The sequence below is a fragment of the Eutrigla gurnardus genome (assembly GCF_963514095.1).
Source record: "Eutrigla gurnardus genome assembly, chromosome: 10".
In the NCBI taxonomy this organism is placed as follows: domain Eukaryota; kingdom Metazoa; phylum Chordata; class Actinopteri; order Perciformes; family Triglidae; genus Eutrigla; species Eutrigla gurnardus.
In genome coordinates, this window is record NC_139924.1 from 27826034 (window position 1) to 27947929 (window position 121896).

The following is a 121896-nucleotide window of genomic DNA, read 5'->3' on the forward strand; positions in this document are numbered from 1 at the left end:
TAGGCTTGGACAGTATTCCAGTATCGCGGTAAACCTATGCGACGTGTTGTCATGACAGGCAGACGCCACCAGAGGGCGTCTCTACAGTGGAACAGGCAGCTGAGCTCAGAAAGATGGAGACTCAGTGTTCTTTTGTTGCCTTAAAAAGCTGATTGTTTATAGTCGGCACATCAGTTTTTTGTAGGTTGTTCCTTCCTTTTAATCCATCCAGTCTTAATGTTATCTGGCGTAAATGTCTTTTAATTTATCCAATCAGCTGATATTCGTCTGAGATAGATTGATCGGTGGCATCTCTGATTAGGATCCTAAGATGACGCATTGATTCTTAATCTTCAATACTCGTTTGCTTCCATGCCTGCTTTTTAATTAGCTCTGAAGGATCATTTGTGTGGGCGTGTCCAGGCGTGTCGCCGGGTGCCGTGGGGCTCGGCCTCAAGGAGATTGCCGTGGCGCATCCTGTAATATCTATATATATAATGTCAGGAAGGTATGTAAACAACCCTGAATTGTACTCACTGTAGATGACGACGTTGACGGGATACTCGGCGATGTCGGAGTCGGCCACCACCATGCAGGTGAAGGTGCGCTGGTCGGCCAGATTGGCCTCGGAGAGCAGCAGGCTGGAGTTTCCTGCCATGTTCACTCGGCCCTTGTACTCGTCGGTGGCGCTGACGGAGACGTTCTGGTGTTTCCGCTTGACCAGCAGGTCTCCGGCAAGTCCCTCGCCTTTGTCCTGGAAGAGCAGAGTGCACTTGTTACATGACCTGTCACGCTGGGGAGGGGGGAGGGGTCTATTGACCTCCTGTGGTGACTTACATATTTCCATTTGGTGATGAGCACGTCCTCTATTTTGCCGTCGTTGCACGGGATCTCCAGCGTCTCCCCATACCGGCCGATAACCGTCTCCAAAGCGCTGACTGCGAAAAAAGAGAAAAAAAAGACACAACTTTTCAATTTCAGAAGGAGCTAATCTGGTCAGTCGCAAAACAGCATGACATCTTTTTCTTTTTACTGCAAATTGAAATCCGTTATAATTGCTCCACTCTCTCTCTGACTGACGTTTATCAATACCACTCAGTGTTCTCCGTACTACATACACTTTCTATAGAGTCCTGCTAACTTTACAACCCCCTTTTGTTAAATAAAAAATCCCCCTTTCCTGCCCTACATTGCCATGGAGACAAAGTGCTTAAAAGGGGAGGGGAGGGGGGGTAGGGATGGGAGAAGAGTCTCAATGGGCTGCGATGAGGGGTTAGAGCCAGAGGGCTCCAGGGAGGAAGAGGCTGCCACGGCTGCCCGACTCAAAATGAGATGCTGCTCCCCTTTCTTTTTTTTGGGTATTCAGATTCAGCATGTCAGACCTCTCTCTCTCTCTCTCTCTCTTCCGAGTTCAAGCTAAGTTAACGCACGAACAAACGCGAGACGAAAGATCTGACAGCTGAAATCCAAAACAGCTCATCAGCTGTTCAGTAAAGTGTGAGAGAACAAAGCCAAACACACCGGCTTCCAATCCAACCGAAATCAGCGACGAGTAATGTTTGTTGATTTTTTTAGGTAAAAAAATAAATAAATTCAAAAACAATGACGACGCTGGACTGTTCTGCGTGCACTTGCCCCTGAAATTGTGCAATTATATTCATGCACAACAACAAAACGGCTGCAAATGGTGTTTTCTGCACAGCGAGTTTTGTGGACTCGCTCTCCCTCTCAACTTCCTTTCGAGTGGTGCAAAGACGGGGGGCCTAATTTTTTTTTTGTGCACGACACTCATTTGAATCCCATTTGATACTTCTTCTATGGTTACCATTGTCTGCAACAACAACTGGGACACTGAAGGCATCATTTGCACAGTCACTTGTGAGGACAAACGCCGGCTTCTTGCTCCGGCTGTTTGTTTGCTTTTCCCGACGTGTTGAAACAAAACACCATCTTGTCAAGTGGCATAGTCACATCGAGAAACTCGTTCCCGAAACACTTACACACTCTTATAGAGAGGAAAAAAATAATACCTGAATTACAAGTACAATGTTTGTCAGTTTAAAAGATAATTCAAGTCAAGAAAGTCGCACTATGTGGTACGAAAGATACTTCGCTAAAGAGCATTGTCTTTATAATCAAGTATTTTCGCAGCCTTTAATACTTTGACTAGTATCAGACTGTGAAAATACGTAAATCGGAAAGATGACGCTGGATAAAACTAAATCAGGTAAGATAACGTTACATTTGTGGATGGAACATAGCTGAGTTAGCTAACTAGCTAGCCAAGCTAATGAGAAAAGAGACGTAGCTCATGCTAAGTGATACTGCAACAAAATGTGACTTTCTTGATGTGTAAAAGAAGCTTTTATAAACTGTCAAACATCGTACAACAGCTTCAGCCTCGGCTGAAACCAGTCCGACGTCTTCCTGACACACACACACACACACACACTCTTTCTCTCAAACACTTTGTCACTCATCTTTACGAGCCGTCACCTCGGCAACCAAACCGAGTCTGACACTGAACCAACCGGAGTCAGTAAAAGCTGTCAGTAAAGTCAATAGAGTGAGCACATGACAAACAACAGACGTTGTAATAAAATTTTTCTACTCTGCTTCTCGTTCATCTCCGCTGAAAGTCATTTCCTGCTGCTGATGTCACTCATGTGACCGTCCGGCCCCCGCGGCCACTTAATATGATATACTCGTTTCTCTAGGATGAGGAGATGGATGTTGATTATGGATCTGTTAGCTTAGCCGGGCTCAATGACTGGAAACAGCTAGCTGGCTCTGTGCAAAGGTGACAAAACTCACAAACTGTACAAGTAGTCTCGTATTTATGCTAAGCTAAGCTAACGATCTCCTAGCAGACCTAGACATCTAAAGCTCACTTCATTTGTACAAGTAGTCTCGTATTTATGCTAAGCTAACGATCTCCTAGCAGACCTTGACATCTAAAGCTCACTTCATTTGTACAAGTAGTCTCGTATTTATGCTAAGCTAACGATCTCCTAGCAGACCTAGACATCCAAAGCTCACTTCATTTGTACAAGTAGTCTCGTATTTATGCTAAGCTAAGTTAACGATCTCCTAGCTGTACCTACACATCTACGGCACAAATCGGTGTGATATCCAACTTCTCAAAAGCGAATTCGTTTCCAAATATGTTGTTTCTTTTAATAAGTTTCAATCTTTTTTTGTGGATATTATCGAAACAAAACCAAGGAGCTAATTAGGGGTTATCACCGGTAACTCGTTTGTTATGACATCAATATAAAATTAGAGACATCGGGCCGTTAACAATACGGAGACGAGGAAAAAACAAAATATAAACAAAATGGAACAAAAGGGCACACCCATATACGATACAATTCCTGCATTAAAGGCTCGTTGACGTCCAACAGCGACACAAGAGAAAATAAATAAGCACATTTCAACCGCTGGCAGTTTTTGTTACCAGGCATTCTTAACCAAACAGCAGCTCTGTTACCCTTCAACCGCACTGTAATTAAAACCATTGATTCCTCTTATTATCCACTGAAAGGATTCATTGTGCATCGATAGATCGGTCGCAATTTATTTTACGTTGCTCAGTCAAATGTCACCTAGCACTTTGAATGCGACAATATCGGATTTTATCGGGTTATATCATGAATATCTTCACAGGAGTGACTTGAAAAAGGCCGTTTAGCTCGCTATCATGGTGGAGAAGTTAAAAATAAGAAAAATATATTGAATATATTTATTTGTCCTTTATGGAGGAGACCTTGTGAATCTATTAGGAGGAGGAGGCAAGTTAATGAGCTCTCTCTGTGTGAAGCATCCATCCACAATCCAATAAAAACCTGCTACGGTTCACATTCAGTCACTTTCTTCGTGGTCGAGGAACCGATCGAATACGTTTCGGGATCCGGCTGCAGTTCTTTTTATTTATTTATTTTTTAGCTTCAAACTTCCTGCACAACCTGCTTGGCCTCAAATCTCCAAAAATGTTAAGTAACAGTTCTACTCGGGAGTCAGAAAAGGTTATCTTCACTTCCTGTATAATAGACTCTTTGCATTTCACATTCAAAATAGGCATCTTTGAATATTCAAATAAGCCTCTCTGAGAACTTTAAAGAGATTCTGCATTGAGAAAAATAAAAGGGTTTTATCGGTGCAGATTAGCGCGTCGCACAATGAGAATGAATCACACGTGTTGAGTTACAGAAGACAAAGCTCCCGCTGCTAGCCACGATAAGGTAATCCTTCGCCACAAAAGTAGTGAGAAAACACACACAACACACACACGATGCATTAAAGAAAATGATCGCCAACAAAGGGTCGAACCCACGTTTTGTTTGCTTTACTTCCTGCCGTCGTGTGTCGTAAACCGTAATAATAGATGCAATAGGCTACATTCGCTTTTTTTTCCTTTTCTTCTGACCGGCAACCCAATCGCTAGAAAAGCGGGAAAAGTGGGAACTACTTTCTTGGCCAACAAACTGGGCTTCAGCATTTTGATGACGCAAGTCGTTGTTGTTCACAATGTGTCGTCATTGCTTGTTGTAACATTACTAATGTTTTGGAGAGAGACGATATAAAAGGATTTTATCGGATCAGGATAAAAAAACAACTCGCAATGAGTTTCATTATAGCTTTCTGTCATTGTAGATACAACGATTCTACAATTGTTTCTTTAATTAATCCTTTATGCAATCTTATTTAAGATGATTTGATTGTTGTTCACCAAAACAAAATATGTGAATTACTTCGGTGAGGATCAAACTATTACAAAACTCCAATAACTAGGTATAAATAGGTTTATTTGGATTAGAGCTGCGTAAAACAACAATAACAGATCCAGATCGGATGAAAACCCGATCTGGATCCACTCCAAACAGAAATGAGCTGACTTCTGATGTTTATGAGCAATTATCATTTTAAAAAAACCTTTAAAAAGTAGAAGAATCAAGATTCAAAAATATGATTTGGCTCTCCAGGCAGCATCTCGGGGTTAAGCATCACTACATTCCTACAGTCTTTACAAATTTATTGGCACTTTAGCGCCTTGAACTCAAAAATAGCTTCGCTCGCTGGGTTTCATGTGAGTTTCTCTATAAACTTATAAATAAAAAAAGCAGAGTTCTCATACTGGACAGAAAAAAAAACATTGGTAAATCAAGTAATAGGCGAGTGACAGCGACGGGAGGCAGCGCCACAGGAGACGCTTTCATGTTGCTGATTAAGGCGCCTCTATCCCCGAGAAGAGACAGGTGACGACAGCTCAGATATAAGCTCGCCAGGGAAATCAGCTACCTCGTCTCCGGATCCACGCTTGCCGGCGTACGCCCGCTTTATGTGTGTGTGTGTGTGTGTGTCACCGACCCTCCCCCCCAAAAAAAGTATTAAGTGCTGAAAATGAGGACGGTTTCGCCGTGAACGGAGCTCCCCCATGGCGAATGTCCACAAAGACTCCATGGCAAATAGCCTCGACTTTCGTGGGCGGCGAGTGGAGCCGACAGAACCGCTTCAACTCAGATCAATAATATTTGAGGGCGAGATTCTTAAAGTGAACGGCGCTGGAGGAACCAGGAATCAAAAAAGAAGCTTCAGTGACATTCTGCCTCTCGTCCTCGTCTCTTCTTTAATAATTCAACGAGCGCTGTAACGAGGAGACATCAGAGATGCGATTCGACGTTCAATCGCCCACGAGTCCCCGTCGAGTGGGAAAGGTGCGACGTGTTTTTAACAGGTCTCACAAAGATTTTGGGAAAAAAAATTATACATGATGTTTGTCAATTTTCATCAAGACGACGCCCCTGAAAGACATAAGTGTTGTCTTCAGTTGCTGGATAAAACCCATCAGGTGATTTAACGTTATATTTGTGATGGAACGTAGCTAAGTTAGCTAGCTAGCCAGCTAGCAAGACAAGCTAACTAAACTAAATGACACTACTGAATTACAAGATACATTTCTTTAGTGTAGTGTGAAACCGCTAAGTAAGCTACGTCTCTTATCGTGCAAATCACGAACACAGCCGTTAGCTTGTCTTGCTAGCTGGCTAGCTAACTTAGCTACGTTCCATCACAAATGTAATGTTTTCTCAGCTGATGTGTTTTTATCCAGCAACTCTTTTTTATCAGTCAGTAAGAGAAAGGAGGAGTGCGAGCTGTTGTTAGCGTTATGTACGTTACATCCTGGTACCGAACACACGGGCATCGCAGAGATATACGCCGATTAATGCGACTTTTGGCGGTGTTTTGTGTAGAATTACGCATTTTCAGTCTAATATTTCAACAGCTAGACCACAAAAATCATCACAGAGCTACACAACTAAAATACATGTTTATTATCTAAAAAAATAAAGTGCCATGGTGGACACAGGAAGGGGCGGGGCTTAGCCTATTTTTCAGCTCCCTCCCTCTCTCCCCCTCTCTCTCTCTCTCCCTCCCTCCCTCCCCCCCCTCTCTATCCCTGTCACTGACAGATACCTGACAGCTCGATGACACGACGTTGCTTTCACACAGCTTCTCATTTTGTCGCCGGCTGAACCCCCGAGCCAACCTCAACACTGTGCTCTATAATTTGGGATTTTTCCCCCCGACTATGATAATTGCCTGTCACTGTTTTTACGGCATACGTCCACCGCTGAGTGACGAGGAAACGGCGTGTTGTGTGAAATAAGGCCGGTCATCATATTTCCCAAACATTACGCCTCTCTCGCGTTTACGATAACCTTTGAGCCACGCTAGCGGCGTCACAACGGCGGTCCAACAGAAACCTCCACTTTGGTGCAACCGGAAACATGCTGGAGGAGTTGTTTGATATTTGATGTAAACATTCATGGTCCCAAGAAGATAACCCCAATGAAATTGTGCCAACCCTTTTCCTCTAGTGCCACCATGAGGTTGTGGATTTAAGTAAATCTCTTTTAAATATGGATTGATTTTCATGGTCCCCAGATGATGAATCCTAATGACGTTGAAAATCTTTTAACTTTAAATCTAGTGATACATCATCAAATTAAAGATTAAATTGGTCCAATACGTTTGTTTATGACCGAATACCTGCAACAAATGATATTCCTATCAGGGATGATATAGGATTGTATTAAAAAATGCTGATTGTGGTGAATTTTCATCGGGAATATCGACACGAGTGATAAAGTCTAAACTGCTGCCCTTCAAGTCACTGCCGGTTAAAGACGCATCAAACATTTAATTTGTAAATCTGAAGATTATTTTGTCGATGAAATTTCAGAATAAAAAAATAAAATAATGGTATTTAATGGATTCACACGACAAAATAAGCAGCAAATCATCATAATTTGAGAAGATGCAACCGCAGGATTATCAAGACAGTTAACAGATAATTGTTGGAATAAACTCAGAAAGCTCAAGTCAGAAGCCGTGAGTTGACAAAAGCCACATTGTGTGAAATGAGTCGGTGAAGCCTCGTTTTTTTTTTCTGCCACGCCATCTGTTTGAGGGGCTCAAGAACGCCATCCAACACCCTAAAGACATCGCCCTGCACCTCCGTGACCTTCAGGAGGGTGTAAAGGTCGTTAAGAGGGGAACCAATCAGAGAAGAAGACCTCCTTTATGGACCGGCAGAGAAACAAAGGTTTCATTTTCTACAGTGTTGCCCACAGGCTCTTTCTCTGCAGGCCAGCTGCTGCAGCTTCTCATATTTAATACGTCATCAACTCTCTGCAGATTATTATTCTCAAGTATCATAAGAAACGTGTCATAAGTCTCACCTATATATTAGTTTTACGAGTGTGTGATATTCTCTGACATTAATATAACGCTGCGTCGATGCACGCGAGGGAAACGAGACTCGGCCGACCACTTTATCTTCACGCTAATGAAATATGTCCCAAGTGTTTCTATCCATAAAGGGGGGGGGGGGGGGTTCTCTTCTCTGATTGACTCTCTCTAAAAACGACCTTTGCACCCTCCTGAAGGTCAAAGAGGTGCAGGGAGACATCTTCAGGGTGTTGGGGAAGCTTTTTGTGCTCTTGGAACAGATGGCGAGGCAGAAAGCGAGGCTTTAAATCTCCACGCGTTGTTTCCTGTTTAAAGCAACAGTTATTACACAAAATATCATCATGAGATCGACTTTAAAGCGTGAATAAATCAATAAAATATAACAATTACAGTCATTTCCATGCACAAATGCCAAACATCTGTCGATTTTAACTTTTTTACTTAACAATACTGCTTTTAATAATAATAATAATACATTAAGATTAGCGCTGACAGTAATTTAAGTTAATTGAAATCATTCTTTCATTTGTTAAATGAATAATCTCTCTGCAAATGACTAAGGCTGCAAAGTAACGATTCCTCTGCTAATGATTTTTTCAAATAAAGTGTTTGGTTTAAGAAATACAGGAACTAACGACCATGAAAGGAGGCGGGATGACGTCTTGTTGTGTCTGTTTCTAATCACACAGAACAGAGAATCAATACGACGATACGATCAGTAAATCAACGTATCGTTTCAGCTCCGGAATCGACTTGTCTGTATTTCTGTGTTGTAAACATGTCGGGGGGGGGGGGGAGCAGGAATCATGTTGCGTTCACACACACGTGTTATTAAGTCCGAGGCCGTTAAGTAATCATGGCTCCTTCAGCTCGGCAGTAACACAGATTCATTCAGACCTGCGACGCAACCGAAACCAACAACACAACCCCCCCCCCCCAAAAAAAATCACACAGAACTCATGTTCATCTTTTGAAAGCTTAATTGCTTTTGGGTTTAAACTCCCAACTCGAATCTTAATGATGAATTAACGAGGAAGCGTTCGGAGACGAACCGGGGACCTCGACGACAAAAACAAGGCAGAACGTTTCCTGTGAATGAGCAACTAAATGAGAATGCAAAGAGCACACAGAGGGGGTAACGCTTGAGGAAATAACCCTCATCACAACTCCCCATGCCTCTGAATACCTCCATATACCTGAGCAATGAACGCCCAACCTGCCAAAATAGAGAGATAGTCTGATAGTAAGCTCTCTCTCTCCCTCAGGCAAAAACCACCATGTTGATTTGCCGCATCATGTGTGGTCAACACCTCCGGGTGGGAGCAGAGCTCATTCATAGCACCTGTTGGCCTCCCTTTGTTGCCTCGTGACTGGAAACGCCCGGCTCTCTCGGGTTTCAGGACTCGAGGAGGTCCTTCAGGTACCTGTGCAGACCTGTTAGGGGCTGAGGGATCAGGTTTCTCTGCCTCCGCCTCCCGTCAGGGATCGAGAGGACAAAGAAAGAGTCTCAAGAACGAAGACGACTTCCTCGGCGGCCGCTTCCCTAAACAAACATCAGATTCGAAGATAAACCTTTCAGGACTTATCGGTTTTAAATCAGCTTACTGTGACTGACGGGGTGAAAACGAGGTTTAATTCACCTTTTCACAAGTATTTTTGCTGTTTTCTCCACTGCTTTAAAGTGGGCGGGGCTTGGGGATTGGAAAATATGATGCACCAATCACAATTCAAAAAGCTGTAAATACGTTTTAAATGTTGCTCATTTAGTTGAGAAATGTTATCAAGAGAAACAAAGTTTACAACAGAGCTTCATTTCACTCAAAGAGTGAGACTTTCCGAGTGCATCACACCTTGTTTGCCTCCACTTCTCCGATTTCCTACAATTCCCAGAATACCTGCTGACAGTCCCCCCTGAGAAAAGGTGCACACCCTCTTCCCTCTCAGCTGCAGGTTAATTTAACACACAACAATAGAACTGGAATAATAAGCCCAAAGGAAGCGGCGAGACCTCAAAAACAACACAGGATGCCTTGTGAACCGCATTGCATTGTGGTCCGTTAGAGGACGTTTTTTCCAATTACCGATTTATTGGTTTTCACTCTGTAACGGGTAGGTCAGTGATTCTGAGGAACAGGCTTAAATTACATGATGTTCTCTCATCCATGTCATTGTGAGGCGTCGGCGTTGGACTCGTTATCCAAGGTTAGAAGAAGAAACAAGAACACACCTCACGCCGACAGGTAGCCTGATAAAACCGCGAGCCCCTCCATTGGAGACGTCCTCTGTGAATCTGAAAAGTTGTTATTGACTGAACATTCAAAGTCTTGTAGCACGATAAGAACACAAAATAAAGATTTACAGAATAGAAACTCATTTAAAAAAAACTTTGATTAGAGTTTAAATGAGATTAAAAAGAACTATTGTGAAGCGTTTTTTCAATAAATGATGTTCAACTTCCTTGAAAATCCCCGTCTCGCTCTAAAGATGCTGACAGCACAATCAAAGCAGACACTTCGGCTTTGATTTGACTTAAACTGTTCTGCAAAGCGCCAGCGAAGCAGCGCGCAGAGCCGATATCTGCAGGGGGAACGTTTTTTCTGTGGGCTGCTGGAATTAATGGGAGCATAAATAAATGTTGCCGCAAGGCTTAAGAACATATGTATATACGATTAGGAAACGGGGAAACACACCTTTTTTTATGGAGAGCAGCGGCGGCTAATGCTTTTGTGTGTGACACGTTATTGGTGGTATCCAGGAGTCGTTTTGTCAGATTTTTCTCTGAGCGAGACAGATGGGGGAAGATAAAAGCACATTACAAGGAGGGTGATTATCGCTCTAAATGACTTGCCATAAGGTTTCCTAGAAATTGATCTTGTGGCACGATCATTAGTCTTTCAAATGTTCTCCTCTATACACTCGACCACACAGGCCTCGGTTAAAAGGAAAAAAAAGTCATAAATTGCGAAAGTGGACGAGGGGACCGCTCTTAAAGACGGCGGCGTGCTGCTGCGGCCATCGGGTGCTAAGTGCACTCAGAAATCACGTCCATTATATCGTGAATTATGTATTTGAAGGGCGCGGGACCCCAAGGGGAGGGGTGGGGGTTTGGAAGATCAGGGGAAGAGCTCGCGGTCCTGACATCAAAAACGTCCACCGACAACTCCCATTAACAACGTGCCATTAAAGGTAACATTAGGCCATTAACAAAGCGCCGGCACGCTGCTTCCTGCTATCCATTAACCCTTTCCTAACACGACTCGCTGCCGAAAACGTTTGGCAATGACTTAATTCTCCTGTTTCTGGACATTAACCCGCCCAAATCTCCGGGTTGTGAATGCAGGAGACTCGGTGTGGGGGGTATCATGGTACACCAGGTATTAAGAAATGTATGATTTTCTCTACAGTCATAAATCCAGACGCTGCTCTTTCTATATGCTGCATTGATGTGATGTGTTGTAGCGACTGTGTCTCTACGGTGTAACTGGAGCTCAGAAATATTGCGACTCAGTGTTTCCATATTTTGTTGCCTTAAAAGTCTGATAGTTTATAGTTGGGGGTGTTGGATTTGGTTAATTTAGAAAAAAAGGCTAATGCTGATCGGAAGAGTCAATTAAAAGGACTTAAAATCCTCCTCCAGCATTCAACACACTTGTCCTGTAATTCATTGAGATTTCCCCCAACCTGGCAACCCCAAAGTTATTCTTATTAAAGATTTCGGAGCATTAGACCATTAGCTCATCGTTAACACTGCTAACAGCGCTAACAGTACAAACTATGGCAAACGTGCCGACAGAGCTAATGCCGTTTATCTGAGGGGAACCTGGGAAGGGGCACTACGTTTCCACGCTAACGCCATTTATGACGGTATTGACATATTGATCGATCATACGGTTGGTACCCGCTGTGTGTTTGGTCAAGAGAGAGAGTAAGATGTTCAGTGACGTTAAAGCTGTGAGTGTTTATATAACGTATAATGTCAGGAAGGTATTAAAACGCTGACGCTGCCCGGCCTCGCTGAGACTAGCGGAAGCGAACGGATTTCCACATTCAAAAAACACTCCACCACCTCTGCAAAGACAAAGCAGAATCAAGCATCCACCTCGCGTCTCTCATTACAAAACAAACAGCAGGAACTGAACCTCCATTCAATACTCAATCTTTTTCACTTCAACACCTTAAAAAGCAGCCAAAAAGAAAAGGAACCGGCTCACACGTATATTCTGCTTTTGTGTTGGAGGAGCGAAAGCTGAAGCCGAGGCCCATTAAACCTCGATTCAGATGTGCGATTAGAAGCTCATTCTCTCTTAGTTACTACCAAGTAATTTAAATGTGATAACTTTTTTTAAAAGAGCCTTCAAACTTTATTACGCCAGAGGAGCGTTTATTATCCTGCATCCGCACGCCAACCGGACCGCCTGTAATCACGGCGGATCAGCGTTCACCTCGCAGCTTCCAAAACACCTCCGAGAGACTCTTTAGGAGCGGAAGTCGTGTCTAAAGATTATCTGTCTTTTATCACAACAATATAACACATATGCCATCACAATAATGCTGATTTTAATGCATCCGACACAACTCACAATGCTTCCGTTTAGCCTCCATTGATGGTATCTGATCACACCTTTAACCTGTTACGCCCTCGCCATATTTTCAGAACAAAATGCCTAAAAAGAAGTGACGTTCCTGGTGTCTAAGGAGGGTTGGGCCCTCAGAGAATGTATTCCCAGTGTCAAACATATTGTGTCTGTTACTATACCTGAGTAAATTGGAATAAATCAAAGGAGAAATCTGAAATTTCTATCTTCGCCTACAGTTTTCCCATATTTGACAGAGGATAACACCATGCTAACAAGGATTCCAGGCCTAAAGATGCCACTGATCACTTTCAGCGACTCCTTGACTACAAATGTACCAAATTTGATAGAGTTTGAGCAAAGGGCAAAGCCTCCACAAAGGTTTTAGTGAGGCGGTTGTCCCGTTTTGTTTTTTTTAGTGGACTAACATGGCTGTAGTTTGTTCGGCCCTTCGATGGGCCGATCGGACTTAACAGGTTAATGTTTTCTTTTCTTTCCTGGCATGTTGAGGCAAAGATACGGCCGGATACAGATTCTCCTCCAGCGAAATCACCGGGAACTATAATCAACCCCTGATTAACATAATTGAATGAAAGTTTACAGCCTAATCAAATGAACGTAAAGGGTTAAAGAGGTGCAAGTAAGCAGATGGTCGACGCGTCCAGATGGAGCCTCCGACGGTGAGTCATGCTCCCCGCCTGATGAACGGTGCCCTTTGAATTACTGAGGTTTTGAACTGATCCCCATAAATCTGATTTCAAGAAGTGAATCCTCCAAGTTGTTATAAACCTTTTGGGGTTTTTTCTCTCCTCCTCCCTCCATGTGCAGATAGATGCGTTAATAGGCAGCTTTGAAATATTCCTGGCACATTCAAAACAACCTTCTTGACATCAAAGTGCTCGTCGTTTCACCCGAGTCTCAGAGAGAGAGAGAGAGAGAGAGAGAGAGAGAGAGAGTATCACATCGGGCCGGAGGCATCGGTTTTATGCAAATAGGCCGTGAACCTGAAGGAGCAGGTCTGACTTCCAACGTGTCTGATTAGAGATTGAACGTCGTTTGTAATCGATTTTATCTGCAGAACCAACGTCAGCAAAAAATAAAAGAGACGGATTAATCCATCGGCAGGAAACACAAATCGACAAATAAACGTTATCTTTTCTCCCTAAGTTAATTGATTTAATCAGTGAAGTGGAGGGAAATGAGCAACAGCTTGTTTTTTGTTTTTTTATGAAGTCAATAACTTCCCATTACAAACCCTCATAACGATGTTAAAACATTAGCTGATGTCTTCAAATGTCTTACTTCGTCTGACCGACTGAAAATATTAATTTCACTGAGATACAAAAGAGAGAAAAGCAGCGAATCCTCATCTGGGTTGAACTCAAAGCTGGTTGACATTTTAATTAAAAAAAAGAAGTATCACTAACTGTTTTGGCTCTTAATCGATTAATGAGCGTTTTTTTTAATAAAGTAGAAATGTCAAAACACTTTTCTCTGTTTTATAACTTTGTTGGCGTGAACATGTGACGGGCATTTCCTCTTCGTGTTCTGACAGACATGACGGCTGAACCAGTAATGAAGATAATTGTTAGCTGCAGCTCGAGCCAAGGCATGCTGCCAAACCCTCATGCTCAACATATATATATATATATATATATATATATATATATATATATATATATATATATATATAAACGAGCAGACAGACAGCAGGTAAAGCTCCACTGCACCATCAGACTAAAAGCATCCTCAATTTGATTATTGAAGCTAGCAGCTACATGTCTCAGTATTTCCCCCAGTTAGTGCCTGCATGTCTGTGCTCGTCTTCCTGTAAAAAAAAGAGGCCACACCCCCTCACCCCCCCCCCCCCCCCCCCCCCGGCCCTCGCTAGGAAACCCTTTGAACATCTGCAGCACATCAGGCCTGAGGGAGCCCTTGTGTTTACTATTATACTATCTGTATGAGTGTATCACTGGTGCAGGAGCCCTCGGCCAATCACGTCTCCACGCAGGTAAACACGGTCCAAGTATCGATCTCAAAGTGCTTCATTAGACGCCACATCAGCCGTGCATTAATATCTCCAAAAACAAAACGTGTGATCAACGGACGTTTGCACAACAGTCGTACTATTGTCTGAACGCCGCCAACGCCGCCTCTGCAGCATCAATAACACGCCTTGTTACGCCGTAAACAGCCCAAAGTATTAACAGGTGGATGTTTTCATTTGTTTCTGGCAGATGGCTCGTTCGTAGCTCTCATCGCCGTGGCGATACTCTCACATTAAGTCCTCGTACGCTGTAGTGAACTCGTTATGACGGGCCTGACCTTCCAACCCGCCGCTGTGAAGCGGAGCGGGCGGCGCTCCCCATTCCAACAAGCTCCCAACAGCCAGTTGATATTAAGAAGGCATGACGGTTTCAAATTGTGTCCCGGCTCTAGTTTCTGGCTCGGAGGATGGGGGGGTCCTAAAGCCTCGGCGGGCCTGGGAGGAATACGTGGAATGCAGATAATACATACAAAGGATTATGTACCTGCTTGCACATCAAATCTGTGTGGGTTCATGTTTAATACCCGCTTTGATGGAGCGCTGTGGAAAAGGTCGGAGATTAACACGAGTCCGAGTCCAGCGACGAGCCGGGTCTCTCACCGCTGAGGCTGAAAGGGTTTTTACGAGCGTTGGTTTTGTGTGACGTGTGATGAATTTGTTTTGTTGTTTGTTGACGTGAAATAAAATCACTTACGGTCTATTTATCTTTCACAGCGAGGTCAGTAAAAGTAGAATAAAGTAGAAACAAAAGCCGGTCGTGCTCTTTTTTTTTTTTTCTTAGTTCCTTCTCTTTTGTTTCCATAAAATGAGATAATGGCTTTTATGTAATTCAGCATATGTCACCGTCGTCTCGGGCCACGCGGGTCCTTTAAAGGCATAATAATTTAATTAGCGGTGGTCATTGAATTTTCTTCTTCCATTATGACATTAGGAGAAAGCCATACATCAAGGGGAGTGCTTTTAACCATCCAACCCCCTCTCCTCGTCGTCTCGTCTGCTACGTCCGGAACAAGAGAAGAAGAAGCCCTGCAGATCTAACCGACACACAAACAACACACTTCACATGAAAACCTGCAGCTCAGAGCGTTATCTGCAAAATATCTGCACCCAGTGAGCTCCTGGGGGGGTTGAGAGTCTCCGTGGGACCGCTTTGCACAGACGAACCCCCCTTTAAGCAAACTGAGTCAACATGCGGATCAGGAAGTCCTGCGGAGCGCTGGGCTGCTTTGACTGCAGGGTCAGACATGAATGTGGCAGCCCGGGGCTACGAGTCCAGCAGCAGCAGGAGGAAGAAGAAGAAGAAGAAGAGCTATAAGTTGTAACAGAAACAAAAAAACTAAAATAAAGCCGAGCTGGTGGAAAACACAAAGTCCACCACTTTGTTCCAGACTGAAATATCTCAGCAGATGTTGTTGTGTGGCCACAAAATTGTTGTAGCGATCTTGAAAAACAAAATAATAACATTGTCAGGATAATATCGTGAATATCATCAAGAGCCGAAGCTGTAGATTGATGGAGGGACGCCCCGATATTATTCGGTATGAACTGTTATGATTATGCATCATATATTTTTTCTTTTAATGTGAAAATACAAAACATTATTCCTGCATAAATCGTTAAAATACTAAAACAATACTGACACCGACTATAAACTATCAGCTTTTTAAGGCAACGAAAGCTGATGTGAGCATGCGTCTTATTTTTTGATATTTTTTGGTATTTTAATATAAAAATACATAATATAATATCTGTATATATCTTTAAAATGGTACAACTATATGACGTTAATTTCAGATGGACTTTTGCGTGGACATTTGTGGTAACCATGCCGACCTTCAACCGTCTTTGTGTTCAGAAAAGGCTATACAAATACAATTTATGATTATGATTCTCTCGAGGGAAATGCAGAAGAGTGACAACGACTAGCTGTGAAGTTGTATCTGTTTTCTGTTTTTGCTTGTTTGTACATGAGCTCTCTGCTGTGGTCCCTAAGACGGTAATCCGGAGATCCCCCCCCCCCCCCCCCCAAGTCAACATCAGAGGAAACGAAACTGCTTTCCCCGAAAACGTCTTAGTCACTCAACAGAAAGAAAAAAAATTACAAAAAGGTTAATTTTTCATCGTCAGTGACCAGACGCTGCCCTGCTGAAATGAAATCACCATCATTACATGAGGAAATGATGTGTCATCTCTTCCTGTATCTACTATTTGTATGGGGGGGGGGGGGGATGAATGGCAACATAATGGGTTGTGGCATCTTCATTACTCAAGATTAAACCATGCAGCGATCATTAAACAACGTCCGCCCTTCTGGACACAACGGGTAATAAAGCAACTTTCACACGACGACAAGCTCATTCTCCTTTTTCTCCACCTTTCAGTCGAGTTATGCTGAAACAAAAGTGTTGATTTTAATTCATTTTTTTGTGCCAAGGGAGATCAGAGTCAGTAGAAAGAAGAAGTCGGATCTGAAATAACACTTTGAGGCCACTCGACCTCCCAAGACGTCCCATTAGAGGAATTAATTATTGCGTCTAATTTAGCGGACGAGCGTGATGGTCTGGCAGCAGGAACAGCTGATTATCGTAGTATCATAAAACATCGTCGTGGCAACGCTGGTGGGGTTAACCCCCCCCCTCCAAAAAAACCCCAAGAGGACATTCTTCTGCTTGTTGAATCCGAGGGAAACTATTGCCGCTTACAACAAGGTCGTTTTGATTCAAGACATTTCTTCTCACTTAGTCATGTATTTTTTTCCCAAAGTTTCACTTCCTTCGAGACGTTCATGCCCTCGGGGGGGGGGGGGAGTCAAAGTTTTCAAGGACTGGAATGTGAAAATGTCTTCTTGAAAACGGGGTTAAGGATTCATGTACAGTCAGTGAAGCAACCTAAACTATCATTAAATTAGTAAACATGTCCTCTGGTAGAAGTATTATATATATTACTCTTCATACCATTCTTAATGCTGCGTTCACTGACTGGCTGGGACTTCTCTCAAACTAAAGTATTAAGACACACATTTTTTTTTTTTTTTTTACAAAAGCTCCATGTTATTTTAGATTTAAATGCAGCCCTCATTCTACTTGAAATGTGAAAAGAACATTTGTTTATTATTTATTCATTTGGACGACTTATTATTTATAAATCCTACAGTTCAATGTGAAATCTGACAATAAATATTGTAGAAATATTATTCTATTGTACTTTTTTTTTATGTTTATTTGATTTGACAGGCATTGACTCCGTACAGACTTCAACATATATATATTTATATATATGGCACTGAATTATAACACAGTTGTTACTTGTTCTATTTCAACACTTGCTGTTAAGATGCTACCATTAACTCCGGTTGGAGGGAGGTCTGGATCATTTGGACTCTGTTGGGAGGTGGACTCTGGTGGGAGGTGGACTCTGGTGGTTACTTGCTTGTTATTGTGAAGAGAGACTGACAAAGGAATCTGAAAAACAGATATTCAAGGTTTATAAAAGAGAAAATAACCGCCATTGGAAGCAGATGGTTTGAATTTGAAGTGGACCATCCAGCATGTGAGGAGGTCTGGGCTGCCCCCCCCTCCCCTCCCAGGAGCACGTTTTAGACCTCCATAAAGGTTCAAGGAGAGTCCCAAGTGTATTGAGACTCGGGTGACCCGGAGAAGACGGGCCAACCATTTAATCTTCTATCTTGTCTCGCACTTAGGCGCCGACAGAAAGGCCAGGCTTTTAATTCCAGAGATACGTTCCACCCTCCCCGAACGCGAACTCCCCGTCTCCCCCGCGAGTTCAAGCGAAGCGGGCGTGAAATCAAAGATGGCTTCGGGGGGGGGGGGGGCTGCCAGCGATGGGGAAGTAACGGCGGACGACAAAGACGCGGCTTTTAAAAATGGCAAGAATGCGAACGCTGAGGTCAAACGCAGACACAAGACCGGTTCTGTTGAGTCCCAAAAGGCCGTTAACGGACGGGAGCGCCGCCATGTTTCAGGAATGAGGAAAAAATACCCGCCAAACAGCATCGGGATGAATAGAGCGACCTCTCTGCACTGACAAACGAGCGTTTGAAACCAACAGAGGATGATTCAGAAACATATAGATGACTTTTTATAAGTTGGCCTCCGGCTCTAAGTGGATGTTTCAGCTCTTTCTCCACAAAAAGCTTCCCCCGAAGCCTCAGACAAAGAAAAAGTCAAAGTAAAGGTCTGACACGATGGCAACATCCTTTGTTGCCAATTGACTTTCACAAACAGGCAGAGATAATGATTATATGGGAATGCAGGCATAAATGTCATCAATCAGTGACATTCACCACTAACCCTTCATGGGTCAGCAGCAGCTGTTGACTCAACGTGGGACAACATAAACATTCCTGACTTTTCCCCGATGTTATCCCAAAAATCATCAAAATATGCGTAAAACACACTGGAATCCCTTTTCCATTTTGTTAAGTAAATTAAATTTGCGTATTGTGAACATCCCAAAAACAATCAAATAATCTTAAATAGGATGATCACAAATCATAAGGTCACCAAAACTGACAACCCGACTATAAACCATCAGCTTTTTAAGGCAAAGAAGAAGGAAAAACACTGAGTCTCCACACAAATATTTGTATTGTGTCACAGATAAAACAGACACATGGAAAAACAATTAAATAATCTTAAATAAGATGATCAGAAACCATAAGGTCTCCCTGCAATTAATAATAAAAATGTATTTTTTGCATCTTTAAATGTCAGCAAAGCCAACAGGAAATCAAATAAAAGACATTTCCTACAAAACACCTGGATGGATGTAACCTGGACAAAGCAGAAAGTGACCAAAACTGCCAACCCAACTATAAACTATCAGCTTTTTAAGGCAACAAAAGATAGAAAAAAGAGTCTCGGCTTCCTGTTACACTGTAGAGACGACCTTGAATGGCGTCTGCAAAACATCACCTCAATTACAGCATCATAGAAACGGGAGCGTCTGGATTTCTGTTTTCTAAAACACTCTGTATTGTGATGCCGTGAAACCACCCAAGCCTCGACGGGAACCGTCCTCGTCTTTGCCGAATGTATAAGACACATTTCAATGAGAAAAAGAAGTCCATTAAATGTAATGTATAAAAACAATAGCCAGGCTCTCCACACACACACAGACACACACACACACACACATGCCCCTTTTATTCCTTAAATATCCTCTGAGGTCAAACGATTACCATCACAGTTAATGGAGGCCTCTCAAAGAATTCATTAAGGCAGAGTAAAGGCTCTAATGGAGAATTTGAACAAAGATCCAGGCCCCTGTTAAAGATGGGTGTGGCCACAGGCTTTTCATATGGGAGACCCCCCCCCCTCCGACTCCCCCCAGTCAGGTTGCACATGTGAAGTGCAGCGACAGGCAGCAGCGACTCTCCGAGGGGTGTGTGCTGCTCCATATTAATGACAAAGAGAGGAGCCGGAGCAAGAAGTCGCTATCATACACTCATTTGTTTAAAAAGACCCCGGCCTCACAATACAGTCGGCGGGAGTCCAGTGAAAGCTCTGGGTGTGTGTGTGTGTGGGGGGGGGATGCGTCAATGACAAAAGACGGAAACAACCACACTTTTTTTTGTCCCCGAAGACAAGAGCTGCCCAATTTCAGAATGCTGCTGTTGGTTCTTTCACCAAAAAAACCCGAGGATACCTTCATGCATTTCAATGGGGGTATTCCTGCATAAAGAGCGGTGCGCCACTGCATAGCAGCCGTCCCCTCTCCTGTTGTTAAAGCCTTTTTCTTTTTACAGGCTGAAACAATAGGCCTCCGGTCCCGCCCCCCTACCTCGGATAACAAATAAACCATTATTTTGCACAGCAGAGCAAGGAAACTGTAACGCACAATGAGAGAAAGTGAGAAAATTGAGATGTTAAAATGCTCTCATGTCGTCAAAAAAGTGTTGTTTCTTAACCTGGACGAGCAAATTACACCCCAGAAAGAAAAAAGAAATCGACAGCTGAAGAGGCAATTTCAGAGTTTATAAAAATTGAGCACATCTCACACTCCCACTAAAAATGGAGCAAACCAATCATCACAGTGTAATTAAGATTCACTTGCTGCTGTTTTACTGATAATCTGTGTGTAAAACTGTCACCGGCGGACAAAAGAGCCCCTTTTCCTCATTGATTGGCCGCCTCAGAGTGATTGCTTTTCACCACACAAGTCCTTTGATTTTAAGGAAGACGAAGACATTCGTGAATCACTCTCCGACATGTCGGAAACTCAGCGTTTTCACGTTGTGGTGGCCGTCTAACTGCATTTCAACTACTGTATTCTTTAAAAAGTAAAACAGTGTGAGAGCTTTCGCCATTAAACAATTACCTCCAAAAATAAGTTATAATCGAATGAATAACAAGCGAAAAAAGCTGTATTCCAGCTCGACTGATCGATGGAAACAAAGTGCTTGCAAAACAACTGAGACCGCAAACAGGGATCGTAAAGGGACTGCCGGTCTCTCCGCGGACCCTAAAACCCAACAGTCCTCCACCTGTTGGGGGTGGAGACCTGAATGGTGTCATCCATCCTGATGTCAAAAGGATCCACGATAGTATCCTCGATAATTATCAAAATGTGCTTAAAAATCCTTGAAATGGCACTAAATGTACCGGAATCGCTTTGTGGTTGTATTAGAGAAACAAATATTTATTATTGTGTCACAGATAAGAAAAACATATTTAAAAAAACAATCAAATAATCAGAAAAAAAGATGATCATGAACGGCATCTATAAAGGATAAATGGTTAACAGATGTGTTTCTTAACAGACGATGTGACGATATTCACGATAATGAAAATTCACCAAGATCGACTTATTGTGAGTGTTTTTTACATCACTAGCACATAACTTAGAAAAACGTCATTGTATATTACTTTTAGCTAATTATGTTAACTGTTTGTTTGGCTAAACAGTTTAAATAATTGCCTAAAAGTTGAATCAACAGTGCAAAAAAACAGGTGATTTATTATTAAAAATAAATAACTGAAGTGGTTAGATAGGGTCACTCATGACAATATTCACGATTATCCCGATAATGAAAATTCACCACGCTCAACTTATTGATTGCGCGTTCATCCACGATTAAAAATCTTATGTCGTCCCATTGAGATGTCCAAACTACTACTTTACATCTACATCACAATTAGTTTTTTTGTCCAACTGTACTCTGATTTGCTGAATCCCGAGGGCCACCTATCTGTCTGTTTTATTCAAATTGGGCTACTACACCATATGGTCCAGATGCATATATTATAATCATAATATCTCTGGGGGGGGGGGGGGGGGGGGGGCGTCCTAATTTCTGGTTAATTGTGGAAAATCCAAAGATGCTTCTTCCTCTCACAGAAACGCAGCAGGTTAACAACAATATCTGATATATGTTTTTCTCTGAGCTTGCAAAGGTTATGTAACGGCCACGTTTTAAACTTCATATCACAACTTTTTTCTTTTTTAGTTGCACATCACCCGGAGCTTCCTCTTTATTTTTAGTGATTTATAATTCAAAGTTAGTTAATTAGGGCTATAAGGCGCTGCTGCTGCCAGGGGCGCTAGCAGGAATCCTGCACCCCCTGATGGGAAGTGACAAGGGGCCTCCTCCTCCTCCCCCCCCCCCCCCCCCCACCCCTAACACTGCTTTAATTTACAGTACGACCTCGCCTGTCTGAACGGGGCCCATAAAAAGCCCCCCAAACCCCCCAACAACAGCAGTTATTCCTCCTCTGATCAAGGCCACAGGACATAATGCTCACAGAGAATCCCATTCAACGTGTGGGTGAGTAATAAATAATAATAAAGCATACGTCTCACTTCCTACTCAACACTCTTCTTTCCCATCAAAAACATGAGAAAATGAAAAAAAATCCAATTCACACTTTTCCTGCTGCACACAGAAGAGGGACGTTATGAGCTGGATGTGGATTAATGGGAGGTTTGTTGGAGGGATGATGAATAAAAAGGTTAATTGTGGTGAATTTCCATCATCGTGAATAATCGTTTAATTATGCAGGGAGACCTTATGATGTTTTAAATCATGCATCCAGTACTTTTCTGCCAACTCTTTGACTTTTACATTATTGGGATAATCGTAAATATCGTAAATATCGTGATCATCGTGGTAGAGAAGTTAAAAATAGGGTCGGATTTAAACAATTCAGGGTACAAAACACATCATGATCATCTTGTTTAAGATTATTTGATCATTTTTCACGAATACTAGTTTCTTTACTGAATGTGAAGTGATTCCAGTGTGTTTGAGTCCCATTTTCAGAGTTTTAAGCGTATCTTTAATGAGTATCGGGATTAAATCGTGATTCACGATAACCGTGACATATCGTATGTCCAGTTTTATTACTTTGTTAGTTTAACATCCTTTATCAAATCTTAAAATAATTCATTTTCTCATATTTTTCATGTTTATCCTCTCATCTGAATAATCTTGATTTCACAATCCGATCACGCTCCGCAGCTAGCCGGCGAGCCATTCGCACAATTCAAGACAGAAAAAAAACATAACTATTTTAGGAGTAAAGTGATGACACAAAAGCCCAGATGCAGCGTTTTCTATTCAAAGCCACGATTCCAGTTGAGTTGCAAAAAAAAGAAACTTCTCATGAATGCATCTGAATTTTGCATGAAGGGATACAACAACTTTGCCAGTCACAAAGGAGAGAGGAAAAAAAGAAAATCTTCTCTTTTCAAAAAGAAGAGACAACAACCGCATGCGGTCTTCGGGAAAAAAAACATGAAGAGGGATAAGAAAGTGGCTGTAAACAAGCCGAGACGTGCACAAGCACACGGACGCATCGCTGTGCAACAATCCACAATTAAAGACGCCGTTTCCTGTCGCCGTGCGCCGACATCACAGCGATTTGACGGAGCAGGTCTGAACATAACCTAGTTAGAGATGAAAGAAGGGGGACTGGATCCACCTGAGATGGATCCAGTCCCCCCTACCCCCCACACACCCCCCTACTAGAGATTAGTCCATTAGCAAAAGGGAGAGCCCCACTCGCTTGACAAGTAATACCAGCTGTGACACCGAGTGCTGCCCGTCTGTGTGGGAGGGTGAGGGTGGGGGGTGAGGGTGGGGGAAGGGTGGAGACAAGGGAGTGAACAAAAAAAAACACATGCATCTGTCTGACTTTGTGTTCCAGCAGTAATCCAGAGCTCGCCGTCTCCCTCCGAACACCTTAAACGCTCCATCAGCTCCAATATAATAATTATTATTATTATTACAAAAACATCAACGTATGTTTTTTTTTATTTTATTTTTTTATTGCAAATCCTCAAACTCAATAAAAGCCATTCGGTCGAAATGAAGCTTCACAAAAAATATGCTCATAACTCAAAAAAAAACCTTCACTTTTTTTCCTTGAGAAGAAGAACATGGAGAAGACCTCGACCATCTGTTGTGTGAGCAAACACACACACACACACACGTTTTGGCCATCCCTTCAAGCAGCAGAGTGGACGGCCATTAAAGTCAAACAGCAGCACTGCTGCAGCGCTTAACTAAAAAAACACCTTTAAAAAGGCTGATTTGTTCCCGTCTCATATAAAAGCACCTGAGCCCGGCTGCACGGTGTTCCTTTACAACAACAGGCGCCACCTTAGTGTGACGGGGTGGAAGAAGGACCCCCCTTCTTCTTCTTTCCAGGGGGGGGGGGGGGGGGGGGGGGGTTACTTCTGAAAGCTCCTGTGCAGCTTTGCATTAATGGCCCCGAGAGTGATGTGAGCACATGGTGTTGCTACCTGTTGGCCCCGACAGAGCAGACAACAAGGAAACCCGGAGGACATGAAACACCACACACACCCACACACACCCACACACACACACACCCACACACCCACACGCACACACCCACACGCACACAAACATATTTGTCCTTGATTCATCACCAGCAGGTAAAAATCATCCTCTCAATGCCAAGTCGCTGCGTTCACACCACACCCAAAAAATACACAAAAACACATTTTCTCCTGCCCAAACTTGGGCCCAATCTTGTACGAAACCATCCCATCCTACATGTAATTACTAGTGAGAGACCCCCCCCCCCCCCCCCACACCCACACACACACAATTAGACGGCATGTGAACGCAGCATCATTCCACTCAGAGGAAACGCATTAGAAAGAGGCATCATGGTGACATCATGGCACGAGCACATGATGATGACTTCTTCACTGCCTCTCCCATCATTGGGGGGGGGGGGGGGTGTAACAAAAAAACAGGGTGGCACAATGGATTTCACACACACACACACACACACACACACACACACACACACACACACACACACACACAACAAAAAGTCACTTTTACAGATATAATGAGGAATCTACAATAATAAACCTTTTACTAAGTGACAAGAAACTGCTTGTTCTGCACTTTTTCATGATTTATAACATATTTAGATTTTTGTTTCATAATGACCACATAATAGATACACATATAACATACTTATTTAAAATGAACTAATAGAATCCACAGAGAAATGACGGCTTATGCCCGAACACACAACTAAACACACAGTAGCGTCGCTGCTGAGCTTTCCCCCGGAAATGTGATCCATAACCCGGGCTGAAGTTTTGCCGGCACCTGCGTGTGACTGCCGGGACTTCCAGCCCCCCCACCCATCAACACCTCCACCACCACCACCCTTCCTCATACCTGCGCACGAGCGGAGCCCGCGTGAGCACCACCGGGACACAAAGCTTACCTCGGCTGAGGGCGGCGAGCAGGACGCAGCAGGCGGACAACAAGTGCATCCTTGCGGGGTTTTTTTCTCGGATCCTCGGACTTGTTTTCTTTTAAAAACCCACTTGGTCGAGTTTTGTGTCTCTGAAGGCGGGTTCGACTTAAAAACCTGGTCCTCGAGCCCCCCTGGTTGCTGCTGCTGCACTGGTTCAGGTCGGACTGGTCTTCTCTCAGAGACGCACGTGCTCGCCAACTCGCGCTCACATCAGCACTGTAAGGAAAGGAACAGGTAACCGCGAGGGGCGCTCAGACGAGCACGAGGGCGGGGAGGGGAGATGGGGGGTATGTCTGCAGCTCCGCCCCCCCATCCCTCACCCTCCCTCCAGTAGCAGCAGCCTCCTCCTCCCACACACAAGTGCACCCCCAACCCTTGTTCTGAAAAACCCTCCTCCTCCCCTCTCACCCACTTTACTCTCATCTTCACCCCCCCCCCTCCCCCCCCATCACTCAACATCAGACTTGCTTCATGCAGAATAGAGATAACATATAACATAAATGACCTCATCCTCATAAAAATACATTTAAGTGGCGCCTTGTTGCTGAAGGTCCAAGGACTTAATATATAAGGAGTGTACATTGTCATGGACTTCTCGTCATCCTTCCAACCGGTGAAGGAAGTGACCATATTTGGATGACGAAGCGGCGGAGCGGCAACTTTACTGGATCTGGATCCATCTGGATTCTGGTGTTGAACCTTCTATAATTCAAGGTCAATTTAACAGCTAAAGTGTGAGCCATGGTAGCGACCTGTCAATCAGCAGGTAAGCCCCGCCCCCTAAAGCATCCCCTGCTTTCTGGTCTGGTGGACTCTAAATGGACCATAATGTACTAAATGAACGTCATGCTGGATTGAAGAAGACTTGAAACTAGAGATTGAGACCATAAACTCATGTTTACAATGTTTACTGAGATAATACATCAAGAGAGAAGGACCATTTTCTCATAGACTTCTATACAACCAGAGAGGAGTCGCCCCCTGGTGGCCAGCAGAGAGAAGTAGGACCATTTTCTCATAGACTTCTATACAACCAGAGAGGAGTCGCCCCCTGGTGGCCAGCAGAGAGAAGTAGGACCATTTTCTAATAGACTTCTATACAACCAGAGAGGATTCGCCCCCTGGTGGCCAGCAGAGAGAATGCAGCTTTAAGGCACTTTAGATTTGGCTTCACTTCTCCGAAGGTTTGCTGACTGTTTTTTTTACACATCTTATCCACACCCCACCGCTTGTGTTCATCAGATCCACCCGTCGCTCCTCCACAGTCCAAATATGGTCATTTCCTTTTACTGGTTGCAAATTCCAAGATGACGATGACCAACTCAAGGCTTCAAAACTGTAGTCCAATGGGTGACTACGTCCACTTCATTTATACAGTCCAGGGTAAAAACTGATCAAATAAGTGCACAGTAAAAAGGTAAAGACGTACACAGTGGTAGTACTAGTAGTAGTATAAGTAGTAGTAGTGGTAGTATCTAGCAATAACCTGACAATTATCTTCTCAATGAATCTCTCTATGAATTAAATTTCTCATATTTAAGAGGCTGAATCCACAGGATTGATCTTGTCTGCTTTTATATATATCCATCCATCCATTTTCTACCGCTTATCCTGTATTCAGGGTCGCGGGGGGGCTGGAGCCGATCCCAGCTGTCATTGGGCGAAGGCTTTTATATATATATATATATATATATATATATATATATATATATATATATATATATATATATATATATATATATATATATATATATATTAATTGTATGTCTCTTAGCAAATTGATAGATCAGGTATAATGTGTTTAATAATCTAAATGCAAAACTAAACCGTCTTTTTCCAGATGGGCCGTACGATTCTGCTCCTCCTCCATTCAATGTCACTTCAATGTCAAAAAAAAGAAAAAGTCAAAGACAGACAAGTCTATTTTCAGGAGGAGTTCCTGAAAAGTTGACATTTAGATATTTTTTGTGTGTGTTATATTTTTAAAACGGTGATGTGTGATGAGCTTATCACACCCGACAAAACCTGCATCTGGCGAAGTAACTCAGCCGTCGCCGAAAACGTCTGCTGATGACAGACGAAGCTCCAAACCATCGTTGTACTTCAGTAAACATACGTGTTACTTTCCACCGCTGTCTCCGACACACACACACACACACACACACACACACACACACACACACACACACACCTAAGTGTACTTTCAATCAGCCGCCAGCTCGGCAGGAAATGACACAAAGCTTTGTGCCTGGCGGGCAGAAGGACAGATGGTTGATGGTAAAGCTGCCTATAGGATGTGGGTGCAAGGTTAATTATAATGATGAAATTTCCACATTAATAATTGAGCTGCAATTAATTATTTAAATCCTCGCTCATATCTGCCTTCTTTTTCAATTAGTTCACAGAGCACATTCAAGAGCAACTCCACAATAATTAATATCCACACAATAACCGTGTCGATAATTAGAATTAATTCTCTGCTCTTCATTGCGATGTCGTCGTATGCATGCTTTTTTCCCGCGTCATGACAAACTCCTGACAAACTGATGAGTCATGGCGGGGCGACGGCCTCACCGAGTCCATTTCTAGAAGTTGTTAAAAATAACATCAGAGCATGTAGGATGTCATTAAAACCACGGGCCGCTGCAAATAAAAATGATTTTACTGCATGATCACGCTTGTCTGATCGCAAAAAAAAAAAAAAAAAGTGTGCTGGTGTTCGGAGCCAGCAGAGAAAAAACCCATTGGGGTGAAGAAGTAAGTTTCCGCCGCCCCTCACCCTCGGGTGTGAAATTCATGTCGGTCTGTGATGGTTTGTGTAAAAAACTGGAGCGAGGGCACCGGCTGTGAAGAAGAAGAAAAAAAATGTAATGCAATTTGATTAGAAGTTAACCGCGAAGCAATATTTTTCCAGCCTCGATGCAAAAAGGGAACTACTTTCATGTGTGAGCGAGAGCGAGTGATGGAGCAGCGTCGGAGTTCATTGGTCATGATTGGGACAACAACAAAAAACATGAACTCCAAAATCCTCAACCAACGACGACGTATCAGGAAAAAAAACGCGGAGCCGAGAGAGGGGGGCAATATTCAGAAAAAAAGTCACAATATAAATATATATAACCGATTTATAAACAATTTGCTTGGTTCTGCTAACATCGGATGTTACGTTATGACGACAAGTGAAAGCTACCGCTAGCATCTTAGCCCAACCGCCCGATCAATAAACACCCATAAGATGACAGTTTGTCCAACAATAAGCATCAACATCATCACCCTAAGGACCTTAACGAGGTGTTGTCACACGTTGGGATGATTCATTAGAAACATATATGTACATTAATGGGAAGTTAGCTAGCATAAATGCCGGTTGTTAGCATCGTAATAAACTCGCAAATTTGCCACTTTTTTCTCGGAATTTTGCCGCCCTCTCTCGGCTCCGTGTTTTTTTTTTCCTACAGTGTCGTTGTTTAAAACATCTCCACCACATGAGCAGGCTGTACTTTAAAACTTATTTTCCAGTGGAATAAACGCAGCCGAAAGCTCAAAGTACTTCCTGTCAGCGCCGGAGACACTACTCGCAGACTAATGAATCTAATATGTCGAGTCACTCTGGAGGAAAGCGTTCCCACATCAGCTTTATTTATTTGATGAAGGAATGGGGGATCTTATTTTGACATCTCCTGAGACGTCTTGTGACACAACTCCCGGGAAACGAACAACGCCGCGTTGCCGAGGGTTGCCGCGTTGCCGAGGGTTGCCGCGTTGCCGAGCGTTGCCATGGACTCGGGCGACGAAAGTACACATCTCATTTGGGGGAGGGAGATGCTGCAGAGAGGAAATCTTTTTCTTCTTCCCCTCCTTCACCCCAGATGCCTCACATTGCAGGTCTACTCTAATGACCATAGGTGTGATTCAAGTACGTGGTCACCAAATCCCCATTTTCCTTCTCGCTCGGTCGAAGCAGCAAAACATGTGGCGAGCAAGTTAATTTGGCTCGCCTCTAGATTTATTTTTTTGGGGTGAAAACCAAATTCCTCTCCCCGTCGTCCCCCTTGGAGTTTTTTTTTCCCCAGCCCACTTCAAATCAGGTCCTGAGGGCCGGCGAGTGATTAAGTCTGCTACAGTAAACCGTGTCCAGCAGCAAAAAACACGACGACTCTGACATTTGCAAGAAGAAGATCCACTTTAATGGCCGCGGTCTTGAGCCGCCCCAGCAGCCCCCCCTCCCCACCCCGGCGGATCAATAATTGCTTCATTAGTTAATCTGATCGAGTGTGTTTGTGTGTGAGCGGCACAGTCGATGCAGTTACCTCTCTTTCTGTGAGGAGTCTGCGTTTTATCGATTTCGTTGTTCTCCGTAGAGACAAACTTTTTTCCTCACGACCCCAAAAAATCCTCACATTTACACCGAGAACAGAAGAATGGCTCTCGTTTGTTTGTGCCGTTATTAAAGCCGATCGATAGAAAAGCCCGCTTCTCGATAGCGACATTAAAACAAACGAGGAGACCGTCTAGTGTTGCCAGGTTGTTATGTTGCCGGTTGGGGTTTCTAAAAGGGCAACCTGTGTCAGTATTCAGCCGGCACATGCTTTTTTGTTTTTGCATATTTTCGAAGCCTCATACTGATTTAATTTAGTGTTGTAGTTCATCATGAACTTTTAAATCGAGAGCAACGTATCTACAAGTGAAACAGGGTAATCGGGAGGGACGAAGCAACGGGAGGAATTTGATTTGATGGTTGAAAAGATGAACTCACAACCTTCTCTGGCTCCGATAGGCTGATGGATGTCACGATGCGATTGGTTGAAACTGCTCGGTAATAGCTGACATAAGCAAACGATATTGGATCTTGAAATGACATTTATTTTTTGCGGCGTATATTGTTAAATAGACACACAACACGACCGGAGATATGATCAAACGGGGTAAAAGCCAAACAGTGAGGGTTTTCATTTCAGTACCACTAATTTGAAGTTGATCTTTTGGTTAATGTAAAGTCCTGAATACAACTTCAATTTTAGCTCTGTTTTGGTCTCCACCATCAGCCAATCCGATTTATTGGCTAATGGATGTCACAATTAGAGATGCACCGATACAGTTTTCTTCCGATCCAATCCAATCCCGATACCTGGGCTGAGCATATCGGCCGATACCCAATACCGATCCGATACTACTGTTGAATGAATGAACCGTATACCTTGCCATGTGACATTGCCACAGATATAAATGTACTTAATATTATTTATTAACAAATAACAAAGTGTACATTAGCAGCAAAAAGAAATAAATAACACTTGTAACCATGTAAAGTGCACTGCAAACAGATATTTCAAAATGTAATATAAAATATAGCAGCTGCCTGAAACCCAACAAACAATGGCTTAATTAACCAGCGCTTGCTCATCACTAGCTGCTCTGCGTGATGACGTAACCAGTGTTGCAAACACAGAATTGAAGTGACTAGATCGCTGTAACTGTATTGCTGTGTATGATATTAATAAAAATGAAATTACTGGATCGGAATGCTGGATCGGCCTCATTCATCCGATATCCGATCCACCTAAAAGCTCGAGCTCTGCTTTGGTCTCCACCACATCAGGCTTTTTAGCTACTCGCTAAGGAAAGTCAGTAAAAATATGCGCACAAAATTTGCATCTCAGGTGTTTTACCCAATTTCTTTAGTTGGGAGCAAGAACCTCCGCTAGCTTGAAAGTTCACCCACGTAACTTTCATTGGATTTTTTCGTATATGGAGAAACCATATTCACCACCATTTCAGTGCTCAAAAAGATAATGCTTAAGAATGATTTATGTTAAGAAAAGGAAGGACAAGGTTAAGGAGTTAGCTAAGTTTTAGTTGGGAAGAGTTGCGTTAGCTTTTGTTCACACGTGAATATTTTGCCGACTCATTGTTGGATTCTAAAGATTTCTAAAAAAAATATATTTTTTTTGTGTAATTTTTTTGTCTGATGCAAGTGCATAGTTTTGCATTTCAGGGTTGAAGTATAATTATTCTGGTTATTTTCTGCCAGGACATTTTCAAGTTTTGAGTTTTTTTCAGATAGTGGTTTTTGTTCCGGCGATTGACTGGCATCAGCGTTTATATAATCTATTCTCTCTGTGTCTTTTTGTGTTCTTTAGCGTTTTATTAAAAATGAATTAATAGTCGAGCAGCGGCGGTTTGAATGGAGAGCGGAGGCGATGGCAGCAGCAGAGTGCTTTTCCATGAAAATACAATCATTATAAATGATCAGCAGATGTTGAAAATGAAAATCACTTTTCTAGGCGGCTGTGGCTCAGAGGTAGAGCGGGTCGTCCTCCAATCGGTGGTTCGAATCCCGGCTCCTTGGGCAAAACACGGAACCCCAAATTACCTCCGAAGGTGTATGAATGTGTGTATAAATGCAGGTATATTTACTTCATTAGCACCTTAACGTGTTGTCGCTACGTATTTAGCCTCTAACATGATGTTTCCAACATTTCATTGTGCTTCTGAAAAAAACTCTCTTTTTCTCCACGTGTGACTTTATTTTTTCCCTGTTTCGTCCCGCGTGTCGACGGCTAATCCTGTATTGTGGAACCGTGTTGCAGCAAATTTACCGAGACAAATTCCCCGTGACGCCATTGTGCTCGGTGAAAGGACGCCGCGGCGCCTCCCGACCCGAAGGAAGGAAGAGACGATTCTGCCGTCGTACATTAATGCGTTTAGAACGATCGTGTGATTAATGTCTTCTGAAGAGGAAACGATGGAAGACACTCGTATGAAGAGACGTTAATAGACATTCTATACTCTAGTACAGATACCTGTGTTAAAGTAGAAGTACATATACTTGTGTTAAAGTAGAAGTACAGATACTTGTGTTAAAGTAGAAGTACAGATACTTGTGTTAAAGTAGAAGTACAGATACTTATGTTAAAGTAGAAGTACAGATACTTGTGTTAAAGTAGAAGTACAGATGCTTCTGTTAAAGTAGAAGTACAGATACTTGTGTTAAAGTAGAAGTACAGATGCTTCTGTTAAAGTAGAAGTATAGATACTTGTGTTAAAGTAGAAGTACAGATACTTGTGTTAAAGTAGAAGTACAGATACTTGTGTTAAAGTAGAAGTACAGATGCTTCTGTTAAAGTAGAAGTATAGATACTTGTGTTAAAGTAGAAGAAAATTCGAACTGCGATGAAGTACTTTTACTTTGTTACTTCCTACCTCTGCCTTTAGGTTTATTTTTAAAAATAACGATAATTGTTATATAATGATGAGAACTTTGGTGACCGGGTTTATGATGCTATAACACAGATATTAGTTTTAGAGTGTAGGGAGTAAAAGTAAAAAAGTTGTCAGAAAAACAAGTAATTCTACGTAAGTGCGATAACGAGGTATTTGTACTTTGATGCTTCCCGCCTCCCGTGACGTCTAAAGGCGAGTTCACACCGGACCGAAAATCGGCGTCTTTGAGAGAGTCGGCGTCCGTGACATGAGTCTACTTGGTGTGGTCGCTCGAATCGGCCCACGTCGGCGTTCATTTCAGCCGATTCAAATGTGTAATCCGCCATTCGAGACGGTCATTCTGATTGGTGGAGGCTAGCAGCTTGACTAGCGAATCAGTGAAGCCCGGAAGTGACGATGGTAAACATACCAGATAACCAGTGGAATCGGGTTACATTTTACATTTTAGATTTTTCCGTTCAGGGAGTAATCACAACTACAGTCTACAACCTCACTCTGCTGACAACAGTGACTGGTGAGGACAGCGTGCTCTGTGTTATGGTCTAGAGAGGACCGGCTACTTCCGGTTTTCGTGTTTTTTGGCCCACAATACAGATTAGCGCCGCCTGTTTGGAGACATTACATCTCGCGCAAGCGCGGAACGTATGGCGTCGGCTGTAATTCCGTAGGTGTGAACCGCCCATGTCGTTGTTCGAGTCGGCCATATTAAGTAGCCCGACTTCATTTACCAACGCGAGTCGGGCAGTTCTTCCAGTGTGGACTCGCCTTAAATCAAAGCTCAGGACAGAGGAAGAGGAAGACCGCCTATTAAACCGGAGGACGGCATATCAAGTAACATGGATTATTGGAGGATTACTATAAAGCTGAAGGAAACCAACTCTATATATAGTATATAGTTGTATAGTTCAGGTGTATTACAGGTGAAGTCTGCCTGCCGCTCGGATGCAGCTGTTGCCGTGTGATATATCCACAAAGTCTGGCAGCCTCGGCTGCTGCTCCTGTCTTTCTTCTTTTTTTTTTTGGTGCCAAATTACCTGGTTCTGAATGCAGAAATGTAATTTATTGGCAACATGAAAGGCAGAGAAATTATTCATGAAGATGTCGACCAGCCCGCTACAACTCAGGCATCTGTCAGCTGTCAGTATTGTTTATTTCTCACCTGTAAGCCTGAAACTATTTGTTGCTTTGTCAGTTAATGGCAGCTCGTTGCCGTTGGAATCGGTGGTGCTTGAAAAGACACGCCGCCTGCTGCAGGCTGACGCTCCGAGCTTCAAAAAAACCCCCCAAAAAACAACAACAACAACAACAAAAAAACTGAATAAACACGAACGGGAAGATTTCTTGTTATCCCTCTTTAATACGGCAGCAAAAATGTGTTCGGGAAGGAGACGCCGCTTCCCCCCGTCGTGACGACGCCGCGGCACCCAAATGTTCCATGAAATGAACTCTTAAACAAAAAAAGATAAGTCACGTTACGGCAATTCTGTTATTAGAATTGGAAAGAAGTTGCGGAGGAATTTCAAAGGCAAAGTTGTGGGATTCATTTGTCATTTAGTCGTGATTTTTCTCTTTTTTTAACAGTAAAGTGAAAGCAGGTTGACATTCTGTTGGTTAATCTTGAAAGCAGAAGGGGGGAAGATACCAGCCAACGTGAGATACCATCTCCAGATATATCGCAGTGAAAAGGGCATGTCAAGAATATCAAACAGACGACGACGTAATCAAACATAAACGATGGGAGGTCGGATTCTTCTGCAACAACCGAATCAGTCGCTGCCATTTGTGATCCGGGAGGGAAGACTGCTGACATTTTTATCGACAGGTAGTTTGCAGAATAGAAGAAGAAGAAGAAGAAAAGGAAGAAGAAGAAGAAGAAGAAGAAGAAGAAGAAGAAGAAGAAGAAGAGGAACTCCTGTTCTGTTGTGAGCTTTGCATACATTAGAGTAATCCTGCTTTCATTCAGCCGTCACCACGACGACGTTCTGAAGGTTGTTTGTTGTGAAGTAGCTGCATTGATTGATTGTTGTCGGCGTTGGAAACGTGTTTATTAAACTTTCACAAATTCCACACAGCACAGTGTTCACTTCCAAAAACAATGTTTTCCAAAAATGGCACCGCGGTTCCTCTCCGACGCCCCTGAGGGACGCGGCGGGAAACCCCGAGAGGCTTCCCCGCATCGCAGAGCGCCCGAGGAGCCTGGTTACGTGACATTTTAATAGTTTAATATTAGCACATTTCAAACGGTGACGGAAGATCCCCTCGGCAACCCATGCAAAGGTTTTTTAAATACATCATAGTGTTTTATTTTAAGAAGCGTAATTATAATAACTTCCAGCTGGATTCTGGGACTTTTACATAAAAATAAACGTCCGATACGTTGAATTGTTGTGTTTTCTGTCTGTGGCGGCTTTCCCACGCTAGCCCACCGAAATGTTTATATCAATTTATAATTGATTCAAACACACATTCAAATCTTGTATTTTCTTTTCCGTAAAGTGATGTCACCAAGTAACTAATTTGCATAATATCGTAAATGTCCTTCGTTTGAACTTCTAGAGGAACTATCACAATTCCTCAGCAGAACAACTCCTGTTATCGGGGTTACAGTGAGGACACGCTAAGAGGTCGACCAATCAGAGCAGAGTGGGCTTTTTGGGAGGGAGGGGCAGGAGGTCAAACAGAGTGTTTCAGGGAGAGGAGAGCTGCTGCAGCATTAAAGCATTAAAGTGTTGAAGAACCAGAAATACCAGTGTGAAGCAGAAAAGGAAGGATAATGGGTTAAATCCCAACCTGAAGAGCTCCTCTTTAATATATTCAGTTTGCTTTTAAATAAATACGAGGTCGAGTGAAGCCGGTTTGTGAAGGAGGAAATAAACATGTGCAGGTTCCCGACCTGAGTCGAGGAGGACTTGACTTTTTGAGCTGGACTCGGGTTTCTGAATGCACTTCAGCTCACGTTTTTTGTGTCACTGTTTCTGTCTTTATCTTGAGGTTATCTTTGTGATTCTCAAAAAATGTTTCTGCTGTCAGATGCTGTTTGACTGACTTTTTTTCTGATTGCTCAATGTTTGCTCGATGTCTTAAGTGAATCCTTTGCAAAAAAAAAACAAAAAAAACAAAAAAAAACAACAACTTACAGATAAAGCCTCTCCCACATCCTGCAGTTATTAAAACAGTTTGAAATGCCAGACACAGACGCTCATCCTACAGGCGGAGCTGAATTACAGAGTTTTTATATCACCTGAGGATTCCAAACTGTATGAATGTTAACAAATGAAACTTAATGGGGGGATTATGTTGAGCTTCTAATTAAAAAACGCCGTCTCTCACTGCAGCGTTTTGTGCTGAGATGATATCTTTTTTAATATGTTCTGTTTTCTGAATCGTCTCTCCTGACGTCCTTTCTTTGGCCTTTTAGCAAACCGCCACATCCACACCGTTTGCTTACTGGCTGGCTTCCTAATACCTTGTTTGCAGGGTGTGAAGGAAGCACCTTACAGGTGTCGCCTCGCGCCGCCGCCACAAAGCCGAGTCATTGTCTACGGCAACAATGCGGATCCAACCCTGCCCTCAACAGTCCAGCATAGATCTGATTAAGGCTGTTTAAACACGGGCGGTTGGACTACATGGGGGGGGGGGGTATGACTCAGGAATGTGGAGGGACGGGAGCCTCTTTGCCCCGGAGGTCCAACGTCAGCAGCAGTGCTGGTCTGTTTGTTTGGCATTATCACTCCGACGCCCTCGGGGCCCCCCACCCAGGATAACGGAGCCACGTTTGGGGTTTACGCTTCCCCCAGCGGTGACCTACGAGAACACCGAGAACACGCCCACATTTACAGCACACCTCCAAACAAACGGCTGTTACCATAACAATCCACTCAGTTTCAAACCACTTTTCCCCTTCGCACCATGCCGTGTCCATGACAATGCAACTTCAGCTGCAGAGAGAGGGACAGGGAGGGAGACAGGGAGACAGGGAGAGGGACAGGGAGGGAGACAGGGAGAGGGAGAGAGACAGGGAGGGAGACAGGGAGGGAGACAGGAAGAGAGACAGCTGGGTGGTGCAGAGCTGCAGAGGAGAGAGCGACGGTGTTTTCTGGCTTTGTTTCATTCTGGGGCTGTTTCAAAGAATGCAAATGACCCTGAAGTGCCCAAAGCCAAAAGAAACAACAACAAAAAACACACATATCTTAAAAATCTGTCCTTGCATACATTCCCTCCGTCTCTGTTTACCTGTCCACCTGTTTCCACCCTGCTGTCCATGTTTACATTGAATACCTACGACGTGCCTCAGGTGACGCCGACTCGTCGGGTTTGGTGAGGCTATCAGGTAATGAGCCTCTCTCTCTCTCGCCCACACACTCCTGTGATGACAATATTAAGATCAAATTACTCTTTTGTCCAGGAATTGTTTTGGGTCGTAAATATTTTTTCAATCAGGTTTTTGATTGACGACATTTGACATTTTCAAATCTCAATCTGATCCAATTTAAGAAGCCGAACATGAACTCGCGGGACGTTTAGTGTCGATCATGACTCGACTGAAGCCGCCTTATTGTCTCCGTGCCTCGCTCGCAACAATTACTCTTTACTGCTAAACCCCCCCCTTTGTTGTATGCAGTTCATATGTAAATTAGCTAGCTGTGCCATTCAATCCCAACCTGCTCTGGCAGCACAGCCCCGGACTTCATGACTTCTTATTACCGGGGCTGATTTGTCTCTAAATAACCTTTTAGAAAATAAAGCCAAGTGGCAGCGAAACTTGATCATTCCAGACACTGAGAGTGTTTATTAGCAACACTTCGAGGGCTGCGATGATGCCTATCATTTCTAAGCAGCTCATTTAGCCAGAAGTTAAAGTTCTCATTTACAAAATATCGTGTTTGATGAGCAACCATTGATTGGAAACCCTTTTACACAGAATAACATGAAAAAGTGAGAACTTTTTTAATGAATCTGCTGTCTGCGAACTTCCCTGACCTCTTAACCCCTTCTTTAATTGAAATGACTGAGATCATAAATCGAGTGAGAAATTGTCACTCCTTTCATTAGGTTGCCCTTCCAGAGGAGATGAGATGCCCTCCAGGTTGCTCTTTGAGTGGATAAAAGACGATCAAATGGTAGAGAAAATGTGACAAAGTGCCATCTAGAGTACCCTTCCAGTGGAGAAAATGGGATGATATGCTCTCTAGAGTACCATTCCAGTGTTGAAAATGGGATGAAGTGCCCTATAGGATGCCCTACCAGTGGAGAAAATGTGACAGCATGCCCTCTAGAGTACCATTCCAGTGGAGAAAATGTGACAGCATGCCCTCTAGAGTACCATTCCAGTGGAGAAAATGGGACGAAGTGCCCTTGGATGCCTTTGCAGTAGAGAAAATGTGAAATGCCCTCTAGGATGCCCTACCAGTGGAGAAAACATGATGACAAGCCTTCTAGGTGCTCCTCCAGTGGAGAAAATGTGATACAGCGCCCTCTAGGGTACAGCACAAGGTGACCATGAGCGACTCCTTTCACACTAAAGGAACGATTCAGGGCTAAATACAAACATACTGGTGAGTGCAGCTTTCAACCTATTTGAAACGTCATCATGTGTCATATCCACAGTGTAAGCTATCCTGACGCCCATTAAATACACATTTCAGACAGACTGGTGTATTTTGCACTTCACCATTCAAATACAAGCCTCATATTACTGAAATGGCAAACATTCATGGAAACCAGAGTGTGTATTAGCTTGTCGGGCTGCTGTCAGGCTGAATCAGGAGCTTATCGTGCACTGCAGAGAAAGTTTCTGCAGCGTCTGAGTCAGTCATGCAAATGTCAGTCATCGCTAGCAAACCATTCGGCTTTAAAAAAAGATTCAACAGTCCTACTTTTAAAAGTCCCCGGCATGAATCCATTTAAAGCTCTGCGTCCGTTGGCACTGCCCATTACAACGGTTAAATGTAAAGCTTCTTGTGTCCCTGACAAATTCGATAACCACATTTTCAAAAAATGTAATTAATTAGTCAGTAATTTAACCAGATTAACTCCCCCAAATTCATGCGAGGTCAAAAAAAACGGGCCAAACAATCACTCAAACGTTTTGGATTTTGATCCACTCAGAGGCGGCTCGGCTGCTGAAATTAAATGCGAGCAAATGTATTTGCAGAGTGAAACCAGATTAGCCGTCTCTGGCGAGGCCCCGGCTGCTCTCGTCGGATAATAGGGCTGCTTACACCTCCCGTGAACCCGCCACGCCCCCAAGCGTGTGCACTGCAAACATATTTAACAGAAGGGCCAATGCAACGGGCGCCGCTCGCTCCGGATCATCACACCGGATCATCACACTGGCGGCTTTGTGTCTTCTGTCCCATTAGCTACAAATCATGTATAACTTGCATTACTGGCTATTTTCCAGAACAACCCACGAGCCGCAGATTGATTTCCTATCTTACAGCCAGGCCATTATTTTCCATTCATCCCAATGCACTATTAACATCGGATTGCAGAGATTTGAAACTGGCCCAGAAAGGTAATCCATCACAACTCGCCATCCTTTTTGATTTTGTCATTGATGAGTTTCATCTGGTGCAAAAGATTGGTTTGAAAACAGACCCATTGGTACGTTCAAGAACACTCCGATATCTGATGTTTGACATGTTGGTTGATAAACTACAGCAGTTAGTCAATTCACTGGTTCGATTAATTGAAAGACAAACGTTTGCTGGTTCCAACTTTTCTAACTTTCACACAGATTGCCTTTAAATTTGTTACAGATATTTTTTCATCAGCCTCAGCTGTAGCCTACTCTGTGTTTGCTAGTTAGCAAATGTTACCATGCTAACATGCTAAAATAGAAATGTCAATATGGTAAATATCATACCTAGTGGCTGGATCTGGATCCATCTGGATTCTGGTGTGAAGCTGCTAACAAAGTTAGCTTCTATAATTGAAGGTCAACTTTACATCTAAGTGTTAAAGTCATCTTAGTAGCTAACTAGCATTGGTAGCATGGTAGCAACCTGTCAATCAGCAGGTAAGCCCCGCCCCCTAAAGCATCCCCTGCGTTCTGGTCTGGTGGACTAGAGATTGAGACCATAAACTCATGTTTACAATGTTTACTGAGATAATACATCAAGAGAGAAGTAGGACCATTTTCTCATAGACTTCTATACAACCAGAGAGGAGTCGCCCCCTGGTGGCCAGCAGAGAGAAGTAGGACCATTTTCTCATAGACTTCTATACAACCAGAGAGGAGTCGCCCCCTGGTGGCCAGCAGAGAGAAGTAGGACCATTTTCTCATAGACTTCTATACAACCAGAGAGGAGTCGCCCCCTGGTGGCCAGCAGAGAGAAGTAGGACCATTTTCTCATAGACTTCTATACAACCAGAGAGGAGTCGCCCCCTGGTGGCCAGCAGAGAGAAGTAGGACCATTTTCTCATAGACTTCTATACAACCAGAGAGGAGTCGCCCCCTGGTGGCCAGCAGAGAGAAGTAGGACCATTTTCTCATAGACTTCTATACAACCAGAGAGGAGTCGCCCCCTTGTGGCCAGCAGAGAGAAGTAGGACCATTTTCTCATAGACTTCTATACAACCAGAGAGGAGTCGCCCCCTAGTGGCCAGCAGAGAGAAGTAGGACCATTTTCTCATAGACTTCTATACAACCAGAGAGGAGTCGCCCCCTAGTGGCCAGCAGAGAGAATGCAAGGTTAAGGCATTTCAGATTGGCTTCACTTTTCAGAACCGGATGTCCAGCTGGATGCTGAATATTAACACCATTAATAAACCCAAGTACAAATTCACACCACCGAGTCATATTCGGGTTTCATTTTCCAACGACAACACAGCTTGTCGACTCATTTTTACTGCAGGTCACTCTCTTTTAGAACGAAAACAAAATACTACCTGAAGAGTAATACAATAACATCCAAAACACTGGTAACCCAAACCATGAATTACAACTAGTGGCTCAAAACATTAAAAAAAACCCTAATTTTCCTTTTCTGTGCTTGTCACACTGAAGTGGTCCGTCTTACTCCCTGTAGGGGATTCAGTGCTCACGCTGCATATTGTATCAGGACGTATGGGAGAGAGAGAGGTGAGGGGTAATGCAATTACTCACCACTGTCAGCCTGTTTTTTTTTAATGCGGGGTGTCTGTATGGATTGATAATGACCAGGACTTCCTATCGCTGTCTCTAATTAGACGACCTCTTTAAGTCCGTCTTTGTGCACGCCGGCGTCCCTTTTTCTGCAGGAAAGAGTCACATTTCATTCATCTTCCAGCAGCCTTGGTAGCCGTCATAAAGACAACAAACCATTAATCTGCTGTGGTACGTGGGCAGCATAATGGCCTGTTTGCATTCCTGAGAACACCTACAAGTGCACCCTGCTCCGGATTATTCCTAATGTGTGGTATTACGCAGCATATCAAACCTCAGCCTGTATTTGTCCCTTTAATCATTGTCTGAAATACATATTTGTGTCCCTGGTCGACACGTTCCTGCAGCCGCTGCAAGTAAACCAACATCTTAACGTCGCTTTGAGCGATCGCTTCGATCTTTGAGCTTTCGTGCTCAAAATTGCACATGAGTTTATTAAGAATGCACAATGTTTCACAACGCTGGTCATCGTTCATGTTGGTTGTGAAGCATTTCACCACGTCATTGATAAATCTGAGGTCCTGTGATGTCACCACAGACAATCATCCCCCGTCGTAGCTTATCTTTAAAGGCACATTTCACCAGTTTTACACCTCGAGATCAGTTTATTTCTCATGGGGAGTGTGAAGAGAGTGATCAGTACAGGAAATGACCATATTTGGAGCGACGGGTGGACCTGACGAACACAAGCAGCAGAGCAGCATCCTTACTGGATCTGGATCCATGTGGATTCTGGTGTGAAGCTGCTAACAAAGTTAGCTTCTATAATTCAAGGTCAACTTTACAGCTGAGTGTTAAAGTCATCTTAGTAGCTAACTAGCATTGGTAGCGCGGTAGCAACCTGTCAATCAGCAGGTAAGCCCCGCCCCCTAAAGCATCCCCTGCTTTCTGGTCTGGTGGACTCTAAATGGACCATAATGTACTAAATGAACATCATGCTGGATTGAAGAAGACTTGAAACTAGAGATTGAGACCATAAACTCATGTTTACAATGTTTACTGAGATAATACATCAAGAGAGAAGTAGGACCATTTTCTCATAGACTTCTATACAACCAGAGAGGAGTCGCCCCCTGGTGGCCAGCAGAGAGAAGTAGGACCATTTTCTCATAGACTTCTATACAACCAGAGGAGTCGCCCCCTGGTGGCCAGCAGAGAGAAGTAGGACCATTTTCTCATAGACTTCTATACAACCAGAGAGGAGTCGCCCCCTGGTGGCCAGCAGAGAGAAGTAGGACCATTTTCTCATAGACTTCTATACAACCAGAGAGGAGTCGCCCCCTGGTGGCCAGCAGAGAGAAGTAGGACCATTTTCTCATAGCATTCTATACAACCAGAGAGGAGTCGCCCCCTGGTGGCCAGCAGAGAGAATGACAGTTTAAGGCATTTCAGGATTGGCTTCACTTTTCGGAACTGGAGGTTGTCGTCTGGTTGTACACAGCATGTGAAACAGCTACATGTTTTCTTTGTAAACACATGGAACAGGCGTTACATAATCAGGGTAATAAAAAAGAATCCAAAATAAAGAAGGATTTATGTCGTGTACGAGAGCTCTGGTCTGGAGGGAAATGGTTCCCAGTTCATCATCGTGACCTTGATGTCAAAGAATGCTTTCTTTGGCTGCAGATATGGACAATATTTTGTCCTCAAAGCTAAAAAGGAAACAAGCTCACTCTGCAGTGCAGCTTAAATTACAGTTACTATCCAACAAAGACTCAACATCAAATTTAAGGCAGACAGGAACACGTTAATGGCAGTTTAATTGAAGTTTGAGTGCGAAGTGTGAATAGCATGTACTTAAAGTACACTTTTAGTTAAATGGGCATAATTGCTGCTATTATCGCGCACAGAAAGTGGGAATGAATAGCCGGGGAAACAATAAACCTAAACTCTTTATATGCATATTTGGTAAATTGGAAAGTAATCTAGATACTTTACTTTAATATTATCATACTTGGATTGGGTTACTGAATATATTTTTTAAAAATAAGTTCTTTGAAGTTGAAAACAAAAGGTGAACCTTGAACAACCTGCAGAGCTGAGATCAAGTTTGACCTATTAAAGATCATTTTCCTTTCTGTCAGGTGTTCAACTCCATTTTCACTTCAAAGTACTTTTGTGTGAAACTCTTATGTTTCTCGTCTCTTTTTACGTTAGTGGGTAAAACGTTATTGGAACCTGGAAGGAATCACGTCGAGACTACAAACAGGAGACGGGTGATAAGAAGGACGCACTTTCCTTGAACGTTATATTATCTGCAGTAAACAACCCCCGCAAAGGAGGAATTTGTGCTTCCAGGACCGGTTTAACTACTGAGCCCCCCCCCCCCCCCCCCCCGGCTCCTTTTTCCCTCCTAAACAAGGCGCCCTCCCTGCCCACATTCCTCTCCAAGGGGTCAGAGGTCGGCTCCCCAGCCTTCCCTGGATCCTGACAGCCGGTTACCCCCTCTAATTCAGAGAGGAGACCTCTTATTTCCAGAGGCTTTAGCACAACAATGATGTGCTTGTGAGCGAGTCCATCAAGTAATGAATCAGCAGCCGCTGCCTCCACGTTCATCCCTCAACTCACAAACTCAGACAAACCCGGGCCGAGGTTTAACCCTCACCGCTTCCTTGCTGCTGGATTGAATATTTCATCTCCTTTATTTTCCCGCTGAGATGACCTGATTGTGTCGGCGCAGCTCTTTGAGGAAACAATGACGGACAGTTTTTTAAAAAACAATTAATTAAACTGCTAATTCATTCAGCTCCGGCTGCCTATAAATAAAAAAAAAAAAAAAAAATCAACGTCTAATAAGGAAATGTTTGCAGTGACATATTCATACTTTTCCTTGCTCATTTACATCCTGTGAGTGAAGAACACAGTGGAACTTCTTCAACACGTATTACTCCTGCAAAACCCGGCAGATAATTAAAGGACTGAGAGCAGGATTTGCATTTTGACAGAGAGAGACCAATTAAAAAGTCACCGGCGCTGTCCGAGGCTGCAGGCTATATACGGACGGAGCCTCAGGTGGACGTGAAGCAGCAGAACCATCACTCTCGTGCATCATCACTGTGTGATGTTTAATAATTCCTCGCTGCTCTTTTTCTTTTTGATCCGGAGCTATCATTTATATTTGCCGTTTTTTCAGCACTTTTATTTTAACCTCCATTGATGTTTTTCCAGACACACTTTCAACAATCTCCCACACAGATTCACAGCGATCACAACGGGGAGGCGGTTATCGTGAAATCAATGGCGGGAGAATTCATTTTATGTTGAGAAAGAATGAAAGTCAGACGTCCTTTTCATCACGGCCGGCAGTGTCAAACTAGATTACAGCTCACAAATTACACTGTGATTATTTAGTACATACAAATATACGACAAAATAATACACATGACTTATCACGTACAATAGTGTATCATAACGTATACATTCTTTTGAGAGTAGAGAACAGAAACAGGTCACTGAGTTTATGATGGCTGAACTTTTTCCATCTTGCCACCGCGGTTCACTGTGTGACCATGGCAACGGCCAAAACGACAGGGTACAGGAGCTGATTTTTAAGAGTTCCCTGGATGCGTCATCTCTCCAGCAGCAGAAACACGCAGCTCAGAAACAATACAGGAGCAACATCAGCCTCAAAGGGGGGCAAGCAACGATGACGAGCAACAAAACCGGCCCTGAGAGAAACTATGTATAAGTGGACTACGGTTTTAAAGCCTCAAGTTCAGCATTTGAAATTTTTGCAACCAGTGAAGGAAGTGACCATATTTGGACTGTGGAGGAGCGACAGGTGGACCTGACAAACACAAGCAGCAGAGCGGTACCCTTACTGGATTTGGATCCAAGTGGATTCTGAACAAAGTTAACTTCTATAATTCAAGGTTAACTCCACAGCTAAGTGTTAAAGTCATCTTAGTAGCTAGCACTGGTAGCGTGGTAGCAACCTGTCAATCAGCAGGTAAGCCCCGCCCCCTAAAGCATCCCCTGCTTTCTGGTCTGGTGGACTCTAAATGGACCATAATGTACTAAATGAACATCATGCTGGATTGAAGAAGACTTGAAACTAGAGATTGAGACCATAAACTCATGTTTACAATGTTTACTGAGATAATACATCAAGAGAGAAGTAGGACCATTTTCTCATAGACTTCTATACAACCAGAGAGGAGTCGCCCCCTGGTGGCCAGCAGAGAGAAGTAGGACCATTTTCTCATAGACTTCTATACAACCAGAGAGGAGTCGCCCCCTGGTGGCCAGCAGAGAGAAGTAGGACCATTTTCTCATAGACTTCTACACAACCAGAGAGGAGTCGCCCCCTGGTGGCCAGCAGAGAGAAGTAGGACCATTTTCGCATTGACTTCTATACAACCAGAGAGGAGTCGCCCCCTGGTGGCCAGTGGAGAGAAAGACTGTTTAAGGCACTTCTGTGTTTGGCTTCACTTTTTGCTGCCTGCTTCATACATTTCCTTTCATTTCATGTCACATGTTATTTATAGATCCATCTCGTCATAAACATGCAGTGTTTATTTGTGCTTGTGAGTCATAAATATTCCATGAGCACAATCCAATTGTAAAAAGATAAACAAACTTGAATCAAAAACACAGCTCCGAGGAGAGGGCCGGACCACGGCTGCAATCAGCTGATGAAATGATCATCATCGATTTGTAGAAATCAAAGACATCAAATGAAAAGAAAGAAAGCAGAACAGAGCGTCAACAGGTTTTCATTAATATCTTCTAAGTCTGTTCACACAGGTCAGGGATTCAGCTTTCAAACAGTTCTGTGTTTAAAACCCCTGCAGTGAACTTTATTTATTAATTTGTTGTTTATTCATATTTGGTCTGAATAAACATATTATATGATATTTGGTCTCTGTCTCACCCGGCACAACTTCACATGTGGATTGTGTAAATTAAACGGATGAGATGAAGATGAAGCTATAAAGGAAAAGGGCGGGGAACAGGCAAGGACAGGAAGTGGAACACGAGGAGAGGTGAGTTACAAAATAAAAGACTCTGTGCAAACATCACACTTTGTATCGTCGTTAATAAATATGAAAATGATCCACCTCTCAAACATAGAAACATGGCGGTGACCCTTGTAACACGTTAAGCTGCGTGATGCATTCACTGTCATCGTCAGGACTACGTGAATTAGGAGGGGGAGGAGCGTTCAGGGATCGACTGACCTAGACTGCTTTTCTTAATCCTCCTCTCTGTAGTTACTTCACTCTGAAGAAATATCAATCATCAGGCTCCTTTCTATGCATACACGATGACGCTGATGAGGCGCTTTGCGTTGACCATATGTGGGCGTGTGGAGGGGGGCGGGGCCTGAAGCTGATCCACGCGTGCACACGTGTGATTTATTAAAAAAAAAAGAAAGGGGGATCCCTCCGGAGCAGTGGCACAGGGAAGGAAGGAAGGCAGGGTCGCCGCTTATTAAAGGAAATGACCCCCAATAAACCGGCCCCTCCTTCTGGGGTTTTCTGGAGTCTGTTTTTCTAAGGCATCAAGCCCACAATGGGCCCGCCTCCTCTTATAAGGGGCCCAAACAAACAAACAAACATGGATGTCCCTGCTGGACTGACCCTGCGGACCCGGTCTGGGTAAGAATCTCATGTGCATTCTTACATTACACATTATCCTGAACTGATCCAAACCATTTCAATCTTGTCTTTTAAGGAGTGGTGATGTCACCAAGTAACTCATTAGCATAATATCCGCCCAGCTGCTAGTTAGTCCCGCCTTCAATGTAAAAAGTAAACGTCCTTCGTCTGGACTTCTAGAGGAAGAGCTGAAGAACAAGAGGCTTAAAATCTATTTTCTATCACTTTTCCTCAGCAGAACAACTCCTGTTATCTGATTGGGCTTTTTGGGAGGGAGGGTCAGGAGGTCAAATGTTTCAGCGACAGGAGAGCTGCTGCAGCACAGCCTGATGGGAAAAAAATAAGCATTTGTAAACACTAAAGCACATAACATGATCTAGTGTACAGCAGGAAAGGAGAATGACACGTCCTCTTTAAATATTCTAAACTCACGACGTACTGGGACTCGAAGAAAGGAACACCTGTGTTCTTCCTGCTGTGACGAATCCAAGTGTATGCTGGGAAAAGACAAGGCTAAGCCTGTTGTGTACACCGTAATTAGGTAATTAAAACTTATGTTTTGAATTTATTTCTGCAGCGGTCACTATTGTAAAATGCAAATTGGTTTCCCCTCCTGACGCCTGCACTTCCTCCTTCGTACCAACTGGCTGCTGCTCAGGCAGTAAATATTATCATTACACAACAACAACATTCAGAACATATCTAAAAGGCCTTGACCTAAAGAGTAGTTGTGTGTCCTTGTTTATACAGGAGGAGGCCGTTTCAATTAAATAAGGAAGGAGCGCCGCTGAAACGTTTGACATTTAACCGACGTCATCCCATTAAAGCGTATAGCAGCTCCGCGGACGCCGTCCGTTCCTTTCATCCGTTATCTGAGGTCATCAGGAGAAAAGAAACAAAAACTAACGAATCCTCAAACGCAGCTTAAACGTTTGGGATTCTGCTCTGGTCACAACCTTCCGTCAATGTAGTTTTAAATGCACCGCCGGCTCTCAGACACTCACATTGTGCTTCAGGATGGGTTTTCTTTTTTTAAAGAATAAATAAACACAGCTTGTCTTTTGATTGAAAATCCACACAGCTGCAATAGTGCATCGTTATTTACTGTGCCTTCTCCAATTCTAATGCAAATGTGTCCAAATGGAGGCTTTTTATTTAAACATTAGTTCTGCCCATCAAGTGAAGATAACATAAAACCTGAAAATTAATGGAATTTAAAAAAGAAATGTGCTTTATTACTGTAAATTTAACACAAATTGGAAGATACTTATTAAAAAATAATCCTCAGCTGTGTGGATTATAGATGCAACAGAAGCAGAGCCCCTCCCTCACCTGAAACAGCTCTCAGCCAAAATGCAGGAGATATGGTTTTGCTAAAAAGAAGAAAAAAGAAAGAGAGAAAACATGTCTGAAAGGGTATAAATCTTTAATCAAACGGCGGTGATGTGCTTTGCCTCCAGCGCTCACACAGTGCCAAGCTGGAGAGCAGATGCTGAGATCTCAGATCTACCCCCCCCCCCAACAAACCCCCCCCCCCCCCCAAAAAAAAACTGGATAAATCCCCTTCTCCAGTACAAATGTGTCATGGGAGCGGCTCTCCTTCTTTGCACCGAAGCTGCTGTGTTTTCGGGTTCCCTCCTCAGAAACTCCCACTGGGACTGAGCACTATTTTGGCATTTTAAAAAGGTGGTGGTGGTGGTGGGGGGGGGGGGGGGGGGGGGGGGGGGTAAAGAACAGGAGGCAGCGAAAAACATACTTAATCATTTTTGCCTCCAGTTAAATCTCTAAAACAGTCGTCAACATGCAGAAATGAGATTCTTTATTAAGTTTGCATGAAGCCGAATGAGGAAATTGACACCGGAAATGTATGTCGGATTAATTAATTCTTGTAAATGAGTCAAGAAACAGAAACGACTCCACTCATATAAGCTCTGTTACAGCCCAGAATGCTTTTCTCACACTTCTGACTGTATGGAAACCATTGATTGCCGTCTCAGAGTGCCGAACAACAACAGAGTGCCTCTTCAGTCGTTTAGATTACGGGCGTCCTGACAGCGTATGGATTTTATGATAAGTGCTGCTTGCAAGACATGCATTACAGCTGCAGTAAAAAAAAAAGGAAAGAGGAAGTGATTATTTATGAATGAAACACATTAATGGCGGCAAGAGATGGAAGTTTAGCTGAGATAACTATGTGGTGCATTAGAGCGCAGACATGGCTTCATGCTGCATCGCTGAGTGCTGTTTGGATTACCATATTTCTGTAAAGTGTTATAATACGCCGACGATACCTTCAAGGGGGGGGGGGGGGGGGTTTCAGCAAAGCAAGAAGCACTTAGTCGCATTATGGAGCGTCTAAACCACCGAAAGATCCAGACAATCCCGCTGAAAGTCTCTTTCGTAACTGCTGCTGCCATTCAAAGAACTTACTAAAATAAAAAGTCCTTTGCAAATATTTATATAAGTACAACGTGTCGTCGTTTTCCCTTTCAGAGGAGAGAACGACGACTTCAAAAGACCGGGTTGCGTTCAACTCACTCCCGAGTGTTTGCTCTTGCAAAAAAAAACATCACACAGCAGCAAGAGGATGAGAAGACTCAGCAAACAGACGGTTGGTTTTCCACTAATTGTACAAACATGCACGTGGAAAAATGCAGCATGAAAGCAAGCAGAACAACAAAGAGAAGCTGTATCCGTGTTCGTATGTTTAGTGTAGCAGTGTAGCATATAAGCAGGGCCGGCCCAAGGCGTAAGTGAGCTAAGTGGCTGCTTGGGGCCACCAGGGGGCCCCCAATTGTGTGTGGAAATTTGTAGGCTTCAAAAAGCAGCAGAATAAATCACATCTACCAAATTATGAATTTTGGGGGGGAGGCCCCACATCAAATTCTGCTTAGGGCCCCCGAAAAGGCTTGGGCCGGCCCTGCATATAAATGAGATATCATTAATTATCAAATACAATAAAACTCCTCACCATAAAACTTCAGTCTGAAAACAGTTCTGCAAAAATATTCTGTGTATCGTCAACAAAAGCTTAACAATTATTTCCAACTAAGCTCGTTAACTCCTCACCATTCATTTAGATAAGCATTCAAATACTTGAGGCGCCTTACATTTGACAAAATCTAATTTAACTAATTCCTACAGCCCTCTGGGTTCAGTATCTTGCCCAAGGACACTTCGGCATGCATACTGGAGGAGCCGGGTATCGAACCACCGACTCTATCAACCTCTGAACCACAGAATACAACATATGGTCACTTCCTTCACCGGTTGCAACAACTACAAAAAAAATGCTTCCCACCCAGAGAACTCAAACCAACGGGTGACGTCACCATGACAACCTCCACGCCTTATATACAGTCTTTGGTCTCCACCACCTGGATCTAGCGCTATCACAGAAGAAAATCATAATAAACGGTAGAAACAATGAGGCACCTTTGTGTCAATAAATGGAACAGATGACTTCAGTCAATCCCCTCAAACCGGTCGGCAGATGTAAAAAAAAAAAAGTCTCAATAATTCTTCGTTCGTCACAACTTTCACTTAATGCAAAACACGTTTGATCCATGGTTGAAATAACATTCTGAGAGCAGCTTTAAAAGACCTGAACCAGCTGGATGTTGTTTGGTTTCAGCTGATTGCTAGCTCACATCCACTACAGAAGGAAAAAAGAGACATTTCCTAATGAATATTTGAAGATTAAATTAAGGGCTGAAACTGAAAAGAGACCTAAAAGCCGACTTTGTTGGCTTCTGGTCTGGTTGCAGAATCAAACTATAGTGTGATTTAATTCTGGGCTCCTTTACTTCTACTCTCGGTTAACTCCCGAGAAGGGAAGCTCTGCAGGACTGGTCTTGAGACGTGGGGAGTCTGACTTCTCTAATGAACAACATCAAACCCTTCAGTGCAGATCTATCTGTCGTCGCTTTACATCCCGGGAGTTCTGCAGCTCATCCGAGCTTCATCACGGCCCGGTGCGAGCCGAGTCTGCAGCCCGACTGTGAGCCGGAGCTCATGAACCATATTCACACCAAAATAATCGTCTTTTAAAAATCACAGAACATCCAGCATTTGCTCTCTGAGTCTCGGAGCCAATGCATAATGAAGATGCCTGAGGTTGTCTGGCTCCCTCTATGAATTATGAACCATGATCCCACGTGCTCCCCCGTGGATCCACAGATGGACCGCCCCATCTCAGCCGGTGGCGTCGGAGGCCATTTGTCGTGTTTCCGGGGGAAGCAGTTGTTTGTGCGCCCCCCCCCCCCCCCCCCTTTGCCCCCACATCGGATTAAAACGGGGCGTCCACATTCCTCACACAGGGAACAGGTGTGATCGGCGGTAACTTCCAACGGTCAAAATAAAAGTTTTATTGCAGTGCTTTTACTGCAAGCCACAAGTTTTCCCTGATTGCACCCCAAATATTATTTAGATTTATATAATTTAACAACAAAAGAATCAACTTACATACATTCGAAAAGAAAAGAAAAGAAAAGAAAAGAAAAAAAGAGACAAAATAAGACCGAAGAGGAAACCATTTTTTATTCATTTATTTTTTTAAACTTTTGTTCGACGGCTTTTTGAAATAAAAGACCTCCAGCTGTTTTTTGGACGTCATGTTTCCTATTATCACGCTCATTCCGGGGCTAATCAAACGTCTGAACGAGCTCTTCAGCGAGTCTTTAGCCACGGAGTCAACTTGACTGCTGCTGCTTGAGAAATGAAAAAAAGAAGAAAAGATCGCTAATCAGCTGATTGCATTCAGGAGTGGAAATAAACTTTTCTTGAGTTTCAGTCTGGCTTTTAACTGGCTGTTATGTAAGCTGTAAATGGTGTATTCTAGCAGCCGACGGGGAAGAAAAAAACATTGATTTGATCCGACTAGACCTTTTGACATCACTGATCTTGTGATTCTCTTTGACAGGCTCAAACACAGCGCTGCCATGAAACACTTTTGGAGCAGCTTGACTTTCTCTTTTAGTGCTGGAAATTATAGATCACTTCTGCAGCTTTTCCCCTTTTAGGTCATTTCACTTTTCTCTTGACTCAAAGGCAGAATCTCACCTTCTGCTCTCCTACTTATACAACGCAGACAATCAGCACACACTGATGTCATAGAATTACACAGACACAATAGAATGATTACACACAGTGGACTGTATGAAAGAAGTGGACGTCGTCATGGGGACGAGGGCTTTGAAGCCTTAAGGCCTGATTATGCTTCCGCGTAGTGATAACGCAACGGCAACGCAACGGCCACGCAGTTGCTTGGAGACCGTGATGGTTCTGCGTTGGGTTTACGTGTCGAAATGCAATTCAAAGCCACACCGGTAAAGGGCGCTATGGTTTTTGTAAAGACTGACTGACCGACCGAGACTCTTGACGTATATCGTCGTAAGCTTCGTTATAGCGTATTTGTTTACTTTCCGGCTTTAAACGTCCACAATTTTTCAGAACTTGGTGTTTTATTTCTTTGTGCAAAAGCGAGAAGGTGCAAACAATAAAACGAGGTGAAAACAATAAAACGAGGTGAAAACAATAAAACAAGGTGCAAACAATAAAACGAGGTGAAAACAATAAAAGTAGCCTTTTAAAAGTTTAAATGGCGGTGTTTATGAGTGGAAACCGGATAGCGGTCTCCAGCGGATGTAGTTAGCGGACCAATCACAGCCAAAGCCGCTGCGTTGGTGTTGCGTTGGCGTTGCGTCGCCTCGACGCGCGTCGAGGATTTTTGGGAGGCACACGTCAGGCCTTTGCGTTGACGTAAGGGGGGTCCGCAAGGACGTAAGGGGTCCGCAAGCCCCCTTGCGTTGTGTCGACACGGAAGCATAATCCAGCCTTTAGGTTCGGCATTTCGTCTGTCATCTTAGAATATTTGCAACCAGTGAAGGAAGTGACCATATTTGGACTGCCGATGAGCGACGGGTGGATCTGATGACTACAAGCAGCAGAGCCTTAGGGTCTGGATCCATGTGGATTCTGGTGTGAAACTGCTCACAAAGTTAGCTTCTATAGTGTTAAAGTCATCTTAGTTGCTAACTAGCATTTGTAGCGTGGTAGCGACCTGTCAATCAGCAGGTAAGCCCCGCCCTGACAATCATTCGGATGACAACCTCTGAAAAGTGAAGGCAACACATTCCCTCTAAAAAACATTGTAAACATGAGTTTATGGTCTCAATCTCTAGTTCCAAGTCTTCTTCAATCCAGCATGATGTTCATTTAGTACATTATGGTCCATTTAGAGTCCACCAGACCAGAAAGCAGGGGATGTTTTAGGGGGCGGGGCTTACCTGCTGATTGACAGGTCGCTACCATGCTACCAATGCTAGTTAGCTACTAAGATGACTTTAACACTTGGCTGTAAAGTTGACCCTGAATTATAGAAGCTAACTCTGTTAGCAGCTTCACACCAGAATCCACATGGATTGTAAATTTGGTAACATTAAAGCATTTATATCTGCCAAAAAACCTGGAAAAGATTTGCTTCCCTTTTTTATTTCTGTTGTGTGAAATGTTTGTGCGAGGGGCTTCTTTTGGTACCAAACAGGTTGCATCATACACTCCCACTGAATCCCTGCAACTGTTTTATTTCCATTTTAGGGTGGATATTGATTGCTTTAAAAGCACCTTGGAGTTTATCCGCCGGCTATGACCCTGACCTTTAAACTACCCGTTGTGTATAGAGACTCCCACATGGGCGTCCTAAAGTTAAAATGGTATTGGTCATCATCTCAGTCTGGTTTTTATATCTCGGGTTTCTGTGGTTTTTGTTTTATTATGTTTCTGGATAGTTTAACGATTGCTGCATTTGCTGTCATTGCTTTCTTTATTACCCTTCCCTTTCTCCTATCATGCTGTCTTTTTTTATATTATTAAATAAAAAAATAAAAACTCTCAAAATGTCAGATTTTATTCACAGTTCTGCTTCGACTCGAAGAGTGGAAAAAACATCTTTTTTTATAGACAGTGTGTGTGTAAATGTATGACATCGGTGATAAATAAAAAAAACCATGGCATTCTTCTTATCTGGTTTTTGACATATTCCCCGGCGCTGCGGGGCTGCAGCCTCCAGAGACATAAACCAGCCCGAGGACTCTCAGACATGAGGAGAGCATGCAAACAATGAATCTAAAAACTAACCATGCCATACATGACTCAGTGTAAAGATCCGGGTAAATAAACCATTTCTATACCTCAACCATGACCTCCTTTAGCAAAACAGGCCTCCTCAGCTGTATTATTGATGGGGCTTAAATTGAACATGCCTTTGTTCCTCCATCGATGGACACCAGACGTGTGTCTCCCCATACGAGGAGGGGTGGGGGAGGGGTGCACCCACCCCTCCGCCCCATCCTGCAGCAGGAGATTCATCCATCACATTAAGAGGTGCTGCATCAATCATTAACAAGTAGTTGCCCCCCCACCACCACCTTTGAAAGGATGACAGACAGCTTGACAAATAAGTTTAGATGAAGTGGAAGAAGGTGATGCTGTCCCTTTTCACATTTCAGCCAATGTATTTAAGCCACAACAATGTAATCTCCAAGAAGGCGGGAGATGAAATGATCCTGAATATAAATGGCCGTGACTCGAAGCAGAAGGAAATCGTGGATAATGTTTTTTTGCTTCTTTAAACTCCACTAAACTGAACTCGTCGTGAGCGAATCTCACCGACGTTTTTCAGGGACTCTGAAGAGCTCCGGCACAGATGACACTTAATACTTTTTCTCATGGGTGGCCGGCTCTTCTCGGAGAAATTCCAGTGATTTTTTTTGTACTCACCCAGGTGTAAGGGACACATACTCTGATAATCTGTAAAAAAAAAAAAAACCTTTGAGGGGATTTCAGCTGCAGGTACAGAGAAGGGCTCGAGCTGCTCATTCAGAACAGGATTATTCCCCCTTTCAGACAGATTTAACATCTTAGCCGTCTTTATTCCGACCAAAGTTTGCATGAAGACCAAAATGTGTTTGTCCTCAGTCAGCTTACCTGAGACCTGCACCTACTTGTAACTTTACCTGATGAGTTGTGTAATCAGGTGCTTGTGTAGACAATAGGCAACAGTATTTAAAGTGCAGCGGATAAGATGACCGTGTATAATGGGAGTCAGCAGGAGCCACAACTCTGCAGTCTCCCCCTTTGCCGTCCTTCAGCTAATTGTTTTGGTTTAACAGCTCTGATAGGAGCTTTCATCAGCATTGTTCCTGCAGGCGGCTCCGACGAAGCCGCTGTTCGATCCCTGTACGGCATTAAACCGCAGACAAATCAGTGACGAGCCGGTGGAGACAGGAAGCGGTGTCCCGATCCAGACGAGGCCGTCTCACCTCAATGACTCCTTCGAAATGAGCTTCTTCTTTCTCCTGATTCACAAGATCCGACTGATGGATCCTTCACGCCCCCCCAAACGCATCCCGAGATTCATTGCACGCCGGTGACGATTGGATTTTCAATGCGAGCTCGATCAGCAGCGTGAGATGCAAATACAGAAAATACGCTCCCTCACTTGAAAGCCGTTGTGAAGCGTATCCTCTATCATCACATGAAACAGAAGGAATAAAACATGATCTCTGGCTTCGATTTTTAATCAGATAATGTTAGTTACCTCTTCGATGCTCTTTTCTTGTCAAACGCAACTGGTTGCTATAGGCGACGGGAGCGGAAGGTGACGAAAATAGGAAATCCTTCCTTCCAGTAGGTGGTGGAGAACAAAAACAGAGTTGAAAGAGAGAGAATATCATTCATCAGGCGGACAGAAATGACTTCGACCATCTTATAACATTTTTAAAAAAGGCAATAGAATGTTCTTAAATAGCTGGGCATTGTAGTTTTTAGCAAACGTAACTCAAACAGGAGTACATAGTGAATTTTTCAGGGATTATTTTTTAGCTGTAATACACATTTTGTAGCAATACTAGTATTTACAGCAACACAAACATAGGAGACGACAATACTTAATTAAGTTAATAATTTATGCTTTTAGTCTTTTTTCATGGAAAGAAAATATGTTTAATAATAACACACTTACCATTCATGTGTTTTATGTAAATGTGTTATATTTTGCAAACGTAAATGTGACATTGCCACATTTCACTGTTCATGGCAATCAGAGCTCCTGATTCAAATCAGTCAAATCCACAATTAAAACACATTTTAGAAAAAGTGTTGGTTGTGTTTTTTAAATATATAAAATGGTGATTCAAACCGGTCTCATTTGAATTTGTGTTCCCACAACGAACTTCACAGTTAGCGTTCAACTTGGCTGAACTCACTCAAATATGATTGGCTCTAAGTTTATTCACTATCCCGTAAATTATACGAGTCAAGTTTTTTTCTCCATGGCTTATTTTTGAAAATGAATGCCATTCAGAGGCTCACACTCTCATATTCATCGCTTCAAGCTATACGTCAATCAAACTGTTCTTCGCGGGTCGACTCAGACTTTTCCTCCCTTGCTTTTATTATATTTTGTCTTACATTCTGCAGAGATCAATGATTTGAATAATCTTCCCATGTCAGGCATTTACGGTCAACAGCAGCTCCGCTATAGCTGGCTGAATTTATTCTACAACATCCCCCCTGAAGGCTCAACAGCATGTTCTGCTGTTACACATTCACCCTCGTTCACTCTCAACAATCATTGGACCAACGTTAAACTCCCACACTCCACATTCACTGCAATACATGCTGCATCCATACTATATCACATTATAACACCAGCTGCTACCTGCAGAAACCTCGTCCAGGTTTTGTCGAAACCAAAGGATATTTAGGATTTTGTTTTCCTGCAGGGTCCAATATCAATTCAATTCAATTCAATTTTATTCATAGTGTCATATCACAACAAAAGTGATCTCAGGACACTTTACACACAGAGCAGGACGAGAACACGCTCATGGTTTTCAGATTCATTGAATTTATCGTGGGGCAAAGAAGGAATAATTTGACATTTTGGGGGAAATGAAGCCAGTTTAGTGGTTTTCTTGGCGGGTAAGCATACAAGCTCAAGAGTTATAGCAGAAAGTTAGCTTGGCACTTGTGGTGTCCAAAAAAAAAAACAACAAAAAAACAAACAAGCAGGAACAAGTTAAAACGGACAATATCTCAGAAATTCAAAATGTGTTGTTGTGCCGTAGGATGTAAAAATAGGAATGCAAATTTTATAGAATACCGTCATAGAAGCAAAACGCAGCCATTAAACGGTCTGATGACATCATCCTGGTTTCTGGTTCTCCTATTAATCACACACAATGAAAAAACAATGAATTAGTAACATTCTCAGTAGGCTATTTTACAATAGTAAATACCACTGAGCAATATTAGCGTGTTAACAGAAGTAGCATGTAAACAGTTTAGCTAGCTAACGTTATAACAGCACTGATTAACCGTAGCTACTTTAGCGTGTTAGCAGAAGTAGTATACAGTTGAACTAGCTAATGTTATAACAGCACTGATCAACCTTAGCAACATTAGCGTGTTAGCAGAAGTGGCATGTAGACAGTTTAACTAACGTTATAACAGCACTGATCAACCTTAGCAACATTAGCATGTTAGCAGTACTACCATGTTGTTAGCGTTCTAACAGCATTCATACAGAAATATTCTCTGTGATGTGACATTTAATTGCTTTCCACGATGACTCAGCTAAACTTGGGGCTCATAAGTATCATTGGTGATATGATGTGATGACTCAGTCAGACTGTAGCACATTATCATTTGACAGCTCTCAGTATTGAATGTCCAGCCTGTGTGGCCTTGGGTTTTTCTTTTGTATATATTCTGTTTTCCACCAGATATATAGAAGATATTTGTCCACTTAGTACATTTACATTTAGGTCATTTAGCAGACGCTTTTGTCCAAAGCGACTTACAATAAGTACATTTGTCAAAAGAAGGAAAGAAGGAAACCACAACGTATCATTGCTGATAAAGTAAGAGCTAAAAATAGAACAAGTGTTAGGTCCTCATCTGAGTAAACTAGTACTTCAAGAGCAACAGTGCTACGATCAGAGTGCTATAGGTAAGGTTTTTTTTTTTTGTTTTTTTTTGGGGGGGGGGGGGGGGGGGTTAGTGGGTTATGCTAGTCGAGGTGAAGTCTGAACAGGTGAGTCTTGAGCCTTTTTCGGAAAATGGCAAATGACTCAGCTGTCCTGACATTAGTCGGGAGTTCGTTCCACCACTGAGGCGCCAGAACAGAGAAGAGTCTGGACTTTGCTGAGCGACATTTGTTTGATTTCAGCGATGGTGGTACCAGCCGGCCAGCTGAAATAGAGGAGCGAAGTGCTCGCTTCGGGGCATGAGGTTTGACCAGTGTTTGAAGGTAGATGGGTGCCGTTCCATTGATGGCCCTGAAGACCAGTGCCATCGTCTTGAATTGGATGCGTGCTGCAACAGGGAGCCAGTGGAGGTCACGGAGGAGGGGGGTCACGTGGGAGAATTTGGGTAGATTGAAGATAAGGCGTGCTGCAGCGTTCTGGATACGCTGCAATGGTTTAATCGCAGAGGCCGGGAGTCCGGCCAGGAGAGAGTTGCAGTAGTCAAGGCGGGAGATGACCAGTGCTTGGACCAAGAGTTGCGTTGCATCCTTTGTGAGGAAGTTCCGAATCCTGCGGATGTTGTAGAGGGCAAATCTGCAGGATCAGGCCACAGCAGTGATGTTGGGGGTGCAGGATAGTTGGTCATCGAGGATTACACCCAGGTTCCTCGCAGTTGACGACGGCAATACTGTGATGCCCTCGACAGTGACCGACAGGTCCATGCGAGGGCAGTCTTTCCCTGGGATGAAGAGGAGTTCGGTTTTATTCAGGTTAAGCTTGAGGTGATGTGCAGTTGTCCAGACAGAGATGTCAGCCAGACAGTCCGAGATGCGAGTTGCAATGTGAGTGTCAGAGGACGTGGGAAAAGAGAGGAACAGCTGGGTGTCATCTGCGTAGCAATGGTAGGAGAATCCATGCGATGTGATAACAGAACCTAGTGATCTGGTGTATAGTGAGAACAGAAGCGATCCTAATACTGAGCCTTGAGGGACACCCGTGTCCAGAGAACAGGGTTTGGACATAGAGCCATTCCATGTGACCTGAAAGGTGCGATTTAGTTGTATCTGTATAGCGAGTACGGGTCAGTGAACTCACCACGTTGCTAATTGTTAGCTTATTGATGCCAGACAGGCCCATCGTCTGCTGGAAAAACAGGAATATAATCAGAGAATATGTCCAGATAGTCTTTGTGATTTTGGAGCTCAAATGTAACAATGCTCCTGCAGAGCTGTCACTTCCTGTTTACAAACACAAAAAAAGCTAATGCTAGCATGGCTCTATCCAGAACGTACCAAAATCAGCCAACTAGCATCTCTGAAGCTCCCCTAAATTATTTTAAATATTTGTTTTTGCAGAGCATTAGCTAAGAAGACGGACATCACTTTCATAATTTTGCTTTTAAGCTAACTGCTGAGCTGGAAAATAGGGATTAAAAAAAATCCACCTCTTAAACTTAAGTCATAAAAAACAAACATGTTTTGCAATGCTAAGCTAACGGTGGCTCCAGCTAACGGACAGATACGACTCTCGTCTCCATGTCGCAGCACGAAAACGTCCTAAAAAAACATGTTTTTAAATGAGATATAACAGATTAACTCATGAGCAGGTGGTGGTAGGTTTTCCACTGTTTCCACTCTCAATGCTAAGCTAACGGTAGCTCCAGCTAACGGACAGATACGACTCTCGTCTCCATGTCGCAGCAAGAAAACGTCCTAAAAAACCTGTGTTCCCTTAAGCTCCTCGATAAGCTTCAGGGTGAAGCAAAGAAATGGTGTTGATCTTCTGCTGCTCCCCTCCGACATGATGTGAACGTGACATCACACTTTGCCCAGTTTCACTGTCTCATTACTGAAAGGTTAATGGAACAGCTGGACCTTTCCCGGCCGTGACTTCCCAGAGTCCGACCGTGGTTTCTGCACATTTGACCGGTTTCCTCTTCGCTTTGAAGCACATCGGCCCTTTAGAGACGACTGTGACTCTGTTTACTCTAAAGTTGTCGCATTTGTCAGAGAGTCTTCGTGTTCGTATGCCGGCGCCCGAAAATGCAGCTGCTGCATCAATTTTTCATGATTGTGCTGTCTAGTAAACCCTAACATATAGCCTATTCAGACAGACCTGTGTGCATATTAATTAGAACGGAGACGACAGGACGATTATTCTCTCGGCTGAGGATTAAAAAACGACCAAAAAATGTTAAAGAAACACGTCTTTTTGCAGAAATAAATAAACAATTTGGACATATAGGAAAATGTGCACAGTCAAGTACAACATTTCTACTTGTGGCCCTCGCCGCTATTAACGTTATAGAGGGCAAATCATCTGGATTCAAAGGTTAATGTCCACACCATTAGAGAGCGACAGAGCATGCGTTTATTCCTGTTGGTTTAATTAAATTACAGCAAACTCATAAAAAGGTTGGGTATCCCGAACACACAGTCCTAATGGAGCACTATACTTCCAGGCTGATTTATCCCCACGTTTCTTGTCATGGTGTTTGTCTTGGCCTACTTAACAATACAGGAACTCGTAATGAGATCATTTGTCAACGCGGTTGATTGCTTTGCTCGTTCTTTTCCACGACGTTGCAGCAGAGAGAGCTGGAAACATCGGAGGCTTGGGAACTTCCCCTTCAGGATGCTGCACATGAAGAGCAATAAGCTCGTGAGCAATAAAACTAAATCGAATCCTGGTTGACTCTAGAGTCTAAAGTGGTATTTTTTTTAATTTTTTTTTTGAGGGGGGTTTTCTGCCTGCAAAACTCTTAACAAGTGTTTTTGGACCATCACAACTGTGGTACCTTCAAGAAAAAAAAAAATGGTGATTAGACACCCTCTAGTGGAGGATCATTACAAAAACATCACTCCACACAAAAACCTTAACACAAACTTCCTTTCATCCTTTCGAGCTTCGGAACAAACCTAAAAAAAAAAGAAAAAAAGAAACTCCTTGAAAGTCTGAAACACAATATTCATATTGAACAGCTCCACTTTTAGTTTTTGTACGATCCACATTCCTCCGGTTATAAAAACAGTGCGTGTGCCAGTTACACTCCGTTTGATGAATTAATCCTTTTCATTTTTATTGCCTTTAACTTCCCAGAATGCACTGGGAAATAACCAAAAAGGAGGAATTGTTTCATGTGGACCGAGAAACGTTGAGTGTCTGCTGTTGGAAGACACAACCTCTTGTTTCATATGATGCAAGCTTTAATAGTAATAATAATGAATGAGTGACATGAAAAGACACGCAGATATCCACAGCAGCAAACATTCACTTTGTGAGAATACACAAACTTTCTCTGAACAGCAGATTATATATATTTATATATATATATTAATATTATCATAACTCAAATTCCCCTGATGTAACGCAGACTTGAATGCATCATTCGAGAAAATCTAATAAATAACGAAATTGAGCTACTCATTCTCTTGGTATCGTTGCGTACTTCGTGCGATACCTTTTTGGAATTCTTTAATTAATACGTTCGTTTCTATGTGTAACATGCAACACGTCAGCTCCGGCTCGCACAAAAAAATAATAATCTACGCAATTCATACACAAGGAGTCTCAGTACTTGAAGCAGAATATTTAACAATAAAGTTAAATGTGATGTGATAATTAAAAGTTCGACATTGAGGGGAAAAACGCTCATTCGCTGAATGACCAGTTAGCTTAGCTTAGCACAAAGACTGGAAACGGAGGGAAACAGCTAGCTTACCAAGCAGCATGTAAAAGTTTCCCCCCAATTAACACTCTGTTTCTCTGATTCACGTAAAAAGTCGTAAAAAAAAATCGAGAAATCACCAGTTTAAGTGCCAGACTAGCCAATAAGTTCCCGGGGGGGGGGGCAAATAAGTGTATTTCCCATAATGCATTGCTTTTTCCATGCAGTGCATTGTGACAAGTGCTTTTATTCAGCCTTCGTAGCGGTCTAACAGTCTGTGAAGGATTGGAAAGAAACATTAAGTGCTCCGATCAATAGTTCGATTGAGTTGAGTCCTACAAACATACATTATGCACCTCCACCAGTGTGTGAATGTCACCCGCCAAACGCATCGTGGCGTTGAGCCTTCGCTGACCCTCTCCGCTCATCAACCTTTACCGCCGCTACCTCAGCCGCTGCAGCTTTCGGTAAAAGGTCGCCGCCATTAAAATGGCCGCCACCCCGACCACGACGAGGACGGCCACGGCGATGCCCAGGCCGACGGACGCGCCCTTCCCGTCCGGACGGCCGCCAGTCAGCACTGTGCAAAAAAAAAAACAAGACATTATGGGATGTTTTTCTTCCATCGGACAACAGAATACATGATGACTTTAAATATTACATTTTTAACGTTTTAATACTTTTGTGAAAGTTTGATGTTCTCGTGTCATATAAGCTGATAAATATTACTCACCCTCGTCTTTGGACTTAATGGCTGCAAGAAAGAGATAGAGAGCATCAATATCTCACCGTGAAGGAATAATTGGATATTTGCAAAAATTGCAGAATCCATAATATTTTTTATATTTATATAATTGAATTAAATAAATAAAAAGCAGAATACATTAAATATATATAGAATATATAATATATTTGTAAGACATTAAATATTAATATATATTAATTAATATATATCGTTTTTTTTCTCTCTCTATTTTAGTGCTTTTTCCCTTTCCTAGCAGAGAGATAAGCTAAATATAAAAAGGTAGAGCTAGCAGCCGGTTAGCCTAGCTTAGCATTAAGTCTGGAAACAAAGGGAAGCAGCAGCTAACGTCGCTCTCCATCTCCATCCATCAGCAACTGCTCAGTACTTAAAATATTATATTAAATCCTATTAGTTATAGTTAGCACTGTAACGTCGTCATGGTAACAAGAAAAGGCTGGAAACACCTTGTTTCTTTGCCCTGGAGGTCAGGGTGGACATATTATGTTAGCTGGCTTCCCGTTTTTATGCCAAGCTAACTATCTGTACAGTATTAACTCAGGTCAAACCATTCTCATAGCAACCACCTGAGTGATGCGGGTCTATTTACTAAGACTCTGGGTTCAGATTCTTCTGAGGGGCACGTACAGTTCTCTGTCTTGGTCTTGATAGCCACCGTGAGCACCTCCGGCTCTGTGATGCCGTCCTGGAGGACCACGCTCTCCCCGCTCCTCCTCCTCCTCCTCTTCGTGTTGCATTGCTGTGGATAAAAAAAAACCCAAAAGACACTTGAGGGCGTGTGATTGCGGCTGGAATGGGAGATTTCTGCTTGAGATGCGTGGTGGCATCCTCCTCCTCTCCTCCTCCTCCTCTCCTCCTCCTCCCACCTTGAAGGCGCTGCAGGTGCTGCTCTCACAGAGCCGGGTGATGCAGTGCAGATAGTACGTGGAGATGGTCTCATTCTGCTGCTCGATGAAGCGGAACGCCGGGAAGAAGAAGCGCGCCTTCTGGCTGTCGCCGTTCTCCAGCATGGTGGTGAGCTGATCTACGGAGCACCTTTCAATAGAAGGCGAACCTCACAAGTGCCCCATTTGCACAGCACACGGATACATACAGGCAGTGTATTAATGGTGGAAAAGCAGGGAAGGTGTAAGCAAGACTAGACTCGGGCCCCCCAAACCCCCTTTTTGGATTTAGAGGTAGCTGTGTGACCTGCAGGTGAAGGTGTTAAAGTCTATTTAATCTGCTGCACCGGGAGGCTTCTTAAAGCCTTGAGGGGCTGAAAGGAAGTTACTGGAGATGTGTAGGAGGTTTTTGTTGTGACTTACGAGACAAACAGGTTGAAGATGGTGGCGTTGGAAGGCTGCGGGGTCACCGAGGCGTAGCACCGGTCCAGCAGCACAAGGTACCTGTGGAGAGAGGATGAGGTCCCCGGCACCGAGTCAGAGACTCCGGGTCACAGGTGGAATCCTCAAACGTACAAGCTATCAAGACGCAGTCGCGTGGTCGGACACTCGGAGAGAAAACCTGCTAATCTAGACATGCAAGCAACATCCTGGACTTCCTCAGTCAGACCTCGGAAAACAAAATACATAAATCAAGATTTTACTCCAAACTTCAGAATGAAAGCTGTTTAAAAAGTACTTTTAAAACATGAATAATTGATTCCAGATGAGTCGTGATCACAATCCTACTGAGACATGATGTTCTGGAGTGAATTTACAAAATATAATAATAAATCATTCAGAATGAGGTACTTTTAGCCTATTATTTTGTATTCATTATTATTGGTATATATTCATATTTTTACATTTGTTATTCATTATTATTATTATTTATGCATTAATTATTATTATTGCCTATTTTTATGTTATTGTTATAAATATTTATTATTCAGCTGTTAAATCACTCTGCACTCTGAAATACTCATCTACCAGCACAATGTTGTTCCAGTTTTGGTTTATATCTTATATTAATTATGGTTTCTTATCATTTTATTGGTATATTATATTATTATACATACAAATATAATAAAACATCACCAGATATTTAAGTACAAGGTGACTGAAAAAGGAGTAAAGAGGGTAAATCCACAACATCTGGTTCTTTAATTAAACATTGTTGTATTTTTTTTTATCTAAAATCTTAATCTGAACAGTATCTAGATGAGGGTGTAAAGAAGTAAATAAAAGTCTATCACGTGTAACACTGAAAGGTGTAGAAGGTTCTGGGTTCTTACTGTGATGTCAGGTTGGACGCGACCACCTGCACGTAGATGTTGGTTCTCAGCTCGACGCCCAGCGGCGGGAAGATGAGGGGCGTGGTGTAATTTACATCCTGGCGAGGGAGAAGGTAGAATCATGAGTGTGTGTGTGTGTGTGTGTGTGTGTGTGTGTGTCTGTGTGTGTGTGTGTGTGTGTGCGTGTGTGTGTGTGTGTGTGTGTGTGTGTGTGTGTGTGTGCGTGTGTGTGTGTGTGTGTGTGTGCGTGTCTGTGTGTGTGCGTGTGTGTGTGTGTGTGTGTGTGTGCATGTGTGTGCGTGTGTGTGCGTGTGAGTGTGTGTGTGTGTGTGTGTGTGTGTGTGTGTGTGTGTGTGTGTGTGTGCGTGTGTGTGTGTGTGTGTGTGTGTGTGTGTGTGTGTGTGTGTGTGTGTGTGTGTGCGTGTGTGTGTGTGTGTGTGTGTGTGTGTGTGGTACCTGGTACACGGCCATGCTGAGGGTGCTGATGAAGCTCCCGTTCTTGTCCTCTAGAGCGATGGAGGAGGACGAGCTGAAAAAGGTCTGAGGTCATTCTCGGCACACGCGTGTGGAAATATTAAACTGTGTATTTTGTATATTGTATAATTGTATAAGTGGTGCACTCACACGTCCACCTGGGTGTTGTTGACGAGGTACTCCAGCGGGTAGGCGCACGAGTAGTAGTACTTTAGCTCAGCGTTGTAGGTGATGGTGCCGACGGTGGGGTCGAAGGACCGGATCACGCCGCTCACGTTGACCGACTGGATGTCGGAGAAGTCGGAGAAGATGCCCGTCCCCGGAGCGCTCGTGGTCTGAGGAGTTATCCAACCATTATGTAAGAAACAACAACGTCCTGAAGGATTCGCTTGTGGTTTATATTAGTAAAAAATCCCCTTCTTCCCACCTTCTTGTTCCCTTCCTGCTGCCCGATTCTACTCAAGCTCTCCTCTAAAGGTCAACAAGGTCACGATTCCTACTCACCAGGAAGTTGCTCCCGCAGGCGTTCCCCTCCCTGATGGGGAAGCTGAACCTCACCACGGGCGGCGTCACTGTCGTGTCCAGCGCCCCCCGACACACCGTGTTGTCCCGGATGCGGTTCAGGATCAGCAGGCTGGCGTTGTATCCGGTGTAGACCACCGGGCAGATCTGGATCGCCAGGTCGATGGACGACGTGCCGCAAACCACGGCGATGTCGGTGCGTTCTGAAGAATGAATCCAATAAATCATTCATTCATTGCAATTTCAATATAGTATATTTCAGATGAAATAAGTGGGACTGGATCCGGTCTCACCTGGTCTCCTGGCGAATGCTCCACAGTCAGATATGCTGAGGGCCTCTCGGCCCGCAATACACAAGCAGGTCAGGATGAGGAAGCTGAATAAAGCCATCTCACTCGCTGGTTCCTCTGTGAAAAAGGGCTGAAGGCAAAAACACATGTCAACAACTAGAAGCTCCAAATGAATAATAAAATCCACTTAAAGGTCCAGGTTTTAGATGCTCCTCCTAGGGGGTTCTTACCTCCTCAGTCTTCTTTGCTGGTCCAGGATGAGCAGGCGGACTGTTTTTATATATATGTCGAGCGTGAGCGTTTTGTTATTGGATGGAAACGAGGTCAACGCCGACGTGGTTTGTGTAAACAATTCACCTTTTTTGTGTTTCTGAGGTCGACTCCTGGAGGCAAATGATGAAACCCAACACATCCTTCCTTTAAAGTCACACGTTTGAACAATGTCCACATGAAGCTTAGTGACCCCCTCCCCTCCTTTTCCATATGAAATATAATAAAGTAAGAGCATGTATGGCTTCTAGAGGTCACACAATGGAGGAAGGAGGACCCGTTTGTCTCCCGCGGTTTAATGTGACTAAACACCTTCGACATGCCACATTTATCACGCTTCAGCGTAAGGTTTTATGTGTTTTTGACGCGGGAAGAATCAAACAGTTTGTTTTTTTTTTAGAAGAGAAAACATGATTGAGGGACGTCTGGAAACCCGATGCTGTCAGGTGAGCCACCTGGGAAGAGAACGCTCCGATCGGGGTCAAGTCGGGAGGATGGGCGTCTTCATCAGAGGCTCATTTTTACTGTCACGACATGTGAATATAACCCTCACACACACACACACACACACACACATATATATAAGGAAGTTTAGAATTCAAAGCCAAATCCTCATTTCCATATTAGGAGCAAGAATCAATTATTGCTGGAAGTAAACGGAGAGGGAGTGATAGCATTTATTCCCTCTCATTTCAGTTATCAGCATCACCATTGTGGACCCTGAATGCATCACAGAATGGCTGTTGAAACGGAGGATTAGAGCGATAAAAGAGGGGGTGAATGCAGCCGAGCCTCGCGGGTCACAATAACAGCCGCTGGAGGCCGAACGCGTGAGACGGCACTTCCTCATATAATATATAATATATAACAGATATAGGTCATCACTACGGGAAAATCGATACAGCACAAACAAATATTTAAAAATGAATTCCTGCATTCCAGCTCTGTTCTGGAGATCGAAAAGGCAACGAGGTCGTGACATTTTGGGAACAAAAACATCATTAAATAGCGAATAAACATAAAGAATTATGTATTGTCCACGATGTAGGTTGTTTACTGATGATGAGAAGACTGCAGGTTGTCCACACAAAGTATAAAACTGTACGTTACATTTGTACTAAGTATACATTTAGCTGCCATCATGTGAAAACTTTGTATTATTTAAATACACTTAATCAATCAAATAAAACTATAAACACACTGTTATAGCTATATATATATATATATATATATATATATAGCTATATATATATATATATATATATATATATATACCAACACACCAACCATCCCGTGTCTTTCTGTACGTTTTTGATTTAAAAAAAATACATATTGAGAGCAACAAAATAAACTTTTTTTTGGTGCATACTTCTGCTACACGTCGGATTTTTATCGGAATCAGAATTCACGGTCAAGTGTCTCATCACGACATCGACATCAATGACATTCGTAACAATTTTCCGGGTCAGTTCAGGACCCAAGACCACTTCAGGACCAGGACCAGTTCACACTGGAATCGCAATTTTATTATTTTTTAAAAGATACCATTTGGGGTCATTTTCATCAAACACAACTTTATTAAGTACTAAAAAGTTTACGTTATTTCCCATTTGCATCGGGATATAATCTGTAAACACGACGTTGACAAACAATAGACGACAACGAATAACAAAGAATAATGAGGTACTGAAGGCAATAAATACAAAACACCTACGACAATACAATAATACAAATAGAACTCGTTGTTATAAACTACCGCTGGAGTATTGCGATTAACATATATTGCGATATACTGAGATTTATTACCTCTTTTCACATTATACAGTTTTTCTGTTTTATCTACTATAATACAGTTTTCACCAAATAATATTTATTGGAGTTTAACACATCAGTCAACCGACACATATAAAGTCACCTGACACACCTGACAAAAAACAACAAAAAAGTTTGATCCACATTTGCAGTTAATATAATAAAAGATTATGATTTATTTAAAGGCTGGGTTCCAAACAGCCGAGGCCGCCGTCGTCGGGAGGCGAGACTTCCTCAGGAGGCGGAGCAACAGCAGGGAGAAGCCCACGCTGACTCCGCCCAGGATGATGACACCTGAAATCAGAGCGCTGGTCACTGGGTTCATCGGCGGGGGGGAGGGGCCTCCAGATGATGCTGGGGGGGGGGGGGGGGGGGGGGGAATAAAAGCAGAAACGTGAAACAGACACGAGAACTCAACATGACCCCACTTTGTTTTTTTTTACTTTACAGAAAGAAAAGTGAAACTTCTTTTTGTTGTCGCCTTAAATCCTCAGTTTTCCATCAGAATCTGAGTCACTTTAAGCCAATCGGGAGCTTACCAAGCTGAGAGTTGTTGGCAGGAGTTTCATCTGCAAAATGAATTAGAAAAAGTCTTTGATTAGTTTTACAAATATAATCTGAAATGGCTTGATCTGAATTTAAAGGAACAGTTACACCTCTTTGCGTTCTTGCTTAGAGCTCGATAAGAAGATCGATATAACACTCGCATATTTGTCCGTTGCAACTGGTTAGCTTAGCTTAGCATAAAGACTAATTTCCCTAAAAGTCAAACTGTTCCTTTAAGAGCGACTTCGTCATCCGTACCACTCCTGGTGATGATCGGTCCGGCGGTGATGACGGCGTTCCCAGATGCCGCCGGTGGCAAATCGAGGCTCTCCTCTCTGCGTCGTCGCCCACAAATCTGCCGATGACATCATCAGATTCTGCCATCACTGTTACCACGGCTGTGATGACCTCATTTCTGTTGTATGGATTGTTGTAATCATGCATCTCTGCCAACACACCTTCATTTTTATAGTGGTAGAAATGATTAATTTTATTTGAAATCAATTTTCTTAGTTTACGTTGGGGGCGGAGCCTGCCTGACGTTCATTTAAAGTTTCCCACCTTCCTGTTTGCCGCTTAAAAAATGGAAGAAAGCTTCTAAATGTCAGTCCACTTGGACAGAGACCTTCACGTTTCTAACCGCTAGCTGCGTCAGCAAACGCCACGCATTTTGTACGATTTTGTAGGAAAGCTGGGTTCGCCTTAATCATAAAGCAATGGCTGGAAAAGCGACAAGGTGAAAATGGCATTCTGCAGAAGTGTTGCTGACGTCTTCCGTTGCCATGGAAACACTTGACTTGTTGCGCAAGGGGGAGCTAGGTGGTGCTGTAGCTCCCCCTATAATAGCCATAGCACCTGCCCAGCACCCTCATGTCTGTAATTTTTATTAAAGTTTTATTAAAAATACTTGTGTCCCCCCCAACTCTGAAATCAAATGTCGTCCTTGATGTCATGTATGTTGTATCTATAGCCCTTGTGTTGAAAACTTTTACATATATGCTTATAGTCGCAGAACGAGTATAGTTAATGCGGGCGTGTACGCGTGTGTAGCTATATATACCAAGGGTGGTCCAATGCAACCGCCATAATGAAATGCCCCGAAATTCAAATCACCTTCTCTTAAGTGTTGAGCATCCCCATAGCACCTGCAACAGAAAATCTCTGGAGCCGCCACTGGGGCCGGGGCACCGAGAGTGGGCCGTTTGTCCGATACCCCAGAAAATCGCCCTTTTTTCCACGGCCTAATGTTGCCAGGTTTGATCATGTTGTTTCTTCCTCTGTTTTCCCCTTTAAAGGTTGTTTTTTTTCGGGAGTTCTTCCTCCTCCTAACCTTAACCATAACCCCGGGTCCCGGGATGAGGACGTCGTATGTTACACAGCTTCTAATTCCTCTGATTTCGGGGCTGAGATGCCGATTTTTTCCTCACTTACAGGCATGAGCATGATGCAGTCGTCTGCGCGGCAAAGCTTGGTGACGCAGTGCAGAAACACGGTGGACATCTTCTGGTGTCGGTGCTTCACGAAACGGAAAACCTCGAAGGAGAAACGTCCCATCTGACTCTTCCCGTTCTCGAACACCGTCGTCTGAGGGTCTTTGGAGCAGCTGCAGCAAAAAGACAATTCGATGGTTAGATTTATGATGTTTAGAAGCATTCATCGGGGGATAAGCCCCTTCGGAGAAGATGAATGGGTAATGACTTCTTTTGTGGTTTATCAGATCATCATCTTGATGAGGAAAAGAACCGGCGAGATTACCCAAAGAAAAGGTCATAGCGGAGTTCATCATTAGGATTCCCTGAGGGGGTTGTGTAACAGTAGTCCATCAAGATGTTCCACCTGCACAGGGACACAACTGTGAGATGCAGGATAGAGATCTGCCTACGCATGGGAAAGTCCACATCGGCGCTTTCTCTGCCGCAGACTGGCGCCTTCACGTACCACAATACCATAATGGCATAATGAAAGCAGGCGAGGCGTAGGGACAAAACTGTTATTAGGACGAAAATATCATCTCTGCATCACTGTAACTGAAAAAAAAACATGTTTATGGAAAAATCAATATTCAATCTTGAATAAATCTGGTACCGTTTATCTAAGTTTGTGGCCTTCACAGCAGCAAATACTCTGGTTTTCAGAGCCAGTCCGGCCATCGGAATAGCGAGAGGCTGAATGTATGTCGAATCCTGAAAGAGTGAAGAGAAAAAGGTTAGCTTTCTTTACGTTAATAACAAGCCGGCAACATGGTTAGTTACGTATTGTAACTGGGTTCTACGAGTACAGACATCTGACAGCTGGAGTTTATAGCTGTGTTTCCATTCTGCATCCTCCACATGAATCCACCCAATGGATCCTTCACGGTCCAACATTATCCCAGGATTCGTTGTGCGCCGGTGGCGATTTGGGCTTTTAATAAAACATGGTGTCCGAGAGCGGATCAGATGCGACAGAATCTGCTCGCCTGAAATATACAATGTGCTGTTTGGAGCATCCTCCATCATGATATACAATAAAAAGAATAATATGTGATCTCCAGCTCCATTTTAATAAGATAACGGGACACAACGGGAGACCTTCTTCAAAGCGTCCTCCTTTCTACCTTCTCTGGTTGTTAAAAAACACAAAAATTTACAATTATGTCAATTAAATCATGTCAGATCAACGGCGGCTGGATCACCATCCATAATAAATACAGTATGTTTCGGTGCAAATTAAAAGCTAATTTGTTGTAATTTAAGTTCCCCTTGGTAAACAGGGGATGCTTTTATTGTGAAAGGTAAGAACAGCAGGAGCAGTAGATACACTTTGTGGCCGGCTCCACTCACATTAAATATAAAATTTCATTGATTTGTCTGTATCTCTCTTGACTCTCATTTCTTTCTTTGGTGCAATGCATGATGGGACATAGCGCTCTGTTATTGTACATGACTTCTCAAGATTTGGTTGAGGAGTTTAGTCGAGTTGTGTTTGTTTGTCCTTTCGTCCTTGAGGAACTCGACATGTCGTTTGTTTTATTCTCTCTGCTTATATTTTCCACTCATTGAACATTAAGTGTTTAAGCCTTGGTCTCACCATGCAGGTCCCAATTTATTCATTTTTCTAAATGTTGGGTTAACTTTTAAGTTACTCCTTGTAGACAATAGATCAATAACATATCACTAAGCTTGGAAAAGTTGATGTAAGAAACTATGAACAGGTTCATTAGAAGAAAACACTTCAAAGATTAGGAACATTAAACCTCATCGCTCCTCATTCAAAGTGTGGAGATGATGTTGTGTAAAGCTCACGTTATAGAGGATCATACTCAACGTGCTCACGAATGTACCGTTGCCGTCTTTCACAGAAATGGCGGCAGAGGAGCTGTGGAAGAGATTCAACACATTCACTTTTAAAGGTATGCACATGAGTTAGCATCCGAATCATTGACAAAATACATATATTCTAAAATAAATGGAAAAATAATCATAAAAAAAAAAAAACCACTCAGGCACTTAAACAAGACTTTAAAGTTGAGCTGAAAGAGCGTCGATCTGCCGTACGGTGATGTATTTCCTAAACGAGATTAGCTTCTCTAGTTCTGATTGATGAGAGGATTTTAAAAATATATTAACATATATTATTAAATAGTTGAAGAATAATAGGAAGTAAGCATTGACAGACAGTCCAATCATTTCCTCCGGCCCGACGTTTCCAATTGGACGGGGTTTTTACAGTCCTGCCACGGCCACCGATGACAATTTTAGAATTATTTTTATGTCAGAGAATTTCATTTATTCCTAGCTATCGGTATGTTACGAGGATTTCAAGTAATCTAACAGAAAGTGTTTCTGAATAGAATCACCTACTCAACCTTTAAGTGAGTGAATGTTAATGTGAAATCCAGTGGTGACCCCTCCCTGGAGGTCAACAGGATTCTCTGGGCGACTTACGATGCCAGCTGGGAGTTATTCACCAGGTACTCCAGCGGGTAGCTGCAGCTGAACTTATACAGCAGACCCGGCAGGTAGCTGATTATCGCCGGCGGGTCGGGGGTGTCGACGTAGCCCGACACGTTGCCGATCTGCACCAGAGACATGTTCCCATAGGCGTTCGCTCCGTAGGCCGTGGTGACCTGCAGACAGACAAACATCTCGCTGATCGCTCACTCTGCCTTGGTGGAAACCATCAAGATTGTGTTTGTGCGTTCCTCACCACCAGGCTGTTCCCGCAGGCCTCCAGGGTGCTGAGACTGATGCTGAACAGGACCGCCGTCGGGAAGGTGTTGTTGTTGATGAAGCCGCGGCACTGGGCATCGCCATGGTTACCGTTCAAGGCCAGGTCTGCGTCGGTGTAGCCGGAGAAGAGCACCGGGCAGAAGTTGATCTTCAGGGTGATGGTCTGAACGCCGCAGTACACGCTGATGTCACGCTCACCTGCAGGAAGAGGCGGGGCTTAAAAACGGCAGTCAGATTTATTTTTAGCTACAATCTGACGTCTACATAGGAAAATAGTGCCGAAATCATCGACTGTATACAAGAAGTGGATCGTCATGGTGACGTCACCTGTCCGTTTGTGAACTACTGTTTTGAAGGCTCAAATTCTGCATTTTCTCATAGACTTCTATACAATCAGAGAGGACCAGCAGAGAGAATGTCGATTTAAGGCACTTCAGCTTCGGCTTCACTTCTCAGAACTGAAGGTCGCCCCCTGACTGACCTGTAACTTAGATCTAGTGCTTAGAAAACGACTTTAAATCAGAAACGCTGCAGAAAGGTGAGACATGAAAGGCTCCAGCTACCAACATTCACAGATATAAAAGATTGTGTTAAATAAATGTGAGATGGAGTGAATAATACAAATCACAGAATCATCTATAAGAAAGTTTTCAAACTAATATGATGTATAATTTTTAGCATCACAGCACGTGGAAGTTACTTGAAAACGTGTTCATTTAACTTTTATATCTATTCAGGCAGCTGTTCGATTCTTTCTGTGACAATGATTGACACAATTTAAATTAAATGTATTATGACCAAAATTAATTAAAAGTGATCATTGTAGAGAATCACCCAGCGTCATTTTAATGCTGCAGCTATATATATATATATATTTACATGAAGTTCACTATTAAATAAAAAATAAATAAAGACACTAACCATTTCTTCTGACAAAACCTGATTTAACTGCCCGGTTTAAACGGCATTTCTAAATCCCTACAGACACAATTTGTTTTAAAACACATCGTAATGCAGCTGTAAGCAGATTATTTTAATTTAATTTAATGTCAAAATGAGGCGTCCATACCAACAGTTGTTGAGAACATAATCTAGCTGTAGTTGTTGCATCATTAAGTTGTCGTAATTGTTTTAAATGGATTCTTAATCACTGATTTGTTCATGCGTTGATGTTAATAAACACTTGTTATACCGTGTTATTATCAGTTACAGATATAAAACTCATCACGTGACCGCCTCCTCACCAGGAAACCGGCTGTGCTGGCCGGCGTCACAGTTGTAGCCGTTGAACTGTGTGGAGACCGACGCGGCGTTGCTCATCACCAGGAAGACGACGCTCAGTCGCATCATTCTGGTGGCCGAGACACGTTCGTCCGCTGTCATCGTTCAGAAGGTCGACATCGCCGTTACCCACGTTCCCCGGGTTTCGTGTTGAACAAAACAAAACTCTGGAAATGAGATTGTTCAAAAACAATGTCTCCCCCGAAAAAGCTTCGCCTTGTTTTCCCTTCGACTCGCTCTGACCTCTATCAAAGCAGTGCAACCTTCCTTCCCCAGGTCCCCCTAATCCTTCTGATCCGGCTCCCTGTGCCCCCCTTTACCTCTGGCGCTCATGATGGCTCAAAACCTCTATTACCAGAAACGCCTTTTTAAACCGAGGTCACCCCGGCTCGTCTCATCCCCACTCCCCATTTCCCTGTTTCCTGCCTTTACAACCTAATATGTGACGAGAGAAAAGGCGTATCTCCCCTCCACCGGGGCCTCAAACCAAACATCAGCCTGACTTGTATCTGCACAGATGGGAGAGATAGAAGGGGAGTCATTATACAAACACTTTGACAAAAAAAAAACCAACATGGGAATCTCTGAATGGCCGCAGACAAAATCTTTTCACGGCGCTCAAGAAACCTGAGCGTTCTCTGAGGTTCCCACTCGTCTCTCCTCGGTCTGATCTCTGGCGGGGCCTCAGCGGGGGGGCGGGCGGGCCCTCGAATTAAGCTGTCATCGGCTGCCGCTGGCCCACATTCACACGAACATAAAAGTCAACTCACGGTCTGATGCCAGTTGGGGGGGGGGGGGGTTGTGGGTAATTGCGATGCACAAGGCATCACTTAGGAGCATTCGGCGGCGTGGAGCTCCGGCACCGGGCGTGTTCGGTGCGGCAGAAGGTAAAAATGTGTTATTTACAGTTTGTTTGAGAAAAACCTGCTCACCCGTTTTGTTTTTATGGCGATCCATCAAAGAAAATAGGAGCTGGTTTCAGGAACTCTTCTAACCTTTAAACTGATTTCTGTCAATAAAAACATCCACAAAATACACCAGAACCACATATCAACTTTCGAACTTCACTATCTGATCTGTGGCACATTGATTCCTACCAGGCGGCGATCCAGTTCAGAAAAGTGAAGCCAGTGCTGAAGTGGCTTAAACCTGCATTCTCTCTGCTGGCCACCAGGGGGCGACTCCTCTCTGGTTGTATAGAAGTCTATGAGAAAATGGTTCTACTTCTCTCTGCTGACCACCAGGGGGCGACTCCTCTCTGGTTGTATAGAAGTCTTTGAGAAAATGGTCCTACTTCTCTCTGCTGGCCACCAGTGTAGTTTTTAGCAAATGTTATTGCAACAATTGTTAGTAGCACATTTTAGGAACTATTTTTCGTCGCATATCAATATTAAGTGCTCTAATTAATTGTAATAAAGGAAATAGTCGATGGCTCATTGATGTTTTTCTTTACTTAAAGAAGGATCACTGGGATTAGTAGTTGTTTTTAATGTTTTTATTGAATGTGTTAATGATAATAAAAAACAACTGAATAGTGTCAAACCTAAATTTGCTAAATTACAAAATAATGAGAGGATTATGTAAAGCAACAATATATCAACAATATCTTTCTTTCTTACTGTTTTTTGTTACCTTGGAGACTTCCCTTCACAACTATCCTGTAACAAAAATAGTTTTCATCGTCTCACAATCTGACGAAATGTTTCCCGCCAGAAGGTCCGGCAGCTTTTTCTGCAGCTTCACATCACATTGTCTTGTATCTCACGATCTTCCACAGCAGGAGAACTTTTAAAGTTCCTTCACTCTCAACTCCACTCTGAATTAATAATCAGTTAAAGCAGGCTTCTTCGCCCCGGAGGGCCTCGGTGCTGCCTGGATGGCAATTACTTTGAGGTAATGTGTTTAATTACAAATCTTTAGGTAAGACATACTTGTATAAGACAACTCTGGAATGATATATTCCCTGAGGTGATACAGCTTCTTTGTCTTCTTTCCTTTTCTCTTATTTACTGAAAAATCTCTGAAGAGAAAAACTCCTGAATACCTGAACCCCCCCCCCCCCCCTCTAAATGGACCATAATGTACTAAATGAACATCATGCTGGATTGAAGAAGACTTGAAACTAGAGATTGAGACCATAAACTCATGTTTACAATGTTTACTGAGATAATACATCAAGAGAGAAGTAGGACCATTTTCTCATAGACTTCTATACAACCAGAGAGGAGTCGCCCCCTGGTGGCCAGCAGAGAGAAGTAGGACCATTTTCTCATAGACTATACAACCAGAGAGGAGTCGCCCCCTGGTGGCCAGCAGAGAGAAGTAGGACCATTTTCTCATAGACTATACAACCAGAGAGGAGTCGCCCCCTGGTGGCCAGCAGAGAGAAGTAGGACCATTTTCTCATAGACTTCTATACAACCAGAGAGGAGTCGCCCCCTGGTGGCCAGCAGAGAGAAGTAGGACCATTTTCTCATAGACTTCTATACAACCAGAGAGGAGTCACCCCTGGTGGCCAGCAGTGAGAAGTAGGACCATTTTCTCATAGACTTCTATACAACCAGAGAGGAGTCGCCCCCTGGTGGCCAGCAGAGAGAAGTAGGACCATTTTCTCATAGACTTCTATACAACCAGAGAGGAGTCACCCCTGGTGGCCAGCAGTGGGAATGACAGTTTAAGGGACATCAGCGTTGCCGGCTGTAAATCACAAACTCTCTCTGTAGAAAAAAAAGTGTCAGAAAATAAACGTTTTCCCTCTGAGACATTTTGACGTGTCACAGAAGGATGAATTCAGGTGTAACTGACAAAAGAGAAAAAAAGAAAAAAGAAAGATGACTGATTTCCATTTGGCTGCTTAAGTTTCAGGGTCTTGCTATTTTACATGCGGGCATTTCCATCCATCTGTTTTATATGTGCATTTTCAATTTGCACATTATCGCAAACCTGAATGAGGAGCAAATTGAAAGAGGAAACTGACATAAATTAATCATGAAGCGCGTGAAGCATGTGACGTATAAACGCCACTCAAGGTTCCAGCAAGGAGGCGAACGATGATGAGACGTAACCTTCCTCACGTGAATACATGAACTGCCACTCCATCTCCTCCTGTTGTTTTCCCTTGTTTGAGGTCTGGCCTTCTTTGAATGCATCACAGTGCCTCGTCTCTCATCCACAGATGCTATCACACATTCATTTGCATTTGCTTCCCTAGAAATTGTTTAAATTCTGCTAAATTTGCATGTAAACTGTGATGGCTTACTGGGACGCTTGAATACAGCGATACCGTGGTTGGTGTTGTTATTATGCTTATGCTAGCATAGCCATAGCCATAGCCATAGCCATAGCCATAGCATATGCATAGCTTATGCTATGGCTAGCGCAAGTCAATGGTTCTTAGCTAGACAGGCATTAAAAACAGTCTTGCCCACTCCACAGTGCACCTGAGGCAAATCCATTGTAACGGCAGACTGTCAATATACATATCTGTGTTGATAGAATGTTTGAAATAAAACCAACCTTGCATTTTTAAGGATTTATGTCTCAGCAGCAGCAGCAGCGTGTCATACTTCCTAGTAGGCTATGGCAGCGGCGGAGTGATATCACCTAGCACTTATAAGTTACCAGTTCTATAATAGTTTGTTTACCTGCTGTCATTGCTACAGACGCAGAGTAGCCTGCAGTGCTAGTTTCTTCAATCTCACAGAAATGGACACTTTTGGAGAATATACTGAAACTTTTGAAGACTCTGATGAGGAGTTTTTTTCCACCCAAACCCAACCGTACCTGTAGGAGCCTGAATATACAGAGGAAGAATTGCGCGAGAGGGATGCTCCAAGGGCAGAACGTGAACGAGCGTCTGTGGAGACCGAGATAGCCCCCGCTGGAGCTGAGAACCGGGACCGAACAAACGGAGACTGGTGGTGCCAGGAGGGAATCCCCCGCAACGCGTCTGAGGGTTTACGGGTCTACGGACGGAGCAGAGGTCCGGGTTCGCGGTGCGTAATTGTGGGTTCGCGTGGCCGTGGGCTGCCCGGTGTTTGCGTGAGGTCCAAGGGCTTTTCACCCAGGTCTGAGGGCATGAGTCCCGACAATTCGTCCCGGTTTGATTGCCTATTTACGGGCAGTATTTCGGGCGGCGCGTCTTGGAGTTTTGAGTCCGACGGAGAGTCCGCATGTGTGGATTCGCGGAGCCGCCCGCTGCCCGGTGTTGGTCTGCGGTCCAAGGGCTTTTCACCCAGGTCTGAGGGCACGAGGCCCGACTATTCGTCGGTGTTCATGTGTCTATTTACCGGAGGTAATCCCCACAACGCGTCCGAGGGTTTACGGTTCTCCGGACGGAGCAGTGGTCCGGGTTCGCGGTGTTTAATTGTGGCTCCGCGTGGCCGTGGGCTGCCAGGTGTTTGAGTGAGCTCCGAGGGCTTTTCAGACAGCCTTGGAGGCATAAGGGCCGACTAAAGGCTACTGTGTCCCGTCTGGCTTCTGTCATGCGCTTCTCTTTTGCAGTGTTGTGGTTACTTCACAACTAACCAGAGCAAAGTAAAGTTCCGCTGCTGCTGAGAAACTATGTTCCTCAAAAAATGGATGATTCATGCGATGCAAGGTTAGTTTTGTTTCAAATATTATTCTATCAATACAGATATGTACATCGACAGTCTAGTGTTTTAATGGATTTTCCTCGGGTGCACTGTGGAGTGGGCAAGACTGTTTTTAATGCCTGTCTAGCTAAGAACCATTGACTTGCGCTAGCCATAGCATAAGCGAACTCGGCAACTAGAAGAACTGAATGAAATTTCTTGAAAACGTCTCCAGACGTCTCGAACACACCGGCTCACTTGGAAAATAGGTCTTATGTCCAAAATTCAGAACTATCCCTTTAAGTTACTTAAAAATATCGTTTCATGTTTATGAAAGAATGTGCTTTCTAATCTGCGTACATTTAAGAAGTAAAACCTGTTCTTTCAGGGGAAAAACCAATAAGCAAAGGTGTCAAGAGTACATTATATTTTATACTCAAGTAGATGTGTGTTCAAAAGTACTCTCAAGTAGAAGTACTGATTTGACAAAGAACAGATACCTGAAAATTCTACTTAAGTACAGTAACAAAGTATTTGTCTTTGTAATTAAGTATTAACAAATTATAAGTACTCCCCCACAAAGTATTTGTAAAGAAGTATTTGTAACGCAGTATTTGCAACAAAGTATTTGTACTCTGTTACGAAGTCTTTGTAATGAAGTATTGACAAAGTATTTGTTCTCCCCATGAAGTACTTGTAACAAAGTATTTGCAAACAAAGTATTTGTACTACGTTACGAAGTCTTTGTAATGAGGTATTTGTAAGAAAGTATTTGTACTTCATTACAACGTCTTTGTAACAAAGTATTTGTACTCGGTTACTTCCCCCTCTGACCATAAGGTTGTTTACGTCTAAAGGGAACATCATCTGGATTAGTTCCCTTCACACCCCTGACACAGTTCCCTCGCTCACTCGCTCGTCCCGTGGCCTCACGTGTCGGAAACTTCCGGGCGGGAGGACGAGCAGACGCTCGACACAGAGCCCTGAGGAACACCTCTGAATACGCCGGCATTCAGAGCAGACAGGATCAGATGTTCCACACACACACACACACACACACACATGAAATGAATCGGTCACTGAGCTGCTTCTTCACACATCCCACCCAAACAACGACCCACTTATTCTGTGTTTCAGTCACATGACTTTTCTTGAAGGTGAAATCTCACACTTGTGGGTGTGAACAACACGCACGAAACAATTCTCGATGTCTCGTATAAACGAATCAGCTGGATCGAATAGGATTACTTCTAAATGAAGTCAGTTACTGAAGACTTGGATATTACATGGGGGGGGGGGGGGGGGGGGGTTTGTAATTGTGATGTCATCCACTGTATTACAGAAAATAATATAATAATGTAATCTAATCTGAATACTTTTGGATTACTTCAAAATATTGCACGTTAAAAAACAACATTTTGAGTTCCACAAAGTTATTCAAAATCTTCAACATTCAACATGGAAACGACAGTGACAAAAAGCTAACTTTTAAAACGTTGGTTTTCTGAATGGAGTCTGGTTGATGGGTGCTAGGCTACGCTAACATTGTAGCTGCTCCATCAACACTCCAAATAAGGTCATCTAGACATAAATACAGCAGAGACCTTGTTGTTTGGACCATAGACAGTCTCTGGTTCCTCCACATAGTCCGGTCTGGTCTCTGGACTTGTGAGCTACTATCTAGACCTTGGGGGACTACAGACTACCATATGTTCTGTCTCTCTGTCTGATTATAGTTTCTTATTCCTTTTATCTGATAATCCAGATTACACGCAGATCCAGAACCTTCTTTATCGCGACCCTTTTGAGTTTTCGCTGAGTGTTTTTTCCTGCAGGTCGTCGTGCTCAGACTTTCGCAGCGACTTAGATCTGTCCGATAAATCCGCCTCTATCTGATCAACCTGAAGCATCCAGACTCAACAAACAGACATTTGAATCTACAAAAAAAAAAAAAAAAAAAAAACGGCGAGAACACCGACCCAGCTGTAATCTGAGCTCACATGGCGGGAAAGTGAAACCCTCATCAAAGGTCCGAGCTGAGATTTGATCCTCGGTTCAGTTTGACAATGATGGCCTGGAATAAAAAAGTAGTTGCCACACATGATATTCGTAATACAGGCTTTTGGTTTCTCAAGGTGATTTCCTGTGAAATTTTACTTTAAAGTGCGTCTGCACGTTTCCCCCGGTGAGGAGAGAAAAACAACTTATTGTTTATGGATGAAACCGAACTCTGTGTTAAGAGAACAGCATCACTTTTCCTTCAGCGTGACCTTGAGATGATCTATTTTTATATTTCACACAGCGTGCTCGTGTCGGCAGAGGAATTCAAGATTAGATGCACAATAGAGCAGATTTCTTTGTTGTAATAAAACATGTAGATGTTTTTATTACTATTTTTTAAGGCTTTTGTGAGAGAATTTAAAATTCAAGCATATAAATATTGTGGTTATTCAACTCTGAATGTTTGATTGGATTAATTCTGAACTTGAGAGTCAGTTTCATTCAAATATGCATATATATATTTAATTATTTAATAAACAGTGTATATATGTATAGAGAAACCATCAGTGCGCAACATGACAGACTTAATGTTTAAGTTATTTGTGGCACTGTGCTGCCCCCCTGTGGTCACTGTGGCAAACTGAAGAGCATACAAAATATTTAATCAACCTTTAAATGATGACGTACTTTTACAGGTTCATCTTCCTGGCATTTTAAAAAAGTATTTAGAAATCGTTTATATATTTTTCTGACAACTTTTTTTACTTTTACTCCCTTCATTTAAAAACAATATTTATTATATTATAACATAAATATTTATGGAAGCCCATTTCCACCACTGTCACAATAATGATTTATTATTGATTTATTATAACTTATATTATTACAAAATACTGACTTAGTATCTCAAAATAATGATTAATTATCTCAAAATAATGACTTTATATCTCAAAAATAATGACTTATCTCAAAATAATGACTTATTATCTCAAATGATGACTTATTCTCTTAAAATAATGACGTATTATCTCAAAATAATGACTTATTGTCTCAAAATAATGATTTATTATCTCAAAATACTGACTTAGTATCTCAAAATAATGATTAATTATCTCAAAATAATGACTTTATATCTCAAAATAATCACTTAGTATCTCAAAATAATGACTTATGTCAAAATAATGACTTATCTCAAAATAATGACTTATCTCAAAACATTGACCTATTATCTCAAAATAATGACTTAATATCTTAAAATAATGACTTATTATCTCAAAATAATGACTTATTATCTCAAAATAATGACGTATTATCTCAAAATAATGACGTATTATCTCAATATAATGACTTATTATCTCAAAATAATGACGTATTATCTCAATATAATGACTTATTATCTCAAAATAATGACGTATTATCTCAAGATAATGGCTTATCTCAAAATAATATCTTATCTCAAAATATTGACTAAGTATCTCGAAATAATGACTTAATATCTGAAAATATTTACTATTACAATATTTATTATATTGTTTCTAGTAAAGAAGTTGAATCAGTATTTTTTTAACACAAATATGTGTACATATGTGTACTTCTACCTCAGTATAGTACGTCTGTACTGTTGACACCTCGTGACTGTCACAACAGGATGTATAATCAACTTCTACACGGAAACGAGGCTGCAAACATGTCAAATATCTGCTTTCAACACATTCCAGCCTCACAATCATTACTTATTTTTGGACTGCTCTTTGTTACAGCGTTATTACAGTGAGTTCACGTGAGATTTGCGCGTGCTCTCGCTCGAATACGTCCGCCACTCCTCAACCAGCGCAGGCTTCACGCTGTCCTCCAGGCCTCTGACTGAGCATTTTCCCCTCCCCAGCTGGCCTGCGGTCAGTCGGACGTCCACCTGCACCGCCACCGCAGACACGAGCCGAGCTCGAGCATTTCTACCCCGCAGAGCTCTCAGCAGAGAAGCAGGCCCGCCATTTCCCCTCCCTCTGCTCGGTGGGCTTTTTCCCCTTCTTTTTATAAAGCAGCAGCAGGAGGAGGAGGAGGAAGAGGAGGAGGAGGAGAAGCGGCGACGACGACTTGGCGGAGCGGCGGCGGCGGGCAGGCAGGCAAGGGAGGAGGGGAGACGCAGGGATCCGGCGTGAGCCACATCGGGATGAGAGCGGCACAGAGACCCGGGTCGGACCCTCTTTTTTTCTAGAATAAAATCTCGGCGCCTTTGAAGTGCGAGTGACGGAGCCGCGCGGCGCAACAAAAACGCAACATTGTAGCCGATTGTTGTTGTCGTCGTATCCGTTTCTCTCTCATTCCGCCCTCCGCTGCTTCTTTTTGGGGCTTTTTTTTATTATCTCCACCGAGGTGGGAACACGGCGGTGTGGAAACACTGCGGAGGAGGTGGAGGTTTTATTTTTATATATATATATTTATTTATTTTAAAAGAGAGCTAGCAGCACCGAAGATAAAGCCAAGGCTACATTTCTTTTTTGTTGTTATTATTATTAAGTCTTTTGTTGCATTGAGACATAAAGATGTCGGGGCAGAGCATTACGGACCGGATAACTGCAGCCCAGCACAGTGTAACGGGATCCGCCGTGTCCAAAACAGTGTGCAAGGCCACCACTCACGAAGTCATGGGCCCGAAGAAGAAACACTTGGATTGTGAGTATATTTAAATAAAAAAAATACACAAAACAAACAAAAAAAAGCACCACACGAGTTGTTTTAACCACAACCGCAAAAACATGAAGTGTGTGAGTTATGGCGGTGGAGGAGCTGCAAGGCCTCAAAGCCTGAATGAGAGGCTAAATGCTACTGCTGCTTCATGTCAGGGAGATTATATTGTTATAACATGGAGCTCAGGCCTTGTTGACACGGGGACACACGAGGAAGAAGAGTTTACACAAGCAGCAGCCTTCATCGAGGCTGACACGTTATTATATGTTCGTTTTAGGCTCGTAGCTGTTAAACTAGCTGTGTGGGGTTTTGTTCTCTTGTCATTCTCTCTGGTTTTTGCACTTTAGCCTACATAGCAGCACCAAGCAGGGTAAATGATTATCTGAACCATTATCTTACACTGATACCCATTGTGTGTGTGTGTGTGTGTGTGGTGGGGGGCCCTGCACCGGTACACAAGCGTAGGCCCCTGATATGAACAATTGGGACGGGAGAATCCAGTTTTTCATCTCCCATCTTGGTTGCACCTGCAGCAGCAGCAACACAATGTGAGGGGTTGGAGGGAGTAACGTGATCACCTGCCGGTTCCCCAGTGGAGGTCACGATGCTTCAGGAGTGACGGACACACTTGTGCACACGTATATATACGCTGACGTCAGCACCACGGCTTAAACCCTCGTGTGATCATTATTAGTGATGCACACACTCGCTGTCGAGAGGATTCGCCTTTTAGAGAGCCGTAGATTCTTCTTTGCGTATCGATCGGCACCTGCAGATGCATGATGGCATTAATGAAAGCCTTTTTTTAAATGGATTTATTGTTTTATGGAGGCCCCTGCGTCATCGTGAGAGTTCAGTTACAGTCCAGGAATAAAGGTGTACTGTGTCTCGGCCTGTGGAGGGGAAATCAGCAGGTTTACGACTATCTTTGGTTTAATGTTTAAAAGTTTCAGGTTTCACACCTGTTGAAGCTGAGATTAGCGACCAAACACAACCAGCTACTTAATACGACTGACACGTCATATTCCACGTATACAGAACGTATATAGATAACCCTATTTTAATGTCGCATAATGGGATGGATGAGTTGTTTTATAGTTTTAGTTTGATGGATTCTTTCCCTTCTCAGACGAATGTAGCATTTTCTTACTGTATTATGAGTATTATTCAAGGTTAAATTCGGACTAGCTACCGTTACCAATAATTCGGTATTCTCTCTCTCGACCACACACACAGCGGGTACCGACGGTAGCGACACATTACACGTACATACAGATTGTATATATACATAGATGATAACACTGCGTCCTCTTATTTTAATGTTGCAACATGAAGGATGATTTGTTTTATAGTTTAAGTTGAATTAAAGTAAGATAGCAGTTCTTTTGTATTATTTAAGGCTAAGCTCGGCCTAGCTGTAACCGATCATTTAATATTCTCTCTCTCTCGACCACACACACAGCGGGTAGTGACGGTGGCTGAATGGAGCAGACGGGTAGTTGGATAAAACCATGTGACTACAAACAAGGGATCAACGGTTAACAAGGACATTTCTAACCGACTATAGGTGAATTTATGTCTATGTATTAACCAATCGAGATGTTCGGAAGGGACGTACCGCTGCGATCTCCATGGCGACACAGCCGGAAAACGTACACAAATACCTGTGGTGCCCCGTCACACACACACACACACTTGCCGTCAAAAAGCTCGCCGTGGCGTCGCTCTCAGAGCGAATCGGGTTCGATTCAGAATCGATGAGTCATCTGATCCGATCAAACTATTTATGACGAATATCAGCTGATCGGTGGTTCGCCGATCAAAAAATGCAGCAATAAATGTCAGCGAAGCCAAAATTGAGTCATTGAGTCGTCGGAGTTAAAGGAAAGTGACGCCAATATGCATTTTTTTTTAAAGCAAAATTATCAGCTTATCAAGGCAACAAAAGAAACACTGAGTCGCTGTAGAGACGCCCTCTGGTGGCGTCTGGTTACTACAACACATAGCATCAATACAGCATCAGGTACAGAGTTTGGGATTGGACAATTTGGGCTGATTTTATTTTAAAGAAACACTCTGGATAAACGTAAATATCGTCGTGAGAAATGCCTGATTTAAAAAAATACAGGAACCAAAACTTAGGTTTTTATTTATTGAATTATTCTTGATTCATGCAGACTTTTTAAAGCTTTAAGCTTCAGAAGACATTTTTCCAGTGTTATTGGCGGAGAACACACTGTCTCGCTCCTTCGTGCACCGTCATGTTACAGTTTTTCCGTGAACAGATTCGATTTGAGATTTGTGAACATTTAGCGGGCGGATTGTGACGTGAGAGAGCTTCCATCTTCATCCTCCTCCTCGTCTCCGTCATCTTCGGCCCCACATGTTAACCGCTGCTGCTTCTCTGGAAGGTGATCCTGTCCTACTTAAAACTCCCCCGCCTTTTTGAAAAAGTCAAATATAGGACAGAGAGGGAGGCCCAATTACCCCGCCGGTCCGATCTCCGCTGTGAACGGCAGCGGCTGTCGTTGATGCGTCGACGACGGATGTGTGACGAGCGTGTTGGTGGGGGAAGTGGGTCAGACCATGGTTCACGTCTTCAAGGCGACCCTTTTAGATCACGTCGTCATATTGTTCACGTGGTTAACAATATAATACATCCCTCTTGAGTCCCTCCTCCGCCTGTGAATTTGTCTGATACTTTGGTTTACGACCACCTGCAAAAAAAGTGCAAAGACATGTGGAAATGTCCTTTTAATGCCTTTTTTTAATCAAACCCCAGGTTATATTGTTCACCTATTTAATAACATGTATGCCCTGGGAAAGAAATAGCAATAATTCAAAATGTTTTCTTCCTGGAAAATAATAAAAAATATGATGCTATCAGCTGGTACCATCCAATAATATTCTGACATCCATCAATCAGAACCAGAGAAGGTTGAGCAAATCTCAATATGATGATCCGCCTCATCAAATGAATAATTATTAAATTATTTCGGCAGGATAATGTCATCCTATGGCTAGCCTCTATTAAAGGCTGCGACTAACAATTAATTTCATTATTAATTCATCTGCTGATTATTTTCTTATTATTATTATAATATTATACTATCACAGAAGTCCAAGAAATCCAGCAAATATTGACGTTGGGAGTCAATTTTCTTTTTGCTGTGTAGACTAACCGATTGATCAACTGGTTGTCTCATAACAAGAATATTTTTATAATAATAATATTAGAGGAAGAATGATGGCGATGTTAAAAGAAGATCTGGTGATCTGATGAACTTCCTGTCTTCCAGATCTGATCCACTGCACCAACGAGATGAACGTGAACATCCCCCAGCTGGCCGACTCGTTGTTCGAGAGGACCACCAACACCAGCTGGGTGGTCGTGTTCAAGTCGCTCATCACCACACACCACCTCATGGTCTACGGCAACGAGGTGAGGCGCCGCCCCCGCCACAATAAGAGCGTCAACGTATTTCTCATAACAACGTGTGTTCAAACACCTCTCTCCTTTCTCCTGCAGCGTTTCGTCCAGTACTTGGCTTCAAGGAATACACTTTTCAACCTCAGCAATTTTTTGGACAAAAGTGGGTTACAAGGTAGCAATTTGATTCTGGCTGTTTTTTAAGTCATTAGTTAACGCAGCATTTTTTAAAAAACATTTGATTTTCCTCTCCACTCTCCAGGTTACGACATGTCCACGTTCATCAGGAGGTATAGTCGATACCTGAACGAGAAAGCCGTTTCGTACAGACAGGTCGCCTTCGACTTCACGAAAGTTAAACGCGGGTAAGAAGCTATACTTCAGAAATATCGACGTTTACTGTAAAATTATCACCATTTGAATGAGAGAACGAATGTTCAAACTCGACACAAATTCACAAGTTTTGTTATTGATTAGCATCCGTATTCTTATAATTTATCAATTTATAATCTGTTGTCTGAACTAATAGTCTGAATAATGATGGAAATTTGTGAATTATACAGAATGACTTGAATTGGAGTCAAATGACTTGTTTATTTCGATAGAACAAAGCAAATCCTATATATATATCCCATGTGTTTTAAATGCAAAAGAAGTAATCCATTGAAGCTATTTCTAAAATAATTTCATGAAGCCAAAATGCTGAATATTTTTCTGGATTCAAGCTTCTCACGTGAAGATTTGTTGCTTTTGATTGTCGTGTTTGACGATAAACTGAATATTTTGGGGGTGTTTTGGACAAAACAAGAGATCCGAAGACGTCACCTTGACTGTGGGACATTTGAGGGACTTAAATTTGCCGCTGCTTGTTCATCCGTCTCTCCTCTCCACAGAGTGGACGGCGTAATGAGGACCATGAATACAGAGAAGCTGCTGAAGACGATCCCCATCATCCAGAACCAGATGGACGCCCTGCTCGATTTCAATGTGAGTTACAAGGTGAAGCCTCCCGTAGATCCGCAGCTGAGCCGCTGCATATCTCGTAGCTCAGTGCCAAATTTCCTCTACGCTGACGAATCGCCGCTGTTCGATTAAATACGACTGCTGTTCTCTCAGGTCAATGCCAACGAGCTGACCAACGGAGTCATCAACGCAGCCTTCATGCTCCTCTTCAAAGACTCCATCAGGCTCTTCGCTGCTTATAACGAAGGCATCATCAACCTGCTTGGTACGACCTGCGTTCAAACTTGTATTACCTTGATTTTGTTTTTATTACGATTTCCAGGTCCATACACTCATTTATAATACATATCATTCTTCTCAATGTACCATCTGTAAATGTACATTTGTAGCCCACAAGGCATCACAGACTCAGTAAATTGTACAGATGAGAGCAAGGACTCACTGGACATTACATTCATACTGTAACATAGACCTTACCGTATTTTAAAATAAAGTAAAAGAAGAACATCAACTCAATAAAATTGTTGACACTCAAAGACACAAATCCCTCTAGGACAAGGATATATAAGAAAACAAAAGGGACACAAAAATTAGACAAACAAATGACCTGTTGCAGCCTCAAAGCAAAGGTTATCCTTTCCATCTTAAAAATATAGATAATGTCAATCCATTCCTCCACGGTAGGTTTTTCCTGGTTTTAACCACCTTTTAGTAAAAGCTTTTCTGCTAGGCAGCACTTAGGATCCAAAATAAATACTTGCACTTTAGAGGAAACATTTTACTTCAATATAAAGACTCCGATCATGTGAAATATTGGGACATTAAATCAAACGTAATTTGGCGAGAGGTTCATGAAGTCATGATGGACATTCCATTTCATTTTGGTAAATCTTCTTTCTCCAAAACAGAGAAATACTTTGACATGAAGAAGACTCAGTGTAAAGAAGGTCTGGACATTTACAAGAAGTTTCTCACCCGGATGACCCGGATATCGGAGTTCCTCAAAGTAGCCGAGGTAAATCAAACAGACTTGAGTAACTTAAAAGCCCGCAGAGATTCGGTTGTAATGTTTATTTATTCATTTTTTCCATCTCGGCAGCAAGTGGGCATCGATCGAGGAGACATCCCAGATCTTTCCCAGGTAAGCGGCGAGCCTCCGGAGCAGGTTAACTCTTTAACAGGAAGTCCTTCCCTTTTGCTTCCTTACTCTTATTTCCGGCTCTTTTATCATCGGTTGTCTTCGTCGAACTATAGAGTTTATTACGGCCCGACACAGATGTCCTTTAAAGACACTTTGCATGATTCCTCCTGCTGCGCATGTTTCGCCAGAGAGGTTGTTCTTCTTCTCCTGTTTCTTCTTCTTTTTCTCTTCTTCTTCTTCTGCTCCTTCTTTCTTTCTACAGCAAATAAAGGTGTTTTAAACCACAACAACCCACCCAGTAAATCTGCACAGTGACAGTTAGATGTTTCCCACCATTTATAACATAAAACTGCACATGCTGTTGTGTTTGCCCACGGGGGGTTGGGGGGGGGGGGGGTATTTTGATTTATTTTCCCAACAACTTCAAATGCACTCCCCTCCTCCTCTGACTGTCACCACCTTTATATTCTGTATTTCCCCCCTCCCCCTTTATCTTTCCACTTTAGTTCACAGTTTGTGTAAGTACTATCATTTCACTCTTCTTCTACATCCGTGACTTGCTTCGGTGTTGTCTCTTTGCATGCCTCTGCTCTGAACAAACAAACAGTTGAAGGAAAAAACACTCGCTGTGGTAAATTTCCGTTCACTTTGCGTCATTGAGGTGTGAACCAGCGTAGCTCATCCACTGTGACGTGGCTGCCCCCCCCCCAAACCCCCCCACCCTCGTTGTGCTTAGACGGACGATTCAACAACGCCCACATTGTTGGAAGTGCCGTGGTAGTACGTCATTACGTCATCCCACACAGACGTTTACTCTCATCCAACGTAGCCTCTTTTTTTTTATGGCTGGAATGCTACGCAGTCATCCAATCAGTGGTGGGTAACTAATAGCCCAAATTTTAACTCCTAATCACAGATATAAATTGGCTGCCTGGTAGGCTTGGGCGGTATCTTTCACCGGGGGTTGTACGATGCACGACAGTCTCCCTCAACCACACACACAGCGGGCACCAACAGTCCTGACGCATTTTTAAAGGTCCACTAGGGGATTAGGGAAGGGACGATCGTGATAAAGGTCGTGACTCGACAAAGCTGGCTCGCTATCATGGTAAAGAAGTTTATTTGTATTTATTTATTCATCTTAAGCATTCAACATACTGTAAGAGAAAAGAAATACAAACATAAATCAGATTCATCCACATATCTAATACATTGAGAAGGACCAGACAAAATGCAAAATGCTTATAAAATAATGCCCCTACTTTACATCATGTCATTAAAGAAACAAATATGTATGCTTTAATACATTAACAGTACAATTCTATAATTTACCTACAATATAACACTGTTATCAGACTCAGTTGTCCTCCTCTCTATATTGGACAAATATTGTTTCTTGTACCTTCTTGATTGTAAAATGCTGTGGCTTAGTTTGATCTCACAATTTAAACCATTCCACAAGATCACAAACTGAGATACATATGCTTTTTAATGTAGTTCGAACAGAAGGTTGTTTAAACCTGATTTAAAAAAAATACAGGCTATAAAAAGCTTTTTCCATTGTATGCATAATTTATTCATGATTTATGATCACCTTATTTAAGGTTATTTGATTGTTTTTCACACAAAGAAAGATGTGTGTCTGTGACAATGAAATATGTCTTTCCTAAGAAAACTGAAAGTAATACCAGTTTCAATTTAAGAGTTTTAAGCAGATTTTGACGATTTTCAGGATTCAGCTTTTTAAGGAAACAAAAGATGGAAAAACTGAGTCGCCAACTCAGATTCCTGTTACACTATAGAGACGCCCTCTGGTGGCTTTTGCTAGTCACTACAACACATGACATCAAAGAAAGAGGAACATCCTGGATTAATTTCGAAATACCCCCGGTGATACCGCGAAAGCCTACTTTCTGGTGTATTTCATGGTGTGTAGTGTTTTTTTTCCGATCCATCTCGGTTGCCCACCACTGACCTTTTTATGGTCTCGATGTCAATGCGGAGGATGTTTTTTTGTGTCGGCGAGTTGCTGACTGTGTGTTATCCATCACGGCAGGCTCCCAGCAGCCTCCTGGAAGCTCTGGAGCAGCACTTGGCCTCTTTAGAGGGCAAGAAGGTCAAAGACTCCACGGCAGCCAGCAGGTACATTACTCCAATTCTGTATTTGTGAATTCCTCTCATCTTATACTTGAGTGTCGGTGACTTTCCATTTGTATCGCTGAAACATATGACGCTTTATTAGATGGTGTCTAGTCAATCCATCATTCAAACTTAATTTCATGAGTGATGGGTGATTGAGATGGGGTGTAGGTGGGAGATAAAAATGATGGAAATGTAATAACACAAAACCAATAAAATGGATAAATCGATCAATCCAGATTTAATTTGCGTCCTTCCTGCAGGGCCAGCACTCTGTCAAATGCCGTCTCGTCATTGGCCAGCACGGGGATGTCTTTCACCAAAGTGGACGAGCGGGAGAAGCAGGCGGCTCTGGAGGAGGAACAGGCTCGACTCAAGGCCCTGAAGGTGGCTGATGCTGCTCTGTTTTTGTTTTTTTTAAACCACGAATACGTGTCGATGACGCGTTCGTGCTTCAACTTGAGTTTCTTTCTCACTCAGGAACAGAGGCTCAAGGAGCTTTCCAAGAGGCCCTCCTTCGCCACCACCGATACGTCACCGATCTCTACCACCGGGGGCACTATCAGCACAGCACCAGCCATCGACCTCTTCTCCACACCTAGCTGCTCTAATGGGTACGATTACATCTTAAATATAGCTCTTCTTCAGACAGGAAATAGAAGTCTATGAGAAAATGGTCCTACTTCTCTCTTGATGTATTATCTCAGTAAACATTGTAAACATGAGTTTATGGTCTCAATCTCTAGTTTCAAGTCTTCTTCAATCCAGCATGATGTTCATTTAGTAGATTATGGTCCATTTAGAGTCCACCAGACCAGAAAGCAGGGGATGCTTTAGGGGGCGGGGGTTAGCAGCTTCACACCAGAATCCAGATGGATCCAGATCCAGTAAGGTTGCTACTTGGGGTGTCGCTCTGCTGCTTGTGTTCATCAGATTCACCATCGTCTGTTCATAGCTATTCCACACTTCAAATTCCAATTCGACTGACCAGAGAAATCTGTAGAAATCAGATTGGTAAAACCTTGAAAGTTTTTTCTTGTCCAGATTATGTCAAATGGATTTGCCACTGGTAGTCCGAACAAGGTCATAACCTTTTAGTTAGTTTAATTAACATTAATTCCCAAACATTTGACTTTGGATTTGTTTTTCAGGCTTTTGCACACAAGAACATGGTTGGTGCTTGTAAAGGTGTAAAAACGTGAGTCGTCTTTTTCTTTGCGTCTGCAGTGCAGTGAAGATGGAGAGCGACCTCTTTGACCTGCAATCAACTTTCCAGCCGTCGATGCAATCGGGCTCCACCGGGCTTCCCGTGGCGACGGCGTGGGCAGGTAATGCTGCCTTCTCACTGCGTTTCTGGACCTTTTTTCTGCATGCTCTCCTTCTCTTGTTGTTGTCTGACCTCTTTCCTCTCCACTCTTTTTTATGTCTCTCTCTCTCTCTCTCTCTCTCTCTCTGCCTGCCTAGATCCTTTCACCTCTGCTGAAGCTGGAGATGAATCCATGCCAAACCTTAACCCTTTCCTCTCAAAACTCGTTGTCGATGCCACTCACTTACCTGTCGTGTCTTCAGACGGTGTTAGCTTTTCCTCTAGGACGTCCAGTCATGAAATGTTTGGTGGTAACGACTCATTTTTGTTTCTCCCCCTCAAAAAGTCTCGTCACTCTTGTTTCATTTCTCTGTAGTCACATATGAGCATGACTATTGCTTGCATGTTTACTCTGCTGATTATCTTCTTCTGATCTTCTTTTACCATCTCGCCAGCTCTGATGATGTTTTTTCACCACTCATGAGAACGAGGCTTGGGCGGCATCACGGTATACCAGGGTATCAAGAAATACCGGTCATAAATCCGAACGCTGCTCTTTTCTAGGATGCTGTGTTGTAGTGACCAACAGACGCCACTAGGGGTCCTCTCTACAATGTAACAGGCAGCTGAGCTCAGGAAGATGGTGACTCAGTGTTCCTTGTTGCCTTGAAAAGCTGATAGTTTATAGTCAAGGTGTCAGTTTTGGTTCATTTTGCTTGAAATAAAAAAAAAGATCATTTTTATATCCTGTATTTTTATTTAAATCAGACTCTATTTTCACCATAGTGAGCTAGACAACTTTTTCAAGTCATCACGATATTGATTATTATTACTATAATTGAAAATTCACCACAATCGATAATTATGAGTGGGTTTTTTTTTTATCCCATCACGAGCGACTCAGTGTTTTTCCATCTTTTGTCACGTTAAATAGCTGATAGTTTATAGTAGGGATGTCAGTTTCAGTTAATTAAAAAAATGGCTTTGCTGAAGTCGATCAGGTGATCAGGTTGTGGGAGAAGCCACCGATCAGCCGACATTCGTTCTCTGAGAGCGACACCACAGAGATCCCAAAGGTCAAAAACGTCCTCGTTAACCGTTGACATTGCTCGTTTGTAGTCACATGATTTTCTCAGACTGCCGGTCCGGCCACCACCATCTGTTCCATTCAGCCCGCTGTGTGTGTGGATGAGAGAGAGAATATTAGATTATCAGCAACCTTATCGCTCATAAACATTCGGTATACCCCAGTGAAATATCAGGATACCGCCCAAGCCTCGCAACGACTCCTCTCCATGTATGATCCGGGGGCCCTCTGAGTCCCTCTAGTGGCCAAACTTCCACTTTGCATTACAGTGACTTTTTTTTTTACATCCGTTTTGGAGTTGCATTGTAATACTAGAGCTTTTTAAGTTGAAACCTGTACCCTCTTTTTACCAACCTTATTTTTCAATTCTCCAGATCGTTACAATCCCTTTATTGACACAAACTCATCCGTTTCAACCAATTACAAACGCACAGTGCGGATAGAACACTCCGTCTCAGGTACTACGATGGCTCGCCATCATGTCAGCCTATGTTTCCTGAGCTTGGGCAAACATAGGATCCTATACAACCCCCCTCCCCCTCCCCCCATTTGGATATTTGTGGTAGAAATGTAGTAATGAACTAATCTTACAAAGGAAAAGTGTGACATTTTAGGAATTACACTTATTTGTTCTTTGAGAAACACTTTTGTAAATCACGTGAGTAAAATATAGAATACCGTTTCCACACAGCCAATCAAATAGCTTCATTTCAAACCGTATTTGATCTTTGTTCAAAGCAAATAAGCACATCACCCAAAATGTCAAACCATTCCTTTCGTTAGAGCCCGGCCGATACGGCATTTTTGGGGCCGATGTCGATTCCGATTTTATGGAGTTAAAAGATATTTGTATTTTTGTTTTATATAAAAATGTGACTAATTTATGTGCGCTGTTTGTATTTCAGCTCATTGCGATGAGGCTTTGGTCTCAGCAGTTAGATTTGTTAGTGTTTGTAATGTGTCGCTGGTTTGCGTCACTTTTTGCGCTGCTTTATAATTTTCGACAATTAGCGAGGTGGCCAATAACATTTCAGTGTATTTCACCATGGCAACAGGACTCCGGTCCTCTGTGCTGTTTAACATACGGCCAGGTTGTCAGGCTGTTGTATGAAGCAGTGCCCTCTGCTGGTATGCGATGACACCACTACCCAAATATTCTAGCAGCACTTTTCATATTAGATTCTTTAAAAAAAAAATGCATGTCCGATACATCGCGGCTAATATCGCCTGATTAAATCTGTCAACTGATAAATCGGCCGGGCTCTAACCTTTAATCCTTGCCTCTCCACTGCACTATTTTGTGCACAACTCTTAAAATTGCCCATAAAACCCCCAGAATTTAACATGTTAGCCGTCTTCCTGTATTGCTATTATTTCCCATCTGCCTCTCTGGCTCGGCCTTGAAATGCCTCTTCCTCTCTCTCTCTCTTTGTCTTCTTCTTCCTGCTTCCGGGTGGCGTTTCAGACTCCTTCTGTGGTCCGGTATCCGTTGCCCAGCACGCCCCACACCAGGCTCCCTTCCCCACTGAGCCCTCTACTGTAGCAGGTCTATTCAGAGGTACTGACTCTCTACATCCATGCGAGTCTTCTAGCGGTGGCATTCAGCTCGATGGTCAATTAGCCAGTGATGGCATGGACGCTGTACGTCCACGGGACAGTGCAGAAACCAAAAGTCCAGAGCTGTGGTCAACTTTCACCTCACGCAACTTCTTCTCTCTCATCTCTTCTGAAGGATACTCGACGCCACAGGGAGCCCCTCCACCGCAGTCGGCAGGGGGACTCCAGGTCGACTTCGAGTCTGTTTTTGGAGCCAAAGCCGCAGGCAGCAACAGCCTCAATTCTGATGGTGAGGATTTTTGTATTTACATATGACATGCAATACCCGTACGATAGGTTTCTGTTTTTTTAAGTAAGGCGGATGTACTTAATTTCAGTTTGCAGATGATTAATCAAAGGTCGGGTCTCGCAGGAAGCGCTGTTCCAATGTTTGATTAACACTATAAATCAAATAAAACTCAGCTGAGAAAAGTTTAAACAAAAAAGAGTCACGCAGACTCCTTGTGTTTATTCACAGGATAATTTGCGTTTATTTATGGTAGACGTGCCATAAAGAAGGCGGGGCTTATCTGCACACACGTTGGCTGGTTTACTACAGCTTGAGTGTTCGCATCACTCTCATCAAATTTGCAATAAAGTTATAAAATGCACAAAAGATAATACGATAGCATCCTGGATTTAATTGTATTTTTTATTTTAAAACTACAACACAAGCTAACGAATAGCTTTAATGTCTCTGTATGAGTCAGATATTTCCGGAGGCATCCTGAAACCGACTCTCGCCGGCTCCAGCCAGGCGATCGGTCAGCTGCCAGATCGGCTGGTGTCGGACGACCTTGACTCCTCGCTGGCCAACCTTGTCGGTAGTGAGTGTGATGATTTTGCCTTTATTAAATCTCCATGTTTTTTCAGGCACAAAAATGACAAAATATAGATGCAGATAGAAAAACTAGCAAATGTCTCTCTTTTTTTTTTTTAGACCTTGGCATTGGGAATGGCACGATGAAGAAGTAAGTCATGGATCGGAGCTCTGTGGCTGCTTTTATAACACACATACACACATACACACACATACACACACACACACACACACACACGGAAACAGCAGCAGCTCTGTGCTTTCAGGGCAGTCGCAAGCTGGCGCTAACATCAGCTCTGTTAATCTACAGTGACATGCACTGGAGCCAGCCGGGGGAGAAGAGGATGACCGGCGGCACCAACTGGCAGCCCAAAGCGGCGCCGACCACAACCTGGAACCCCGTTTCCATGGTGACGCACAGATTTCTAACTGTCGTGCTCGTATATATATATATTTTTTATTATTATTATTATTTTTTTTTTTAACCACCAAATGACAGTGGATGTCGTAACGTTGAGGTCATTTGTGTTACTTACTGGCCTGTTTGTGTCTCTTCAGCCAACGTCAGTCATGGCCTTCCCTGCCACCACACCCACGGGCATGATGGGATACGGCATGGTCAGTATGATGGCATGTAATCTCCTAAAAAAAGTCCTAAAAATGAATCAGATATTACATATAGTTGTAAACGGTTCATTTCAGATAAATGCCTTTTGGTTTTCAATCCGCACCTTTTTATTTATAGAGATAATTAATTGGATTCACTTAAACTGGGTCAAGTGAGCCGTTGTTTAGCACTTATGAATATTCTGTTACGACTAAAATCAAAGTGTGGATTCTCAACAGCTAATTTATAGCACACTCGGCTTTCATATATTTAATTAAATATTTCATTTTACTGAGCGGCACAAGGTTGTCTTATTTTTATTTTTTAATTGGGAAGTGAATATAAACTAAAGAGAATATTTGTCACTGGAGCTCGATATGCAAATGTATAAAGGTACGTTCACACCAGGAGCGAAGCTAATTTTCTCCTGTCTGAGTTCATAACATTATTTCACTGAGCTGTATTCACTGTGAATAACAAGACACATCGGCTGGTTTACTACAGCGGTATGAACCCAAACCCAAACATTGCGTTGTAATGTAATAACAATAAACGGATAAAATTCATGCCGAAGTAACTACATAATGACGATTACTCGTTTAAAAGTCTGAATCATACTACGGCAAGTAAACAACTTCTAAAATGCTTGTTTTCTGAATGGAGTTTGGAATGCTAACACTGTAGCTGCTTTTAAATAACGTCATAAATACAATTAATACGTTTGAAAATGATTGCCCTCTAGTGGTCATAAAAACAATTGTAAATTCACAGATAAAGCTGAAATGATGATTTTTTATTTTTATTTGTACAAATCTAGCTAATTTAACCATTTACAGTTTCTCAAATGTGGCTGTTTTTCTTAGTGAACTATACATTCGTGTGTTTTCGTTTTTATATTTATATTCTTACATTTTTATTAGTGCTGTCAAAATTAACGCGTTATTATGAAAATATTTAACGTGTTAATTTTCGTGGCGAGCGATAATTTGTCTGCGTGAGAAACACTAGATGTGGCGTGTGCTGCTTTGTCCTCTGACAATGTAAACAGACTGGTCTGTCTCAGTAACGGGCTGAATGTATCTCCTCTTTACACATTTAAATTCTGACAATGTGCCTTCACTGAAGTGACTTCTCTATGCAACACGCTGCAGCCTCCACCAATGGGCTCGATGGGGATGATGAATCCGCCCACCATGATGTACTCGCAGCCCGTGATGAGGCCTCCCAACCCCTTCGGCTCCGTGTCCAGTGCTCAGGTGGGTGCACGGCAGCCTGACCTCACCGCCGAGCTGACGCACAATGAAGTCAGTATCCACCCGTTTTCCTTATCAGGCTGAGTAAATAGGTGTCTCCGTTGTGCCGTGTCTTAGTCACTGTGTAAAGCTTTTTGTGGTCCGACTGCCGATGGATGATGACAGTTTTATTTAAAGAGGAACCCCTTCGCTCCTCGGAGCTGAACAGGGACAAAACTGTGAATCATCTTCCCCTTGTCTTGACTTCCCCTTGTTTCCCTTGCTTCTTATTTTATTATTATTAACCCCTTCTTTCATGCATCACAGCCTTCTCCAAACTAACCTCATCCCTCCCTCAGTCTCTGTACTGACTTCTGACGTCTCCTCTGGTCCTCCCCACTTCCTGTATTTCTTCCTGAAATAGCCCTCCGCAGCCTCTAGTCCTTCCAGCCAGAGTCCTCTCCGAGCCCCTGGACAGGACCCGTTTGCACACCTCTCTCTCAAGGATTTCTTGTAGAGCGTCTCTTTAGGTACAGCATGCTCTTTGCTAGCGGCCTGCATGTCTTGCATGTCCGGTGTTAACGCCCGTTGTGTATTTTTCCTGTTTTATCTTGATTAGATGCTACCTGTGTTGTTCTTGGTTACTCTGGAATTCTTTTTTAACGGATTTACCGATCTTTAACAGGATCAGCCTCATTCTGACCCTTTTGTCCCTCCAACGTCATCACATTTCTTTAGAAGCTCGTAGCCGTCGCTAAATTTAACTGACTGTTTGCTGAGCTCCGTCCTAGACTCGGGTGGTATCTGGTTTTTTTCTGCTGCTCTTTCTATAATGCTGTGGGGGTTTTTTTAAACTGAATTTTTATTTAGTTTTCATCAACAACCATACAGTATATACATTTCCATACAATTACTTTTTTTCAGTTGTATATGGCATAAGTACACATTATGTTCAAATATATGATGCCGTATTGATGTGACGTGTTGTAGTGACCAGCAGACGCCACCAGAGGGCGTCTCTATAGTGTAACAGGCAGCTGAGCTCAGAAAGATGACGACTGTGTTCTTTTTGTTGCCTTAAAAAGCTGATAGTTTATAGTTGGGGTGTCAGTTTTGGTTCATTTTGCTTTAAATTGAAAAGGCTTTTTAAAATGTACGATCATCCCGATTATTGTGAGTGTTTTTTATCCTATATCGTCACTAGTGAACCACTGATAACTCTAGTTTGTAGTCACATGATTTTATTCAACAGCCAGTCCACCACCACCATCTGCTCCGTTGTAATGTGTCGGTTCCCTCGCTACCCGCTGTGTGCGTGGTCGAGAGAGAGCGAGTGCTCATATACCCCTTTGTAGCGTACACCTCGTTAACGTCAGGAAAGTGTGAAAAAATCAGATATCGCCCGGCCTCTCGGACAGTCTGGTGACGGGGTTTGGTGAACAGCCGATAGACTCATTGATTAACTCTTTTATATGCGTGTTAGCGCTTCACTAACGTTGGTCTCGTTGCCTTTTTTTTCCTTGCAGATGCAGTTCATGTAATTTGAAGTCTCTCGGGAGATGAAGCACTTGGCGGTGAAAGCTTCGGAGAAACATTCACACACCCCAAATAACAGACATGTCAAGAACACAATGGTGCAGCGACTGTCAGAAACCATGGTAACCATGTCCAAATGACGTTCGGCGATAGCTCACACCCATTATTCTTGTCCGAGACGTCGAGTGATGCTGCTGTCTAACACCCCCCCCCCCCCTTACAGAGGATTCCTTCTCCATTTTACAGTATAATCTGTAAAGATAGATATGGGTGCTGAGAAACTTTGATGTTATGTATTTGGAAATACTGTGGTTGGATGTAAAGGCTTGAAAAAAAAGAAAAAAAGCAGAGCGGTCTTTTCCCTTTCTCCATCCGATCATCGGTCATCCACTCCTTACAGTTATTTAACTGTCACTAAGTAGTGATGCTAATGGCGTTTACACCTGTTTAGTTTTTGTCTTTTTTACCGTGTTTACAGTAGACATTCCCTGTGTGTTGTTTGTATTTATTTATGATTATTGGTTTAAGATTGGGGGTGGGGGAGGGAAATAATGTAAAATCTACAGTACATTGAACACCTGTGGGAGTGCTTCAGCGTTAAACATGATCTCAGACTATCATTGAGAGGTAGAGTTAAAAAAAATAGCTATTATATAAATTACACCTATTAAGCGGAATGATAGAGCACTAAATATTCTACGAGTTGTGTTGAGATTTTTTTTTTTTTAAACTAGATGAAAGATTTCACGAATCTCCAATGCACTTAAAAGTGCAGGGGTTAGAGTACGAGTCAGTTACCAGTATATAGTCGATTCTGTGCCTAGGTTTTGTTTTTTTTCTTTTTTTTTTTTCGCGATGGTTTCCTATGTAGTTGAAAGAGAGAGGAAAAAAAAAAAAGAAACACTTCGTCCACGAATCCGAAGCGTCACTACTGGGCGGTGGGCTCCGTTTTGCTTTAAGCTTGGCATGCCGTCGACTCACTGGCCGTACTCAAGGCTGCCTTTACTCTGAATGTGGAAGAGTTGTCTTCATGTTGCACACATCTTTCCACGCTGCGGTTCCTCGGCGGGAGGTGTTTTTTGGGGGGGAGGGGCGAGGATGGGAGTGTGTGTTGGTTTAGCTGGGTGTCGCTACACTAACAAGAATAAATAGGGGGTGGGGGGGTCACAGATTTGATGTAAATTAATTGTATAAACGATCCAGAGGACCAGGGTGGGAGGAGCAGAGGAGCGCTGTTGATCGGCGCTCTGTGTGTATATATAAAAAAACTGACTGTTCTTCAAGTTAAAAAAGGTGAAAGATGTATGAAATATGAAAGCAATTCAATCAAATTTGACTCTACCTAAGTTTGATTCAGGATATTCTCTGCGTTTGTCTCCGCAGATATTTTCTTTATGTAATTAGAACGTGTAGCAGACAACGACTCAAGTCTTTTTCTTTCTTTTACAAATAAAGAGCAGCTTCCACAAACCGCTGTAACGCATTTTATTTATTCACAAGTGAACGTTAAATATGTTGAATGTTGATGTGACGTTATGTCTGTGTATAAGACGTTTTTGGTCGTAGCCAGCTTGGATTTTTTTTTTTCAACCAGTGAAGTGACCATATTTGGACTGTTGGAGGAGCAACGGGTGGATCTGACTAACACAAGCGGCAGAGCAGCAACCTTACTGGATCTGGATCCATGTGGATTCTGGTGTGTAGCTGCTAACAAAGTTAGCTTCATAATTCAAGGTCAACTTTACAGCTAAGTGTTAAAGTCATCTTAGTAGCTAACTAGCATTGGTAGCATGGTAGTGACCTGTCAATCAGCAGGTAAGCCCCGCCTCCTAAAGCATCCCCTGCTTTCTGGTCTGGTGGACTCTAAATGGACCATAATGTACTAAATGAACATCATGCTGGATTGAAGAAGACTTGAAACTAGAGATTGAGACCATAAACTCATGTTTACAATGTTTACTGAGATAATACATCAAGAGAGAAGTAGGACCATTTTCTCATAGACTTCTATACAACCAGAGAGGAGTCGCCCCCTGGTGGCCAGCAGAGAGTAGTAGGACCATTTTCTTATAGACTTCTATACAACCAGAGAGGAGTCGCCCCCTGGTGGCCAGCAGAGAGAAGTAGGACCATTTTCTCATAGACTTCTATACAACCAGAGAGGAGTCGCCCCCTGGTGGCCAGCAGAGAGAAGTAGGACCATTTTCTCATAGACTTCTATACAACCAGAGAGGAGTCGCCCCCTGGTGGCCAGCAGAGAGAATGCAGCCTTAAGGCACTCAGAAGAACCGGAGGTCTCCGCCTGTTTGTGAACTTGCTGTTTATTGACTTTGACAGACCTCATAGTTCTCACACCCTGAAGTCAAACAGAAACATGATATAATGCTAACGTGTGGAAACCGGCGACACCTGCTGGATGCCGCCTGCCACTGTAGCACGGATGGGCGCCACCCCTCTGATTAAAAGTGCTGATAACTCTACGTCAGGTCCTAGAGAGAGAGAGAGTCCGCCCTCTCAGCTCCGGCTTCAGGGAGTCCAGCAGCAGACCTCCAGACCTCCTCCACCTGCTTCCTCGACTCAACAGGTCCATCTGGATCTGGATGGGGGTTACAGGTCCGGTTTGGAGCGAGCCTGCAGGCCTGTAAAGGTAAGCGACACGCTCATTACATCATTATTAGCTCACGTTGTGTTTTTTAACAAACTTTTGCATTATCACGAATGTGGACATAAACCCTTTAAAATGTGGGAAAAAAATATACAAGAACATGTTATGAACTATTTATAAATAGCGCCTGATTTGCATTAAAGTCTAGGAAACACAATGACTTGTAGACGTGGACTGTGGTCTGTGTGACTGGTGCGTCGGTGAGAAACGGTTTAATTAAATAAATCATTCAGGTGTTCTCGTTTATTTCAGTCAACGTGCAGCTGCACTTTATGACACAAGTGTTGCTTTCAAAGACTTTCTGTGTCTCTGTCGACTGTTGAGGAACTGTTGCTTAAATAAACAAAGAGGGGCACAGAGATGCGTTCATGGTGTGAGGAAGTACTCGAATCCTTCTAATTGAAGTAAAAGTACACAGAAGTTATCAATAAATGTACTGAAAGTAGGATCTAACCGTCGTTGAGGTTTTTGATGTGGGGAGGATTTTTATCGTGGATCACAATAAAAACGAAACATGTAAATATCGTCACGGTGTAAAAAGTACAGTAAACATACATTTGAAATGTTTGTTTTCCTCTATTGAAGCAGGGAAACCTCTTCTCTATGATGTAAAAACATGTACGTGTTTTAAACTGTGAAGTGATTCCAATATGTTTTTGTGATAGAATAAGAGTTTTAAGCCTATTTTGATGATTATCGGGATAATAACGTGAACTATTTCAGGCAGGAGTCAGTCTAGTTTAAAGTAATCTAACAAATTATTTATTAGGGTAAAAGTCACAATATGTCTCTCTGGATGTAGTGAAATATAAAGTGACACAAAGATATATTAAAGTACCTCAAAATGGTCCTTAAGTAGTTGCCACAGCGACTCAATGACTTAATTTGTTGGAATTTGTTGAAGCGTTGCAGATGTTTTCTGATTGAATGAGGCGCCACCGCAAATCAGCAGCTGCAGTCGCTGTGGTCACCGCGTCGGACAAAGCTGTCATTTTAGGATGTGATGATGTGATTTTGTCGCCCCAGCTGGTGGTGATTTCCACAGAGGAAGAGGAGGAAGAGGAGGAGGAGGAGCCATGATTGACCTGAGCTACCTGACGGAGGAGGAGCAGAGCGTCATCATGACGGTGCTGAGGAGGGACGCCGACCTGAAGAAGGCCGAGGAGGAGAGAATCAGGTAGATTTAAATATATATATTTATAAGGTGGTAATTGTTTCAGATGTCGTGCAACTCGTCTTATCTCTAAAATGTTAAGGCCAACATTTAAGCCAATGTCACGTTATCCAGCTAATTTAATTCTAATGATTTAATAAGGACCCTAATAAAGTCCTCCCAGAGAGAGGGACGTCAGAAATAACACCCGTCTGACCATAATAGAATAACGTGATAACAGCTGGAGACGACGTCGCCACGGAGACGAGGAGCCACAGTGTGAGACGAGCAATTAGATCATGATCCAAAACGAAGTGATGGATCACGCTGCTTCTGAGGGGCGAGAATAGAAAATGTTAAAGCCTTAAATGATGAGAGACACCTCACCTAATGGAAAAAAACATCACATACTGCAGATTAGATTTCCTCTTGACTTCTTTCCAAATACAAATACATTAAAAAACACTTTCATTTCATCGACAAGAATCACGAAAGTCATGAATCGTTTTTTGTGAGTTTTTTGGAATTAGCCAACTATTTCTATTTTTTATATGAGCGTGAGGTTGAATGCTCGCTGTGTCTCTGGTTTAAAAGGATTAAGCCAACGGCCTGTAATAATGTGCTTCCCCCCTTCCTTCACATGACCGCTCCATCAATAGCAAAGATGAGTTAGAGCGCTCGTTTCTCTTTGATTCAATTTGAGCTTGATGTTTTTTCCGGATTCCTTACCCCTTTTTTAAAGGGATCATGTGCCGACCGTTATCTGAAGCCCACATCAGGTTTAAAGTGGAGTAAACACTTTAACTTCTCAACCAAGTTGCCTCTGGGAGTTTAAACCTGCAACTAAATGAACCAAAACTAAATGATATCCAGTTGTGGCACCAAAAAACAGTCCGTTGTGGTTTTATATTTGGCCTCATATTTGGAGATTTAGTGCTTCTCAAACTGGATTAGAGGAGTTTTAAAGTGAGCTGGTCTGGTGTCAGTTCAGACCGTTTTTTGTGTGTTTCCCCCGTCCAGGAAACTGGGGAGAACCCCGGCCAGCCCCCAGCTGAACACCGAGCTGAAGAACCGGACCGGGGAGTGGTTTTACGAGGCCAAGTCTCTTAGACACATGGACAAGATCCACGGCTCGGAGATCATCCTGGCCTCCATGAAGCAGAGGACTTCTTTAGGTGCGTGGTCCCCCAAAGGTCTAGATAGTAGACCATATTAGTCAAGAGACCAGACCAGACTATGTGGAGGAACCAGAGACTGTCTGTGGTCCCCCAGAGGTCTAGATAGTAGCTCACATGAGTCCAGAGACCAGACCAGACTATGTGGAGGAACCAGAGACTGTCTGTGGTCCCCCAGAGGTCTAGATAGTAGCTCACATTAGTCCAGAGACCAGACCAGACTATGTGGAGGAACCAGAGACTGTCTGTGGTCCCCCAGAGGTCTAGATAGTAGCTCACATTAGTCCAGAGACCAGACCAGACTATGTGGAGGAACCAGAGACTGTCTGTGGTCCCCCAGAGGTCTAGATAGTAGCTCACATTAGTCCAGAGACCAGACCAGACTATGTGGAGGAACCAGAGACTGTCTATGGTCCAAACAACAAGGTCTCTGCTGTATTTATGTCTAGATGACCTTATTTGGAGTGTTGATGGAGCAGCTACAATGTTAGCGTAGCCTAGCGCCCATCAACCAGACTCCATTCAGAAAACCAGCGTTTTAACAGTAGTTATCTTGTGGTCTTGCAGGCAGACCTAACAAAGCATGACTCAGCACTTTTTACTGATCACCATCATGATGGAGTTATTTCAGCATCCTTTTCATCTGGTTATTGATATTAAATCACAGATCAATACTTTATTTTGAGTGAATCCAGATGTAGTAAACCAGCAGATGTGTGTCTTGCTCAGTGAATCCAGCTTGGTGAAATTCCCCGAGCACCTCTGGGTGATGTCATGAACCCTGACAGTTTGGTTTCCTGGTGGATCTGGGACTTCACACCCCGTACAAAGCAGCAATAGTTGTGTTTTCAGCCATGATGGATAAAACCTTATTGGTGGAGGGAAGCCCCGCCTCCTCTCCAACGCATCTAATGAGGCAAATTAAACATAAATTATCCTGCCATCAAACTCTTTGCGTTTGGTGTGAACCTGCAGTGTGTGTTACAGAAGAGAAGAAGATCAGAAAACAAAACTATAACCGGCTGCTGGTTCACAGGTGAAAAGGTCAAACATGCGGCCTGAGGGCCAGAACCCGGCTCCCCCAAAGGGTCCAACTCAGCCACCGCTAGATGATAAAATGAATGTGGAAGGTTTGAGTGTCACATCTCTCTGCTGCAGATGGTTTGCTCAGGACCGAAAGATGTAAGACGCCCAGCAACCGAGGTTCAGACATCGTGGCTCCACCCAAACCCGCCAGAAGTTTGGAACCGCCGCGGCCGCCGCCGCCGCAGGAGATCAGGTACTCGACCCGTCCGCTCCGAGGTTTATCTGCTATGTTGTAAACTTATTTAGCCTCCGAGGGCGTCAAGATAACGTCCAATATCTTTAAATACTAGAGCAGCTCCTCTCTCTCTGTCGGCGTTTACAGTGTGTGTGTGTGTGTGTGTGTGTGTGTGTGTGTGTGTGTGTGTGTGTGTGTGTGTGTGTGTGTGTGTGTGTGTCGTCTTGTGACTCAGCCTGTGCAAACATAGGTGGTGCTATCTGGTAAATATGTGTGTTTTATGGCCGAGCAGCAGCAGCTCACGACGCTGTAGGATGAGTGCTGACACATTATTATGGGATTAACTGAGTCGAGCTCTCAGAATAATGACTCAACGAGAAGTTAATGTGGTCGTAATTTCTGGAATTAAATTCCACCGAAAGGGATCAGGATGTTCCTCTCTCGTGTCCTGTTTGTTTGGTTTTTGGTTGCCGGGTCATTATTTGATTTCGCCGAGTTTTCATGGCGATGTGGCGCCATCCTGACGGCGTGGACCTTCAACACTTTTTATAAGCAGCATATTTTAGGAGTTGTGTAATCAGCCCAAGGCTCAAAAACATCTGTTAGCCTTCAAGTCAATTGGACCGCAGTGTTTTGTCGAGTTTCAGCGTAATTGAATCATAATTCTCTCTGCATCAGAGCATCAAAACACACAAACTCTATTAGCGGCATTTCATCACATGCCTTTTTAAAACGCAATCAAATTAGCCGAATATTAGCATCGCTGGACTTCAATTCCTGTTATTCAGTCGCTAAATGCCAGATATAATCTGCTTCAGCTGCAGTCATACAGTTACGTTTCTAAAGCTGCTGAGATGTTTTTGTTAGGTTTGGCCAGTAAGGTTGAGGAGTTGATTCTATTGTTGATTCTATTGTTCTATTCACTTTCTGTTATGTTACTTGAAATCATACCGATTGTAAGGAATGCATTAAATGCTCTGACATAAGAAATGTTTTAAAAAATCATCTGTGGTCGTGACAGGACTGTAAAAACTTCGTCCAATCAAAAAAGTCAGGGCCCCAAGAAAATAATTGGATGTCAATGCTTACTCCCTGATTGATTTCTGGGGGCGGGGCTCTGAACGAAGGGGGCGGGACTTTTTCGGTTCGGCAATGCGTTCAAACTCAAAATCTCTGTGGTTTTTCCAACTTACCTACACAACCTTTAAACTGCGCTTCATTTGATGCTTTTACGTGCTTCTAAGTTCCCAAACTAAACATATTAACTTGTTTGTTTCCCTCCTGCAGCAACGCAGCAAGAGAGAATCTTAATTCAGTGGTCCGATCTCCAAGAACGGTCGGTTTTAATATTTTTTCATACTGCAGATTTGAGTGATGTCAAATGTTAAATGTAGTACATTTTCCTTCCAGCAGAGACACAATCCTTTCAACCGCGCTTCCCAAATTGTTGTCGAGCCAGCAGACGATAAGGACGACATGTTGACCAGCGGGGACCCGGAGTCTTCGGAGACAGGTCTGCAGAGATCCACCACGAGTCACAAAAACTTAAAGCCAAGCGGTATTGAATCTTTACTTCCCCCTCAGAGCCTGTGTCTCCTCTGAAGAGCCGCCCGGCAGAGACCAGCCAGCCTTCGGGGGGCTCCATCACGTCGGAGGGGTCCTCCGCCGGTTTCAGACCGGTGCCAAAGAAGAGGACGTTTATCTCCAGACGCACCTCCGGCAAGTCGGAGAGCAACGGCGTGGCGTCCGACGCTCCTCGAGGGTCGGGGATGGTCGTCCCGGTCCCAAGGCGAGGCCTCCAGAGGGAGTCCAGCGAGAGCTCCAGCCAGTCCTATCCAAAGGGCCAGGAGGAAATCCCTCAGATTAGTGTTTCTGAAGTACCTGATCCCGCTCAGCCAACCAAACCACTAGACGAAAAGTCCCAGCAGCCACTCTGTCACGTTTCCAGTCCGAAGAGAGAAAGAAACCCACCTTCTCTAAGAGACAGGTGAGCGGACGATTCCTCACAACTTTTCTTTTTTTAAAATCAATCTCACAAGCTTCCTGTTTTCAGACCGGCCACGTCCACCCGGAGTGATGCGTTCACTGACCCAGAGACGTCACAGCAGAGCAACGGGCGTCATGGCGACAACGGCAGCATTCAGGATGCAAACAGAGGGAACCTCAGCAGCGCGGAAAGCGCGACGATGCAGGAAGTGCCGAGTCTGCCCCAAAGCACTGTGGGTGAGTTCGCCAACAAGAAATAAATCTGCTTCCTGTCGTTTTAGGTTCCTACTGGAACATGTTTACGTGCTTTGATTTATTTTCCTCTCTGAAACATTCTGTTTGAACTCCCTCCCAAAAAGCCCATTCTGCTCTGAGTGGTCAGCTGGACCATGGTTCTCTACATTGTCCTCTAAGTAGTCTTGTACATAGTCCTCTACATAGTCCTCCATATAGTCCTTTATATTGTCCTCTAGTCTTCTACATAGACCTCTTCATAGTCCTCTAGTCCTCTACATAGTCCTCTACATATTTAAGACTCTTCTCCATGTCTCCTTCCAGATCCAGACCCTCCAGAGTCATATTATCTCAACTTCATCGATAAGTCGGACCAGCAAGAGCAGAAGAAATCAAACCAGAAACAAGCGTTTCAGTTATCCGCTCAGACCGCCAGTCCCACTGGTGACGAGGAAGGCTTCAACGCCAAGGTGCTGGACTGGTTCAGCCGCAGCACGGACAGCCTCGATTGGCTGAAGACCGAAGAGGGTCCAAAGTCCTCAAAGAGCTCCAATAGACACGTAGAAACCAGCAGGTTAAGAGGCAAAGAGTCCTTTAGAAAAGATGATGGAAGGACTGAAAGTGTTGACGACAGAGGGCCAAAACCTGATTCGGTCCCGGCGGAGACGCCCTATGCACCGATATCCAAATGGAAGGGGATTCATGATGAGTCCGCTTCTAATCTGGGGGACGACAGCGAACAGAAGGACAGTGGACCCGGTCTGGTGATGATCAATAATGACTCCGATAATTTAAAGTCAGCAGGCGGTCCTCAAGAAGCCGGCCAAAGAGGTTCAGACGCCAAGATTCTATGTGTAGCCAAACTTAGTCCAAAGCCGAGAATTCTCGTCCAATCCGATCCGCAACCTGACAGTGTTTCCCAAACTGGAGATGCCTCAATGCGAGACGAACTGTCCAAGACCATTCCCGCACCTCAGCTGGATCCAGATCAAGACTTCGGGAGGCTCTATGGGTCCAGAAACCTCCCAAACGTAGACTACAAGCAAGGAGATGCACAAACACGTAGAGGGTCGGGTGAAGATCTCCCATCTCCCAAACCAAAGGAGGACACGTCTAATAAAGACATAACTAACCCTCGAGGTCCGGCACATCCAGAAAGCACCGCGGAGAAGATCAAGCAGCTGAAATCTTTCTGGGAGCAGGAGAGGAAAAGGCCTTCCTTCTACAAACCCAAAGCTCTCGGCGACGGCAAAGCTGCTCGCGGCACAAAACTGAATAAAAGGTACGCAAAGTCGGAGTACGATCTGACGTCCATCGGGAAGGATTCGGGCAGCGACGAGGGAGATGCCGAGAGAAATCACAACTTCACTGTTAGTCCTTTGAATCAGAAGTCTTCGCCTCGCCTCGGGGGGGGACGAACACAGTTTAATAACCTGCGAGAGTTCTGGGGTGATGCCACGTCGAACGGCAAGGGGTCCAAAATCCCCAAAAGGAAAGAGCCAATCAGTGGCCAGCTTTCGTTTCCAGAGTCCAAGAGTGACGACCCGGAGATTCAGTCGGAGAAGACGAGGCTAGCTGCCGTGAAATCATCTCCACCTCTTCCGAGACGATTGAAGTCGCCTCACGATCGACCTCCATGGTCGAATGTAGCAAATGAGCCGCCAGCCGAGTCCAAGAAGAGCTCAAAAGAAGAGAAACCCACCAGATCCCTGAATTCAGGAAGAGAGATCCGTTCTCCGAAGAGCAGAAAAGACAGCCTTGGCAACTCGAGCAGTCGTGGGAATTCGCTGCGTCGCGCCACCAGCATGTTCGCTCTGAGCGACGCTAATAACCTTCAGATAGACGTTCACTCGGGGAGCAGGAAGCAGAGGCAGGGCGCCGACAAAGGCTTGTCACAGAGACGGTCGGCAGAGGAACCCGAGACGGCGACGCCACGAGCACGGGCATGCGTCCCCAGAGACTTCCGGCATTACCTGGGCATGACGGACCAGAGCGCCGTCCACTCCTCCCTCGCCCCGGCCCCGAAGGACGAGGGCTCGGGGGGGAAGTCTGGGTACCAGTTCGAGCTAGGGGGGCCGGTGAGGGCGAGCACGCCGGTGAACGTCGAGGAGCGTCACGGCAGGAGGAGCGCCAAGACGAGTCAGCGCCCCCTGTGGGCGAGCTACAACAGCTCAGACGCAGGTCAGGAATCATCCGTCAGCAGCATGTCGGAAACCTGGTCCAGCGGGAGGAACGGTTCCAACCGTGAGAAGCTTCATTTCTTTATTCTCTTAGTGGCGCTCGGCTTCACAGTGAGAAGTATTTGGGCTTTCCAAGAACATGTCGGCAGTTAAAGTTCTACGTTAAAGTCGAGCTGAAACAGGAAACGGACTTAAAGTTGGGAGGAATTTGATAGGGTCGGTTTGAATTAGTCGGTATAAGCTGATGTAAGCAAGCATCATATTTTGTTTTCCAGAAAGAAAAAAATGGATTTTGGTCTAAAAATACACAGAAATAGATTTTTTTAAATGGCATATTATGTTTTCTAAAAAGGGTTAAAGAGGCATATTTCTTAAATACCATTTATATATATTTTATTAACACAATACATGAAACGAAAATTGTGACATTACAGAAATATTGAATAATCAATTATTCTAATCAAATAATTTAATATAAAAAATAAATAATATAATTGAAATAATAGTTTATTTTAATTATATATTTGAAATTAATCAATGATTTAATTAATAATATATATAATTAAAACGGCTCTCAGAACAATACGAAACCAAAACAAATTTAAGTAAAACTAGAAAAGTTAAAAAAAGTAATCTAAAGAAATCAGATTCCTTACAGTGTATATAGTCAACATGTATCGTAATTTTATCCATAAATCTAACAACCCATTTGAAGCTGCTGCCCGTTGGTGACTGATTGTTGTCTGTGTGGGTCGTTCCTCGATATCGTGTCCATGTTAGCTCATGCAAATCTCTGTAAACACTGCGTTGCCTGCAGTCAGCTGGCCGTGTTTGATTTGTGGGATGGGCGATCACTCGAGAAACCACAAAATGTTTCACAAACCTGAAACTCTTTCAGGTGTTTAACCTATATGTCCCTCATAAAAGTACATACATTTCCCTGAACTGCACAAAAACAGTACTTTGGAAATTAATAAAACTGTGCAGGTGAATGGCAACACAACTTAGAGACTTGTATCTAACATCATCAACTATGAAATATAGAATTTCTGTTCCCTATCTGATTTCACCATCTTTCCTCCCATTTCTGCTTCATATAGTTGTAGAATGATAAGTCAAGGGTTCTCAAACTAGAGGATTTACTGGTTTTTCTTGCATTGGAGATACATTGAATGTATTTTGGTTTTGGATCATTTAATGATGATGTCATGTTGTGGTCTGGGATACGTATAAACACTCAAGTTACGGGAGCAATAAAGTTGCTTTAGTAAAACACATATTTACGAGTCACAACTTAAGACAATGACTCTGCAGGCAGCAACTTTCGAAAAGTTCTGAAAAGTGAAGCCAAAGCTGAAGTGCCTTAAACCTGCAGCCTCTCTGCTGTCCATCAGGGGGTGACACCTCTCTGATTGTATAGAAGTCTATGAGAAAATGACCCTACGATGTGAGCGTGTGCGTTGATTTTTCTCTCCAATAGGTGAGAATGACATTGAGGGCCAAAACGCCATCAGGAATGCACTGCGGCGAGCGGAAGCACGACCTAAAACTCTCGCTAAAAGCATGGAGGACATCACGGCGTCGCTATCACCCCGTAAGCACGTCCTCAACCCCCACCTCACATTGTCCACATGTCCAGATCATTTATGGGGGATTTATTTTGAGTTTTTGTTTACAGGACAAGAAAGAAGGCAAGATGAAACTGCTGACAAGAGATGCCTCAGTGATGGTAAAAAAAAAATACTGACTGATGCTTTTCTTCATGGATGTACGATGGCATATTAGGGTCATTGTAGGTAAAAAAAAAAAAAACGGAGCGGAGAGAGGGGGCAAAATTTAAGTAGGAAATTTAGGTGAAAAAAGTAGCAAATTTATGAGAAAAGAATAATTGACTTCCTATCTATGATGCCTATGTGTATTATATTCTATATTGCTCTGTTTAAAGTATTGTGCTTTGTCAAAATCGGCATTTATGCTAGCGTAACTTCCTTCCTAACTTTTTCTAATTCATAATATTAAACGTAAAACTGCGTCTTTTTTCTCGTAAATTTGCAACTTTATAATCTTGCAAAGTTGCTACATTATTCTGGGGATATTGACCCCTCTCTCGGCTCTGATTTTGTATTTTACCTACAATGACCCTAATTGTCGTATTGATGTGTTTGAAAGCAAATAAGTAAAGATTTTGTTTCCTCTGCTTCCCAATCCACCGCTCCTCCAGAGTCCTCCATCCCTTCACCGTCCTCGTCCTTGTTTTCGGAGCCGGAGCACCTGAAGAAGATGAGCAAATCGGTTCCTTCGTTCTTACAGAAGGAGGTAAAACCACACCTGCATGTTTTTTTAGGACCGATAGGTTAAAAAAACGGCTGCATCCCGGCGCACGGAGCTTCCTGCACCTGCTGTCTGTGTTTCAGGACGAGGACACCGACTCCACCTGCGAGGACATCCACCTCCCAGGAAGACCAGTGACGGGCAGATCTTTGAAAAACCTCACCGGCTCGTCTAGCATGGCTTCTGTACGTTCGCACTAACGCAAACAGCACACCGCTCTCCTGAACCGTGCTGCTCGCTGGCTGCTACGCTTCATTTATGATCATTAACCCATCATTTGTTTGTCTGAGTGATGTCACCCAGTACCCTCCTCAGTTTAGATAACAGGCTCATACCAGAGACCAGACGGTCAAGCACAACCCGTTAAAAGAGTTCTCCACAAACAACGTTGTACAGAGATATACCTTCCGGGTTCTCCGGGAATTCAAGGCGTTCCAGTCTAGATGGGAGATATAATCCCTACGGCATCTTCAGGGTCTACACTGGGCGGGAACCTCTGGTTCTGAAAAGGGAAGCCAACGCTTAAGTGCCTTCAACTAAATGCTACCATGCTACCAATGCTAGTTAGCGACTAAGACGACTTTAACACTCAGCTATAAAAACCTTGAACTATGAAGCTAACTAAGCAGCTTCACACCAGAATCTAGATGGATCCAGATCCAGTCAGGGTGCCGCTCTGCCGCTTGTGTTCATCAGATCCACCCGTCGCTCCTCCAACAGTCCAAATATGGTCACTTCCTTCTACTGGTTGCAAAAATTCCAAGATGGCGATGGCCAAAATGCCAAATTCAAGGCTTCAAATCCGTAGTCCACAAACCAATAGGTGACGTCACCATGACAACGTCCACATCGCAGCTAATAGTAGCTTCAAGCTGCTTCGCTAAACACCCAGAGTTTGTTTTCAAACTTCAGCCCCAACCAATGCTGCCTCGAGTGACATCATTTGAGGTTACGTGTCAGGCTTTATACAACGTATTTTATATATGTAGTGGTCCTCCCTAAGATGTTTGAATCGGTGGAGCTCCCCTTTTACGCTGCACTAATCTCAGAATGTTTGTTGGCGATTCCAGTTACGATCCGACGCTTTAAAGAGTTTGCCATGTGGTTTTTTTTGTGCACTCGCAGCTTAGCGGGAGCGTGATGACGATGTACAGCGACTTCGGGAACGTGGAGGTGCAGGGAAACATCCAGTTCTCCATCAACTACGTCCAGAGACTCAGGGAGTTCCACATCTTCGTGGCTCAGTGCCAAGACCTGGCCGCCGTGGACCCGAAGAGGGGCCGCTCGGATCCGTGAGTCCTGCACCCGAACGCTCCGTCATCACATTTTAAATAGATATTTATATAAGATACTTAATTCATTCCCTTTGGGAGAATATTGCATGTTGGACAATCTTTTTTCCAGCTAAATGAGGATTGACTGTAAAAAATAAAATATAATTAAAAAACAAAAAGAAAAATAGGCAAATGCTTCTTTTAAAGTATATTCTTTCTACAGACAGATAATGCTAAAACTCTATGTTAACCCTTTCATCACTATGAGATTATTCTGAAAATAAAGACAAAGAATAAACAATTTATGGTAGCTCCAGCCAACAACATCACTGCATATAGGCAACACATTAATTTAATAAAATACACACAGGCAGCTAATTATAGTCAGGTCACGCCTCTATTATTATTTTTCAGAATTATATTTCCTTGATTTTATTTCATTTATGTAGTAATTTTTCTTTAAACTGTAATTCATTTTTTAAGAAATGTATTTCTTTTGATTTTATTATTTTATTTATGTTGTCATTTTTCTTTAAAATGCAGTTTAAATTTAAAGCAAATGTGATTTAATTTATTGTATTGTATTTCTTAAATATTTATTTTATATTTTTACTTTTGAGTTTTTAGTCTTCATGTCATGTTTGTACTATTGTCTATATAAAAACTAAAATAAAAAGTGTGATTCAGGAACATTCTGGTCTCTAACAGTCTGATTCCACGTTATCAAATACTGACGTGTGTTTCTTCAGGTACGTTAAGAGCTACCTGGTTCCAGATAAAGCTAATCTGGGAAAGAGGAAAACGTCGGTGAAAAAGAAGACACTCAATCCAACTTTCAACGAGATCCTCAGAGTAAGAAACCCGCAGAGTCGATGCCACGAAACCACTTTCCCACCGCGCCACGCAAACAAAAGCAGCTCTGCTCTTCCTTGTCCCTCCAGTATCGTGTTCGCATGGAGTACCTCCGAACGCAGACGCTCATTCTCTCCGTCTGGCATCATGACACGTTTGGCAGGAACAGCTTCCTGGGCGAGGTGGACGTGGACCTCGCCAAGTGGGACTTCGACCACACCCAGATGAACTACTTAGCCCTGAAGGCGAGGGTGAGAAAACACACACACACACACACACACACACACACACACACACACACAGGTCCAGGATGTGGTCCGCCTCCCCCTGGTGAGATCACATGATCACATTTATACTCTCAAAAACGTTTCAGACGGCGCCCACTCTAGCGCCCTCGCATGGTCGAGGAGAGATGAGACTAGCCGTGCGTTTCCTGCCAGAGATCGTCCACAGTGAAGGTCTGCACTCTATTATTTAGAAAAACTGTTTTTTTTTAAAAAGGTTCTTTAAATATTTTATGCAGTTTTTCTTTTCTTCATTAGTTAAGGACGGCCCAAACACTGGAGAACTTCACATCTGGGTGAAAGAGTGCAAGAACCTGCCTCCGATCCGGCCCACCATCGACCCCTACGTTAAGTGGTACGCACCGATCACTCAAATTAAGTTACGGATAAAGCTTTGGATGTCAGGAATCTAATCTCGTTGCTTTCTGGCCGAGAGTTTTTCCCTGGGGAAGTTTTGGAGGCGCACCAGCTGATGTTAGCTGTAGCACGCTAGCTGGTTTAGCCAGGTTAATTAAGTTCAACGGACCATGATCTCAGGAGATATTTTACAGACATTTGATTTACGACTGGCATCACCCGACTGTGTCGATTAGTGGAACTAAGCAAAAAACAGATTGGACGGCGAGCGATCAGGCTCCTCCCACTGCTGCAGATTCGTACTGTTTGTCGGACGCAACCAAAACAAAGCTTCCCCCCATTCTCCATTTTCTCCAGCAACGTCGCCGGCGCTGTTTATGCAAAAGTTCCGAGATTTTCAACTTGGAACGCTGAAATCGGACATGTAAAACGCCAGAAAACAACAGCTATGTGGTTAGCTTAGCATAAAGACAGGAAACAGGGTCCAAAAGCTAAAAACAGGTTACATCTGTTTCAAAACAACAAGTCATGCTTTTATATGGGGGACTATTTCTTGGCCAGTCACTGAACTGCTAAGCTAAGCTACGCTAGCTTCATACCGAACTGACAGACGTCTTCTCGTCTAACTTTCAGCGATTAAGAGATGATAAACTCCTTTTTTCTAACCTCACCTGCAGCTTCGTGCTGCCAGACACGAGCCGGAAGAGTCGTCAGAAGACACGCGTGCTGCGGCGGACGGCCGACCCGGCGTTCAACCACACCATGGTGTACGACGGCATTAGACAGGGCGACCTGTCGGAGGCCTGCGTGGAGCTCACCGTCTGGGACCGGGACCGGCTGGCCAGCAACCTCCTGGGGGGGCTGAGGATCGGAGTCGGATCAGGTACTGGTGGAGGTCCATCTCCGTTTCTCAGAACACCAAACATCAGCTGTTATATGAGAACTATAAAAAAAAAACCTCTGGAGTCAAGCCGAGACTCTTGTGGATCCAACGAGTACAGCTTCATGCGTGTGTGATGACACCGGTTTCCATAGTAACCGTTTCATTGTAGCAGGAACATTTTAGTGTCTGAACTGAGCTGTAGTGACCTCTAGCGGCCTCTAGGAGAATCACAGCCTGGTGAAACTTTACAGCCACAAACTGAGGTGACAGATGACGTTTAATAATGACAATAAAGAGGTTTGTCAACAGTTTAAACCACAGAAGAGATCGCCATCCAATCACTGAAAAATGCAGAAATCTCCAAAAGATATAGATCCAAAATTATCTTCTTTCGAGTGGTAAAAAAATTAAATAAACATAGCACCAAATCTGTGTAATATAATGTTATGGACACCAGACATGCTGCAACAACGTATTACATTAAAGATGGACATTAAAGATGATAGTCGTCATTTACATCCATCATAAATGTTTATAATATTTTTAACTCAGTTTAATATTTAAATAACTTGTTATAAGAAGAAAACCAAAAAATGTACTTTGACTTTTCGCAAAATATTTGAAACAGTTATTGTCATTTAAACGAAGCGCTTGTGTTTGTGAAATGCTGGTTTTGGTCTTACAGGTAGGAGTTACGGAGCACCGGTGGACTGGATGGACTCGACCCCCTACGAGGCGGCCCTGTGGGAGCGCATGATGGCCACGCCGAACGAATGGGTGGAGGAGCAGCTCCCTCTGAGGGCCTTCAACTGTTCCAAAACACATTTCAAGTAGTTCAAAGATCGCCAAACAGCCGTGCTGCAAAGACAGTGAATTAACATTTTTTAAGATTTTAATTCAGGAGTTCAAATGATAAAAAAAATTAAAGACACTGAAGTGAAATATTAGGAACAACCAAACGCCTCCGGAGAGAGAAACGTTTGCTTTTGTTCGAGAAGAAAAGATGAAATTTCAGACACATGATGGTCTTCCAGCTCCTTCTTTTTGTCTGGTGATAAAAACAGGACGAATAATATGACAATAAACCCCAAAGAAACATGACGTATAATAACAGAAAGGTAACATGATGACGACTAGCATGTGAATAAAAAGGTTTGATAGCTACCCTTTATACCCGGATCATTCTGGATGTTTATCACCATTTATAGTCGGCCTTATTTACACCCTAAGTATCTCATGAGCCAAATTATCAATATTTAATATTTACCAACATGTGACGTGTCAGACTAACTTTCGACAGTATTTGTTATGAATCTTAATTTGACAGCATGTCATTAAAAACAAATGTGATAAAAGAAATTAAATGCAGAACGACTTTTGCTTTTTTTTATTGTTTGGCATGATGATGATGATGATGATGAAGGAACTTCAAGGACAGATTGCAACCAGTAGAAGGAAGTGACCATATTTGGACTGTGTAAGAGCGACGGGTGGATCTGATGAACACAAGCACCCTTACTGGATCTGGATCCATGTGGATTCTGGTGTGAAGCTGCTAACAAAGTTAGCTTCATAATTCAAGGTCAACTTTACAGCTAAGTGTTAAAATCATCTTAGTAGCTAACTAGCATTGGTAGCGTGGTAGAGACCTGTCAATCAGCAGGTAAGCCCCGCCCCCTAAAGCATCTCCTGCTTTCTGGTCTGGTGGACTCTAAATGGACCATAATGTACTAAATGAACATCATGCTGGATTGAAGAAGACTTGAAACTAGAGATTGAGACCATAAACTCATGTTTACAATGTTTACTGAGATAATACATCAAGAGAGAAGTAGGACCATTTTCTCATAGACTTCTATACAACCAGAGAGGAGTCGCCCCCTGGTGGCCAGCAGAGAGAAGTAGGACCATTTTCTCATAGACTTCTATACAACCAGAGAGGAGTCGCCCCCTGGTGGCCAGCAGAGAGAAGTAGGACCATTTTCTCATAGACTTCTATACAACCAGAGAGGAGTCGCCCCCTGGTGGCCAGCAGAGAGAAGTAGGACCATTTTCTCATAGACTTCTATACAACCAGAGAGGAGTCGCCCCCTGGTGGCCAGCAGAGAGAAGTAGGACCATTTTCTCATAGACTTCTATACAACCAGAGAGGAGTCACCCCCTGGTGGCCAGCAGAGAGAATGACAGTTTAATCCTAGATGGCGACGGCCAAAATGCCGAACTCAATGCTTCAAAACCGTAATTGCCTGACGTCACCATGACAACGTCCACTCCTTATAAACCGCCAGCGGTAAACATAACAAAAGCTATGTGTAGATCCCGCTGGTGGTTTAGTGAGAGTATATTGTATATTTAACATTACAGATGATCAAGAGAGAGATGAAGGGACTCCTTTGGTTTTCACACAGAGATACAAATAGTTAAGATGAAGTTGCAGACGGTGGCGGCGACCACAGACCAGCTGGAGCAGCTCAGCGACGACGAACCTATCGGAAGGGAAGACAAGATGGATGAAGACGAGATGGATGAAGACGAGATGGATGCCGACTCGCGTCATTTTGCCGGCTCATACAGACATGCAGTCGCTGCTCATTGTTACCTTTCAGAAACGAGTCAGTGTGCAGATTTTCTGGAAAATTAAACCAAAAACTAGAGTCAAAATATTACAAGCAAACAAGTTGTTAACTGGCTTAAAAAATGTAGTATTTTTACATGTATATTATATTTTACAATGCAATTTAAATTTATAACCAGAAAAGTTAACAGGTCAAATTTAAACCAAGGAAATGTGCACATTTTGCATTTCCACGGATCACTTACGTTTATGTGCATCTTGATTCTGATTGGATGAGGGAAGATCGGTGGTCCTTCCCCCTCCCGTCCAGCCACCACTGGTCGTCCCGCCACTGGTTGACCCGCCTCCGCCCATCCAGCCACTGGTCGTCCCGACACCATCGCTTGGGTCGCCCGTCCCGCCGCCGCTTCGGTCGCCGCCGCTTGGCCTGCCGCCGCTTGGCCTGCCGCTACTTGGCCCGCCGCCGCCGCTTGGCCCGCCCACGAAGATGACGCGAGACGTGATTGTGGTGCTGTTCGACACGTACGGGGCCTCCCTCCTCCACCGCCGCAGGAAAGATCCACAATCCTGTTCAAAAACAGGAAAACAAGAATCAGGTCAAATTAAATATCTGCAAAACTGAGCAAAAGACAATCCAGAGACGAAGAACGAGGCGTTGAAGTGACTCACGGGCATCAGAGCGCTGCAGGAGGAAACCTCACAGAGTCTGGTGACGCAGTGCAGGTAGAAGGTGGAAACCATCCTCTCCTTGTGCTCCACGAACCGGAAGGCCTCGAAGGAGAAGTGGGCCTTCTGAGACCTCCCGTTGAGATCCACCTCGGTGTGTTCGTCACGGTCGCACCTTTGTCGGTGAAAAAAGGCCAGGTCATGTGACCTCACAAGTACCAGGAACGTCAAAGAGTCAAAGACTCACCCCACAAAGAGGTCGTAGGAGGTGGTGAGCGTGGGATACGGGTGCGTTGACGCGTAGCATCGGTCCAGCAGCACGTTGAACCTGCAAGGACGTGAAGATTTATCTCTTACTAACGCATGATGAGAAGCTCGATACCAATCTCATATGGCGATTTAACACGACGCTAGAGCCAGCAGCTCGTTAGCCTGCTTAGCATAAAGACTAGCGGTAGACCCCACAATACGATATTATTACGATACATTTGGCATGCCCATTTATTACCTTTTTTTAACTGCAAATATACAGTTTGTTAACAGGTTTTATCTAAGTACAGCTGCACCCAACGATGAAATCCAACACATTTAGATTTGTTAAATTCCTGTTTCTACAACAACTCTACTACGCTACCAATGCTAGTTAGCTGCAAATACGACTTTAACACTGTAAAGTTGAATTAGGAAGCTAACTTTATTCGCAGAATCCAGATGGATCCAGATCCAGTAAGGTCACTTCCTTCACTGGTTGCAAAAAATCCAACATATGGCAACATTTGGCCAAAATGCCGAACTCTAGCCCACAAACCAATGTGTGACGTCACCATGACGATGCTCCACTTTCTATAAAACAGTCAGAGACACTCCTGTTTGTTTTGTATCATAAGAAGGCCCCTTTAGCCTGACCAGGCTAGCCGTTTCCTCTGGTGTCCAGTCTTTATGCTAAGCTAAGCTAATAAGCCACATATTTGCGGTATCTTCTCCTCTCACTCAAACTATTCTTTGCGATACCTGTCGGTTAGATTGGTAGCTTTCACTGCAACATAAATCCTGGTCCTCTGCTTGAGTCCTCTTTCTGGCATCGTGAGTGAAATACTGTACAGTTCATCCTGTTTCACACAGAACAAAAATCAACATGATGAAACGGATCATTAACATTTTAAAAAGATAACAAATCTAAAAGCGAGAGCAGGTCTTACTTTGTAGAGCTCCATGCTCAGCGTGCTGATGAAGCTGCCGTTGTTGTCTCGTATGACGAGATTCAAACCCGATCTGGATCAAAATGAAAAGGGGAGACTTGCAGACTGATCTCATGAAGTGGCATATGTATGACATGCCAACTCTTATGCCATTATGGCGTGTTATCACTAAGCACAATCGCCTTTTCGCGCGTTTATCAACGCCGAACCATAACCCTAACGGCGTTTACACACACGCGGATGTGATGGGTCGTTTCACTAGAGGGCGCTGACAAACATGTGGATGTGACGGGTCGTTTCGCTCAGAACGTACACATACACGCGGATAGCTCGAATTGCATACAGATAACATGCCACAGGAAGTGACGTGTATATTTACGAAAAGTCATGATGCCACGTTGAGACTTGAATGAATCACAAATATAGCCAGGCTCGTCTCTCATGTGGCATTTATTCACAGTGGACTCACACAGCCAGCTTGGTGTTGTTCAAGATGTACTGCATCGGGTAGAGGCAGGAGAACTTGTACAGGACATCCGAGCGAAAGGTGATCACACCCGTCGAGAGGTCAACGGAGGTCACGGTGCCCGAGATGCTGGCAAACTGGACGTCACCGAACACTCCGGTCCCGACACGAGTGATTATCTGTTGAAAAAGACAAACATTTTACTGATATCGCAGATCTTGAGAACCACTTGTCGCAACCACAGTCTGAATAAGAAGAGGACGTAGTCATGGTGATGTCATCCATTGGGTTGTGTACGACGGCCTCCAGTTCAGCATTTTGGCCGTCACCATCTTGAATTTTTTGCTACCAGTGAAGGAAGTGCCCATATTTGGACTGTGGAGGAGCGACAGGTGGATCTGTTGAACACAAGCGGCACCCGTACTGGATCTGGATCCATGTGGATTCTGGTGTGAAGCTGCTGACAAAGTTAGCTTCTATAATTTAAGGTCAACTTACAGCTAATTGTTAAAGTCATCTTAGTAGCTAACTAGCATTGGTAGCGTGGTAGAGGCCTGTCAATCAGCAGGTAAGCCCCGCCCCCTAAAGCATTCCCTGCTTTCTGGTCTGGTGGACTCTAAATGGACCATAATGTACTAAATGAACATCATGCTGGATTGAAGAAGAAATCAAGAGATTGAGACCATAAACTACCATTGGCTTCACTTTTCAGAAGTGGAAGTTTCTGGAAAAGTCTGGTTCTAACAGTATATCCAGCATCCAGCAGCAAAAGTGAACTGTAGTCCACCAGTTGCAGATGATAAAGCCTGGAAGCCTTAGCTGCTGCAAAGACAAAGCTTTGCTTGGCCACCAGGTGGCAACATATATTCTGTATTTTAATTAAATGTACGCACTGAAAAATCTTCTTTACTGTCATTACATTAAGCATTCTAGTTAATCATCTAGTTAATCAATGCACACACTAAAGGAAAAAGGTATTGTTAAGAATACCTTAAAGTTATTATGGCAGGATGAGATGGGACTTTCCTGTATGGGGACTCGGAAGTTTAAGAGCGGGGGGTCGGCGGTCCAGTCGGCCGTCCCATAACACTCCAGCGTGTCGACCTGGTTGTTGAGGACCATCTGAAACTCGTTGTAAAGAGCCTGGTACACCGGACACAGGTAGATGCTCAGGTCCATGAACTCAGTGCCGCAGACCACAGTGATGTCAGAGTTCTCTGGGAGGGATTAAACATGTATAAATAAATACAGGATGTAAATGGGAGTTGTACAAATTAAGTATTTTTGAAATGAATGAAACCTGGAGGTCTGTTTGTGTCGCTAACAAGGCAAGCGTCTGGTATCTGGGCCTGGATCCTCAGAATGAGGCCAAGCTGGCACACGAGGACCACCAGCCTCATCGTTCTGAGAGGAAACGGCAGAAAATCTTTTTCAATATTATTATTAAATGAGTGCCATGAATGAAAACATCTTAAATCTCAACGAGGACAAACAACTAAGAGTAACTTAAGGAAACCAAGGTAGCTTTAGACAAAAGTACTCACTGAATTCTGCATCTCTGAGAAAATCTTTTAGAGATAATACCCATACGTAATACACATACCTTCTAAATTGTATATGAAGCAAAAATAACTGTATGAATTCATTACTTATCACATAAATTTGATACAAAATTCAAATTCTTAGTGTCTTTGGCCTCCCAAGGAATAGAGAAACAGTCCTGGGTCTAGATGTTTTCTCCATTAAGTATTTTCATTCATGTATATTTGATATTAACACTGCAACCATTAAGTTATTTTAAAAACTGACTCACCTGTAAACCTTCATGTCGTGTCTCGCTGTCCGTCTCCAGCTTCCTCCATTCAGACCAGCAGCCAAATAAACAGACTCGAGAGGAAACTGGTCAGACAATAGGGCATGAAGATCTCCTCAACAGTGGTGTTGCCTGTCATGAAGGTGAATGCTGGAAACCGCCCCTTGATATTTTATATGTGTGTGAGCATATTTGAATATTGGGTGTAATATCCCAGGAGATTTTTCCATACAAACTTTACAATATA

At 43.2% G+C, this 121896-nt stretch overlaps 6 protein-coding genes across 15 annotated transcripts in view; 2 read left to right on the forward strand and 4 right to left on the reverse strand.

The window, feature by feature from the left end:
• Positions 1-25350, reverse strand: part of LOC311019319 (CD166 antigen homolog A-like) — a 35565-nt gene extending 10215 nt beyond the window's left edge. For all 3 annotated transcript variants that reach the window (XR_014597794.1, XR_014597795.1, XM_084018645.1), the window contains exons 1-3: positions 25086-25350; positions 817-917; positions 517-733 (exon numbers count right to left, since the gene is read on the reverse strand). Coding sequence is in view for 1 of the 3 variants with exons in the window: in XM_084018645.1 (XP_083874771.1) it covers positions 517-733; positions 817-917; positions 25086-25134 (367 nt within the window). In the remaining 2 variants the exon portion in view is untranslated. The remainder of the gene's footprint in view (positions 1-516; positions 734-816; positions 918-25085) is intronic.
• Positions 25351-60971: 35621 nt separating this feature from the next.
• Positions 60972-65155, reverse strand: LOC311019844 (zona pellucida-like domain-containing protein 1; the record flags this gene model as incomplete). The annotated part of the gene is made up of 10 exons (XM_084019457.1): positions 60972-61368; positions 61522-61542; positions 62179-62290; positions 62418-62586; positions 62859-62939; positions 63770-63867; positions 64226-64298; positions 64394-64578; positions 64748-64968; positions 65059-65155. The coding sequence occupies 10 exons, from the start codon at positions 65153-65155 to the stop codon at positions 61232-61234; spliced, it is 1194 nt and encodes a 397-aa protein (XP_083875583.1). The 3' UTR covers positions 60972-61231.
• A 2094-nt stretch (positions 65156-67249) lies between these two features.
• On the reverse strand, positions 67250-73515 carry zpld1b (zona pellucida-like domain containing 1b). The gene is made up of 10 exons (XM_084019257.1): positions 73139-73515; positions 71872-72092; positions 71610-71791; positions 70968-71040; positions 69769-69866; positions 69439-69519; positions 69115-69286; positions 67942-68038; positions 67677-67706; positions 67250-67491 (listed from the first exon to the last, which is right to left on the reverse strand). Exons 1-10 carry the CDS (start codon positions 73275-73277, stop codon positions 67313-67315), a joined length of 1272 nt encoding a protein of 423 aa, XP_083875383.1. The 5' UTR covers positions 73278-73515; the 3' UTR covers positions 67250-67312.
• A 7856-nt stretch (positions 73516-81371) lies between these two features.
• Positions 81372-99769, forward strand: picalmb (phosphatidylinositol binding clathrin assembly protein b). 8 transcript variants are annotated; one of them, XM_084018754.1, is made up of 23 exons: positions 81372-82423; positions 85738-85880; positions 85968-86031; positions 86131-86233; positions 86762-86855; positions 86985-87096; positions 87740-87846; positions 87931-87972; positions 90029-90114; positions 90375-90498; positions 90592-90725; positions 91339-91439; positions 91576-91728; positions 92879-92962; positions 93970-94062; positions 94237-94350; positions 94811-94927; positions 95041-95071; positions 95231-95330; positions 95479-95538; positions 96679-96783; positions 97184-97289; positions 98286-99769. In XM_084018754.1, exons 1-22 carry the CDS (start codon positions 82294-82296, stop codon positions 97274-97276), a joined length of 2190 nt encoding a protein of 729 aa, XP_083874880.1. In that variant the 5' UTR covers positions 81372-82293; the 3' UTR covers positions 97277-97289; positions 98286-99769. The 8 variants fall into 8 exon arrangements, with proteins under 8 accessions (XP_083874880.1, XP_083874881.1, XP_083874879.1 ...); XM_084018753.1 differs by having other exon boundaries at positions 81373-82423; positions 85968-86043; positions 90598-90725; XM_084018752.1 differs by having other exon boundaries at positions 81374-82423; positions 85968-86043.
• A 1081-nt stretch (positions 99770-100850) lies between these two features.
• sytl2b (synaptotagmin-like 2b) lies at positions 100851-116280 on the forward strand. The gene is made up of 19 exons (XM_084018749.1): positions 100851-100942; positions 101987-102137; positions 103134-103288; positions 104447-104567; positions 105837-105885; positions 105960-106062; positions 106134-106536; positions 106603-106772; positions 107094-109013; positions 110430-110543; positions 110628-110678; positions 111171-111265; positions 112406-112572; positions 113304-113406; positions 113496-113657; positions 113780-113864; positions 113949-114045; positions 114725-114930; positions 115616-116280. The coding sequence occupies exons 2-19, from the start codon at positions 102037-102039 to the stop codon at positions 115762-115764; spliced, it is 4251 nt and encodes a 1416-aa protein (XP_083874875.1). The 5' UTR covers positions 100851-100942; positions 101987-102036; the 3' UTR covers positions 115765-116280.
• Positions 116281-117742: 1462 nt separating this feature from the next.
• LOC311019731 (zona pellucida-like domain-containing protein 1) lies at positions 117743-121236 on the reverse strand (the record flags this gene model as incomplete). The annotated part of the gene is made up of 8 exons (XM_084019301.1): positions 117743-118072; positions 118175-118346; positions 118419-118499; positions 119183-119280; positions 119371-119443; positions 119840-120015; positions 120827-121053; positions 121137-121236. 8 exons carry the CDS (start codon positions 121234-121236, stop codon positions 117743-117745), a joined length of 1257 nt encoding a protein of 418 aa, XP_083875427.1.
• Positions 121237-121896: the final 660 nt, after the last annotated feature.

What these genes read in the sequence shown, in the direction of transcription:
- zpld1b (XM_084019257.1), bottom strand. Translation starts at nt 73,277, where the DNA reads ATGACAGCGGACGAACGTGTCTCGGCCACCAGAATGATGCGACTGAGC. An exon ending in GCCACAAACTTAGATAAACG is followed by an intron (nt 69,520 to 69,768) that starts GTACCAGATTTA and finishes GTCCCTGTGCAG; the next exon opens with GTGGAACATCTTGATGGACT. An exon ending in CGCTATGACCTTTTCTTTGG is followed by an intron (nt 69,287 to 69,438) that starts GTAATCTCGCCG and finishes TTTTTGCTGCAG; the next exon opens with CTGCTCCAAAGACCCTCAGA.
- picalmb (XM_084018752.1), top strand. Translation starts at nt 82,294, where the DNA reads ATGTCGGGGCAGAGCATTACGGACCGGATAACTGCAGCCCAGCACAGT. An exon ending in CAGTCATGAAATGTTTGGTG is followed by an intron (nt 91,729 to 92,878) that starts GTAACGACTCAT and finishes TCAATTCTCCAG; the next exon opens with ATCGTTACAATCCCTTTATT. An exon ending in TGTAGCAGGTCTATTCAGAG is followed by an intron (nt 94,063 to 94,236) that starts GTACTGACTCTC and finishes TCTCTTCTGAAG; the next exon opens with GATACTCGACGCCACAGGGA.
- sytl2b (XM_084018749.1), top strand. Translation starts at nt 102,037, where the DNA reads ATGATTGACCTGAGCTACCTGACGGAGGAGGAGCAGAGCGTCATCATG. An exon ending in CACGGCGTCGCTATCACCCC is followed by an intron (nt 110,544 to 110,627) that starts GTAAGCACGTCC and finishes TTTTGTTTACAG; the next exon opens with GACAAGAAAGAAGGCAAGAT. An exon ending in ATCGACCCCTACGTTAAGTG is followed by an intron (nt 114,046 to 114,724) that starts GTACGCACCGAT and finishes CCTCACCTGCAG; the next exon opens with CTTCGTGCTGCCAGACACGA.